Source organism: Indicator indicator, chromosome 8 (genome assembly GCF_027791375.1).
Source record: "Indicator indicator isolate 239-I01 chromosome 8, UM_Iind_1.1, whole genome shotgun sequence".
In the NCBI taxonomy this organism is placed as follows: Eukaryota; Metazoa; Chordata; class Aves; order Piciformes; family Indicatoridae; genus Indicator; species Indicator indicator.
The window spans coordinates 28,725,768-28,869,946 of NC_072017.1; the positions used below are offsets into that span (position 1 = coordinate 28,725,768).

The 144,179-nt window shown below is 42.8% G+C and overlaps 1 protein-coding gene across 1 annotated transcript; it reads left to right on the plus strand.

The window, feature by feature from the left end:
• The first annotated feature begins 14,952 nt into the window (after positions 1-14,952).
• On the plus strand, positions 14,953-75,389 carry MMRN1 (multimerin 1). The gene is made up of 8 exons (XM_054383213.1): positions 14,953-15,449; positions 40,418-40,537; positions 49,367-49,473; positions 55,264-55,362; positions 59,790-59,963; positions 64,685-66,664; positions 73,702-73,848; positions 74,968-75,389. The coding sequence occupies exons 1-8, from the start codon at positions 14,953-14,955 to the stop codon at positions 75,387-75,389; spliced, it is 3,546 nt and encodes a 1,181-aa protein (XP_054239188.1).
• The last annotated feature ends 68,790 nt before the right edge of the window (positions 75,390-144,179 follow it).

Here is a 144,179-nt window from a genome sequence, read left to right on the forward strand (position 1 = left end):
TCAGGTTTCTTTTGTCCTGTTCTTTCAGCCCCACCAAGGATGGGTGTAACCCGGCACATCTGGACAGGCTGGATAGATGGGCTGAGGTCAGTTGTATGAGATTCAACTAGACCAAATGCAGGGTCCTGCACATTAGTCACAACAGCCCCATGTAATGCTACAGGCTTGGGGAAGGCTGCCCAGCAGCAAAGGACCTGGTGATGCTGATTGACAGCCATCTGAACACACAGAAGAAGGACAATGAAGCTGGGGAAGGGTCTGGAGCAGCTGAGGGAACTGGTGGTGTTTAGCCTACAGAAAAGGAATCTTGAGGGGAGACCTTATCACTCTCTACAATTACCTGAAAGGAGGTTGCAGTGAGGTGGGTGTTGGTTTCTTCACCCTAGTAACAAGTGATATAATGAGAAGAAATGGCTTCAAATTGCACCAGGGAAGGCTGAGATTGAATATTAGAAGAAACCTCTTCACTGAAAGGGTTGTCAAACACTGGAATAGGCTTCCCAGGAAGACGGTTGAATCCCCGTCTCTGGAGGTGTTTAAAAGCCATGTAGATGTGGTGCTGAGGGACATGGTTTAGCACTAGATTTGGCAGCATTAGCTAATGGTTGAACTGAGGTTAAACCATGACATTAAGGCAAAGCGTGGCAAGACAAGGAGGCAGGCAAGACTACTCTCACCAGTTTTAGACAGGCTGCAGCAACACAGACAAGCTAACTTTTTCCCTAGCCAAACTTACAAACACAGAACACTGCTGGCTCAAGAGGGCCCTTTTGTTTCCACTCAGGCTTGCTTAGATCTGGAAGCTGTACATCACACTGAGTCTGTAAGCAGGGCTGAGTTTTGGTGTACAGGCTCCTAGACTGTTCTGACTCTCTCCAGCAGATTCAGGTCTTTCTACACATGCCTGCGCAGATGTGTTGAGAAAAACACATTTGGTCTTCACCATATTGTCCTCTAGAAGAACAATCCTGTCTCTGTGGACTTAGGTTGATAGGGTTTTGTTGCAGGAAGCATCTTTCTCTCACCTTACAACTACAAAGGGATGCTGCACCAGGATCCTGCTGTTCTATTACTCTGTTATGCTGTTCTGCTCATTCTACCAAGAATGCTAAACCCATTGGTATCTCTCAGGAAGCCTTGCTCTCTCAGGCTGCTCTGGCTTTCCCAATTCTCTGTCTCTGTCACATATAGACTGTCCATCCACAATCTGTAATCACCGTACGCAGATGAAAAAAGTCTCAAATCCTGAATTATAGTTTAGACAATATACTTAGTATTTGGGTCAATGCTCCATGCTCAAATGTGTAATTTTCTTTGTGCATGCTCAGACTGTCACCATCTTCAGTGTGAGATTTCTGTTCAGTATCTGAGCTCTGGCATCTCTCCAGATTTACAAGGGTACACATGACATAGCTGTCTCACTGCAACAAAGCTCCTAATGAGCAAACATTCTGGATCTCAGAGTATCACTGAGAGGCTGTCTGAATGTTTGCATGGCTAATGAGAACAGTGTCATGACTCTAAGGGCACCAATAGCTTTAAATGCCCAGAATAACTTCATTTGGGGCCCCCATCCCGTATGCTCTGTGCTCTGAGTCCTATTTAAGCTTGGTCCCAGTCCCCAAAGCTTTACTTGACTTCACCATTCAGGAACAGCATGTATGAGGGCTGCCCTACACAGCCCTCATGGGATGGCATGCAGAGTGGCTCCATTATGGACCTTGCCAATAGGCAGGATAGGGCTGGTGGCAGCACAGGTGCCTGGCAGCTGACAGACAATCAGAGCAGTGCAAGGAAACGAGAGTGGCATTAGAGGACTGGGGTTAAGGCTGGGTACCAGTGCTCAGTGGGGGCAGGTGAGGCTGCACAGGGGGGAGAAGGCCATCTCATGCCCTCAGGACCCTACAAGTAGAGAGGCTCAGCTGCATTTTCACCACAAATTATTTCTCCAGTTAACTACTTTTACTGTCTGAAGGTTGTACCTGCAATGTGTTCTCATCTTTGTGATGAGTATTGTCCCACCAGAGATGACTGCTCCTCATGAAGCCTAATGATTGAAATGGCAGAAAAGAAGGCATAAGAGCAGCTAACTTAAGTAATCATAAGTATTATTGCATTTTTATTTCATCATCTGCCTTTTATACATGTTCAAATCATATCCTGTTTCACAAACAGTCTTGATGCCACCAGAGTCAGCTGAAATTCAAAGGGAGAGGTATAGACTTTAAAGATAAGACATCATAATGTAATGTATAAGTAGACTTAATAATTTCATGGGGGACAAAAGTGAAAATCTCTGTGAAACTGTATTGAAACAGTGTTCCCTCTGCAGGAGACAAAAAACAAAAGCAGAACTTAGATATTGAGAAGGAGTAAGGTTTTCTTTACACTGAGTTCATAATTTGAGCCAAAGCAATCTGAAGGCAGATTATTGCACTAACTTTATCACTGCTGGAAGCCAAATGTCCCTTTTATTGTGCATACAGGACCACAGCCCAGGTTAAGCAAACTGGGGTTAGAGGAGAACCTAATGAAATTATAGGGGTAATGAAAATAATGGTAACAGAAGTTTGCCATCAATTACTCTAGTTTATTTTATAGAAAAAATATATCTAATTAATGTTTCCCTCACACCCATGTCTACAGTAGCCTCATTGCCCATTCAGTTCTACAAGAACAACCACACTTTAATTTTTAATGGTGTTCCATATGTTACAAAGAGTAAGAGTTACAAAAATCCATAGAAACACAGTACTGAAACAGTGTGGATTGGACTTCTGAGGCTCCCCCTGTTACTTGTCTTTGGATAAAGAAGTGGTTTGCTCCTTTTTTACTGTTGTAAAGTTCACCATACAAAGTGGGGAAAAGAATAGAAATGTAACCTGGTCAAATCAGGGTGCCCTAGCCACCTTCTAGCCCCTCCATTAGTTCACTGGTGGTCCAAAGAAGGATATCCAGCACTCAGGCTAGGGGAGCTGTGACACACTGCCACCCCACACCTGATCCAGACAGCAGAGAGGCTGAATGCTGGGACACAATAAAGGGAATATAGAATGACAGAATCATTTAGGTTGGAAAAGACCTTTAAGATGATCAAGTCCAACCATAACGCAACTACCGTGACCACTGAGCTATGTCCTGAAGCTCTTCAAACTTGCAGTGACCATGACATGTTAGAGTTTAATATCAATAGACAAAGAAGCAGGGTGATAAGTAAAATTTCAACCCTTTAAAAGGGCCAACTTTCCCCTCTTCAAGACTCTACTTGGAAATATCCAGTGGACTAGGGCTCTGGAAGGAAGGGGGGCCCAAGGTTGGTGTTCAAACATTAATTCCTCCAAGCTCAAGAGAAATGTATTCCCTTAAAAAAAAAATCAAGGCAAGGAGAAGAACTGCATGGGTAAGCAAGGGACTCTTAGTAAAACTCAAAACCAAAAAGGAGGTTTACAATATGTGGAAAAAAGGGTCTGGTCAATTGGGAGGATTATAGATATGTAGCCAGAGAATGAAGAGATGCAACAAGGAAAGCCAAGGCCCTCCTGCAACTGAGTCTTGCCAGAGGGGTGAAAGAGAACAAGAAGAGGTTTTCAAATATATCAATGATAAAAGGAAGAGCAGGGAAAAGGTGAGCCCCTGCTGAATGAGAGGGGAGATACAGGAACTGATGATGCAGAGATGGCAGAGTTGCTGAATGCCTACTTTGCCTCAGTCTTCACTCCTAAGACCAGCCCTCAGGAAGCTCAGTCTCTAGAAGCAAGGGAGCAGAACTGGAGAGATGTGGACATTCCACTGGTCAGTCAGGACAGGGTTAGAGATCTCTTACACCAACTAAAGACACACAAATCCATGGGCCCTGATGGGATGCATCCACGAGTGCTGAGAGAGCTGCTGATACTGTTGCTGATCCTCTCTCCATCACCTTTGAAAAGTCATGGAGAACAGGAGAGGTGCCTGGGGACTGGAAGAAAGCAAATGTCACTCCAGTCTTCAAAAAAGGCAAGAAGGAGGAGCCAGGCAACTACAGAGCAGTCAGCCTCACCTCCATCTCTGGAAAGATGATGGAACAGCTCATCCTGGAGGTCATCTCTAACCACATGGAAGACAAGAAGGTTATCAGGAGTAGCCAACATGGATTTACCAAGGGGAAATCTTGTCTAACTAACCTGATAGCCTTCTATGAAGTTATGACCAAGTGGGTAGATGAGAGCAGAGCAGTAGATGTCATATAGCTTGACTTCAGTAAAGCTTTTGATACAGTCTCCCATAACATCCTCATAGAACAGCTCAGGAGATGTGGCACAGATGGCTGTCAGTGAGGTGGATTGCAAACTGGCTCCACAACAGAGTTCAGAGGTTGTCATCAATGGCACAGAGTCAACTTGGAGGCCTGTGGCAAGTGGTGTCCCCCAGGGATCAGTGCTGAGTCCAGTTTTGTTCAACATCTTTATCAACAACCTGGCTGAGGGCATTGAGAGTACCCTCAGCAAGTTCTGATGATGAAAGCCAGTTTAATTAAGCTGCAATGCAAGTAACCATTTAGTCCAGTTACAATAATGTGTATCCAGTTCAAATGAAACTGAAATCACTTACTGTTGGCCATTGCTGCTTATTGTTACCTCTTTTGACCCTGTCTTGACCTCCATCTTTCTTCGTACTGGTACAGCAAACAGACACCTTTCAAGACCAAGCACTCACATGGCATCTATCGTGCAGTGACTACTATACATAAGCACACATATATATATTTAGATTTAGTACTCACTCCCAGAACTCATTACTTTCTAAATCAGGCTGCTTCAGGCTCCAGTCCAGCTCTAAACTCCCAGCTGCAGCAACTATTGCCTAGCTTTTTGGTTCTGAGGGAAATATTAGTCACTACAAAACCCCTACAATTTCTCAAACTGGAGATTAAACAAAGAGGTTGCTGTTGCCCTCCTTTTGTTTTTCTCCCAGGACATGTCAAGATTGCCAACTAATTTTCTAGGAATAGAATTAATTGTGTGGATCAGAGAAAATTCTCTCATACCTATTTTCCATATGGTGGGGGAAGCTTCTTTATAAATAGCAGAGGGCTCAGTCCTAGAGCTTGGAACAACATCCTCCTGTTGCAAGATCAGAGGACTTTGAGAAGCCTTCCACACAGCTAAGTTTCCCATATTATCGCATTTTTCAGGAAAATAACCCCATGGCCCCATAAAGTAGCAAAATGTGAGGTTTTAAGGATGAGTGGAAAGAATCTTTTTGAAACTCTCGTGTCAAAGGCCACAATGAAGAGTGAGTTTCAGCTGCTTTGGTGTACCTTTTCTGACAAATCTGTGGCTTTTCTCATGGCTGTACACCATTTTCTGACCAGAAAATTAAAACATGGCGTCACTAGACACATCTGGAGGTAATTTGCCCTGCCTTCCAAATGCCAGATCTTAAGGAACTTAAATCCCCAAGTATCTTTATAAGCAGAGGAAAAGGAAGAGCAACATGATAAAGCAAAGTCTGTGCAGGTTAAATCAAAATCTGTGTTGGAAATTGGCTCCAGCCAGTCATTGCAAATTATATTAATCTCTTGTGTAGGCATTCCACACCCTCAGCTCCTATACCAAGGCTATTCATATTAAAACCTCCTTAAAGATCCAGCTAGAAAAGCATCTCCTTGCCACAGGATTGCTCCACTCTAGCGCTACTTTTTACTTTTACAGAGCCTCCAGCTAATTGGTTAAGATCTGAGACTCAGCTCATCCCTGAGCCACATCTAAATGAGATTAAGACACTACCATATCCTGACCCAATACACTTTGAGCCACAGAGATGCCAGCTGGGAAACACGAGGCAAATAAAGTTTCTTTCTCTACTGAACTAGAACATCATTATCAAATGAAAGATGACTAAAAAAACAAGGGACTGACACATTTATTCCTGAGCAATTCACACACCCACTCTGTGATCAGCAACGAGCTTTAGTCATGTATCCAAATAAATCTGGACAAATTTCAAGTACAGCAGCAAAAATGAGGAGACAGAAATATGGACAAGCCTAGATTTAAATGCATGCATACTGCAACATCTACAGCTGTATTATCACCTTCCCTTTTAGGTTTCTATCCCATTAAACCTTCTCAAATGCCCCAGGCAGAGTTCTAGCACAAGACCATAGCTGATGCATAATGGATGTGCACTACCGGTTGCAACACTGAGGCCTCAGCTCTGGAAAACAGAAACTGCAATTCTGTGTATAAAATAATGAAAATTAAATCAACCCATAGGAGCCTCAGATGAGCACAATGCAGAAAAACAAAACATCACAGCAGAACTCCTGTGGTCTTAGTATGGTGGTAGGCCATGATACATGGCTCAGTAAAAATCCAGACAGGCCTCAGGATGTCCAGACAGGTCCTTTCTCTCCCCTCCTTCCTGCCACAACAACGGCAATGTGGGAAAAGGAACAAAGGGGACAGGCCCTTGCCTGTCTGGTAAACAAGATGCCAGCTGGGGTCAGAGCACAAAAGCTTCCCCAGATATGAGGTCCTGGCCTCTGCCTTTTATGGTCGTAGCCTAGCAGGAGGCTTTCCATTGGGTGGCTGCATGTTAGCTTTAGTGCCCCATTGGACCAATTGACCTCTGGCGTTCTGTATATATACAAGTGGCTGGGGAGCCTGGGGGCTCCTGCTCAAATCAGCTTTCTGCTCAAATTGGCTCCTGCTCAGATCGGCTCCTGCTCAGATCCGCTTTTGCTCAGATCCACCTTGCTCAGATCTGCCTCGCTCACATCTGCCGTGCTCAAGCCCTGCTCACATCTGCTGAAGCCTCGCCTCTCTTCAAGCCTTGTCGTCTCGAGTGTCCTGCCTTGCTTCGAGTGCCTGGTCCAGAGCCCTGGGATAAAGCCTGAGCCTCAAACTGGATTACAGACCAACAGTTTCTGGAGCCTGTCAGCAGAGAGAGTGAGCTAGGGACCATCTCCAAATTCCCACTTTAATTTTGGCCTGCTCATATTTTCCTAAGGGTTATTGGTTGGCCTTTGGTTTATAAGTGGGTGAAGCTATTTGTGTCATAGCTTTTTCCAGTCTCTGAATTCTCTAAATTGCCCTTAAGCATCCTGGAAGAATTCATAACCGAATAGAACCTGTAAATAATTATATCAGTTTTGTACATAGTTTTGGGGTGGGGTTTTTGGGAAAATGAAATAACTATATTTTATAATTCCCACCTCGTTTATTTAACCCAAACTAATACACTTAGGGAATCACATGCAGCCTTTTTATAGCTGATTTTTTCCTTGATTGTATCCATTATGACTTGCTTTTTGCATATCTGGCACAAGGTTCCTTCTGTTTAAAAAGAAGCAAATGTCTCTTAAAGGAGCTGTGACTCTCACTCCAGACTGAGCTGCTCAGGGAGTGGGGAATGAAATCTGTTTTCTCATGAAATACATATCTATAGGAAAAGTGATAGAAGTGTGGCTGTAGGAAGCCATGGAAACAGCAGTGATGAGAAACGCACTGACGGAAGGAATATCAACCACCACTTCAACCTGATTTTTCCTGCATGAAGACATAGCCAACTGTGAGCTGTTGCTTATGCAGCTTGATAGAGTCACTAGTTTTATTAACCTGGTAATTATGGCTCGTTTCTGGCTGCTACTTTTGAAATGTCCTGGCTATACTTTACTATATTAAGAAAATACAAGAAATTAAATAGAAACAAGAAAGCAAGGGTGCAAAGGGGTCTCTCTTTACTCTGGACTCTCACCTCAGTCTTGTGAGGCCAGCAGCAACTCTGGTGTGTATTTAGTTTATCCATTTCCTTGTTTCTTTACACCCTGAAACAGGCAGACAATACAAGAAAGGAGAGGGACTTCTTTGGAGAATCCCCTGAGGCAAAGCACTGTATTCTGATGTTCTACTTTTGGAAGTCTTTTATTTCATTCATATCATGAAAAGCTGGACATTAAAATCAACTCCAAGCTCTAAGAAAGTTAAATCAAAATTACAAATCTGAATTTTAGTAGTGGGTTCTATTTCCAGAGGTGTCACTACATCTGTAATTATCTCTTTGTTCTTTTCCACAATTTGCTTATCAGCTGAATTTCTTTTTGATGCCCTGTTCCTGTTCAGTCACCTCTCTTGCCCTTCATTGTTCCTTTCTTTGTGCTACCAAAGCTGTAGTGGAAGCATCCCAATCTCCTTCCCTACTCAAGTGAACAAAACCACAGCCAAACCAAGTAGCTAAAGGGAAGAGACACACGTGCTGAATGCTGTCTGTTAGCACCAGGCTCTGCAAAACAGACAATTCATGCTCCAGGGGAATTAGCAGCCTAATGCAAATGCCAAGGAGCTTGGCTGCTTCCAAAGTTCAGGTAAGTGCTGCTTCTCTGGTCAGTTGCAGCACTGCTGTTCAGGGGGTTGGTCCCTCCCTGTGGAGCCACCTTCAGATGTGAGAAAGCAGCCCAGCACATCTATGAATGGGTGCTTTCAAGAGAGGAAATTCTTCCTGCTCTGGTCTGTAGCTGAAGCCCTGGCTTCCTTCTAGTTTCCACTGAATATTATTTGTAGCTACACTAGGCATGGGAGCTTCTCAGTGCTTATCCCTTGCAGCAGCAGTTTGTTTTTCACAAGGTGTTGCTAACGAAGTTGTGTCAGTAGCAGATATGTGTGGGAATGTCACGCTATTGGACAGACAAAATTGCATCCAGGAAGTTTTTGCCCTTCAGAAATGACTACTGAGCCTCCAGCTTGCCACATTCTCCTGAAGGACTAGCCAAGCTTTTCTTACTGTGGGGTTTAAAAGCACCATCCCCCAGAGGCTGCCATAATGATCTACAATGCTCACCAAAGATCAGTGCCTCCACCACACTTGGGAGGCAGGACAGGGAAGGAAATGGCCAGGGTTAGAGCTCTGGCCCAATGAATTATTTCTTTTGCTTTAGGAAAATCCCAGTGTTCTTTGGTATGCTTGCATATTAAAATCAAGACTAGAAAGGAAATTCTAGGAAGAGGTCATGTTTTTTTTAAAAAAGCAATCCAGAACATTGCCAATTCCTGTTTACCTGATGCCAGCTTTGCCTCAAGGTTAGGCTGAAGTTAGGCCAAAGCAGAGAGCAGTCTCCTTTATCAGCTGCCATAATTCCCCTATAAAAGATGCTTTTGATGCATAAATGTCTCTAAAGGCTAAAAAATTGCCTACAGGCAATGGAAAAGAATATATTGGACTATAAAATCACAGCTATTACACGACACCTCAGCAAAGCTGTACTCAAATACCATAGGGTATTTTGTTTACTTTGCTTGATCAAGAGTGATGTTGATGATGTAACATGACTCCCTGCCTTAGCTGGCTCCATTTTGCTGCTAAGCCATCAAACCCACTAACAATTCATGCTGTAATCATGCAAACTTCATACACCGAGCTTTAATTCAAAAATCCCTCTGCTGCTATGCCCTTTCTACACAAAGTAATGATTTTCACTGTTACTACTATTCTAAGCAAAGTAAGATTCAACAGAGTTGTTTTCTGAGAGGGACACAGTGGTCTGTGTTATACAATAAAAATAAACCTAAAGAAATTTTATTGATTTATTGAATCTTATTTTAGATGTAAAATGTGAACTCCCTCTATTGACTTTTATGGAGAAATATTCTTGTCTACTAGTTCTGGAGTGCCTAACCCCTATGGATTTGGACTGCTCCAAAACAGGATAGCTTTACTACGGGTAAACCCAAAAGAGTGAGCATGACAAGAGAGCTGTGAGACAGACCATGGCTGAGTAGCAGAGGTGAGTTTATAGATGTTATTAAATAATCTGGAGAATCAGCAGTAGCTCTGTCTAAGAGGTTATGCATTCTGATAACTGCAGAAAAGAACAAATCTGATGCTCCTTTTACAGTCTTTGGGGTGAGGTGAAATTCCCTGAAGATGGTTCAAGTTGGGCAATGAGATGAGCAGAGATCTGTCTGAAATCACAGCGTATGACATTAGAAGATGTTAAATGTGTTTTTAAATCCCAGACTTTGGTCAGCTTACTCAGGCTTCATCTTGCCTTATCTGGAGAGGCACAGCGGTGCCCCTGAAAATATTTGCTGTTCTTTCTACCACGGTACCAAACAGGAATAATGCTTGTGAGCAAAGAGTTCTGCTTTTTGATGTAATGGAGCCTGCTAATTTCAATGCCCCTGTCGTGGTAGGGGGGGACTAGTCATGGAGGATGGTGATTATTAATTAATTATGAATTATGAAATATTAATTATGAAAATTATTATTTATTAATTACCATATATATTGATTTGGATGCACGGTTGTAACAACATAGTCCATAAATGTTTTAGTATTTACAATTATACCCAATTATAATATTTACAGTCAATTTCTAATTAAGCAAACAAAAGGGTGCAGTTCCACCGCTTGTCCACTAGATGGAGACTCGACAAGACGCTTGCAGCTGCTGACTATGTACAGAGATATTTATAATGTTATCACGAGGCAAGTTAAGCTAGAAATATCACGCGGGTATGCGCAGGCGCTTTGAATAGAAGGTTACTGGATGTTGTACACAAGATACATTCTGTCTTTGTGTAGCGAGGCAAGTTGCTTGATTACCATGGCTCGCTGCCTATCTGCCCAGGGCTGCTCATATCCGGGCGGCGACTTTCTTTCTCCCTCCCGCCTCTGCGGGCAGGGGCAAGGCTTGCTTTCTCCTCCTGTGGTCTGCGGGGTTGGAGCGGCTCCCTGAACAGAGGATCGGCTCTCCTCGCAGCGGGGCCGGGTCGAGTGATGGTTCCCGGTAGGCGGGTTTCGGTGGGGGGTGCAGTGAAGTGATGCTTCCCCCTCGGCTCGGCTCAAGGTGAGCTGTCTCTGTCGAATCTCGGCGACTGCTTTCCATTTAAATGCTGCAGCCTTTGCCTTTGACTTCAATGAAGAGGCTATCTGTGCTCTCTCTTTCCCTCGGGGAAATCCCAGGTGCTTTGCCCTGACAACTTAGGGCCTGGAGCGGCTACAGTAGGCGGCTCCTTTTCTCTCCTGCAAACGGCGGGAGCTACGCAAGATGCGTTTCTGCTTATGGCTGCTTATTGCTACTTAATTAGCTTACAGCAGAATCTGGACCACCTGGCTCGGGCTTAGTCCTTCCCCTTTTGGATTTTCTTGCCCTCTCTCGGGGCTTCCCTCAGTCCTTTCAACTGGGTCTACGATGCCTCTCGGCGAAGGGATCATCCTTTGCGGGTTCCTTGAACAGCTCAGTGGGCTGGCTTCCATATTCGCAGAGGCTTCCAGTATGCTTGTGTGTGAGAAGGCTTACAGCTTATGCAGCACGAGCTACATAGCGAGAGTGAAGGCAAAAGGAGAGAGCAAAGTGGTAAACAAATGGAGTAATACTTATAAATTCTCGAGGCTGGATCTGACCAATGGGCACACTCGTCAACAACCTGCTTCCACCTATAGAAAAGGTGAAACTAGAATTATGCCCTTAAATGGAAAGAGCATAAGCATGCCATGCGATGGGTGCATGCAGTTGTTTACTCCTTAGGAGACGGGTTAGCGCCTGAGCCTTTTGTCATCCTCTCCTGAAAGGAGGGTGGAAGGGGGGACTTACCAGAACATGTTAGGGCAAGTTAGCTGGTATCTGGGGGCATGTGGTGCCTTCACTACAACCCCAAAGGAGGGCAGCTGCATTTTCAGATACTATTTATGCCTCCCAGGAAACCCGCTGCTTTTACCATCCTGTGCTCTCATGGGAGGTGAGAGCTTCTCCATCTCTCCTGCTGAGTGTGCCAATCCGTATAAATGTGAAGACTCATTGGGTAGAAGTATGTGTGTATAACAGCAAGCGTGACCGTAGACTCCAGGATGGGAGTATAGCTTAGGAACCTGAGATCCAGTTGCTGCTTCAAGGTCAACCTTCATATCTTATAGCAAAAGCCCACAAGGCTGGCCCAACATGCAGCGATTTCAGGAACACTGGTACCTATGGATTTAGGCACAGGGGAGTAGGTAGCATGTGAAGTGGGAGTTTTCAAGGTAATTTTGAACTTTTTTCTGCTTAGGCTTCAGCAAATGCATCCAAGTGCTTATCTCTTCCTAGGTTCAATTTGTACTGAAACAAGCAGCACTTGGATGTGACCTAATGCTGAAATACAATCTATAACGAGCTTGAGATTCAGATCCAGCATGCAGCGATCTGAAAATGGATATTCTGGGTTTCTTACAGCCCCAAGACTGTTTTGCTAAATAAAACCAATTTCAAACAAATTTATCTTTTAATCAGCATATACTAATAAAATCATATTAACAATAAAGGTTTTGTTTTGGTTTTTTTTGCAGTATTCAGACAGGGAAATAAACACTGTTGTAATGAAATCTACCAACCATCAAAAGCTAGACTCTTCCACACCTCATGGGTGGAAATCTGCAGTTGCTTCCCTGAATTTTAAGGTAGAATTAACACCTGCAGTGGAGTAACTTGAAGCAGAAGCCAAGTTTTGTTTGGTTTTAGGCATTCTAACTGTAGAAATAACCACTGTGCACAGCTGCTGTGATGTTTCTTTTTACAGCCAGTTTGCATTTAATTTGCGAATACAGACAATTCCAGTTTACCCCTCATTTGTCTTGGGATTTCTAAAAATAGGGGATAACAAATGCTGATTCAAGTAATGGTATTAATGCAAAATCTCAACTATAAAGCTCAAAATGAGAAGCACTCACATGAAATAGTTTATGTTAGCCTTTGAATGAAATTTCTCCTCCGTCCTGGCATTTACAGATTCTCACTAGGAATAAGAAAAGGGATGGGAGATACAGTCTCCAAAAAGGAGCACAACTACATTTCTTTTCTAACACATTGTATCATAAAATCTGTTTTACTTGCACATTAGAAGCCTACACTTTACTGAGACAATAAATAGAAAGACTGAATTGTAGCAAAAAGGAAAGCCCAACCATTTAGAACACCTAAAAGGCCAGACTATTGCCTGGAAACTGAAATCAAGGCACTGTTATCCAAATATTTCAAAAGAGGAAGAGCCATCACAGTGATTTATTGGACTGCAATGAGCTAGCGGTTCATCCTCCATGTCTGGTGGTGTTGTTTATTTGGTCGATAGTTTGGGGAAAGTATCTCCGGAAAAGACCTGTTTGGGGAAAGTATCTCCGGAAAAGACCTGCAAGTAATTTACTAGCTTCTCCACAGTGTCACTGCTAAATCAGCACACTCCCATGGAATGCGGATTTTGCTCCTGTTTTTGAGAAGAGTAAATTTTCAAAGATGAAGCGTGCCTAGAAGCTGCTGTTCTGCTTCGGGGTGTGTAAGCATGCTTTCATGGAACCATTGTCCGTAGTTCTCAGTGTAGCACTTGTGTCAGTGGCTAGAAAGTTTTTGCACAGGTTGACAATACCCTCTCAGAACTATTTGGTTCCTGTTACTGCTTTGTCCTTACTTTAAAATTTCATGTTACATTTCTCTACGTGATTTCTCCAGCAATTACCTTTACCCTTTCTTTTCCTTCGACAAGAAACTAACTTTTAGTCTCAGAAAGCTGGAGAATGGCAGTAGAGAAGGAAAGATCGCTTCTCTTCTACCCTGACTGCAATATGCAATCTTGCAGCTACCAAGTGTAATTTCACAGAGTAGTATAGATTGGAAAGGACATCCAAAGGTCATCTGGTTCAAAACCAAATTCAAAGCAGGGCTTAGATTACATTACTCAGAGTCTTGTAGAATTTTGAGTATCTCCACGAATGGAGATCGGGCAACCTCTCTGGATAACCTGCTCCAGTATTCATCTACCCTTCTGCTGTAAAACTTACCTTTAAACACTTTGTGCTGAAGATCCATCTCCCCAGATCTTCTGTGTGGGTCAAGTTACCAATATTTAACTGCAATTAATACTGTTTTAGGATAATAGTAATTCATTAATCGCAAAAGTATAGAATAAAAGGGAAGCAACGGACTTAGTGATTCACAATATTCCTTTCAGTCTTGTCTAAGGGTGGGATTCAGCTCGCATACTTGGAGATATGGATTTAGAGGTTCATAAATATGGATCTGCATGTGAACTAGGTGGCCAAACTTCAATTACAGTCAACAGGGATCTAGGATGGATTCAACTGCCCCTACGTGAGCTTTTAACACCATTTGAAATGACCTCAAGTACCTTGCCTCAGAAGGGCAAGCTCTCACATAAATCATATGCCACATCTGCCAAGCCCATGTAGGTTTTTCTCATACTTTAGAGAGTTTAAAATTATACCAGACACCTATGGGCAATGCTAGAGGAACAGTTCATGCACTTTGTTAAACGAACTACATGAACAGGATGTGGCATAACCAGCCAGTGGCCTGCAGCTAAGTGATTCATTCAAAGGCTTATAGTACAACAATGGGCACAGTGGGAACCTCTTCCTTATGGCCTCCCCACTTTTGGTAGCAGTGTACTTAAACAAAAAGAGAAGACACTGCAAACATTCAGCTTTGTATAGCACAGCTCATTTTTTACATAGCCAACTCTTTTTTTTCAAGCCAGGGGTCACTAGTACAAACCATGCAAAAGGCATGTGACAAGCCACTTCTGTTTTCTGTATGCTTCCACGTGAGAGGAAAATTACCTCACAATTTCAGGTTTTGTCCCTCAGGATTACTTCACAGTGCATATTTTTCCACATTTCTACTGTGCCATTAATCTTCATCTTTTTTCTGCCTCCTACAGAAACCTCTTTTTCTGTCCCACAAAGGCTGCCAGGCTCCCACTCTCCAAGGGGTCACACATTGCAGAGGAATCCACAGAAACAGGAAACCAGGCTTCCTCAGTCAGTTTTGAAACACCAAAACCTGTTTCCTTTCTACAAAAATAAAGCCTGTCAGGGCATCCTCTGAGTAGGCAGATTGTATGAGCAACAGTCAGGAGGAGGGAGAAGCTACAGGGCTTCTTTCTTGGTAAATACATGTGAGATAGCTTGTAGCATTCACAGATCAGAATGAAGGAGATAATCTTCTTGCTACTCCTATTGCACTTCAAGAATGGAAGTACTGGATTTAATATTACAGGGAAGCCTGGGAACACAGGCCAGGGTGGTGAAACCCGAACAGGTCACTCAGATGTGACTCCATCTCCAACCACAGTTTTGGGGTCACCCCATTCTGAGATCCAAGCTGCTGAAGTGAGTGCCTCATCTCCTTCTGTATCTTCAGGGAAGTCTCTGGGAATGAAAGCAGTGAAGAAAATTTCCAATACTACAACCTCTACTGCAAGCCAGTCAAATAGACACAGTGACGGTGACGTTGACAAAGATAAGATGGGGAGCTCATCTAGCATCAAAAGGGGACAGAGCAATGCTAGAGAGGTCCCCCTCCAGCAAGAGCTCACTACAAGCCAGGCTACAGCTACGGCAAACAGACATCTCAAGCAGTCATCCCACAGCGCCCAGCAGGATGCCAACTCCAAAGCATCCGGCTTTGAAACTGCCAGGGGAAAGTAAGGAAAGTTACTTATTTCTTCTTGTGTCCTAGGTGCTGCTTAGAAATGGTTGTAAGTTGGCAAAAGTCCAAGTAATTTCAGTAAGATAGTTTTCTGGGCTTAAGGAAGACCATATAAAACAAGCAAGAAACCAAAGGAGCAGTCAAACCCACACATTTATAACAGAGTGAAATACTGCAGTGTTTTATTCCTTGGCTTAGTTAACTCAAAACCAACAGCAATGTCATTGCCAAATATATGGGCAGGACAGGACTACAATAGGTGCCTCCCTGTTTTATGCGCAGTAAACTTCAGCTGCTTTTTTAAAAGTGTCTTTTCTTGTGGGTAAAAGGAATTGTAAATCCACTTTGTCATTTGGAGTCTATTTAACAAAAAGTGGCTAAATGACTGTGTTTGTAAACTTCTCCACTAAAATGAAAATACAAGCAACTAAGTGCCTGGCAATTTGAAACACCTTGCTCTGTGCTAAAACTTGTGAGAAGTGGCATTGCAGGTGAATGGGCATGCAGAACTGTGGAACTTACTACATCACAGCTATGCATAAGAGTATATCAAATGGTACTGTCTAGTTCTGCCTTTGGAGATGTTGTAAGGTTCACTTATTAATATATGATATATATTCAGAAACTGGTGGAAAATGGAAGACATAAATGATTGGTTTATTCCCTTAGTATTTATGGTGAGTGGGTTTCAGTATATAGATTTCTGCTTTTGATTGTACTTGCCCATATGTTAGAATCCAAGAGTAGGTAAACCTCTTCCACTTAAATTCACACAAAAGAAAAGAAATCCCCCCTCAGAAATTCTCCTGCCATTATCTTGCTCTGTGTGTCTGAGAGCTAGTAGTCCTTGAACTCAGAGGAAAGATTCCTGTTGACCTGAGCATATCTTGGATCACATAAGTGAAATAATGTAGAAAGACCCAAAAGAAAGTAGCCCTTTGCCTCCACTGCAGTAAGGAGCTGTGTTTCCCAGACAGGTTTCCTAGTGTGCTTCTTCAGTTGTGGACACCATCTGTAACAAACCCTTACTGTCCTCTTTGGCAGACTGTCCAAGTTAACCTGAGTTAAATGGGTTCTCTTTACGAGAGCTGATAACTGCACCTCCAATAAAACAGCCCTTAACACATGCTAACCTTAGAGTCTTTGTAGCTTTCTCAGATTTTTGCAAGAAGAGTATTCTGGTGAAACCAATCATTAGAAAATTCTGTGAATTTTCAGGCAGTTTTTCTCCCTTTGACACAAGAGGAAGCAAAAAAAGAGTTTCTGGTGAAGAGGGTGTCATGTTTTATTTATCATAATCGGATGTGGTTGCAACTGCAGAAAGGCAAGATGAGCAGATCTTGTATTGGTTAGCACTTTATTTCATGAGGAGCAGCCTGCTATGTAACATGCATCAAGGACTTTTTGCTGTGCTTTGGGGTTTTTTAATTTATGTGGTTATTTTAATGTTAGCATTCATTGGGCAAGCTAATGGTAAAGCTAGGATTGCATACCAGTTACTGCAATGTGTAGCAGCAGGAAATCACAGCAGAAAACAGAATGCCAAGTCCCCACTCCCTTTCCCATACTGCTGGGCACCATAGCCTTCCTCTGGCAAATGTCTGCAGTTCTAGGTGTGGCTCCATCCTTTCCACACTAAGAACCTAATGTTACAAGCCTTGTCTTCCTACCACATAGAAGTGTTTTTACAGTCAGCTAGTCTTGAGATTTTCTTCCAGTTTTGCCACTGACTTGGGCTGTGACTTCACTGTTCTATCACCCTTTTTCTGTGAATCAGGCCTGGATGAACAACAAAATTGCCTTTGACTCAAATTTTGTCAGTAAAGTCATGAAAAAAACGTGAAGTCAAACACGCTCAATGTTAGTGACCACTGCTGTGAAACACCTGGAAAGCTGCTGCTGAAAAACTATGCATAAGAACAAAGCATTTTTACCTAGCATGCACAGGTGTTATCCATTCCTAGTGTCTGCTTTCTTAAAGAACAAACCAAACCGAACCAGAACACCGTCTTTATTGTAAATAAAGTGAAAGAGATGATATAAAACTTCCAGCAAGGACATACAGCTTTCTTCCAGCTTTACTCATTTAATGCCTGAGCACAGCATGAATGAGTCAACAGCACATTTCACAGCTGTAAAATGCACTACTTGTGAGGGATTATGGAAGCATAATTTGGTTTTGGGTGTTACTTGGAATTAAAACAAATCTTTTGTTAAAAACTGTATTCCAACCTGAACTGTTGAGTGACCTTGCAGGAACTGCAGGACTCTCTAATCCTTTATGGCAACACATTGTGCTAACATATGGGCAGAGATGCTGGTGTTAAGAGGCTCCATATAGAAGGAACAACAGAGAGAAAGGGAGAGAGGTCAGAGAGAGACAAGATGAAGAAAAACAGAAAAGAATAAGCATTTAGGTTGTAACATAATTTTTAAAATAGCAATATATATACTTTGTTGGAGAGTCTCCAGGGCTGTCAGGTCAGCCACAAGGTACAATATGTGCCCATTGTACCCCTTTCTGAAGGAGGCTGTGTTTAATGACACAGCTATCCCTTGCTATCTCTACCCTAGATTATCTGAGGACAATATTACATAGATACAACACATGAATACTAGATTTGAAAAAAGTTCCACTGCTTCATTCTGGTTTTGCAAAATTTCCTGTTAAAATGTCAGAAGAACATAAATTGAAAAGATTTCATGGATTTTCAAAGTCTGCCGCTGAAGAATATTTCTGATCACCACCAAGTGTGGAAAGCAGGATACACCTAGATGTGGCAGCTAGCATCACCCCAGAGCCCAAACCTCCGGGCAGAGCAGTGCTGATGCTGCAGGGCCAAGACCAAGTGGACAAAGAAAAATAGTGAGTCAGGATCAGGCCTGGTGATGGTGACCAGCATAAGACACAGAGCAGTGACCACTGGGCAAGTTCACAGTCATGGGGCAAGGTCAAAGTTAGGCCCAGGATGTCAGCTTGCAGGTCTGGATCGGCACAAGGACAATGCAGCTTTTGGGTGAACTTTAGTGGTGCTCCTGAGCACGCGGGCAGAGTGTATGGTTGGAGACCCCAGGTCAGGATGGTCAGGGTGAATGAGATCCACAAGTGCCATCAGAGTACTGACATGTTTCCATTTAATTTTGAAAGAAACACCCTGTTAGAACTGTAAGAAGAAATGAATAGGGTTCTTTTTTCATACATAAACAGAATCATCTTTACCAAAGACCACACCTTTATTTAAAGAACTCCTCTCAGGTTGGTTTTTCAGGTTCCAGCAGAACTTCTTGGGGCAGAGACATACTGCAACACACAGTCACCTGATGAGAAGTACAGTCCATAGGGCAAAAGGCTCCAGATTCAAGGTTTTGCTGCTAAGGCAAAGCTTATTGGTGTGGTATTAGATGTGATATTTTAAGGGCTAAATATTGGGCATATCCTTATCTCTAAAACCATGAAACTAGTCTTTATTCTTCAGTAGAATGAAAATGCAATTAAATCCTGTTCTTTCGCAGTCAAGTGGAACAATTTTACAGTAAACCTAAGAATAGGTACAGGAGGACATAATGTACAGATTCTGTAGCTACCTGTTCTCAAACCATTTCAGGAGAATGGCTCCTCTGGTAAGGTATCCCTGCTTCTGGGAGGGCCTGCACCCAAGCTTCCACAAAGGCAAGAAAACTTCCTAGGAAGCGTATCCAGATCCAAAATGGACTGAGCTGATGGAAAATTCCTTTCTTCACTCCCAGTAATGAATTTGACTTAAGCTCTGAAATGTAGGGTTCATGTCTCTGTAAATTATTATTATTGTTGTTGTTGTTATTACCTATCTTCACATTTTCATGCTATCCACATTAATGAATAAATAAATGCTGGAAAACAAGAGCTGTGCTTCGGCAGCAGAGAGAGAGTTTTTTTCAAGGTTGGGTGGCATTAAATGTGAGCACCAATTTGGTGTCAAAGAACAAAACTGCTGATATGTTCTTTCCAATTGAGCTCATGTAAGATGTATCTTTTTTAGCCTGAGGAGAAAGACAATTGCAGTATTTCATTGTATAAAGAAACTTAAATAACAGTGGTGCTACAGAGCAAGTCTGAGGCATAGTCCTGAGACTAGCACATTCATCCTTCCACTCAGAATGCAATTTCATTAATTACTATTCAAGGCAGTTCCTGAATACATGAGATACTCATTAAGGCTGCAAATTATTCACACTATCTCCAGACTGTTGGATGGTTCTACATTACTCTTTTCTTTTAGTATATTACACACTTTCCAATTATCACAAAACCACTGAGGATCTTCATAGACTTCCTCTGCCATTACCTTGCATAGCAGTAGAGATGACAGCATTTTATTACTAAGCACAGAAGCATTTAATAGAAGCACCAAGGACAGATTTGCTTTGTTGTCACATGTGGTTGGAGTGCTGAAATATTTCATTCTCATCACCAGATCTCTGCATTTCTCCCTGGCAATTGTTATGTCTGTATCAGCTTGGCAGAACTTTTGGTGTAATGACAAATTAAAATGAATGGTTAAGCTCAGCAGGTAGTTCAAATACACAAGAGACAGAAAAAACTAATTTAACTGTGTGGTTAACACAGGGTTCACAGTCTCTTTTGATCATGTCACTTTTTAATGGAGCAGAAACAACAATTCTTGAGTTGATTTCTTAAGATTTTGCATCATTGTGCATTTACAATAAAGTCATGCATGGTTTAGGTTTCCATCTCACTAGGTATATTCACGATGACCTGGCAGGAGGAAGCTCTTACTCTCATGCTTTTGTTGTCCTGGTGGCTAATTGTCAGAGGATGCTTGACAAGCAGTGTCTGCTTTGCCCTCACAATGTTATATTCCAGCCATGCAGAAGACCTTTGCAATGAGCCTCTCTTGTCCAGCAGCATCTTGAGTGTACTTCTGATGCTTGGTTGTAAGCCCACAGTCTAATTTTCCTGCACATGCTGCACACAGTGTTACTTCAATTGCAGTCCTAAAGACTGAAGCAAATTATTCATCCATGTGCAGGCACTCGCTGCTTCCTTGCTATTTCATCCACAGAATAAACTGAGCAACAGACAGAATTATGCAGTTGCATAATGGTGCATATGGCATGGCACCAAAGGAATGGGAAAATCCCAAGAGAATTTTAAACCAAGTATTTAGAGATTGGTGTTGTCTTCTGCTGAGCGCAGAAGTAAAATAGGTAACAGATGGATGAGACTGCTGATGTGAAGTACCAAACACCTTACCACATCATGAAGATTAGGTACAGGCATAGGGCAAGAGGTACACAAGGTCCATGTGAATCATAGAATTTTCGGGTTTTGTCATGCACTGAGGAATATTTTTCCACTGCTGATGTACCATGCAGAGAATGAATCAGAGGGTCTGTTTGCTCCAATGTGGTGGTCACTTTTTAAGTGGTTCCAGTCCTATGGTGGGAAGGATTTACTGCAGGAGATGGTTTAACCAGCTTGCACTGCCTCCCAGAGAGATCCTGTAGGCTGTGATAAACACATGTCCACACAATTCTGTACTGTAGATGATAATAATTGCTGGGGAAAAAAAACAGACAAAATGTCAGGAAGTAATAAAATCCAAAGTTCTGGTTTTCTGAGATAGACTTTCAGCAATGATGGATGGGCAGAATCATTACTGTTTTCAGTAGTGTAAGAAACAATGCTGGGAAGAAAACAAAATCACATCTCCATCAGGCTGTTATTTGAGACACTCACAGAGTACATATAAAGGGAAAAAAAAAGATCAGCAACTTCTTTTCTTTAACCTCCTTAGAGTCTGGTTATTTAGTTTTAATGTGATCAGATTCACATAAAGCACTGCTATATACAGATTACTTCTGAAATGTTTTAATGATGGTAGCAAAAGTTTCCATTCATCTCCTTACCCTAACTACTGAAGTAATGCTCATGCTTATTTTGGTGGGTTGAAAATTTCCCCCCAACATTAAATTTGCCAGACCAGCTCAGTTGGAAGCAAATGGAAGCTCTATTTACAAGCAAAACGACAGTCTACAATGGAATGCAATGAATATGTACAAATATACAGTATTTATAATATTTACAAGTATTTTCAGTTAATAAACAGCACAAGGACCCCCCTGTCCAAAGACCATGGGAGGTCCAATAGCTTCTCCTGTCCCTGCCTCCTCCCCTACCCCCCTGTACACAAGGGACAAGAGACAGAAGCAGAGAAGTTAATACCAGTCAAAACAATGCAGCCAAGGTCAAGCAGAAGCCAGCAGAAGCACAAAGATAGTATCTCCCAGCCAGAGGATTTGAGAAGAGAGAGAGATTGTTTTTTGGGAACCAAATCTTCTGGTAGATATCCTTCCAATGGGATTGTTTAGAATTATTTTTATTTTCCTTTTTACACCCAATAGTGATTAGTTTACATTTTTACTACTTTCTGCTCAAGATCTGTGAAAAATTTTTAAAGGCATAGCCTAAAACTACCACACTTATCTTTGTTCTTGCTCTTGCTCATCTGCCACTATGAGAGCGAGGACTAGGAACAGACTGTTTTCCATCATTACTAGTGTCTTTTCACCCCTCTGCACAGATTAGGATTAGCATAACAAACTGAAACCCATGTTAGGATTTACCTCCTAGCCACTGCAAACATTCAACCCTTTGCAGCATTTCATTTAAGGCACACTGGAAACATCTGCTGAAGTCTGCACAGAAAATGTGCATCCTTACAAATCTGAATGTAATTAACATTTTAGAAAACTGACAGCAATAGGCAAGGGGAAAAAAAACAGCATCAAGGTGGCCCCATATGTTTTTCAAAAGATTATCTCTGTTGACAGTAAAAGGATACAAGGGTTGCAAGAGGCAGTTTTTCTGCCAAATCTCAAAGCATCTATCCTATATTACACTGCTGGTAAATAACACCATAGGTCATGAGGGAAAAAATCACCTTGAATTCCATGGACTTTGGCTTAGATTCTTTTTGTTCAAGAGCCCCATAAGAAATCAATCAGTGATAGTTGTGCTGGTTTGAGGCCAGCCAGAACATCTCTTGCCCCGAAAGGGACAAAAGAATGACACACAAAAGTGGATTGGAGAGCGATGGAGAGTTTAAATGGAAAAGCAATTGGTGAAGCTACAGAAAACTACAAAGCATAGTGGCAAAGAACATCCTAAAGCATACAGTGTCCCTTACACAATTCCCAGAGGCTTCCAATCCTTCCCTCCTCCCACCTGAGGGTCTACCCAAACCCTCAGGGCTCTTTCTTCCCCCCTCCCACTGCTAGGCAAGTCTCAGGCTGGCCAGGTCTGAGACTACCCCCCCCGCCCCCCTCATTCTCCTCCTGGCATTAGGCCTAGTCAGGCCTAAGGGGCCTGAGATACTCCTCCAGCGTTATCTGATAAGAGAGAGCATCTCCCATGGGGGAAGAGAGAGAAGAAAGAGAAAGAAAATGACTCTGCAGATGGATTGATAGGGCGCAGGATTTATGGGTAGAAATACGCCATTTCCTGTGTCCACCCCTATTGGGTGGGCACCTGAGACACCAGAGACGTGTCTCATGTAGCAGTGGCAGGGGGCACCCAGCCCAAACTGCCACAATAGTATAAAGACGAAGCTCTTGCATGAGTAAGTGGCAAATCAGGTACAAAGCAACTGACAAGGAATTTAATGAAGCTAAATATGAGAATCTGCCCAAAGCAACACTATAAACAGATTAAAGAGCTTCACCACTGAAGGTCCTCTGAGAAGCACCAACAGTAAACTAGACCAGAACTAGCTTAATGGATTTTGTACTCTGGTTCAGTTATATGATAGGAAATAAATTTATGTTCCGGAGATAAAAATGCAGCATTAAGACTCTTTTAAAGAGAAGTTTGCCTGGGTTTTCAAATATGTTTTCCTCAATGATCTTTAAAGCAGATTAATGAATATCATCTCAAAAGTCTAAATACTGTCTGTGGGAACGTTTGATTATTTTGATAGGCTCTGAACACAGCAAGGGAGATAATATCTAAAAGAGCTGATCTGATTCACCACAGGACAGCTTTTTAAATAAAAACATAGATCAGCAAAGTGCTAGACAACTGAAAAGTCTGGACTGATTTTTGCAGCATGAAGCAGAGCACACAATTGGTCACAACAAAACCCAAAACTTGGCTGTTCACAGTCCAAGGCTTCAGCACTGTATGTACGGAAAAAGGAAACGAACGATGAAAGCAGAATATGTGTTTTGCAATAGGCAGGACAAAATGTCAGGACCTTGACTCCTGAAAAAAACACTTTAAACAAATTGTGTGACTTTTCCGACCTGATACTTCAGTGTCAACAAGCCAGCTGCTTCTCAGGTATAAAAACATACCCTCTAACATATTTAACCATCACAAACTATATTATACTGCATATGAAACGCACTTTTCACAGGTTGTACAGGTTTTTCCATTCCAATTAACAAGTAAATGAGACTTCCCAATTTGATTTGTTTATGGTCAGTCCCTAGTGAATTTTTATTTCAGCTGAGATTCACACATCTCAGAGCAAAGAAAGTTAGGCGATGAAAAAAATATTACTTTAGTTCTGGTTTATAATTTTGCTTTAAACTAGAGCATATGTTTGTGGAAGATGAGTGATGTTCATCTAAAGATAAAGATTGTACTGCATCATTAGGACAACAAAAAGTGAGCTGTCTCCATAGGCCCCTAGTGGGATTCAGAGGAAGTTGCTGAACCCAAAACCGAGTCTGCCATGCAACAACAACCAAAAAAAAAACCACTGTGAGGGTGCCCCCTGTACTAGCAATCTGAGTGCTCACATTTTGTTGTTATTATCTGTCTTCATCCAAGCTTGGTTGTTTAAAGCAAATGCAGCAATATACTTTTATACATACTAAATTCAGGACCTATACACTGATCTTAATGTAATAATCTTTCAAACAGGAGGAAAAAGAAAAGGAAAAAGAAAAAATTTATTTCTTTCACACCATGTCATTACATGCTTTTATATATGAATGCAGCTAGCCTACTATATATATATGTATATATATATGTATATATATATATATATATTTATACAGACACACATATATATAGATAGATAGATCATGGGTTCACAGAACCATAGGAGTATTCAGATTGGAAGGGACCGCTAGCAGTCGCTAGTCTGACCTCTTGCTCACAGCAGGGCCAAGTGTGAGATCAGACCAAGCTGCTCAAGACCTGATCCACTGAGGTTGGAAGGGACCTCAAGAGATCATCCAGACCAACCCCCCCTTTCAGAGCAAGATCACCCAGGGTAGTCCACACAAGAATGCATCCAGATGGGTTTGGAAAGCCTCCAGAGAAGGAGACTCCACAACCTCTCTGGGCAGCCTGCTCTAGTGCTCCGTCACCCTCACTGTAAAGGAGTTTCTCCTCATATTGAGGTGAAACCTTCTATGTTCAAGCTTGAACCTATTGTTGCTTATCTTATTAGTGCTCACCACCAAGAGCTTGGCCCCCTCCACTTGACATCCACCCCTCAGATATTTATGCACATTGATGAGATCCCCTCTCAGTCTTCCCCAGACTAAACATCCCCAGGGCTCTCAGTCTCTCTCCATAGGGGAGATGCTCAAGTCCTCTAATCATCCTCATAGCTCTCCACTGGATTCTCTCCAGCAGGTCTCTGTCTCTTTTGAACTGGGGGGCCCCAAACTGGACACAGGATTGCAGCTGTGGTCTCAGCAGGGCAGAGTAGAGGGGGAGAAGAACCTCCCCAGCCCTGCTGGTCACACTTTTCTTGCAGCACCCCAGGATCCCATTAGCTCTCTTGACCACACTCTTCTTGCAGCATCCCAGGATCCCATTGGCTCTCTTGGCCACAAGGGCACATTGCTGTCCCATGCAGAACTTGCTGTCCACCAGCACTCCAAGGTCTTTCTCCATGGAGCTGCTTTCCAGCAGGGCAGCCTCTAACCTGTCCTGGTGCCTGCTGTTATTCCTCCCCAGATGCAGGACCTTGCACTTGTTCTTATTGAACTTCATGAGGTTTGCCTGCACCCAGCTCTCAGCCTGTCTAGATTTGGTTGGATGGCAGCACAGCCTGACAGGTGGCTCTCTTGATAACCTTCTTGTCTTCCATGTGGTTAGAGATGACCTCCAGGATGAGCTGTTCCATCATCTTTCCAGGGATGGAGGTGAGGCTGACTGCTCTGTAGTTGCCTGGCTCCTCCTTCTTGCCTTTTTTGAAGACTGGAGTGACATTTGCTTTCTTCCAGTCCCCAGGCACCTCTCCTGTTCTCCATGACTTTTCAAAGATGATGGAGAGAGGTTCAGCAACAGTATCAGCAGCTCTCTCAGCACTTGTGGATGCATTCCATCAATGCCCATGGATTTGTGTGTCTTTAGTTGGTGTAAGAGATCTCTAACCCTGTCCTGACTGACCAGTGGAATGTCCACATCTCTCCAGTTCTGCTCCCTTGCTTCTAGAGACTGAGCTTCCTGAGGGCTGGTCTTAGGAGTAAAGACTGAGGGAAAGAAGGCATTCAGCAACTCTGCCATCTCTGCACCATCAGTTAACATACCTCCCATACCATTCAGTAGGGGCCCCACTTTTGCCCTGCTCTGCCTTTTGTCATTGACGTATTTGAAAAAACTCTTGTTCTCTTTCACCCCTCTGGCAAGACTCAGTTCCAGGAGGGCCTTGGCTTTCCTTGATGCATCTCTACATTCTCTAAAATCCTCGCAATTGACCAGACCCTTTTTTCTACATATTGTAAACTTTTTTCTTTTTGAGTTCTATTAAGAGTTCCTTACTTCTGCCTCACTTATTTGATTTTTTTTCCAAGGGAATACATTTTTCTTGAGCACAACCAACCTGTCTGTGGTCTGCTCCAGTGCCTCATGGTGAACAAGTTTCTTATTCTCCATCTGAACCTCTTTTGTTTCAATTTGGGCCTGTTATCTCTTGCCTTCCTGCCACATACTGCCAGGAAGAGCCCAGATCCAACTTCTCAGTAAGCCTTCCAGTAGGGTCTGGGATGCTGCTGGTAGGTGCTCTCAAAGCCATCCCTTCCCCTGTCTAAAAGAACCCTAGTTCCTCACCCTCTTCTTTCAAGGCATCTACCGACTTCTGATGCTCATAGCATCTTTGTACATCCTCTTTGATGTGGTGTAAAGGACAATACAAAATGAAAACAGATGTAGATTCAAGATTAGTATTTAATAAACTATTTCATAAACATAAATATGAATGAATTGCATACAGCATGAAAGAGGCACAATGGAGCCATGCACCAACTTTAATGATGGCTCCAGCTCGGGGTCCTTTTGTATTTCCTCAGCAACACAATAATCTCATTTTCGTGATTCAGTGATGTTCAGCTGCACTGATTCAGTATCATTTCTATTAAAAGCCAGGTAATCTAATTTACTGACAGATAAAAAATTACTTATTTTCAGATATAATATGAAAAGGGCAGAACAAAATCTGTACCTGCCATGGTCCAGCTGCCACTGATGTTGTTGTTGAGTGGCTTTAGGGCTACTGGCTAGGACCTGTGCTTGCAAGTGGAAGCAATGGTGTGCAGGTGCAGCACGTGTACTCAGTAGCTGGCAGCTTTTGTGAGGATTAGTTTGGCTTTCTCCTCAGCAATGTAACCAAAGAACAGCTTGCCCTGCAGACGTGCTGTGGAAGGGGTCCTTGTGCTCTCATGACCTTCCACTCACCCGCCCTCTGAAAATTATATTTTTTCAGTGTTAGAGTAAATAGTTCTTCGCTTTCCAGCAACAGTGGGTATCACAGCACCAGGAAGACTGTTTCAAACCCTGATGAAGTTCAGCATCTCCACTGTTTGTGAATATATTCAGAACAATCCTGTCACAGAGAAGACTGCAAGCAGTCACTGCATTCCTCCTTTGGAGTCAAATTCATTCTCTTCTCTTATTGCCTTCCTTTCCGCAGGCCCTCTGCTCTCCCTAATCATGCCCTGCGAGCTCCGCGGGAGGCGGCGGGGCCAATGAGCAGCGCAGCACGAAGCACCCCGCCGGACTGTACCCCGCATCACACGGGCGCAGCGACGGCCTGGCCTGGCCCCCTCAGCAGGCGCTGGGCCTGGAAGTCGCCACGGCGGCTTTCCGCCTCTGCGGACAACGGCCGCCACCTGCTGGCGCTGCCTGGCAGTGCTCCGCCTCTGGCGCCTCAAGGCGCCCGGTACTACGTCACGGCAAAGCCGGTAGTCGGCTGCTCTTTGAAGCTTGGAGAGGGCGCGGCCAGGCGCCGGCTGCCAGCAGCCGGCAACGGCAGCCAGATAGTAGCGGCAGGAAGAGGGCGATGGTGCCCGCACTGTGGTGGCAGCCGGCGGGGGCGACGCGGTGAGGAAGCAGTTGAGACAAAGCACCTAAACTGCCACCAAAGAAGTGACAGAGCAGAGCATAAGCCTGCTGATTGCCAATTAGGAGAGGGCTTTAAGTGCTGGCAGCAGGCCAGTGAAGCAATGATGGGTTTAAGGGCACTTGAGCGTCCCCTGAACCGGGGGGCAGGGCGGTACATACATGAGCAAGTGCCTGTACTCCTGACCAAGCAGGGCATTTTCCATCATATAATGCCCAGCTTCAGGTATCTTTACAGTGAATTAAGATACCGTATGTGGTTCTTAAGAAAGTCTAAACAAAAATTAGTAAATAAGAGCTGCTGAGACATTGCCCACTGTTGGTCTGCTAGCTGTGCATCACGGGGCAGGTTTCTGCAGGCCATGTGTTCATTTGGCAGACAGGAAAGTAGCTGTTTGCAGGGAACCAGGCCCCTCCGAAGTGGCAAGACATTGCTCAGTAACTAACAGCATTATGGACAGATATACAGGGATATACCTCCCCATTGGGAGGCTGATGTAAATCACTGAGGATGAGTAAGCTGAACACAGGAAGCAGTCTTGCACTGTCAGAAATAAGCTCTTTCTTTTTTTTTTTCTTCAGCTGAGGGAAATAGATGTATTATTGGTACATCCTCAATGCAAACTGGACTTTTTGCCATGGACACGGAGCAGACAGACCTTGCTGACAATTGCCCCAAAGCCACTTCTGTTTCACAGTTATCTCCAGGCTGCATCCTTTCTATTTTCTGGCTGACTGTGGAACTGAAGAAATGCTTCAGAGCATTTCTCTGGGGAAAAAGAAACAGGACTGGTATAAGCAGAAGACAAGAAAATTTTTCCCAGAAGGCATTAACACAAGATCTGGATAAGCTGTATGGGATGTGTAAGATCCCAAAAGCTAAAGGCAGGCTTAAAGGCACCATCTGGGTCTTCCTAACGCCCTGCCAGTGGCAGGTGCTTTTGTTCCAGCCTTGTGGCAGGCTCCACAGAACATTAGCTTTGAATTTGCAGTGGCCATAAAGCCGAGAGGACTCAGACCCATCAAGGCTGCAGAGCAAGCACGGCTTATGGCTTGCAAAAGGAAAACATGCTGCTCTTCCTACCATCTTCTCAGATAGAGTCAAACTGTGCTTGATGCAAAGCTAGGGTAGCAGTACTTTGATTCAAACTGGAAATATAGCTGAAAATACCACAAGCGAAGAGCCTGTTTCAAAGGCCTTGAGAACTCAGAGGTACTCTCCCACACTGTGCTGCCAGTGAGTTTTCCCGGTCAGTGTATACAAGAGTAGGATGAAATTTGTCACATGGGCTTTTTGCCAGCTGGGGGCTTGCACCACTCTCCAGGGTGAATTTCTGTTGTATGTTGAAAGGATTTTGTTTTGTTTGCAAATACAGCTTTCCTGATTGAAATCTGGCTAAATGCAAAAGAAACACAAGGATCATGCAGCTCTCAACAAAATCTGCACATTAGAAGCTTGTGTTAGAAGCTGATCTGGAATATATTATTCCATGGAGGCTAAAGAGGATTTTCAGGTTTAAAGTCCTGTTATGCAAATCAGTACTCTTCTGGTTTGCCTTTGCATTAACACAGCCTGTCATAGTTCTTCCACCATGCTTTGTCATCTAGTTCTGAATCTACATTTTTTCAGACAATTTGATTTCAAAATTATATTTACATTCTTAACATCTCTTAATGAGCTTATTTCATTGGTAGAGTAAACCTAATTATGAGTCACGCCAGGAGCTCTTTTGCTGTGAATATTTCCTCCAATTTAACCTGATCAAAGATTGCTGGGCCATGTGAGAACCTCAGCTTCAGACATTGTACTCATGTAGCTTAAGAATGAGTTAAACATTTTAAATAGAAACAATCTGTTCAAGTTAAGTTATTTTTTTGGTAAGCATCAGAGACTGAGTTGACACTACCTTTGAAAACCAAGAGCAGTCCTTCACTGATACACTTGAGATTGTTATACCTTGTTTGTCTTTGCAGAGTATCTCCATATAGAATCATAGAATCAACCAGGTTGGAAGAGACCTCCAAGATCATCGAGTCCAACCTATCACCCAGCCCTAAGCAATCAACTAGACCATGGCACTAAGTGCCTCATTCAGTCTCCTCTTGAATGTCTCCAGTGATGGCAACTCCACCACCTCCCTGGGCAGCCCATTCCAATGGGCAATCACCCTCTCTGTGAAGAACTTCCTCCTCACAACCAGCCCACACCTCCCCTGGCACAACTTGAGACTGTGTCCTCTTGTTCTGCTGCTGCTTGCCTGGGAGAAGAGACCAACCCCCACATGCCTACAACCTCCCCTCAGGTAGTTGTAGACAGCAATGAGGTCTCCACTGAGCCTCCTCTTCACCAGGCTAAACACCCCCAGCTCCCTCAGCCTCTTCTCATAGGATTTGTGTTCCAGACCCCTCACCAGCTTTGTTGCCCTTCTCTGGACACATTCCAGTACCTCAACATCTCTCTTAAATTGAGGAGCCCAGAACTGGACACAGTACTCAAGGTGTGGCCTGACCAGGGCTGAGTACAGGGGAAGAATAACCTCACTTGACCTGCTGGCTACACTATTCCTGATGCAGGCCAGGATGCCATTGGCCTTCCTGGCCACCTGGGCACACTGCTGGCTCATGTTCAGCCTACTATCAACCAGCACCCCCAGATCCCTCTCCGCATGGCTGCTCTCCAGCCACTCTCTCCCCAGCCTGTAGCTCTGCTTGGGGTTGTTGTGGCCCAGGTGTAGAACCCTGCACTTAGCCTTGTTAAATCTCATCCCACTGGCCTCTGCCCACCCAGACAGCCTCTCCAGGTCCCTCTGCAGGGCCCTTCTACCCTCCAACAGATCAGCACCTGCTCCTAACTTGGTGTCATCTGCAAACTTAGTAATGATGGACTCAATTCCTTCATCTACATCATCAATAAAGATATTGAATAGGATAGGGCCCACCACTGATCCCTGGGGGACACCACTAGTGACTGGCTGCCAACTGGATGTGGCACCGCTCACCACCACTTTCTGGGCTCGGCCCTCCAGCCAGTTCTTGACCCATTTCAGAGTGAATCTGTCCAAACCATGAGCTGCCAGCTTTGCCAGGAGCTTCTTGTGGCAGACACTGTCAAAGGCTTTGCTGAAGTCCAGGTAGACTACATCCACAGCCTTCCCCGCCTTCACCAGACAGTAACCTGATCATAAAAGCAGATCAGGTTGGTCAGGCAGGACCTGGCCCTCCTGAATCCATGCTGGCTGGGCCTGATCCCTTGACCATCTTGCAGGTTCTGTGTGATTGCAATCAGGATGACCTGTTCCATAACCTTGCCTGGCACCAAGGTCAGGCTGACAGGTCTGTAATTTCCTGGTTCCTCTTCCAGGCCCTTTTTGTGGATGGGCATCACATTGGCCAGCCTCCAGTCATCAGGGACCTCACCTGTGAGCCAGGACTGCTGATAAATGATGGAGAGTGGCTTGGCCAGCTCATCTGCCAGTTCTCTCAGCACCCTAGGATGGATCCCATCAGGTCCCATGGACTTGTGAGGATCCAGGTGGGTCAGCAGGTCCATTACTGCTTCCTCCTGGATTACAGGGGGACTATACTGGTCCCTGGCTCCATCTGCCAGTCCAGGAGGCCAGTTGTCCTGCAGTCAGCCTGTCCCACTATTGAAGACTGAGGCAAAGAAGGTGTTAAGTACCTCTGCCTTTTCCTCGTCTTTTGTTACTATATTCCCCTCCACATCCAATAAGGAGTGGAGGTTGTACTTGCCTCTTCTTTTACCATTAATATATTTATAGAAATATTTTTTATTCCCGTTTACGGCCATGGCCAGTCTAAGGTCTAAATGGGCTTTTACCTCTCTAATTTTTTTCCTACAAGACTTAGCAATGTCCTTAAACTCATCCTGGGATACCTCCCTTTTTTTCCAAAGGTGATACACCCTCTTTTTTTCCCTTAATTCCTTTAGAAGCTCCTTGCTCATCCAGTCCGGTTGTCTCCCTCGTCGGCTCCTCTTCTGGCACATGGGCACAGCCTGTTCCTGTGCCTTCAGGAGTTCTTTCTTGAAATAAGTCCAGCGTTCCTGGACCCCTTTGTTTTTAAGGGCTGTTACCCAAGAAACTTGGGAATAAGCCAAAGTCTGCCCTTCAGAAGTCCAGGGTGGAGGTTTTGGTGCTGCCGCTCCTGGTTTCACCATATACTGAAAACTCAATTGTCTCATGGTCACTGGACCCCAGGCAACCTCTCATCACCACATCTCCCACCAGCCCTTCTCTATTTGTAAACAGCAAATCGAGCAGGGCTGCACCCCTGGTAGGCTCATGTAACAGCTGGGATAAGAAGCTATCCTCCACACACTCCAGGAACCTTCTAGACTGTCTCTTCTCTGCAGTATTCAATTCCCAGCAGATGTCTGGCAGGTTAAAGTCACCCACAAGAACAAGGGGAAGTGATCTTGAGGCAGCCTCCAGCTGCTTGAAGAAAATTAAATCAACCTCTTCTTCCCGATTAGGTGGTCTATAACAGACTCCAACCAGGATGTCAGGCTTGTTGGCCTTCCCCCTAATTCTTACCCATAGGGACTCAACCTGGTCATTCTTAGTCTCAACCTCCATGATGTCCAGAGTCTCCCTAATATACAGGGCCACTCCTCCACCCCTTCTCCCTCTCCTGTCTCTCCTGAAGAGTCTGTAGCCCTTGATTACAGCACTCCAGTTGTGAGCGTCATCCCACCACGATTCTGTGATGGCGACAACATCACATTTTTCCTCCTGTACCAAGACTTCCAGCTCTTCTTGTTTGTTACCCATGCTGCGTGCATTAGTGTACACGCACTTCAGCTGGGCTGTTGCTTTTGCCCCTGTCTGTGGCTTACCATCCTCAGCCTCCTTTGGTTCATCTCTAGTGCTGATGTGCTCACTCCCCTCCCCCTTCAAGCCTAGTTTAAAGCCCTTTGTACAAGCCCTGCCAGCTTGTGTGCCAAGATCTTTCTCCCCCTCTCTGACAGGTGTATCTCATCTGTTGCTAGCAGACCTGGGACCATATAGAGTTCCCCAAGATCAAAGAATCCAAAATTTTGTTGGTGAAAACAGCTTCTTAGCCACTTATTAAGCAGGAATGTTTTCCTGTTCCTTTCAGCATTCATGCCTGTAACTAAGGGTATAGATGAAAAAATTACCTGTGCCCCCGATCCCTCTACTACTTTTCCCAGTGCCTTGAAGTCTCTTTTTATTGATTTAAGACTTCTGGTATTGACCTCATCACTTCCCACCTGCATAACTAGCAGGGGATAGTAATCAGAGGTCTGTACTACTTTGGGCAGCTTTCTGGTAACATCCCTGACCTGGGCTCCAGGGAGGCAGCAGACTACCCTGTGGGAAGGGTCCAGCCAATATATGGGGCCTTCTGTTCCTTTCAGAAGGGAATCACCAATCACAATTACCCTCCTCCTTTTCTGTACAAGTTCTGATGCGAGGGGGGGGACTGATTTGCTTTAGTCGATCCCCTAGATGGTGTTGCTTTTGTTTCCAGGATCACCTCACCCTCAACCTCTAGTGCCCCATATCTGTTGTGCAAGGGCACCTGAGGAGGTGAGGGGGGCTGGAAGGGGTTTACCTTACCTCTTCTGACAGGCACCTGTATCCATTCCCCGCTGCTTCTTGTGTCACTTCCCTCTGCTAACGGGGTCTGCAGAGCCTGGTGCCACATACCTAACTTCCTTTCACATTCCCTTATGGTCCTTAGTCTTTCTACTTCTTCCTTCAGCTCAGCCATTAGGTTAAGCAGATCATTGATCTGCCCACACCTAATGCAGGCATTGGCTCTGCCACCCTTGACCTCTCGTGCCAGACTCCAACACTCATTGCAGCTGGTTGCCTGAACACCTGCATGCTTATGTGTGGGCTCTGTTTGGGTACCCACAGTTTTACAGACAGCCTGAGACCGAGTCAAAACCATGGCTCAATTCCTTCGGCAAACTGGGCCTTTTTTTTTTTTTTTTTTTAATATATATATAAAATTAATTTTTTTCTATTTTTTTCTCCCTCCCTCACGCGCTACTCGCTGCGTTCCCGTGAGCAGACAAGCTTTTCCGCGGCTGCCCTTGTGCTGACATGGCGGTCTCGCGCTAGTTGGCGTTTAAATTCCGCGTGGTTGCCGGGCAACACCCCCCAGCAACATCACCTCCCGAGCAGGCACACTGGAGGACAGCCCCCACCGGTCCTGCTTGTCCTTTTGGGGCCTTTCCATCTTCAGAAAGCCCAAAGCAAGCCCAGGAAACCCCTAAAGCAATTCGAATTAAAGCAAGCTCAGCTGGCAGTTACCAAGGCTTTTCTGCAGCTGCCCTCATGCTGAAATATGAGCAAGTTCCAATAGCTGTTACCTTGAAGCTAGCCACCCTTCATAATAATGATCATTAGTGGATGTACATTATGAATTTTAAGAAGTTGGTTTGCTTTTTTCTGTTGTTTTGGGTTTTTTTAAACTGGACTCTATTTTGGGGCTTTCATGTATTTTACAACTGCTTTTTATGTCTGTTTTTATTATTCTTATCTTTTCATTGACCACATCAGCTCAGATGTAAAGTGGAATTTAATTACAAAAAATTTTACCCCAACCATATGCACAGCAGAAAAGGTCATCACTAACACCACTGCTGTATGTCTTCTGCTCAATCCCTTTCTGTCTGCATATGAGGGTAGAGTGCAGAGTAGGGAGCCATGGGCTCTAGTCTTAACCTCACCTTTGTAGCCTAGATTTTAATATCTGACTCCTGTATTGACTTCTTGATTTGCAGAAGTGGTGAGCTTAGCAACCAATTGCCCAAGGTGTTATCTCTTTGTTCCCCTCTTTGCAGACAGTTAATGTGCAACAGTAGGACAGGTGTGGTACTGCATAACTGCTTGTGGTGATGTTACTACATAAGATGTCTTATGATCACGTTTTATATGCTATTTTATTGTGTTAACTGATGGGAGTTATTCAGGGATTTAAATGATTACATTCTGTGTACTGAGTTTTGTCCAGTATCACTTTTCATATCTTTTAAGAAATGTTCAGTATACCACTGAGATGCTAAGAGGTTTGTGGTTTTCATAGTCTTTCATTACAGCTGTGAAATCACAGAATATATTTGTTTGGAAGAGACTCCAAGCTCATCCAGTCCATCCTTTGACCCAGCGTTGAAGGGTCAGCACTAAACCATGTCCCTAAGCACACCAAGCCCACAGGCTGCTTAAATACCTCCAGGGATGGTGACTCCAGCACTGCCCTGGGCAGACCATTCCAATATCTGAGAACCCTCTCTGTGAAGAAATATTTCCTAGCATCCATCCTTGGCACAGCTTATATCCACTTGCTCTAGTCCTGTCACTTGCCACCAAGGAGCAGAGGCTGCCCCCTCCTCGCTCCAACCTCCCTTCAGGGAGCTGTCAAGAGCAGTGAGGTCTCCCTCAGCCTCCTCTTCTCCAACCTGAACAGTCCCAGCTCCCTCAACCCCTCCTCATAGCCCAGGGGCTCCAGGCCCTTCTCCAGCCTCGCTGCCCTTCTCTGGACAGGCTCCAGCCCCTCAATGTCCTTCCTAGTGAGTGGCCCCAAGCTGAACACAACACTTGAGGCCTCAGCATTGCTGAGCACAGGGGAATGATCACCTCCTGTCCCTGCTGCCCACCCTGTTTCTGATCCAAGCCAGGATGCCATTGGCTTTCTTGGCCACCTGAGCACTGCTGACTCATGTTCAGTCGACTGTAACCAGCACCCCCAGGTGCCTCTCCAAGTTGCAGCTCTCCAATCACATATCTCCAAGTCTGTAGCTTACCATGAGGTTGTTGTGACCCACGTGCAGGACCTGGCACTTGGCTTCGTTGAACTTCATACCATTAGCCTTGGCCCATGGGTCTAACCTGTCTAGATCTCTCTGTAAATGGTGAGAACAGAGCTCAACAGCAGTGCCCTGAGCAAGCTAACAAGCCTTGATCATGCTAAGTAGCTTCATCTGAAACTTCCACCCAAACTCACAAACCAGGGGCTCCATTTAAGCCCAGGCCTGAGCTTATTCTCAGTGGAAAGGTGTTGTGAAGAAGGTTATTCATTTATGAATTATGACATTTGAATTATGAAAAATAATTTTTATTAATTATTGGAATTATGAATAACAGATTAATCACTGTTTCATATATATTGATTCTAATACACAGTTGTGAAAACGTATTCCATAACTGGTTTAGTATATACAATTTGACCCAATTTTAGAATATTTACAGAATCAATTTCTAATTAAGGGAACAAAGGGTGCAGTTTTGCCACTTGTCCACCAGATGACAACTCGACAAGATGCCTGGCAGCTATAACTATATACAGAGAGATTTACAATGTTATCAAGCGGCAATTCAATCTGGAATATCACGTGGCTAGGCACAGGCACTTTGAACTGAATGTTACTGAGTGTTGCACACGTGAACAGATACACTGTGTCTTTCTTTGTAGCAAAGCAAGTCACTGGATCACTCTGACCGCTCGCTGGCTTACTGTCTGCCTGGGGCTGGTCGATCCAGGCAGGGGAAGGTTCCTGGGGCTGAGGCTGCAGCTGAGTCGCTGGCAGGCCACGGGGGCTCTTTCCTCCGGACGGTGACTTTCTTTCTCCTCCCGCCTCCGCGAGAGGGGTGAGGCTTTCTTGCTTCTCCCGTGGCCACAGGAGGGGAGACTTTCTGCCAATCGGCAGCTTCCCTTGGCAGGGTGGTCCCACGGCACAACTGCGGCAACAGGGGGCTGGCAGGATCAGTGCTGGGAGTGGTCCTGCGCAGCGGGGCCGGGTCCTTCGGGGTTGGCCCTCACAGTCAGGGTGACGATTCCCGGTGGGCAGGGTCGGCCATCTCCAATCCTGGAGACGGGCTTCGGGGAAGGGGCGCGGCACTTTCCCTGAGCTTGAAATGGAGCTGACAATGCCGAATCTCTCAGCGACTGCTTCCCATTAAGGTGACAATGCAGTCCTTGGCTTGATCTCAAAGGAGAGGGTGTCTCTCTCTCTCTCTCTCGGTAAATCCCAGGTTATATTACCCTGATGGCACGGGGCTGTGGAGCAGTAACGGTAGCTCCACTTATCTCCCACGATCAGCGGGGGTCACACAAGATGCGTTGCTACTTGGTCAGCTGCTTATAGTTGTAGCAGATGTTAGACTGCCAGGATTGGGCTAGTCCCTCCTCCTCTGGCCTAGAGCTTACCCTCGGGGTTCCAGTCCTTTTGAAGATGCAACTGGGCTTACAACGCTGGCTTTCATAGCTTCAGTGAAGGGATCTCTTTTGCTGGTTCCTTGAGCAGCTCAGGGAGCTGGCTTCTTTCCGTGTTACAGAGGCCTCTAGTATGCTTGCATGTGGGAGTGAGAAGACCTAGGCATTTCAAGCTTACATAGCTCGAGCAAAGAGAGAGGAAGCAAAAGGAGAGAGCAAGTTATTAACAAAGGGAAGTAATACTCATAGATTTCTCGAGGCTGGATCTGGCCAATGGGCACACTTTTCAACAACCTGCTTTGGCCTATAGAAAGTGCGAAGATAGAATTATGCCCTTAGATGGAAAGAGCATAAGCATGCCATGTGATGAGTGTGTGTAGTTGTTTACCCCTTAGGAGACAGGTTGGCACTGTGCCTTTGTTCCCCTGTGTGTGACAGAGCGGAAAGCAAAGGACTCATATGCCCCAACCAGTGGAGTGGTATAAGTCACTTCATGATCCCTCTACAAATCTCAGAAGAGAAGCATCCCTTTGATTCTGCCAGTTTCGTGTTTCAAACTCAGAGAGTTGCTCCTGCCTTCCACAGAAGTAGTGAGAAATGTGCCTAATTTTTAAGGTTATGGTTGAGAGCTGCATTTAATTTTTAGCAAATATTTATTCATGGAGTCTCTAATTTATACACACAGGCTATATCTAGAGGTGACAGAACGTGAAGGCAGCATCAAACAAAACCACAGCCTTTTTATAGCCAGTTAAAAAGAAATATTATCCTAACGAAAACTCTCAAGGAAGCAGAGACTGAATGAGCAAAATCGGATCAAAGAGACTCAATAAAAACTCATGTTATATGGAGCACACTATCCATCAGCTGAACAACACGTGTTGTGTGAGCAAGCACCACAATATGTAACAACAGCAGAAATGCTGAGAGGCTTGCCCTGTGGGCCTTACTTAGTATCTCACGTCCTGACTTACTCTGCTGTTTGCTCAGAAAGAATTTCTCAAGTAAAACTCTCCTGAGTTTCAGTGCATAGGCGGGATCTCAGTAAACAAAAACAGGCACTTCAGGACAGATGCTGATACCATTCTGTGTTTTGTGCCATTGGTCTTGCTAGAAGCAGCATAAATCTGTGCTAATGCCAGTTAAGTAAACGGAACTAATCTGATCATAATTGTATTTAGATTTCTGCTTTTTGGAGCCCCTAGCAAGATACCAATTTCAGGGCCAGCTGGGTAATGAAACACTAACAGAACTACTAGAACTGGAACCAAAAGTTAGCTGCAAAACATGACCCAGGAAGACAAACTTTTAAGTTCTCATATGAAAATACTGGTATGGAAGTACTTGCAAGTTTACCAGCCTTGTGACCGAAACAGTGCTTTGTTACTAACTTGCCAAGTCAAAAAATGGAATATGTTACCACGTGGATAAGTGAATCATATACGACCCTGTGAAAGGCTGTACCAAGTTAGGAGGGGAAAAAATTATTACTAGTCCAAAGAGACATTTGTTCCATTGGCAGAAAGGCAATGATACTTTCTTAAGGATGACCTCCAATCTGCAGCTGGAGGACTTCCTGAGGCAGAGATTATAGGTACAACTTTATGTTTAAAAACCTCAAAATCAGCAATCCCCTGCTGGCATGTTTTTTCATTAAATCCTTTAACTGCCTTTTAAAATCCATTCTAGCTTCTGGAACATCCAAATCTGGCACAGGCTTGTTTGTGGAAACAGTCCCCTGACATCTCATTTTACTTTAAGTTTAAACTTGGGAGGGGGGTTCTTAATGCTTATTCATTATTCAGATGCCCCAACATTTGAATAATGAATATCCATCCCTCCTGCTATTCATTTTCTCTTTGTATCTTTTCACCTCTCTTTACAATGTAGGAATGAAGCTGAATTCTGTGCTAAAACTGTGGGCTAACCATGAACTCAATAGGGAGCTGATGTACCTAGACAGTGGTGAATTCTGCATGGGGTTTTTGGTTGGTTTGGTTTGTTTTTTTTCTGTAGTTCTTCCCTAATAATTTAATGTTTTTAATTCACTAATTAATGCTAAACTGTCTTATTCAAAGAGCTAATCACAATGCTCCAATATCTTTTTCGTGATGGTAGTTGATTTAGGTGGTCATACTGTCTGTATAAGGCTGTCTTTATTTGTGCCTTACTGCATTACAAGAACCCTTTTCTAATATTTAATTAGTTGGAGATTCAGAATCATAAGATTTCTGCAGTTCTCCGAGATCAGCTTTAGGTTTGCCACACAAACCAATTTTCTATAGCTCTGTGTAACTGTCATCTTCCTATTCACCTCCTTTGCCCCTCACTAATGAATATGATGTGTACTACAGATTCATGCAGAATTCCACTGATAAAGTGTTTCTTGAGATAGCTAACTACTCTTTCATCTCTCTGATTTAAGTCCTTATTATGTATAACAGGATCTAACCTCTTACTGTGTGACAGCGTGCTTTTTTTCACCCCTCTAACAGCTTCTGGTGAATGAACTTGCCAAAAGCCTTTGAAAATCACTCCTTTACCTACCTGCTTTCAATTCAAAGAATGCAAATAGATTTCTGAGGTGTGAGTTTCCTGCACAAATAAGTTCTGAGCCATTATTCAATTCTTAATTTCTACTTCTGTTCTCTACTGTAACTTCTACCAAGTTGCCTGGGTTCAAATTCCAATTTAATAGTTTCAGTTTCTTGCAGCCTCTTTAGAATCCTTTTCAAAAAACCAAATTTGGCCATGCACTCACCAGCTCCTGTGTCCTGTGCTGCAGTGAGCAAGTGTTTGATCATTTCATATATGACTTCCTTCTCTGGGTAGGTAGCCAGAGGCACAGGTAATCATAGAGCTGTGGCACATTATCACTGCCTGTGGCTTTGACCTCAATGTGCATTGCAAAACCCAGTCTACATCTACTCAAATGATTGCTTAGGAAAAGAAGGAAGAGTCGAAATGTCTATCCATAAAGAAAAAGCTAGGTGTGGCTAAATATCTTACTAAACAATCCTTTGAATTTTGGATAAACAGTTTTCTGTAGTCTGAAATGTATGTGTAATTCAAGACTTATGATTCCTGCAGTCTAGAAAAGCTTTTTTGGACTTGGTGCTCCACAAACATTTAAAAAGAAAAATTCAAATTTGCAATATAAATATATGTGGAGATGGAGAAGTGATTGTTTTCTTTACTGTTAATGAGTAGCTGAAGCACAAAGACTGAGAACAGCCCGAGGCTACATCGGCATTCTGAGGGAAACCAAATTTCATTTTCATAGCTTAGTCCTATCCCTAAATAATGGGTTCAACTTTCCCCTTTGAGCATTGTGTATCATCTTATTATGGCAAACATCACTTGTGCTTTTCACTGTATTGACTCTCTATATCTTACAGAAACTGGTGCACTTATGTCCATACCAAACTCCTACCTGCAGTGGTAGTGGACAACCTGGAAACCTTCTCATCAAGCAGAGTGAAGCCTTGCACTTGGCATATTGGATCTTGTGCTCAGAGGTGTGTAAAAGTAGGAAGAGTACTTGCAAGTGTGTCGGTGTGAGCTGAAATTCCCCCCCCACCAACAATAACCAGGCTAGCTCAGTCTGGAAGCAAATGAAAAGCTGTATTTACAAGCAGAGTCTAAAATCTACAGTGAAATGCAATGAATATGTACAAATATACAAAATTCACGACATTCACAAATATATACAATCAACAGAAAAAGCACAACCGATCTCCCTTTGCTTCCCCCCAAGGGGACCCTCCCAAAGGGGCCTCCCTCTCCCAGGAGCTTCCCCCCCAGACCCCCCTGGACAGAGAAGCAGAGTTAGTTAAGCAGAAAGTTGTTAACTTAGCTGCCAAGGTCAGTGTGTTATCTTCAGCCAGAAGAGAAGAAGAAACAGCAGCCAGACAGCCCAGCAACTGCCCCCACTGCCGAACGCAGAATGTGCCGAATGCCTACTTTGTTTTGGGTAATAGTTCTTAAACATTTCTATCTATCCAATGGAAGTGTTTAGAACAATCGTTATTTTGCTTTCTTACACCCAATAGTGACTTATTTACATTCTTTCACTTTCTCTGTTCTGAACTTTGCAAGGAAAAATTAAAAAGACAGTTTCAAACCACCACAGTCCACCCCTTCTAAACAATTCCATTGGCTGCTACTATCATTTATCTAATCTAAAATAATATCTACAACAATAGGTGAATAAAGACCATAGTCCATTCCGGCTATCTCAGATGTAGATGATTCAAAAGAGTCAAATCACAGGAAAAAACAGCAAACAGTTTGTCTCCTCGCAGATGGAGCGAAGAAAGGAACAGGGACTCTCAGGTGACTCAGGGCTCTCAGGGTTCGTGCACCGTAGATCTCATGAACTCTCCTCTTGGGCGCGATGCTGTATCTGCGCAACACTCTGAATTTAACCTCTCTCAGCCAAAGTTAGATTTCTTTGTGGAATACACTGAATTTCACCATTTTCTTGCATCACCCAATAGGTGTGACCAGGACCTTCAGCAGAAACCACCCCTCGGACAGGTTTGGCCTCTCCTGAAGGAGAAAATACCCAAACAGTTTTGCCTAACAGATTCTTTTCTCTGATAACAGGAACTCTATCACCTTCCTCCTTTCGCAACAAATCTGATTGGGCAGGTCCAGCTCGATTCACTGAACCTCTACTATTCACCAACCAGCTTGCTTGTACTAAATGCTTCTTCCAGTTTATCAAAGATCTACCCCGCATGGCTTTGAGAGTGGTTTTCAGCAAACCGTTGTAACGTTCGATCTTCCCTGCAGCTGGTGCATAGTCGGGAATGTGGAATATCCACTCGATGCCGTGCTCTTTGGCCCAGTTTTTTACAAGATTGTTCTTGAAATGAGTTCCATTGTCCGACTCAATCCTCTCTGGAGTTCCGTGTCTCCACAGGATTTGTCTCTCCAGGCCAAGAATGGTGTTACGTGCAGTTGCATGAGGAACTGGATAAGTTTCCAGCCATCCAGTGCTTGCCTCTACCATAGTCAGCACATACTGCTTACCAGATCGAGAACGAGGTAGAGTGATGTAGTCAATCTGCCAGGCTTCACCATACTTGTACTTGGACCATCGGTCACCGTACCACAAGGGCTTGATCCGCTTTGCCTGCTTAATAGCAGCACAAATGTCACAGTCATGGATGACTTGTGTGATAGCATCCATGGAAATGTCAATGGATCTGTCACGAGCCCATCGGTAGGTTGCATCTCTGCCTTGATGTCCTGACGAGTCATGGGCCCACCGAGCTAAGAACAGCTCACCTCGGTGTTTCCAGTCAAGATCAGGATCAGGACCAGAGTTTGTGTCCACCTGGGAAACTCTTGCAGCTAGATCTGCCTGATGGTTGTGTTGTTGTTCCTCAGTAGCTTTGCTCTTAGGAATGTGAGCATCGATGTGTCTCACTTTCACTGGGATTCTCTCAATGCGAGCAGCAATGTCTTGCCACAGATCTGCAGCCCAGATAGGCTTTCCTTTCCTCTGCCAGCCATTCTTCTTCCAGTTTTTCAGCCAACCCCACAAGGCATTGGCTACCATCCACGAGTCGGTGTAGAGATAAAGCTTTGGCCATCTCTCACGTTCAGCTACGTTAAGAGCTAGCTGGACAGCTTTTACCTCTGCGAATTGACTGGATTCTCCTTCTCCATCTCTCGCTTCTGCAACTCTGCGCGTTGGACTCCACACTGCAGATTTCCATCTCCGCTTGTTCCCAACAAGACGACAGGAACCGTCTGTGAACAAAGCATATCTCTTTTCATCATCAGACAGATCACTGTAAGGAGGAGCTTCCTCAGCACGAGCTACTCTCTCCTCTGGAGGTTTTGCACAGCTTGTGCCTTCTGGCCAGTTTGTGATCACCTCCACCAAACCAGGCCTTTCGAGATTTCCCATTCGAGCTCGCTGTGTTATTACAGCCATCCACTTAGACCAGGTAGCATCTGTTGCATGATGTGGTGAAGAACCTTTGCCTTTGAACATCCAATTCAGAACTGGCAATCTAGGAGCTAGAAGAAGTTGTGACTCAGTTCCAATCACTTCAGAAGCAGCTTTCACTCCTTCATAAGCAGCTAAAATCTCTTTCTCTGTTGGAGTGTAGTTTGCCTCTGAGCCTCTGTAGCCACGACCCCAGAAACCAAGAGGACGTCCTCGTGTCTCCCCTGGAGCTCTTTGCCATAAGCACCAGGTTGGACCATTGTCACTCGCGGCCGTGTACAGAATGTTCTTAATGTCTGGACCAGTTCGGACAGGTCCCAGACCCATCGCTTGGACTACCTCTCGCTTGATCTGGTCAAAGGCTGCTTGTTGCTCAGGACCCCATTGGAAACTGTTTCTCTTTCGAGTCACATCATAGAGAGGTTTCACAATCTGACTGTATCCAGGAATGTGCAGTCTCCAAAATCCCACTATGCCTAGGAAACGCGGAGTTTCTTTCTTGTTGATGGGATTTGCCATGGTGGAGACTCTGTTTATCACATCCATTGGGATGTGACGGCGACCATCTTGCCACCGCACTCCCAGAAACTGGATTTCTCTGGCAGGTCCTTTCACCTTGTCTCGCTTGATAGCGAAACCAGCTTGCAAGAGAATGTCAAGGATTTTGTTACCTTTCTCGAAGACTTCTTCAGCAGTCTCACCCCAGACGATGATGTCATCGATGAACTGAATGTGTTCTGGAGCTCCACCTTTCTCCAAAGCATCATGGATCACTGCATGGCAGATGGTTGAACTGTGAATCCACCCCTGGGGCAAACGATTGAATGTGTACTGAATGCCTCTCCAGGTGAAAGCAAACTGAGGCCTGCATTCCTCTGCTATGGGAATAGAGAAGAAAGCATTAGCAATGTCTATGGTAGCATACCATTTGGCCTGCTTGGATTCCAGCTCATATTGGAGTTTCATCATGTCTGGTACAGCTGCACTCATGGGTGGAGTTACTTCATTCAAGGCACGGAAATCAACTGTCAGACGCCACTCTCCATTCTGCTTTCTCACAGGCCAGATTGGACTGTTGAAAGGTGAATGAGTTTTGCTGATGACTTTCTGACTCTCCAACTGACGAATCAAGTTTTGAATGGGCACCAAAGAGTCACGGTTGGTTCTGTATTGTCTGTGATGCACAGTTTGAGAAGCAACCGGCAGCTTTACATCCTCTATCTCATGTTGTCCCACAACTGCAGATTCATCTGAAAGCTCAGGTCTAATGGACAACTTCAATTTTCCTCCATCAGTTTCTACAGTTGCTATTCCAAAAGCCCATTTGTAACCCTTAGGGTCTTTAAAACGCCCTTCTCTCAGAAAGTCAATTCCCAAAATACAAGGTGCATTAGGACCTGTTACAATAGTATGTTTCTTCCACTGCTTCCCAGTTAAACTTATATCAACCTCTATCTTAAACAACTCTTGAGATCCACCAGTGACTCCCTGAATAGTTATAGATTCTCCCCCTTGATAATTTGATGGTATTATGGTGCACTGAGCTCCTGTGTCAACCAAGGCCCTGTACTTCTGAAATTTTGAAGTGCCAGGCCACTGGATGTACACATCCCAATAGATTCTGTTATCTCCATTATCCCTTACCTCCCCCTGGCGGAAGGCAGGGCACCCCTAATGGTGGGGATTACCTCCACATGTACAGCCGGCACAATGTCCAGCACCAGAATTAGGATCACTGTTGGAGCTATCAGAGTTGTTCTGGGAAACTGAGGAAGTGACAGCTACCCTCCTGGTATTGCTACCTCGGGATCTGCCCCTCTGCAGCTCCCGTAACCTCTTGAAAAGATCAGAAGTTGGTTGACCATCCCATCTGTTCATGTTCTCACCAAACTGATCACGTAGAGTTATCCAGATACTGCCACGTGATTGCCTCTGCTGTCTGTTTTGGTTTGACCTACTCTGGAATGGCCTCCTTGGAGCACGTCTGTTTCTGACAGCTGAAACTTGTATCCATCTGGAGGAAGAGGAATTAGAATCATCCCCCTTCATCAAGTTGGATATGGAGGTTTTAAGTTCCTCCTTCAGCTCTTTCATGCAATTCTTCATTTCTCCAGACAGAGTTTCAATGGCTGAAACCAAAGAAGTACGTGCAAGACTATCCTCCAACTGCCTCATTTGGTCAGTGAAATGGCCAACAGTAGGAGGTGCTCCACCATAATTTCTTGCCACAATCCTGCTTGCCAGAATAGTAGCATAATTAGGAGGAGCAAGCTTAATGAGCTTTTTGGCAAGGCCTGTTCCAACAGGAATTTCATCAGGATTCAGAGTCTTATGATCTCCATACATTACTTCTCTCACAGCAAACTCTCTCAGACGCTTGATTCCCTCAGCTATTGTGGTCCAAGGCTTAGGGTTCCATGGTAAATCATCTCTGCTGGGGTACCTCAGCGAGACTGCCAGTAGGAGGCGTGCCCACAGAGAAACTTTACCAATGCACTTGCCTAGGTGCCTGTCTATGCCTGTATCCTTTGAGAGCATCCCCAACTGAGAGGCCGACTTGTCACCTACCACCAATGCTGGGGCTCCCATATCAAAACACCTGGCTAGCCAAGACAGGACTGGCTCATTATCTCCTCTGATGTAATCCTTCCTCACATGTCTAATTTCCTGTCTGGGTGCATTAGCTGACTGTATGTCATCCTCATCATCATCATCATCATCATCCTGAGGTCGCTGTCCCCATAATCCTATTTTAATCCTCCGTTGAATTTCTTTGAGTTCAGAGGCACTACCAGCAGTTGCTAATCTACTAGGGTCTACATCCTGACCTACATCTCCATCATCCATGTGGGGTCTCAAGAGGTCTACCAGAGTTTTAAGGCTAACCCTCTCTTCCTCATCAGAAAGATCTTTCTTAACAGAGGGACCCTGAGTAGAAGGACCCTCATCTCCATCTGCACCATCTCCTGCAGCATCTGCATCTCCTCCTGCAGCTCCTTTACGCTTTCTGGTTACAGTGGCCACCAAATTTACTGGCTTGGTTTTCACATTCACAGCAGAGTTGGAAGAGCAAGTAGCCTTATGTCTTTCTTGATACAGTGCTATCAGTAGCCATATGATTATTCCAAGAAGCAACAAAATTAAGGCAAGCACAAGATATCTAGGGTACCACTGGTTCCAAGAACCCTCTGTAGTTGTAAGAGGAGTAACAAACTCATATGTGTCTGCTAGCAGATCCATAGTTGAGTTACCATAGCTTCTTAGCCCAATAAGACCATAACAGAATTCACCAACATTCAGTAACTTGTTCTTAACCCAAAGAAACGACTTATATGCCACGTATCTCACAATCTTGTCTATCATGCAGGAAACAGCCCATCTGTAAACAATCACACTGATAACAGAGGAAATAAAATTACTCAAAATCCAAAACAGCTTCATTTTGCTTCCTAATCTGAGCAGAAATAAATCACAAGCAATCGAGCCCCGAGTTGGAGCGCCAAAAATAAAAAGTGTGTCGGTGTGAGCTGAAATTCCCCCCCCACCAACAATAACCAGGCTAGCTCAGTCTGGAAGCAAATGAAAAGCTGTATTTACAAGCAGAGTCTAAAATCTACAGTGAAATGCAATGAATATGTACAAATATACAAAATTCACGACATTCACAAATATATACAATCAACAGAAAAAGCACAACCGATCTCCCTTTGCTTCCCCCCAAGGGGACCCTCCCAAAGGGGCCTCCCTCTCCCAGGAGCTTCCCCCCCAGACCCCCCTGGACAGAGAAGCAGAGTTAGTTAAGCAGAAAGTTGTTAACTTAGCTGCCAAGGTCAGTGTGTTATCTTCAGCCAGAAGAGAAGAAAACAGCAGCCAGACAGCCCAGCAACTGCCCCCACTGCCGAACGCAGAATGTGCCGAATGCCTACTTTGTTTTGGGTAATAGTTCTTAAACATTTCTATCTATCCAATGGAAGTGTTTAGAACAATCGTTATTTTGCTTTCTTACACCCAATAGTGACTTATTTACATTCTTTCACTTTCTCTGTTCTGAACTTTGCAAGGAAAAATTAAAAAGACAGTTTCAAACCACCATCAGCTGCATAATTAATACAACCATGACTTTAAAAATGCAAATGAAAAGAGGACAGAGCAGATTAGCATGTTTCCAGGCCTTGTCTTCACATGTCCTTGTAACAAGTGTAAAAGTTCATGATTTGGCATGCCGTCACTCTGGCATCCTCTGCTCACTTCAAAGCCTTCACAACAGCCCACTGCCTGCTCCCTTCCTCTGGAGTACCGCAAGGAATGGTGCACATGTACAAAACTTTAAAGCACGGACGGGGAAGAAAATCCTTTCTGTGCACTTTGCCAGGCTTGTGCTTTGCTGGAGCAAAGGCTTCTACTGAGAAGCATGAATATTTTTGTTATTATCTCTCTGCTGGGCACTTATTTCTGGCACAGCATTGGTCAGGCATTGGCCTGAATACAACTTGTAAATAGCAACCCTATTAAACGTATTCAGATTGTCATTTGTGGTTTGGGTGCCTCGTTGTATTCTCCAAACATTTCAGGAGTAAATGAAATTGAGCTTAAATGCATGGGCCTGGAAAATGGCAAATTGAAACAGCTTCAACAGAACGGAGCGTAACACTTTTCCTTTGAAAAAATTCAAGCGCCCCCTGTGAGCCAGTTTGGCTGTTCTGAGAACTGTCCTCTAGGTGGTACAGCAGAGCACGCTTAAGCCTGGGAGGTGAAACCAGGAATAGAGAATATCCTTAGGATTTGGTGACTGAAATATAGTAGATGGTATTGCAGAAGTGTGGAGTGGACCATCTCGCTGAAATGTTGCCACTTTTTCTTATTCAGTCTTGAAGATTCACAATAACTCTGATTTCTGTAGGAAAATTATCTCCTTGTGCTGCTCCCGTAAATAAATGTCTCCTATATGTATTTCTGACGCTTGTCTACATGGAGAGTTCTATATGAAATAGCTATTTCTGATTAACTCCCTTTCTGGACTCTTCATTTTTATGAGTGCTTTCGGGAATGGATCATGCTAATACAGAATAAAGTAATTTTATCATAAAATAACACCAAAGAGCTGAGAACTCTCTTGATTTCAGTTCATGTTAATCTTTACTGAGTTCTTATTACTGAAAAAGCCATTTTTCAGAGGCAAAGCTGGTTTGGGACACATGCCAGCTGCTATGAATTTTAATATCTATAATATTACATCGCTTGTGTAGGAGTGACAAGATTAACTATAGTGTAAAACCAGGTGACATTTGTTGATCTGACAGCCTTCAAATTTGTCCCCATTTCTAGAATGATTTGGGCAGGGATTGCGGGCCCAAAACAATGCTGTAAACAGTTTCTCCTTGTACTTCTGAGATTTGAGGTGTTCATGTTGGTGTTTACAACTAGCAGAACTTCTTTTTATTCAAACTTTGTATTTAACATAGGATGAGAAAAATTGGCCTCAAGTAAAAGAAAAATTCTTCACTGAAAGGGTTATCAATCACTGGAATAGGCTCCCCAGAGAGGTGATTGAATCATCAGCCCTGGAATTATTTAAAGGAGGCATAGATGGGATGTTAAGGAGCATGGTTTAGCACCACACTAGGTGGAGAGGCTCTTAAAGGTCTTTTCCAACCAAAATGATTTTCTGATTCTATATAAAATAAGCAAGTACACTTGCTGTAGATAGTTTCTTTTGTATGTCCTAGTCCAGCATGTTCATTCTAAAGTGACTTTGTGAAGACAGGAAATCTGAAATGAAGTAGTGGGGTAGACAGGATGTGTTGGAATACTGAAAAAGTGCTACTGCCTCTGCAGTTACATATTGTAAGAGCAATAACTGAGGCATCATGTTACATAGCTATATCCTCCTTACATCATCTTTCAGAGTAGAAATTTTCATGCTTAATTGGATTAGTGTTTTTATAATTTGTTTAAAATAATCAGAATGGAAGACTTTGAGTGTGCACTAAATGTGAACTGATGTCACAAATTTATTGTGAATGCCTTTTTTTTTTAACTGTATTTTTGTCTCACTCTGTCCAGTTGTTTAGTAGATATTAGTTGTAATATCTTCTATAAAGGTTAGCATTATTTGACTCCTGAAAAAGATATTCAGGGAAGAAGTCTGACAACACTGAATAGACATCAGGTTCCTTTAAAATCCATGCAGATTATTTGAAGTCTGCAATATTAAAGCTGTGATTGCTATTGAAAACCCATACCCTCATTAGGCTTTACTTTCAGTTTTAAGCAGCTAATGAAAGGATACAGTTGATGTGTAAGAGTGTAATGTAATTAGATGTGTTTCCTACAACTCCTGTTTGACCACCTAAAATAACTGAAAAATGTTCTTGTTTTGCAGGTCCCAGGCAACAACTCACCAAGCTTACAGAATCAAACATAAAATAGTAACATCGCTGGAGTGGAAGTGCTGCCCTGGGTACAATGGACAAGACTGCCAGCCCAGAGGTGAGTAGAGTTGTAAGGTTTTGAAACTATTCACTTCAGCAAAAAAAAACAATGCAATCTGAGTTGTGAGCAAATGGTCTGGCTGAAAAATCAGTACAGTCTTTCCTGTTAATCTAAAACCAGATAAAAAGGCACAGTGACCTTTGGGATGCTGGCTCTTCCCTGCACACGAGTTTCTAGAGCAGCTAAGCAGGATATCCTTTTCTCTCTTCCACTCTAAACAAAACTCATAAAATCTTCAGCCTTATTTCATTTTGCTAAAATGTGGGATTTGCATTCGCTGTGTCTCTACTTTTGACTTTTTAGTTACTGAGTATGGCAGTGCTGGGGATATGAAATTCAGGTTCTCTGTCAAATACTTGCATTAAAATTCATCTACTGTGCTGTGACTCTTTCGGCTTTCAGTTTCAAACTCTAAGAACATATTTTAGACATGATAAAATACTGTATTAACTTTATTTCCCTCTGAACTGAGTTGGACTTTTGTTGTTCATTTCATCAGTGACTGAATTTTACAATTGCACATGATCCCTGTATAACTGTGCCCTTTTTTGACAGTGGAGTGTTTTACCTCTGCCCTGCTGATCAAACATGTGGCAGCATACTATAGTTTAACATCTGCATAATAGTTATTTCTTTGCTGTTGGCCTTAAACAAGCGGCCTTGAAAAATAGGATATGGCATCAGCATACATATTTTGAATGTATGAATATTACAAGAAAGGCCACTAGATGTGGTAGAGAATTCAATCAGTAGTGGTAGAGGCTGTGATTAAAAATTAATGTAAAGGAAGGAAGAGAAATCACTGTTATTCACATCCATGAGGGAAATTTCAAGGCTGAAGAGCCAGAATCTCAGCAGGCACAGAATTCTCTTCTGTGCAGCTGAGCATGCAGTTGGGTATTAACACCAGACACAGTCAGCAAGGCTGTCCAGTGAGCATGGATCAGATATTTTAATGGTTTGCCTTGAAAAAATGTAATCATTACCAACAATATAATAAAAAAATGCTTATTGAAAAGGGAGGCCACAGCTGATAAAATTGAAAGAGCATCATACAGCAGGGAAGCACTGACCAGGCAAAGAAAGATGTATAACTGAATTTGTAGCGGCATCTGTGTAAAAATAAGAATAAAGGAAATTATTGTCGAGTGTTATAGGAGTTTGAAATTACATCTCCTGGGTTCTCTTTCAAACCTCTTCTGGCTTGCTAATGATTTGGGGAAGCCATTTATAATCTGCATACCCAAGTTTGCCCATCTAGAAAATTGAGATGACACTTATCTCACAGGGGCACTGGGATATTTAATTAATTAATGCTTGTAGAACTGCTTAAAGAGATTGGGATGAAAGGTGTTACATCAGAAAGGCTCTTCTTCCCTGCTTCTGGAATCCTCCCTCCCATGTGGAGCAGACCACCAGCACAAGCTCTGTCTGTATTATTCAATTCCCTTGAAGGGATGTCAGCTAATGAACTTGGAACAGTCGGGAGCCCAGCAGCCTTTTCTTCAGTCACTCCATTTCTGCAGTGGTGAGGGGAGAGAGACCTTGTAAGCTCTGACTGGAGCTCTCTACTTGGCCTCTCAGCACATGAAGAGAGCTCAAAAACAGAGCTGTTACTGAAGGGTTTCTGTGCCAAGGGAACTAGGGTGTTCTAACGATATGGTTTGTATCCTGGGAAGGCACTGTATGATGTGGGTTACTTGTAAGAAATGCTAATTCAAAACACCTTCTGGCTCAGCCACTCTCTCAAATCAAGGGAAATCACATGTAACTATTCCAGTCTAGGCAGGAGGAAACACTTGTCACTATCTGATAGTTATTACTAGGCATCTGTAACTGTTTTTGGTCGCCACGTTGTAACTGCTGGGTTACAGCTGCTTCTCAGGGTAGGGCAGTAGTGAGCCAGACAGAAGAGCCTCGGGGAAGACAGGGCTTCAGATCACTATCTCTAACTTTGCCTCCTATGTGACAACATGTGATCAAAGTGGATAAGACATGGGTCCTTGTCCAGCGTGGACAATGCAATTTCAGAAGAAAATTATTCAGAGGGGGAAGATGTAGACATGGTCTTATACACCTAATGAAAACAATTCATAAATTCATAGGATGGTTTGAGTTGTAAGGGACCTTTAAAGATTATCTAGTTCTGAACCCCCTGCCGTGAGCTGGGACACCTACCACTACACCAGGTTGCTCAATTCAACAAATTATTATTTTGATTTGGCAATATCAAATGCTTAACTAGCAGCATAACTCATGAAATGAAAGAGCTCATCTTCTGAGTTGCAAAGTTTGTGATGTCACACAGCCTTATTTTAGCTTTTCATCCTTAAGCTGGAGAAAACAATGTGCATGTAGTAGTGCCCGAGGGGAAGAAATCCCAGTTTGCTCACGCATGCATGGTCTCTGAACACTGTATCAGGTCACCAATGACATCAAGAAGATCTGCATTTGAAGATCATGCTGTGTTTAAATTCACCTCTGTTGTGGAGTGAAACCGAGGTGATTAACGTATGTGAACTCATTTCCACCTGCCCAGCCGTGGCTCATGGCAAACAGCTGGCTCTCAAGAGTTGCTGGCTGTTCCACGGCCAATATTAGCAGCAAATCCTCTGCGCAGCAGCAATCTCATTTCTCCAGCAGATGGCTGTATCATGTTCCAGACAGGAGTGAGTGCTATCCTCTGTGTGGGGTGAAATGCAGGCATGAAAGCTAGCTGTCTGCATTTCACCATGAGACACAGGGAGTGGAAGGAAACTGGCAAATTCCCCACAGGGATTCCCCTTCAGCTACTCCTGCTTCAGCAAAAATATATTTAGAGATTTCCATATTTTTAATATTCCCTGAAATCATTTTGCACACTGTTTAAAAATACATGGGACAATAAATTATACATCTAGGCCAATATATTCAATGAAAGCAGCATAATGTTAAATTCCTGGGTGCCTTACCTGATATTCTGAAGTGCTGAGGACACTAAAGCTCCTGGAGGACTGTTCATCATTTCATTGTCGTAGCCTTTTTTTTTTTTTTTTTTTTTGTTATTATTGCTTTGTGCTTGTGAATGGTCGTCTTCTTTGTTTATTTATTTGTTTATCTCTTTAGCTTAAACTGAGGATAGCATATTCAATTTTTAAATGTCTCAAATGCAAGTAATTTGATGGCTATTTATACTCTAAAGAGTATATATCTCAGTTTCACTCTAGTGCTCCCATAATATCTGCTGCTATTCAGCATCTAGGACGGGGAATATCATCAGCTGTCTGGCCAAGGAGCACATAAGAATTAATCACCATATGATGTGTCAGAGTGGTTCCTTGGGAAGAGGACTGAGCCACACTGGAGGGGTGGTGTAGGAGAAGCTGTATTGCCAGTGACTGTTCCAAATTTGTCTCACAAATGAAACTCCTGAATTTCTAATGCTGTCTGAGAAATACCTTTCCGATACAGCGATGAAATTTAATAACCACAATATGAGGATTTGCCTCCGGGTGAATTTTTTGTGTGTGCATCCCTGTCTACATTCCTTGCAGCTTTTAGAAGTGTTGTAATATGCTGTTGGCTCTCTCCATCACTAGTTAGTGATTCTGTGTCACAGGTTTTACAAGAATTAGATTATTTGAGCAGTTTAAAGCATTAGTAAAACAAGCACACACGTGATAAATATTTATCCCTGAAACTCTAAAAGCAAATAAAACTGTAAGGGTTTGGTATTCTGCAATGTGAAGCTGTGACTGGGGCAACTGATTTAATATGGAGGATGAAAGATAAGCTGACTAATATTAAAAAAGTCTGGTGCCTGTAGCACTATCAGTGGCAGTGGATACATTTAGAGCAACAGAATGATAGGTAAATGAAAGAATAAAAAATAATTGATCAGCCTTTATCACAGGCAAGTAGCTGACTCCCTTGTCATAGATTCTATCATCACATCACTACCTGATATATCCTTTGTGATGATTTGGGATGAATGCAAGTATTTAACTTCTGTCAATAACTGTGCCACAGAAAGACAACAGAAGCTATTGAAATTATTACTATTTGTGTTTAGCAGCCAGTTTAAATGAAGTCTAGAACCTATCAATTCATATGATAATTTCCTTTGAGTTCTTACCCTAATTGTTACTCCTCCACCCTACCCTGGCCTTAATTTACAACATAAACCTCTTGATATCATCCTTAAATATAATCTATTGATCCTCATTTAAGCTGCTAAGGGGCTGATGAAACAGGGCATCTCTTGATTCAGCATTTTATTCTGTTTCCTTGGAAACACATATTATGGCCAGACTACTGTTTAATGTTTGAACTGGAAAATAATGACACCATACCCAAGTTACTCTGCTTGTACTGTACTAGAGACTGGAAATTGTATCAGTGCCATGTAGGTAGCATTCCTTAGATAAGCTCCAGCTGGAACAACATCCACTTCAAAATGCTTCATGAACTGAGCAAGCAGTTAAGTATTGGTATGATTTTACACTAGCAAATTTACAACCTACTTTATATGTATTTCTTTGGGTTTTCTTCAACAATAATGAAATTAAAACAAAAGTAAAGATTGATGGCTAGAGAATTCAGGAGGATGGAAATGTCACTTCAGCTATCTTACCAGTTGTTCCCTACTTCTTGCGAGTGAAGTTGCTTTGCTTTTCTGCACTTCAGTTTCTTGAAGTGTAATATTGAAATAATAATAATGTTACTCTAGCTTTATTTTTACAAATTGCTTGGAAATCTATGGCCTCAGACATGGAATAAGCACAGAAAATCTTGTCTTCCATGACCAGAGACAATATTTAGAAACTTGACTTACCAAGTATGTATGTACCAATTGCAAATCTCAGGTGATATTTGTTCAAATTGGATTATGTTTTGTAATCTGTTAAACAAACACATAAATAAATAATAAAGTCAGTTTCAACAAACCTAGTTTTGTATATATAAACCACCCTATTTACTTTTATAAATGGTGATCTCTGTATTATCTCTGTACTTATGTTTTATATCGTTCTAAAATATTCCTTTAGAATTTTTAGCCCAGGAAATTTTTGATTTCTGGTCATTATAGGGCAAGTTTGACATTTCAGTATTAATACTAACCCCTGCCCGTCTCAGGAAGCCATTTACTGTCTTCATCAATGTGGTCCCACACTGCCTGTAATCTTTTAAATCAGAACAAAGAGGGTCAAACCGATCCTGTGGGTTAGCCTGTCTGTTTTCCCAACACAGAAGTGAAGGAAAAGTAACACACAAAAAACTCAGGATTGAGACAAAAAAAGTGAGAGCAGAATATATTTACTGAGCAAAATCAGACAATCATAGTACAGAATACATCACTACCTCAGCCTATTTGCAGAAGGAACATGGTGCAAAGCAGCAGCAAGCAGAAACAAGTGAGCCAAAAGCACAAGCCAGGGAGCTACTTGTCCCGCTGCCATCCCAGTGGAAAAGAAACACATCCAAAAACCCCCGGAACCCAGAAGCTGCAACCAGAACAGGAAGCCTCCCATGTTACAATATGAAATTCAAGCCCCATCATACTTTGCTCCAGCCAGCGCTTTCATTTTGAAGCTGGCATGAGGCAGGGTGGTTTGAATAACAGCAGCAGATTCCACTCAACCCATGGCACTGTCTTACAGATGAACTTAGCAGATAGGGGGAATCACCGCAGGTGATTGTGCTTTGGTAAAGTTGACACAGAATAGACAGAGAAAGCAATTGTTGTAGAATTCTGATTGTCACATTCTGTGTGTCACTCCCATCCTTTCCTTTTCCTCCCTCTTTCAGCTCAAGAACAATCATCTCTTGTACACAGCAACCAGGCTGAAAGCAGCAGAACTGTCTGTGAGAAGATACCAGGAGCTCCTCAGGAACCTAGTGGGCCAGGTCAGTTGTTATAATTACTATCACCTCTAGCCCACCCACTACCATGTGGCAGCAAAGATCACTGCAAAAACAATTTGAGAAAAATCCCTATCTGATGAAGGGATCTGAATGAACTGTTAGAGGTTCTAGCAGTCATGGTTCAGCAGCACACTTCTCTGGTAAAGACAGACAGAAGAAACTGAGTTTAATGCTGCCAATAGATTAACACATATAGAATGTCTTGTGACTAAACCAAAGCCAGGAAAGTAATTCTGCACAGAAATATTTAAACCATTATATTACTGAGTAAAATTCATTAATTAAAAAAAATGGCAAATAACAAAGCCTAAAAAAATCCAACCCCAAATGTAGGAGTAGTGTAGACTAGCATTGGTCATAAGAAAAAATTGTATTATCCGAATATGTGATTACTGTTCTGTATTTTCTTATAAACATTGGTGCTTTAGTCAAAACCAGTACAATGATGCTTCACACTTTAGCAAGTATAGCTTAGGTGTGTTTTAAGCTACTTCTAGGATGATCAAATAGAAAGCAACAGAGGAAGTTTGCAGATTTATACCAAATATGTTTGAGACTGTTCCTTATTACACTATTTACTTGTTCATTGCTGTGTTTACTTCAAAGGTCATGTCTAGACCATAATGTTTTGAACCATAAAGTCAGCACCTTCTTGCAAGGGTACCTACAGACCTCAACATTGTAAGAGCTAGTTAGTAACGGTAATGCTTTTATACAAATAGTGATATACATTGAGAAGTAACCTTAAGTAACTGCTGCATGAGAAGCTCCCCTGCTTCTTAGTTTCTAGAATTGTTGGCTCTGCTCACTTCCTGTTATATTTATTTTCCATCATTATCTGTACGATTTAGCATACCAGCAATGTTCCAGAAAATTAATTTCATAGTGGTCTGCATAAGTATTCATAGGAATTGAATTTTTTTCATGAAAGGTGTGTTTGCACACTTACTAAACCAGCAACAGAAATAACAATGGTTTATCAGATCATTCCATTTAACCATGAATTCAAATATTAAGTGCTTGCTATAAAGAAATCTGAAAAGGTATCCATGATTTAGGTGTATTCAAATAGTTAACAGACTATACGATATTCCATCCTGTACCACCTACCTTCGCGGGTGGAGAAACGTTGGTAACACAGAATTATTTAGAAAGTCTGAGTACTCAGAGAACTTCCAACAATCAACATATTGTATTTAAATAACAAAAGAAATATGTGAAACATACTTGATAAGGAAGTTCTTTGAACAACTGATCTTCTGCTTTTAACATACTCCCCAGCAGTGTGTGAGACTGCATTTGTCAGGTATTTTTGATGGCAAATTACATGCAAGTTATCTGGCAGTGTTTTCTACATACTGTCAAATGAGCTTGGAGTTTACCTGGTGAGGAACCAGAAGGCGAACAAGAAGGACAGGCAGTGTAAAGCTCCTTCAACTTTCTTACTACCTCTGCTTTCTTTTGAATCTCTTGATGTTTTAATTATGGATGTCTACACTGGTCTTTTGTATAATTATCAGCCATTACACACTACGGAGTTATTTTCACTCCCACAGTTGGCCTATATTCAAAAACATTTTATGGAACCAAATAATAAGGCAAATTATATTCTCAGTTCTGTGCATTTGGGTTGTCAATGTACTGTGCTGGAATATTCATGCATGCTGGGAAAACAGAATGTCAGCATCCAGACTGCCACAGGATTTTATGGAGACAGTACTCATAGAATCATACAATGATTTGGTTTGGAAGGGACCACCAAAGGTCATCTAATCCAACCCACCTGCAGTCATCAGGGACAGCCTATAGTAGATCAGGTTTCTCAGAGCTTTGTCCAGCCTGGCCTTGAAGTATCTCCAGGGGCATGGCCTTAACTACCTCCTTGGGCAACCTGTTACAGTATTCCACCACCTACATGGAGCAGAATTTGTTCCTAACATCCAATCTAAATCTGCTCTTCTCTCATTACAAACCATTGCCCCTTCTCCTATCATTGCAGGTCTTTGGAAACAGTCCCTCTGCAGCTTTCTGGTACCAGAAGGCCGGTGTTAGGTCTCCCCGGAGCTTTCTCTTCTCCAGGCTGAACAGCCCCAGCTCCCTCAGTTTGTGCTCCAGCCCCCCAACCATTTTCGTGGCCTTCATGTTTGCAAAATCTTAAAGAAGGTTGCTAAATACTTCAATAAGCAGCAAAATCTTGCATAGAAGCTGAAGTGCATCTCTTACCATTCATCTGGTTGCACCTACATCAAATACAAATTTTGTCTATGATTTCCATGTCCCTTACAATTTAAATGCAAACAAAAATAAGTGTGAATGTTCTTGTTTAAAGTTACGTCTTGGGAACATGTGTCTGATCTGATGAATCAGTCTGCTCCTGTATGTGCTTATGTTCACGTATACGTTTGACTTTAAAGCATAATAGGCAAATAGAAAAATTAGGAAGCATAGGTGGGAGAGGGAAAGACTCAATCAGGCAGGGAGATACACAAATGGGTATTAAGAGAAAGCTGCTGCCCCTTGATGATATTGTGCAAGCGCCCAAGTTTCCCGGTGTGGAAGGAGGAGTATCGTGCCAAGTAAAGCAGACAGGACCTATCTGAAAAAATGACCCTGATTAACAGAGCATTGAAAAGTGCCCCTTTTCTTAGTAGGAATTCTGCTCTGAACAGTAACTCTGGACCTGAAATCTCAGAGCTCCAAGTTCATTACTTTTCAGTTATTTTTCAATGAAATGGGATCAGTTTAGAAGGTAAGGGATACCTGTTCTGACTGCCAATCCTGTGAACATGACGTAGGGATGGACTGCCCTGACCTGTCATTCCATCAGCAGCTTCCAAGACCCTACAAGCTGGATTCTGTTTCCAGCTTTCACTATGCAGCCATGCCACCTAAAAACCTCATGCTCACCGACAGAGTTTGTCTTCCCCATTTAGTAGGAGCTGACAGAAATTGAACTGAAGAAAGCTTTGCAATCAGCAGGTTAGTTATCAGAATGGTGTCTATGTGTGACCCAGTAATTAATTCAAATTAGTTTGTCACAGTAACAGTACAACCAGGAGCAGAGGTATCCCTTTCTGTCTGTCACAGAACAGTATTAGGATGAAGAGAGCTCTATCAATGGCTTGTCTCTACAGTGCCGTTGCTGAGAATTGCCAGATTCTAAACTAGGTGGTTGAGTTACAAGCACACTTTGTTGGCGTGCTTCATCTGCACTGACTGGGTGCATCTAGTGAATTTTCTGGGTTTTGCCAAATGCTATTTAGATAGATAAAATACATTTATATATTACCTACTAGAATTTGGGAGAATGAAAATCTATTCAGAATTGCGTGACCTTTTATGTTTAACTTGCTCTTTGTTGTTGGTGGTGTAGTCTTTAGGCCCCTCTGCTTCTGTGTGATTTCTGATTGCAGCTGTTTACTGCCATGAGAATAGACACTGATGCCATGATGAAAAGTGACAAAATATCAATAGCAGTACTGTAAATTCACAGTAATAAATATTTGTATGTACTGCTAGAGAGTCTCTTGCATAGCAGTTTATCAAGTCATAGTATGGCCTGGATCATGCAAGGTTAATATATCCTGTGTCTAAGGTAGGCCATTTATGCTGGATTGCTGGAGAAAGTTTAGAGCTTTACTTACAGGAATTAGGACATTTCATTTGTTCAGTGTCTTCTGAAAACCCCAAAGTAAGTCCTGTCAGCTGTGAAATTCAGATGACTTAAGTTGTGTGAATTTGCAAGACCCAAGGCCTTCTTCACCACCACCTATCTTAAAAGCATCCAGCTAGGCCTTTTTATACCTGGAGAGACTACAAGTGTCAGGAACAATTTAAAATAAACTTCATTTCATAATTTGAGCATTTTTCTTATTGGCTTATTACTATTCCAAAGTGATTGATCCATTAGCTGGTTTTCTGCCTTGCTGCTGTGTTAACAAGTCTTTATTTTGACTCCAACCCTGAAAAGATTGTGTATTCCTTCAGACACTGGCCTTGCAAATTCAGGAAGTTATGTTATAAATGGTAAATAACCAATCATTGCTTTCATGGTTGTGTCAAAGGAGATAGACTATATATGAGCTATCAGAGTATTCCATAGGGTGCCAAGTGGAGGAAGAATGGCATTATGCTGATTAAAATATGCTAACTGTTCCTAATACTCTTGTAGAATTATAAATATTTCATAATGGATACAGATGCTTCAATAATTAGTTACTGCTCTGCTGCTACTGCATGTCACTAATACAAGATACATGACAGAAATAGATAATTCACTCAAGATTAAAAACTTTTCAGCCCACTTACAGCTGATGTCTCTCAAGTCAATTAAGCTTTCTTTTCTTTCCCCCTACAATGTTTTAACAGTACCTTTTTTTTTTTTTTTCTCATTTTGTTCTGTGTCCAAGCACTCACACAAAAAATGAACAAGAAGGTTAGCAACCAGGAGATGAAACTGACTTTTCTACAAAAGAAGGTTGACAGCATTGCTGCAGCAATGAATGATGTAAGCAAGAGGCTTTCTTCTCTGGAAGGCAAAATGAATGAAGATAAGGGCAAAGACTTCCAATCATTTCTGAAAGGTAAGAAAAATAAATTAATGTAATCATTCACCCTGCTCAAGGTGCCAGGAGAAAAAATGTTAAAAACACTGTCCTATTCTATTACTCAGCATTTATAGGGAGGACTATTTAGTTAGTTAGTTAGTTTAATTTCATAATAAAAGGATTTATTTGTCATTTGTTATGGTGTATTTTATAATGACAAAAAATATATTCTTGGATGCTACATTGTCTTTATGGTCAACTTAAGCCACTATCAAGGTGTTTTCATTTACTTAGAGCTTCTGCAAATGTTCTTATCTCTTTTTTTTTGTTTATCTGACAGCTGCTAAAGGACATAGTATTTGCTTTGGTACCAAATCTAAGCAATACCCTTTAATACATAATTGACATATGCAGGGAAAAAATTATAAGGAATTCTGTGCTTGTTGAATTTGTAACATGGCAAACATCCTGCTGAATAATTTGCTTCTGATTATATTAGGCTACCTTCACTAAACATCTCTACTCGTGTTTAGTAGATGAGAACTGCACATCCTGGGATCAGGTTGTTGGGCAGACTCCTACCAGCAGAACTATGCACCCATTCTTTGTGAGTCCTGAGCAAGATCTCTTTGTTATCCAACAAATGGTGCTTAACAAACAGATTAGAACAGAAGCTTGCATTTCCTTAATGTGAAACATTTTTCAGGATTTTTCCCCAAACTGTACTATATGTGTTGGAATCCAGAGGAGATCTCTATTGTTTAAAAATAGAACAAGGGTACTGAAGCGCCTTACACGAGGAAAAAAAAAACAAACCACCAAAACAATAAGTGCTTTTGTATCTCACTTGAATTTATCCAAACATGGCCCCATGTCCTGTATTTCTAGTCGTTTGTCTCCTTAGTTGCTTGTGCGACATGCTAGATGGCTGTCTTGTACCCTGGATCAAGCTTATCCTATCTCTCAGTGACCTGCTTTCACCTATCCACATACTGCTAGATGCCAATCTTGATCCTTGGGCATATTTTTAATTTGTTTTAGAATATTTCCTATTTCCCGTCTTTTTTCTCTTCATTCTGTTTTTTATATTCCACTCATTCTGCCATGTTCACACTATTCCAAGAGGTCTTTTGATGCATTCTGCTCTCCTGTTTCTCCATTCCCCTAGCTGTATTAAAAAATCCAAATCCTAATTAAAATGTGTACTGCAAACACCACCCCCATCCCCATTATTTCATACTTCTCTGCAAACATGTTTCAAGCCTCAATCATTTTTATCTGCAGTGCTCTATACTATACCTGCTTAGATGAAATCTCCAGCTGCTGGGCCTTTCTTGATTTATGTTCTCAATCTGTCTCCTAATCAAGCAGCTCTAATGAAAATGCTGCTACCAGCTCCTTTCATTGACTCCTCAATTATGGACACTCAAATATAGGCTATTCTTGGCGAGTACATAGGAAAACAGCAGAAATGAGGGGGAAAGGGAGGCAGAACAAGGTTAATGTTTCTGTTGGCTTGTATAAGGGATGTCACAGGGCAAATGCAGTTGCCAGGTCCCCCATTCATTGAGCATCACTCAGTCATACTCCAGCTGGGCAAAGAGCATCCTAAAGTGGCAGGAGCTGGAAGGAGTTTCCATTCTGTCCTCTAACCTGGTACAGATGTGCAGTCTTGGCACACCAGACTTGCTAAATATTACTCTCAGAAGCTCACCTGAAGCAAAACAACTTTCCCCGCTATCATCCTGAAGCAATGTGCTCTTGCAGAACTGTTAAGTCTGTAATTCCCTCATGCTGTTCAGATATTGTCCTTCTTGCCCTACTTTTCTATTCTCTTCCCATGATGCCCATATCCATTAATCACCTTTTTTTTCTTATCACAGCAATTCTATGACTACCCATCTTTGTATCAGGGTTTTCAGAAGGTCTGCTTCTGTGAATCAACAATTCAGTAATATACCAAGTCTTTATTTCTTGTTTTTATCTGTAAATAGACACAAAGCCATCATTTGCTGTTACAGGGCAACACTCACTGGAGTATCTGATATGCTCCTTTAATTTGATTAGTGAAGCCTGTTGTGCATTTTTTAAATTGTTTTCAGTACTCAGGAGACTTTAAGCAGATTGTAGGAAAGATAATTTGGTACTCTCTTTTTAATAAACTCTGCTTACTTCTTAATATTCTTTCTTCCTCCTTTCACTCCACATCAAGCTTTTTTATAGACTCCTTGTCTCTTCATTATTAGTATGTACACCCCTTTAAAAATGAACTAAGAAATGGAGTTTTAATCACTTCCAAGTCACTTATGGCTGGATATAACCTTAATTCAGTCTCCTGTACTCAGTCTCCTGTGTACATACATCTATTTTGTACATTATTCTTCAAATAACTGAAACCTCAAAGGGAAGGTATGCTGACTCAAAGTGATTACACACTTTGGATTTCAGCCATGGAGTAAAAATTTAAATTTATAATCTCATTAAAAAGTGCAAGAGGTTTTACTTGCATTCATGTATTGGTTTCTCCTCTCCACTGCCAGGACATCCTTATTCTCAAGTATCTTACATTATTGTTTTTCCTTCACTGAAGCTCACTTGCAAAGCTCTGTTTGTAAGAGTGCACGTCCACATGCATACTTGTTTGTGTACATCTGTCTAATAATTTACTTGCTACTTGCTGTTCAGGTAGCAAAAAGTAAAATAATAAAGGGAATCTTAGTATTATCACTGTGGTGGGTTTTATTCTTTGTGTAAAAAATGCTGTGAGATCTGTGAGCATAGTTGACAGTAATTAAGGTTATTGGTTAGGAAACTCCATGCTGTATTTTTGAAGTGGCTCTTTTTTAGGCTAACAAACTTCTTGTACCTGCGTGTTCTATTCTGCCTTGAAAAAAGCGCTGGCTGAACAGGTGACTGATTTCTTCCCTAAGCATCAGTTGTTTACTGTCCATTTTACCAGACATAATGAAGACTGAGCCTCATTTATAGTCCATAAAAAGCAAATATTAGCAACTGCTTTATCTCTGTTTCCAGCTGGAAACGTGATCACAATTGAAGCTGATCTCCTGAATAGAAAAAACTACTGTGATTCTTTCCAGCTTGCTGAACAAAACCATTTTTATTTGGAATCATTTTGCACCCATGGAGCCCAAAGCTGAGTTGGGTTTCATGAATCTGATTTCCTGCCATTTTGTTGCTCTTGTTGAGAATGTACTTCCAAATAAAGTTTCAAAACATGCCTTGCTATTTTAAAGGTTGTGGTGGGTTGAAAATTCCCCCTCAACATTAGCTTTGCCAGACCAGCTCAGTGGAAACAAATGAAAGCTGTATGTACAAGCAAAACTACAATCTACACAGGAATGCAATGAATATGCACAAATATTTACAATATTTACAGGGATTTACGATTAACAAACAGCACAAGGAACCCCCTGGTCAAAGACCAGGGGAGCTGCAACAGCTTCTCCCTCCTTGCCTCCTCCTTACCTCCCTGTATTAAAAAAAGAGACAAGAGAGACAGAAACAGAGATATTAGACTTAGCCAAAATAAAAGCGATGCAGCCAAGGTCAGTAAAGCCATTTAAGTCTCTCCCAGAGTGAAGAAGCGAGAAGAGAGAAAATTTGGTTTGGGAACCAAATCTTATGGGAGATATCCCTCCAATGGAATTGTTTAGAATAATTATTATTTTCTTTTTTACACCCAATAGTGATTTATTTACATTTTTACTACTACCATCAAGATCTGTGAAAATTTTTAAAGGCACAGCCTAAAACTACCACAAAAGTGAAGCAATAAAATCCAGTAATTGAAAGGAAAATACAGGAAGGCAATAGAATTTCTACCTTTCTCAATATGCTTGTAATCAGCAAACTGATGGTCACGAAGACATTGCAGAGGTTGAAATATTTAACCATGATATCACAAGCGGGCTTCAAGTGTTCACAGGGTTTAAAAAACTGCAGAGGATGCTTCGGTGTTTTAGCTGGACGCTGGAGAACAAATCAAAAACATCCTTCTAATCTCATACCAGAGCATTAACTACTGCTCTCATTAAATTCAAACGTCAGCAGTCTTGATGAACACTATTTTATAACTCTCTTAACCCATTTAGGGCTATATGGGAGAGACATTATGATGCTATTTACATTCACTTCTTCCTAGCACATTTCTAGGAGTTGTTTAAAGAGTTGTAGCATGCAAGACTAACTAAAGCTTTGCATCTTTAAAATGTCTTGTCTTTTGCTATTCCTTTTATCTTGCTTCTTTCTCACTGTAATGGGTTCTATGATCACCTAGCACATACAGTACAACAGGAAGGTAATTATCTCTGCTTTCACTTCTTGACCATAATGTAAATCAAGCAGATGTTTTTTTCTTACATTCCTATTGGAGAGAGGACACATCTTTTTCTTATGAGCAAGCCACAAAAGCACACGAATCTCCGCATTGTAGTGCTCAGGAACAGCTTAGCTTGGTAATCAAAGTTGATACCACATGCAGAGTCCAAACGTGCCCTTTTGAAATAACTGCAAAACTCCCATTCGTTTCAGTAGAAACAGGGATGAGTCTTCAAGTGCTATTAGCCAGCCTCTACATTCCTCAGCTTTAAATTTTGCTCTCTGGGTGGGCAAACTGGGGCAGGGATGTGTGTGTTTTATTTCTGTGCAGCACTGTTTTTCCCTCACATTGTAGAAAAAAACCAGATGTTGTTAACCCAATTGGTTTGATTGTTTCCATATTTCTCCTTTCCCCAAAGGTCTCAAATCCAGCAGTATTAATGAATTAGTCAAAGACATTGTCAGAGAACACTTTAAAATATTTCAAGGTGAAATGCAAGAGAGCACAGCTCAAGTTTTCAAAACTGTGTCTAGTTTGTCAGAGGATCTTGAAAACACAGAAGAATTACTAAAGTATCTGAATGAAACACAACAAAAATTTGCTCAGGAGAAAGACAGTGGGCCAACAAAGCTTGACATTCTGGAGCTAAAGAGTCATATCGTGCAGATGAAAGAGGAAATGACCCTTACTTGTGACAAGCCTATGAAAGCTTTACAGGAAAAGCAGAAATCCTTGGAAGATAACCTAGAGCATCAACAGTCAAGAAGTGTCATTTATTATGAATCTTTAAATAGGACTCTTACTGAAATGAAAGATGCTCATGAACAACTGCTATCTGCTGAACAGTTGTCAAGTCAAAACATCCCTTCAGCAGATAAAGTCACAGAGCACAATGTCACAGAGTACATGATCACACTGCATGAGAAAGTTAAGAAACAAGGTATGATGGTGCTGCAGATCTATGATGATTTAAGAGTCCAACACAGCAAGATGAGCAATCTCAGTGTTGCAATGGAAATTCAGAAAGACTCTCTTCTGAGGGTTTGTGATGACATGTTGTCAGAGAGCAGAAGGGATTTCCAAACACAGCTGGCAGCAGCCCAGGAGAATGTGCTTGTCCTAAACAAAAGTCTTGCTGACCTCGTCCTCCCTTTGGACAGTAAGATGGACAAAATGACTGAGCAAATTAATGATTTGTGCTATGATATGGAGATCCTGCAACCCTTGATTGAACAAGGGGTACCTTTCAGTCTGACATCACAGTATGAACAACAAATCCAAGATGAAGAAATCAACGAGAAACTTCAAAATCTCACTACTGTCATTGACAAAATGAGTTCCACAATTAAGGAGCTTTCCAAATCTCAGGAAGGACTTAAAAATGAATCTCAGGCTTATCAGGAACTGTTTGAGCAGCGTGTTAATGAATGCTCCATGGAAATAGAGGATGGATTAAACAAGACCATGACAATAATAAATAGTGCTATTGATTCTTTTCAAGATAACTATGTATTGAAAGACACTCTACGTGCTCTAAGAAATGAGACTGAAGTCTGCTGTAGCAGAGCTGAGAAACTGGATGGCCTCCTGTCTTTCACTCTCCAGTTCCAGCAGTTGAATGAATCCCTCCAGACACTGCTTGTTGGCCAGAAGCGTGAATTCTCTTCACAAGTAATGCCATTGCTTTCTGACTTTCCATACAAGAAGTCTGACAAAAGCATTCCCCACAATTTCAGAAGAGTTTTCTCTATTTTAAATGATACATTATCAAAAGTAGGCAGTCAACAACGAGATATCATCCGGCTGGAAGAAAAAATGCTTGACTCTGTGGAGGAATCAAAAGACCATGAGGTTCGCCTTCTGAATGTGGAGTCTAAAATTTCCAAGTTTTTGGCAAACAGTTGTGTCTCACTGAAAAAAGCCAAAGCTGCCTCGACAGAGAAAGAACAAGTGGTCTCGCTTCAGCTCCAGTCCCTGAGCTCCAGGGTCAAGGCCCTGGAAGCCAAGTCGATCCGCTTTTCAAATAGCATTCTGCTTCTGAACAAGACTGCCCATGAGGCCTGGGGGCTGTGTCAGGATACCAACAGCAGCATCCAAAAAGTGAATGCCAGTATCCCTGTGCTGATTAAACTTGCACAGCCAGATATCCCCCTGCTTCAGACAGGCCTCAAAGACCTCATTGAATCTGTGCTCGAAATAAAAGCAGGAACTATCTTAACAAATTTAACCCAGCATGTCAACGTAACAGTAGCAAATGCAACAAACAACATCACCAAACCTCAGAAGCAAGTGAAGCTAGTTATAAAGAAACCAGCCCCAGTAAAAAAAGGAGCAGCAAATGTCACCATGAGCCTGACAAGCCGGAGTCAGAGAAACACAGATAACACCATAGATCCAGGTAATGCATCTTATTCTGCTCAAAATCAGAGGCTTTGTAATAAAGGCTTTTTAAACATGAGGTGGCAGAACTTGACTGAGAGTGGATAAAAAGTCCAAAGGCTGCCATAAAGAGTGTTTCAGAGGAACTTCAAGTTACTCTTGTCTCTTGCTTGCAAGAGAATTTATTTTTCTTATGAGGGGACTGTACTAAGCCATCTAGAAGCTCCATTTGATTTTCCTTAATGAATTCACATCTGATCAGGTTAACATATCTGTGCAGGCACACACTCGGCTAAGAACCTGACCTTTCAAATGTGACTGACAATTTAGACACAATCAGAATGACAAGAATTTTGTGCCTGCATTTCAATTAGCAATTTCAGTAAAATAACCAGGCTGAGAGAGAAATGTGGAGTTGCATCAGTACTTTGCAGTGTCAGCAGGGATTAAAAGTATCAAAAACTTGAAGCAAGTGAATACACCAAGTAAGTGTAATGAGGCCTTTGCCAGCTCCTTCAGCACTTCATTGAGATTATTAGTGCAGTTACAATTATGTCAGTGTGTTCTTGCAGAATCAGGAGCCCGACCAATTAAGTATGTTTGACACAAGTCCAATCTGGAGAACAGCTCAGCTGAGTAGGAGCTTCCATTCCATTCTGAACTTAAATGTAAAGGTCATCATGTGACAAACTCATACGGAAGAATTCATAGAAGTACAAACTCTGAGTTATGAGTTTTGGAATTAGACTTGAGTGAAAATCAATAGCACAGGTGAATATTTTGGGAAATATAATTTCTGGAAAATTCTAGCAGTGGTTAAATGACTAGAAATCTGCAGGAGACTAATTCTTATTAAAGTGAGGCAGATTCCTAAATGACAGATAGATGTTCAGTTACTTTTGAAGACCCATACCTAAATCTTTTCTGCAAAGCATTCTAAGTCTTACGAACATTTCTGAAACTATATTTGGTTCCTATTTGTGGTGGTTTGGCCCTGGCTGGGGGCCAGATGCCCACCAAAGCTGCTCTATCACTCCCCTTCTTAGATGGACAGGGGAGAAGGGAAATACAACCAAAGGCCCCTTATAAGATAGAAGCAATTTAATAATGCAAAGCACAAGCAAAGGTCACTTGCAGCAGCAAGAGCAAACCAGGCTGTTGTTCTCCACTGCCCATCAGCAGGTGGTGTTTGGTCACCCCAGGAGGCAGGGCTCTAACACCTGTAGTGGCTGCTCCAGGGGACAGACACCACCAACCAGTGTCCCCACACTGCCTTCTTTCACTTAGCTTTTCTCTCTGAGCTGACATCAATACAGTGTGGAATGCCCCTTTGGCCAGTTTGGCCCTCCCAAGTTCTTGCCCAACCCTCATGTAACTCTTGGAGCAGCAAAATGTTGGAAAAACACAGCCCTGGTGCTCGGCTCAGCAGCAGCCAAAACCCTGCTGTGGTATCAACACCCAGCTACAGCACTGCAAAACACAGCACTAGAAAGATGCTTTGGGGAGAATTAACTCCAGCTCAGCCAAACCAAATATTTTAAGCAGATGCCTACAGTAAGAACTGCCACTCTCGCTCATGTGCTGACCATGGGCAATCTCCTTCTCCCTCTCTCTTTCCACACCTCTGTCCTCCTTTTCATCCTCTCCCTCCTTCATCTTTTCCTGTCCTAGGCACAGCACTTTGCAATAACCAATGGAAAGGTTGCTTTCTAAAGCCCAAGTCCCATGCATAGCTCAGCTTCTCCTGAAGCCATCCCCAGTGAAAGATTTCATTTCTTGGATATCTTTTCAGGTAAAGTTGATAGAGTACACAGGTATTTCAACAGAAAGTCACACTTTAAAATGCACAAAGATTTGTCAGATTCTTACTGCAAAGTAATTTAAATAGTTTATATTAAAAATGCCTTTTTTTAATGTTAAAAAGGCCAACGTCATTTCAGCAATGTGCCTTTGTGGCCAAGAGGGCAAACGGCATCCTGGAGTGCATTAAGAAAAGTCCAGCAGGTCTAGGGAGGTTCTTCTACCCCTCTACTCTGTCCTGCTGAGACCACACCTGCAGTACCATGTCAATTCAAGAGAGACAGGGATCTGCTGGAGAAAGTCCAACAGAGACATGTGAGGATGATTGCAGAACTTGAACATCTCTCCTAAGAATAAAGACTGAGAGACCTGGGGCTCTTCAGTCTTGAGAAGGTTGAGAAAGGAACTTATCAACATCTACAAATATCTGAGGAGTGGGCAGCAAGATGAAGGTGCCAGGCTCTTTTCAGTGGTATCCAGTGATAGGACAAGGAACAACAGGTACAAGTTAGAACACATGAGGTTCCATCTCATAATGAGGAGACACTTCTTTACAGTAAGGATGATGGAGCCCTGGAGCAGGCTGCCCAGAGAGGTTGTGGAGTCTCCTTCTCTGGAGACTTTCAAAACCCACCTGAATGTGTTCTTGTGTAGCCTGCCTTAGGTGACCCTGCTTTGGCCTAACATTCTGTAATTCTGTCATTTCTGTTTTCTGCCTGTTCCTGCCATTATACAGAATGGAAATTAAAAACCTGTCTTCTGAAATAAAATTAAGGGAAGCCTTTGATCCTTCCCAAGTCTTCTACTTTGTTGGAAAATGTCTATAGTGTTACCTGCATGGAGCCCAGGAAGCTGCCAGCTGCTCTGCTTTTTACTCCACATTAATAAATTAATATATTTCATTTTTATCATTTACATCCTACTGAATTTTAACAAATAGCCTCCTTGATAACATTAATTTTATGCTCACTCATAGGGAAAGTGCAGATCTCTGCAGGTGTTGACAAGCCCTGGTTTTAAGTGAGGTTTCTCCACAGCAATGTTTATGCAGACGTTCCCATTAGTAAGGAGTGTTTGCACTCAATGATATTTCATGCCTAGCAAAGTCATATATTACACTTCTATAAGTTAAAGGAGTAAGACTAACTAACAAGTATCCATCTTCTGCCTGGATAGGTTTTACTTCTCTATGAAACCTTTTTCTCTCAAGTTCCAGGAGACCATCCAGAGATACGTGCTGACTTTATTAAAGTTTCCAGAGGAAACCCTAAGGCATAACTGACTAATTATACAATGTATTTGATCTTATATCATCTCTTTAACTCAAAAAGATGAGAATAAAATTCTAGAAGGAGGTGAATGACAATTCTCATTGATTCCAATCTCTTCATTATTTGAACCTGCTCTAACAAATTGAGGTTTTCATTGGCTTTAATGTGTTCAGAATTTGGCCTTGTTACTTTCCACAGTAATTATTTGAAATCAAAGAGAAACAATGAGAGATTTTGTTCCATATGCAGGAACATAAAGATTTGCAGACTTCTCATACTGTGGAATGATCAAAAGGAAAGGTTTATGTCAGCTAGAGGCTGCAATATATATATGAGGATGAAATATCTAGCACTTTACCTGATACTAACTGTAATGGCAATCCAAGGTGAATAAAAAGTGATGGTCTTATGACAGCTTCAGGTATCTAACATATGGGAAATGACAGCCTTCAAAGAAAAAAACATACAGTGAACTCTTCAGTTAGTTTTAGTTATGGATGAAGTCTGCTCCTACCTTCCAATGCTACCTTCTTCCACGCTCCTACCTTCTGCTGCAGAAATGGATCATGCAGCCTGAGGGCAGCTTATCTCACTTCCCATTTTCCTGTTGCCCTGTCTGTTCTCTCAAGAATCTCCAGGCTGCCCTGCTCTCCAAGGTGAATGCACTCTCTTGTTGCGTGTCTTGTATTAGTTGTGGCTTGGCTTACTTCAGGTTATGCCACCCTCCTACCAACAGGAATAGCTGAGAGTGCAGCTGTGTTGTATTTATGCATTTAAAGCAGTGCAGCCATGTGAGAGGGAGGTCATTTCATTCTCATTTTCTGTGTCTTATTTATGATGTTCTCTTGATGATTTCTGACTCCCAGAAGAAATGCAAGCTTCTCTTGTCACTGTTGTTTAGTGATCCTGAGATCATCAGACTGGAAGTTTAACAGGGAAGCAGAGTTGCCAAAGTCTAAGTAGCTCAGGTCAGACTTGACAATCTGCCCCCATCCAAAACTGGAAAGCAGAGGTGAGGCATTTCTCCTCTTTGCCCAGGAGTAAAGAGTAGCAAAGCTCAGCATTGACTGGCTCTCCTCACTCCTACCATGCTGAGTATGAACAGCAACTGCATTCCATTTATTCTGCACTATTAATAACTGCAATTTAAGCCTTAAATGTATAAAGTCTCTTTCTTTTACTCATATAGAATTGTGAAAGATTAATTTAAAACAGGCTATGTAATATAATTTTTCTAATCTGAATCTCTTGGCACCTTTACCTTAAACAGAGAAAATGGATGTAGTGTCTTAGGGTGCCCTTCAGCAAGGGAAAAGGAAAAGAAAATATTGGGCAGAGGAGCATCCTCAGCCAGAAAGGACAGCAAAAGCACACTGCTGTAACAGCACATGCAAGTTCCAGAGAAATGACCTGCCCAGTGGGGATCTAGGGCATTTGCCTATTACTCTGAAAATCCTAACTTGACTCAAACCACTTTACAGCTTCTCCTAGTTCTAGCAAATGGATGAGGCTCCTCAGCTGCTGTTAAGCAAAGCTGTACTTGGGGGCTTAAATTATTGCAGGTAAAGCTAGGTCTGAATTTGATTTAACTCCAAGGTTAAGTTCAAGCAGTCTTCCTTCAGCAGACTGTAAAACACTACCCTGTTTCTCATTTTCATTTCCTTTTTGTAGTCTTTTTCCTGTTTCTTGGATTTACTGCTTGTAAGCAGAGGCCAATTAACAGAGAGACTGCCGTGTTTTTACACAAAACTTTTCTATTTTGGGAATGAGATATAGCCAGCATAATCAGCTGTTTGCCTTCCTTTTCTGCTTTCCTTTCACGCTTGGTAAATATGCGGATGCTTGCTAAATGTGAGTGAAATGTTTTGGATGCTTGGTAAATACGAATGAAAAACAACTTCAATTAAGTGTGCAGCAAAACTACTATCTGAGATGAAAAACATCATTTTCTCATGTCCAGCTGCCTGTGTTGTCATGACACCAGTCATGATAGTCCTAAATTTCTTCATTTCAGGCATTATGGGATGGATGTTATTTTCTGTGCAAAGAATTACTGCTGTGCTGAAGTCGCTATACTCCACCAGTGCAAATGCAATCTCTACAATGTACTTTAGCACTCTGCAATTTCTCATGGAAACAGCTTACCTTAATGCAGCAGTCTGTGAAGTGGTGGGGTAGGAATCTGAAGATAGCTGTGGGCATTACTGTAATATCTATGTGAAGATCCAGTTCAACATTTCACTGGAAATAAGTAGACCCATTTATGGAAGGCTCTTTCAGCCCCACCTATCAATCTAGGCTTACCATGACAGGACTGTGAAGTCCTCTTCCCAGAGCTCTGCTGGCACATGGTTCCTGGCAAGGCAAATGGTCATTTTCCGAAACAACTGACTTCTGTTTGACCACAGTAACAGAAATGAAAAATGTATGGCTAGGGAACACTTTGTGTTCAGAATTTTCCACAGCAAGTTTTAATGTGGTGTTCTTCCCCGCAAACAGCTGTGACAATACATTACACAACTAAATTCAGTACTTACTGCTCAGACCTGACTGGCACTGACTGAGATTTCTCCCTGTCGGCTGGGCATGATCTGGCCATCTCACATGTCAGGAAGAGACCCAAGGACCACTTACCTGTCAGCCTTACCTCTGTGCCTGGGAAGATCATGGAACAGATCCTCCTAGACTCCATGCTGAGGCACATAGAGGACAGGGAGGTGATTCAGGACTTCCAGCATGGATTTACTAGGGGCAAGTCCTGCCTCACCTAGTGGCTTTCTGTGACAAAGTGACTGTGTCAGTGGATAAGGGACAACCTGTGGATGTGATCTATCTGGACTGATGCAAGGCCTTTGACACAGTCCCCACAACATCCTGCTGGCCAAGTTGGAGAGATGTGGATTTGTTGGGTGGACTGTTCAGTGGGTAAGGAATTGGCTGGATGGTCACATCCAGAGGGTGCTGCTCAATGGCTTGAAGTGCAGATGGAGAGCAGTGATAGTGGTGTCCCTCAGGGGTCTGTGCTGGGACCTGTGCTGTTTAATATTTTTATCAATGACATAGATCCAGGCACCATCAGCAAGTGTGCAGATGACACCAATCTGAGTGGTGTTGTCGATACACCAGAGGGACAGGATGGCATACAGAGGGACCGGGACAAGCTGGAGAGGTGAACCTCGTGAGGCTCAACAAGATCAAGTGCAGGGTTCTGCACCTGAGCCAGAAGAATCCTCACTGTCAGCACTGTCAGCTGGGGGAGAGGGTGATAGAAAGCAGTCCTGAGGATAAGGTCTTTGGAGTGCTGATGGATGTGTGGCTCAATGCAACAATTCTACTGTCACCGTTACCAACTGGAAGAGGGAAGTGAGCAGCTGGTGTTGGGTGGACCAGGTCACTGTGTCATGCTATGTCATGGAGGGGTGGATTCTCAGTCGCCCATCTCCCTATGTTCTCCAGGTTGAATCTGTCATGAGGGCCACCTATAAGGCTACCTTGGCTTAGATTATTGTGGAAAGACTTGTGTAGGGAGCAGCAGAAGGAGAGCTTCCTAATGCTTGGTTGTAGCCATACTTTGCTGGCTTTAAACTGACATTGCAGGGAGGTCATTAATTAAGGAGGAGAAGAGTGAAGAAATGGGCAAGGTTGGTGTTTGTTGACCAGAGTCTCTTGGACTGTACTGTCCTAGATGTTCAGATATCCCAATGTCTTGATGGTCCTCGTCAGTGAGATACTCTGAGACAAGAACTCCGCATTTATAGGTAATTCTAAATATCTTGGAGGCTGTCTCAGAGTGTGCCATGTTCAGGCAAAGAGGGAGGCTACACTAGAGAGGAGTGTGAATAGGTTGGAAGGGAGCTAAAGTAGGTCTCCACACAGAACCTCCAGCAAAATTCCAACGGCTTTATGAACTGACAAAGAGACACTTGGGATTGTCACTGTAATGACATTGCAACTGAGGTTGTTGGTGTTCCTTTCTCTGTCACAGGGCAGTATTCATCTTGTATTAGTTCCCCATGCCAGAATGGAGGAACCTGTATCAATGACAGAGAGAGTTTCGTTTGTGCTTGTCGCCATCCCTTTGGAGGAGTTAACTGCAGTACCAAGCTGGTGAACGACACTTCTTCAAGTGTTGGTAAGTAAACAACTTAGTAGTGCAATATGCCAGCAGTATGGGTCTCTGCCCCAGGGCCTAATTAAAGAGCATTTGTTGGTCAAAGGTCTCACATTTCTTTTTAATGAGGTCAAACTCAACTAATAGTGAACCGCGTTTTGGTGCTGAAGACATCAATCCCCATCTGTGGCTCATGATCTGTTTCTTTAATATGAGCAGACACTGGGATTAAATTGAGCTGGGAGCAGCACTGATAGCTGGAAAGCTCCCTACTGAGCTGTGCAAAGTAGGAGGGTGTGCAGTAGATGCATTTGAAGACGATGCGGAATTCAAAGAGGGAGATAAAATCGCATCAGTGGGGAATACTAGCTTCAGCATAGCCATAAATACTCCATACACATGAGTAGCTACCATGACAGGTGGGACTGTGGCCTCAAGGAGCCTTTTTAGTCACGCCTCTTGTTTTCACCAGCAAAGCAGGAAGCCTTTGAAAAAACATTTCAGAAAGAAAAGTGCAAACTGTGCTTATTCAGCCTGTAAATCAAATAAATAATTTGCTTCCAGGCCACATGGAATGTGAATTTTATGCAGCTTTCAGCAGCCATTTGGCTGATTCTCACTCATGACAGCATATGAATAGCAAATAAAATAATTTGTACAGTGACAGGGAATCATAGTGTGCAGGCTCAGCTTGAAGAGGAAAACATACTTTTACTCCATCATTTGATATCAGGAGTGCTAAACCTCTTCAGTGCTCCTCTAAGATTTGTGGAGAAAATTCTTGGCTTCAGCACAGACATATGAACAATGAAAGAAAGCCTGGGGTGGGGAAAACTTTGAGGGATAGAGGAGAGGGTGGAGAGGGAAAGGGAGAAGGAGGGGGGGGGCGGAAAGAACCTAATGACAACACAGTGTAGACAAACACAAAGTTCTCTTGCTGTTTGTGGAATTATTCTGTTGTGGATATACCCAGTGCTGTGAAGTTAGTGGCTTTTTATGCAGTGATGCAGAAATAGTGTTTCAGCTGCTGAAGCTGCTGGGTTATGTGTCTTCAGAAAGGTTGCTTCTGATCTTCTGACTGGTCTGAGCTGTCATTCTACAATGTAATATTGCTTGACATTTTCCTTTATTCCCATACAGACTTTTCAAAAGGATCTTACAGATATGCACCTATGGTGGCTTTTTTTGCCTCTCATACATACGGAATGACAACTCCAGGACCCATCAGATTTAACAATCTGGATGTCAACTACGGAGCTTCGTTTGCCCCAGCAACTGGAAAGTTCCATGTTCCATATCTGGGCATCTATGTTTTTGAATACACCATTGAATCATTCAGTCCACGTGCCTCTGGCTATCTGGTCGTTGATGGAATAGACAAACTCACTTTTCAGGCTGAAAATATTAATAGTAACAAGTACACTGACAAAGTCATTACTGGAAATGCTTTATTAGAGTTAAACTATGGTCAAGAAGTCTGGCTCAGACTGGCAACTGGCTCAATACCAGCCAAGTATCCACCAATAACTACATTTAGTGGTTACTTGTTGTATCGTACCTAAACCAGTCCAAATGTAAAAAGGAAGCAGCTTGCATGTGAATTTATCTTTGCTTTATATACTTTGGGTGTTTAACAGCAGTAAGTTTCTCAAAGCAACCATGCAATGGCATTTGAAGTACTAATTCTCCCAGAAGTCACTCGGCTGTAGCCACCTGGATATCTACAAAGAGAATCCCACGGTTAGAGGTGGGGGAAAACCAAGCATCTTCCTTACATAAGCATGACTGGGAAGTACAAATATAATTATGAGCTACATTTACATGTCATAAACACATTTGCAAAAGGTTACTGAGAATCAATTAAGACAAATCAAAGCTGGTTTTGATTATTCCTCTAAAATCTGAAAGGTAATGAATCTGAAAGATTTTGATGATTCAGGTGCTGGGTTACTGCTTAGCTCATTTTATCAAGTGATAACCATGTGTGTATATCCTGTTTGGAATAAAATATATTTCTGTTTCTTTTTGCCTGGCATTATTCACCACCTACCTTGGTATGATAATAAATTGATTTTTTTAGTGAAAAAAAAAAGAGGGAATTCTTAAAAGTTGCATGTTAATACATTCAGATTAGAAATAAGGTCTTCATTTTTAGCACTAATCATAACTAGTCATGGGAAAAACCTTATAAGGGATTTAGTTGTGTCTCTCTTTTGCTTGAAGTATTTAAACCACAGCTGGATTTTCCTTACCTGATATGTTTTTGAGCAAACATTGGCTTTACATAGATTTTAGCATGTAAACTTTGGCCTACAAAGTACATAAGGTTAAAAGAGGTGACCGTAGTACTTTCTAAGCTTCAGCTCTATCAATCTGTGATTTTTTTGTTTGTTTGTTTCTGCATTATATTCAATAACTACTGAGGCAAAATCAAATTTGTTTCAGTCTGTATAAACCAGAATGTGATTTCCAAGAACCAAGCCAAGAAAAAAATATTGTTAGTTCATGCCATGACTGCCTGCAAAAATAAACCCTCAAGTTCACATCCTTATCAGCTGCAAGCCCTGGGTTGTTGCAGTTTGTTGCTATCTCACTGACTGGTGATCATGTTTGCCTCTGGTTACTGCTTTGGTCAACACTGACTGAGTTTTGTGTCCCAGCTGAAAAGCAAACAAACTTTCTCACATATCCTTCCCAATAATCAGTGCTTCCAACCAGGTTTGTGGTCATCACTACTGTCTTAGTTTTAAGAACTGACAGAAATTATATTTTACTTCCCAAGGGAAGTAAAATAAAAAGGCTCTCACATGGGACTGGAAAGAGTTGGAAGTTTAAATGGAAGTACTATTCACACCTTTATATAGAAATTATAAAAATCACAAATTCACATTCAGTCTTAGCCCAGTCCTTCCATCAGGCCTTACAACAACCTCTTTAAGCCAAAAAAACTTTTCAAAACTTCCCCCAGTTAGGGCAAAACCCCAGGCCTCAATTTCCACCCCCCAAATCCCTGCAAGCTTCTGGGCCCGAATGGCACAGAGGAAATTAGATTGTTCCCTGGCAAACCAGGCCGCTCAGGGCCAAAACCCTCCCCCGAAATATCAAACGAGATAAGGTCTGGCTGTGAGGAGAGAGAGAGGAAAAAAGGCTGAAAAGCAATGTCTGTTTCTATAGAGGAGTAGATGTAGCCATGAAGGGATGAAATAACAAAAGATTACAATTCCCTGCATCCCCTCCAGAGGTCCTGGAGGACCTGTCTGTGGTAAGAGAGCTAGGCTAGTCCTTAATCCACAATGTGATAAATAAACATAGGGGAAGTACTTTTGCTTCAGCTAATTAAGGGTATAGGTGAGCAAGGGAGAAGAATGTGAGGATCCCACCCCAAGGCAGGAGCCGAGGACATTTTGTGCCGGGTCAGGTACTGGTCAGTGTGTCTGGGACACTTGAGTTCAGAAGTTCAAGCATTCCCTGAGCCCTGAAGAGACCACCACCAGACATGCAGTGGTGGAACTCCTGTTGTGGGGCAGAAGTTCTTTGTTCTTGGAACCAATCAGGATGTTGTGCGAGAAGAGTTCTGTTCTAAAAGCCCCCAGTGTGGGGAGGAAAGGTGTGCATGTGGGAAGGCATGGATCCAGCGCTGTAAATAAACCTTCTGTAACAGACTTTGTCCCTCAACACATTGTTAGGAGGGAGCTTGTTTCTCACACAGCAACTACCTCCCCTCCTGCATGAAGGCAGCTTTGTCTCTGCTGCTCTTGTTTATGGCTCTCTTGCCCAGCTACCCTTACAGGAGCAGCTGCTCTTGTCATCTAGATGTGCTCTAGTCATCTAGGATAGTTTATTGAAGCCAAGGATGTTTCAAAGCTCCCTGAATGATTTTATTTTCCACTGTCAGGAACACTTTTTGTAAACACATGAGAATCTTCAGCTCTCCTCTTAGTACTACTTGATGTAACTTACCAGGTCTGAAGATGAATGTCCCTGCCATGACTGAATTCTGCCATGCTGTATGTGCCAGGTAAGATAATATGTCTTTCCTCGGGAGTATAAAGCTACACTTTGTTGCTCAGAGCTGAAATGTGCATTCTCCACCAAGAGCATTGGCACTGAAGCATGTCTGTGGAGTGTCTGTGCACCCTGGCTACCTGAACTGCAGAAGCATGCAGCCTGAAAGACGTTGTCCCAGCTTGAGGGGGAGCTTGTGATTAAGGACAGAGGTTTGGAATTAATGAAAGCTTTCAATCCAAGTGCTTCTTGAGTTTGGATTCAGTTTTGCAACTGTCTGAAAGTGCTTGTTAGCTCACTGTCGAAACCACACAATCAGCATTCAGCCTCTGGCTTTGGTGGGGTTTAGCTGCAGTGTTGCTTCTACCAGAGGCATTCAGGTCAAGATTTGAATTCAGAAATAATGACTTTCTTCCTGCTTGCTGCCAGTGTAGGTGTCACTGTCTCTGAGGGAAAAAAAATCATTACACAAAAACATCCCCAACACAGGGACAGAATCCTCTTGTTAATTACTTTTTAAAAGATCTTGCAGCACATAAATGGTTATTAAAATATTCCCTGTTTCCTCTAAGGGTCTGGAAGCAGAAAAATGAGCCTTTATTCTAAAGGTCAGGTGCAAACGTTGTTAACAGTGTGGGAATGTTTTGCTGTTGTTTTGTTTGGGTTTATTTGTTTTTTGAGAGAGAAATCTTTTCTCCTTGGTATCTGATAGATTATTAATGCACCATGAACACTGAAATGAATGTGCTGTTTCTCCTGTTGCATACCTTATTTTTCTGTAAACACTCAAAATCCTTGATACAGCACTAACTCAGCCTACCACATCACTGTGTTTTGTCAGATATAATGACCACAAGCTGCAATCCTTTCTTGTATTATTTTGTCATTTAAACATGTTTGTCCTCTGTGTTCCTGCTGTGGATGTGGCTAAATGGCATGAAAATTACTCTGCTGATGAAATTCAAATGACCCACCAGAGACTGCATGTTTTAATGTGGCCTACTTTGCCCTTGCTGCCCTTGCCACCAAATTCTTCAAGCTGGGTCCTCATCTTCACAGACACTATTTCCCCCTGGCAGCTAGATATTTTCTATGTCATTGTGCTGGGTTTCTTTCCACTTTTTTCCTTTTTTTTTTCCCTCACAAAACTCCAAATTCATTTGGGTAGACTAAGAATTCTTTTAGAGAACACATCTCTAGGACTACCACACAGAAAAACCATGTCCCTAATAGACAATAGTACTGAAGCTTGTACTATTTAAAATATGGGAGAAATATTAAAAAAATATAATAAATACACTCTGCCCCCCTTTTCTGTACTGTACAATAATCCATTTGATTTTCCCTTAAATGCAATGAGATTAAATCTACATGTCTTTGTCTATTGTTACAAACTAAGCTGCAGATTATTCTCCATGAAGATAAGTCTGCATAGGCTATTGAGACTTATTTATGGGTTTGTGACCATGTACCTGGGCTGCCTGAACTAATGAAGCAAACAATATTGAAAGATAACTGAGGATCAATAAAATCAGTCAGCCTACACATTATGCAGAATAGACAATCAGTCTGAACTCCCAAGAGAACTTCTTAGGCATCAACCAGGAAAGGTGGTTCCTGAGGCACCTTGTCACCTTTCTGCTTTCATTTGCACACTCTTATTTGCATTCCCTAATGATAGCAGGCAACAGATCTGAATGTTCATCTCTACCCACAGCCCTTGCAAAGGACCACAAAGCCATCCTGAGCCTTTGTACTTCAGAGTGAGCAGTGTTCTCTTTATTTGGGTGACTCCATAACCATGGCAACATTTTGTCTGGTTTGGCTTTGACAAGCCCATCCAATTTACTCCAGAGCTTGCATTATCATTTCCCCACCTACACCAACCAAGCTATTACTGAATGCAATCCCCAGCCCCTCACACACTTAGCGTTCTTGCTGATCTCGGCAGCTCCTTTCCCTCACATACCCTTACCAGCTCAACAGCCACCAGAACCCTGCTCAGCTCCAGTTCATGCCTAACTTCCCAGCTAACACACTGCCTGATGCTGACTCATGGGCATCACCTTCTGTCCATACATTGGGATGTTTTTGTGTAATGATTTTTTTTCCCTCAGAGACAGTGACACCTACACTGACAGCAAGCAGGAAGAAAGCCATTATTTCCGAATTCAAATCTTGACCTGAATGCCTCTGGTAGAAGCAACACTGCAGCTAAACCCCACCAAAGCCAGTGGCTGAATGCTGATTGCATGCTTTTGACAGTGTGCTTTTAACAGTGAGCTAACAAGCACTTTCAGACAGTTGCAAAACTGCATCTTCCTAGCAGATAAATTCAGGCAGGTGAGCAGAAGAGTGTGAAACAATGAAAACAAAATAAGAAAAAGACCTCCTCTTTTGACATTTCCAAGGAACAAAAAGCTATACCATGTTTTTACACATCTTTCACTGGTCGTTACTGCATGAGTGCAGGAACTATTGCCTAGTAGCTCCATGGATTTCTTTAACACCTTCAGTCCATCAAATGTATCACAGTGTTAAAAAGGGTTATATTTTTAAATTCAGTTTGAATTTGCTTAGTTTACACTCCTTTCTACATTCAGCTGACTGCTAGGATGATAGCAAAAGCAGAAGAGGGGAATATTCTTCAAGGTTTTGTACTTGCTCACTAAATCTTCCTGGTATAATCAGGGTTCTGTAAGAAGTACAAGTCACCACTTTGCATTTAAAATGTGCAGTAGAAGTCCCATTATAGTAGTGTTTTTTCTTTGCAGACCTGCCATTCCCTCTTCTCGTATGATAGCAGTAGTGGCAGGAAAGCTGTCAAGACTGAGATATAGTGAAACACTGTCTTTAGATGGGACTCCCATCAAGAGTGCTCGGTAGGAAAATCTTACCAACAATGGCTTCCTAGCTGAAGTTGCCATAGATAAGTTACAACCAGCATCCTGTCTTGTGATGAACTTCTTTGCCTTGCTTCCCCACCCTCAGAAATCTGCTGTGGCTGCTAGCTGAAAACAATCTTCTGCATTCACATATTACATGTAAACAAACTGAAGTGTTACTGAAAATATTTATTGTGGTGGTTGCTGTTGAAGATTCTTATCTTAGAAAATACAAGTTGCAAACAAAACAGACCATGGCTGTTTGCAAACAGCATACAAGTACTTCCAGAAAGCTCACTATTGAAATCTGAAGAGTTGGGAGATACCATACAAATGATCTGAAGTGCCCAGATCTTTATAAATAACAAAAATCTTTTTGAAAGCAATTTTAACCTATTATTTGAAACCAGTATATCACACATCCACACTCACAGAATCACAGAATCAACCAGGATGGAAAAGACCTCAGAGATCATCAAGTCCAACCTATTACCTAATACCTAACACCTCCTGACAACTAAACCGAGGCTTCAAGTGCCACATCCAAGCTTTTTTTAAACACCCCAGGGATGGTGACTCTACCATCTCTCTGGACAGCCCATTCCAATGGCCAATTACTCCCGTGAAGAACTTTCTCCTCGCCTCCAGCTTAAACTTCCCCTGGTGCAGCTTGAGACTGTGTCCTCTTGTTCTGTTGCTGGTTGCCTGGGAGAAGAGACCAACCCCCACCTGGCTACAACCTCCTTTCAGGTAGTTGTAGAGAGCAATAAGGTCTCCCCTGTGCCTCCTCTTCTCCAGGCTAAACACCCTTAGCTCCTTCAGCCTCTCCTCACAGAGCTGTGCTCCAGACCTCTGACCAGCCTCGTTGCCCTTCTCTGGACATGTTCTCAATGTCCTTCTTAAACTGAGGAGCCCAGAACTGGACACAGTACTCAAGGTGTGGCCTAACCAGTGCTGAATACAGGGCAGAATGACCTCCCTGCTCCTGCTGGCCACACTATTCCTGATGCAGGCCAGGATGTCATTGGCCTGCTTGGCCACCTGGGCACACTGCTGGCTCATGTTCAGCTGCTGTCAACCAGCACCCCCAGGTCCCTTCTGCCTGGCTGCTCTCCAGACACTCCGACCCCAGCCTGTAGCTCTGCATGGGGTTGTTGTGGCCGAAGTGCAGCATCCGGCACTTGGACTTGTTGAATGCCATCATGTTGGACTCTGCCCATCTATCCAGCCTGTCAAGGTCCCTCTGCAGAGCCCTTCTACCCTCCAACAGATCAACTCCTGCTCCCAACTTGGTGTCATCTGCAAGCTTACTAATGGTGGACTCAATCCCCTCATCCAGATCATCGATATTGAACAGGATTGGACCCAACACTGATCCCTGGGGGACACCACTAGTGACAGGCTGCCAGCTGGATGTGGCACCATTCACCACCACTCTCTGGGCTCGGCCCTTCAGCCAGTTCCTAACCCAGCTCAGAGTGCTCCTGTCCAAGCCACTGGCTGACAGCTTGGCCAGGAGTTTGCTACGGGGGATGGTGTCAAAGGCCTTGCTGAAGTCCAGGCAGACTACATCCACAGCCTGCCCCACATCCACCAGGTAGCCACCTGGTCATAAAAGGAGATAGGTTGGTCAGGCAGGACCTGCCCCTCCTGAGTCTGTGTTGGTTGGGCGTGGTCCCTGGCATCCTGCAGGTGCTGTGTGATTGCCCTCAAGATGATCTGCCCCATAATCTTGTCTGGCACTGAGGTCAGGCTGACAGGCCTGGAGTTTCCAGGATCCTCCATCCAGCCCTTCTTGTGGATGGGCATCACCTTGGCCAGTTTCCAGTCATCTGGGACCTCTCTGGTGAGCCAGTACTGGTGGTAAATGACGGCCAGTGCCTTGGCAAGCTCATCTGCCAGCTGTCTCAGTACCCCAGGATGGATCCCATCTGGTCCCATGGACTTGGGAGTATTCAAGTGGGTCAGCAAGTCTCTAACTGCTTCCTCATGGATTTCAGGGGGATTATGCTGCTCCCTGACCCCATCAACCGGTTCAAGAGGCCGGTTATCCTGAAGCTCTCCTGTCTTACTGTTGAAAATTGAGGCAAGGAAGGTATTTAGTACTTCTCCCTTTTCCTCATCTTTAGTTACAATATTCTCTTCCACGTCCAATAAAGAGTAGAGGTTCTTCTTGCCCCTCTTTAGCATTCATATATTTATAAAAATGCTTTTTATTGTCCTTCACAGCAGTGGCCAGTTTAAGTTCTAACTGGGCTTTTCCCTCTCTAATTTTTCTTCTACATGATCTAACAACATCCTTAAACACCTCTCAAGTTACCTCCTCCCTTTCTAGAGGAGATATGCCCTCTTTTTTTCTCTTAGTTCTGTAGGCTCAGCTTTTGGCACATTGGGACAGCCTGTTCCTGTGCCTTCAAGAGTTCCTGTTTGAAGTAGGTCCAACCATCCTGGACCCCTTTGTTATTAAGGGCTGTTTCGCTTTTTCCCACACTGATTTAGCATGTCTCAAATGAAATCACACATTCAACACTAAACACCTGATGGAGCATCCTTCCTTGTTATCTAATGGCAGAGTCAAGAATGGTGGCAATTAAAACAACAATTACTAAATGACAGTCATGTTTAGATAATTATCCTCAGCCCTATCTGGCTGTTCTGACTCCTTTGCAAATTGCCTTGGAAGGGAAAAGTTCAGCCATCCATTCCTGGGCTACAACTCATTGCTTACTGAAGTGATATACACACTTGAGAAATGCATTCGTGATTATTTTCTGACAACGAAAGGGCCATTACCAGCCCATGCAAGCCAGAGGCAATTTTTAGGCTCAGCATTTAGACACAATGTAGAAATGGACTTCAAGTATAATTTTCATCAATAATTTCTAGTGTCTAAGCTGATCACTGCTACTTTGACCCCCGCACCTGGGCATCGCTACAGCTTGTTAATAGGCACTCATTGTCATAATACATTTCATTCTGGAAAACCAGGAACTGTGCTTGCAGGAAAAGGAAAGACATCTCACTGAAAGTTAAAAGGTGGCAAATGAAACTGTAGAATGCCATCAGATATGTGTTAAATACAGCCTATCTTGGCCAAAAAGTGCTAACGATCTACCTTTTCCATGTTGAATTTCTTGTGTGAACTAAACAGAAATATGAGGAGAGCTATGAGGAACTCCTACCTTCTAGAGCAAAAGGTACTGATACAGGTCCACCTTTCCATTTGTGAGCTTATCTTCCTTGCACAGGTTTGGACTTGGCCTTAATTAGTACACATGGCCATTATCCCCAAAGGAAGTTCAGATGCCTAAGGCACAGATGCACAAGTCAGGGAAATAACCAGGCCCTGGTTGTGCCTAGCATAAGATAAAATAAATGGTTACCCTTTTGCTTTTGATTTACCTTACAAGCAACCACATATTATTAGACAATCTGCAAACATCTGCAAAATTAAACTACTGAAAGCTTAGAGAAAATGTGCAAACAATAATATGCCTTCCAAAATAAGGATGAAAAATGTGCAGATGAAACTATCTGAGGTTATTTTCCCAGTGACTACTAATGAGATAATGTATGCACATCAAAGGCTCTGTACTGACAGAGGAAAATAATCTCCAAATATTTTCATAACAATAAAAGGCACTTGGAGATCCTTTCAAGTTAGCATATACTGCTGGTTGCCCAGCAATGCTGCCCAGCAGAAGGTTGTAGCCAACAGGTGGACCTTGATCTAGTTTTTGAAACAGAATTAGGAGCAGGTTCTAAGATATGAAGGTAGAAGAGGACAGTTAAAACCAGAGAATAATGAAATGGATTGCAGGAAGGCTTAGCTGAGAGCTGGTAGGGGAATTGGTTGCCTCATGTATAGGACAGGCTTCTAGAGCTTTCTAACACTGTTGAGAATCAGGTGGAAAGTTCTCTTCTGGGCTGATGAGAAAAGCTTCCTCTTTAGTGAAGACAGTGAATGGCAAGCCACAAGGATCTGTAAAGTTAGATTTTACAATAAAAGCATTTAAACACAAGTCTTGTGTTCACCTGGAAGGGAAGGGAGGTACAGAAAAAAGAATCCTGTGACTTCTGAAACTTCCCAGGAAAGCTACTGGGAGGAGCAAAACTGAATCTGAGTGGACCTGAACAGTGAGCTTGCTTGGTTACTGGGAAGAAGATGATTAAACTGGGGACATCTAGGGCATCCTAGACAATCTCAGCCCTTGTTGTGCCTTCTTCAGGAATTAAATCAAAACTAGGGTGTAACTTACAAATGTAACTCCAGCTTGTGCATTGCTGTGTATATACAGAGCTTCCCTTGGCTTACAAGCACTGGAAAAAACAAGCTCCTCGAATAAGCGATTTCCTGTTAAATTACCTGATGTCAGGTGCCTGAAGTTCTGAATGCACTTTTGTATTAATCTACTGTGGAAAAGCTGGAATCATTATCTAAATGAGAACCACTCAGATGAATTATAGCCAACCATACCTATTAAAAATACATTTAAAAAAATAATACGATTACATTTTGCAGTTGAAAGTCCCAAGACAGACTTTTTAAATTGTAGCAACAAATGTCCAATGATTTTTCAGAACATGTTGAAGGAAACTTTTGACATGGGGAATTGGTTTTGCAGCCCTTTAGTTCTGATAACTGTATTGAACTCACAGGAGGGAGGAAGGGCCTTCTTCCTGGACACAGAGAGCAGTGTCAGTGACAGGATTAATGTAAAGTTCTTAAAAATCACAGAATCATAGAATATTAGGTGTTGGAAGAGACCTTCAGAGATCATCAAGTCCAACACCTCTGCTAAAATAGGATCAGCTAGGGCAGGCTACACAGGAACACATCCAGGTGGGTTTTGAAAGTCTCCAGAGAAGGAGACTCCGCAAACTCTGTGGGCAGCCTGCTCCAGGTCTCCATCATCCTTACTGTAAATAAGTGTTGGACTACATGATCTTGAAGGTCTTTCCCAACCTGGTTAAGTCTGTGATTCTGTGAAGTGTCTCCTCACGCTGAGATGGAACCTCCTGTGTTCTAGCTTGTATCTCTTGCATTTTTCACAGATCTTGAGAAGAAAGTAGTAAGAATGTAAATAAATCACTATTGGGTGTAAGAAAGGAAAAATAATGATTAATCTAAACTATTCCTTTGGAGGGATAGCTCCCTTAAGATTTAGTTCTCAAAACAAAGTTCAGTCATTTCTGCTTCAGCAGTCTAGCTGGGTATTTCTGCATTTTCTCTTTTTGCTTCCTTCGTGGGGGGAGATTAACATCTGCGTGCTGACCTTGGCAAGTTCTAACATCATCTCTGCTTCTTTTCTTTTTTTCCTTCTCTTTAGACAGTGGGGGCGGAGGGGAAGGCAGAAAGCCAGCTTTCCTGACTTTGCCCAGGAAGGTTTTGTGCTGTTTTTGTTAATTGTAAATATCTGTAAATATTGTAAATACTGTATATTTGTATGTATTCATTGCATTCCATTGTAGACTGCAGTTTTGCTTGTAAATTATAGCTCCATTTGCTTCCAAATTGAGCTAGTCTGGTGAAGTTAATGCTTGGAGGGGAATTTCAAGAATCAAGAATCAAGAAGGTTGGAAGAGACCTCAAAGATCGAGTCCAACCTGTCACCCTAAACCTCATGACTATCTAAACCATGGCACCAAGTGCCACGTCCAATCCCCTCTTGAACACCTCCAGGGATGGTGACTCCACCACCTCCCTGGGCAGCCCATTCCAATGGCCAACCACTCTCTCTGAGAAGAACTTTCTCCTCACCTCCAGCCTAAACCTCCCCTGGCGCAGCTTGAGACTGTGTCCTCTTGTTCTGGTGCTGGTTGCCTGGGAGAAGAGACCAAACCCCTCCTGGCTACAACCTCCCTTCAGGTAGTTGTAGACAGCAATGAGGTCTCCCCTGAGCCTCCGCTTCTCCAGGCTAAACACCCCCAGCTCCCTCAGCCTCTCCTCATAGGGCTTGTGCTCAAGGCCTCTCACCAGCCTCGTTGCCCTTCTCTGGACATGCTCCAGCAATTCAACATCTTTCCTAAACTGAGGGGCCCAGAACTGGACACAGTACTCAAGGTGTGGCCTAATCAGTACCATGTACAGGGGTACAATGACCTCCCTGCTCCTGCTGGCCACACTATGCCTGATGCAGGCCAGGATGCCATTGGCTTTCTTGGACACCTGGGCACACTGCTGGCTCATGTTCAGGCGGCTGTCAACCAGTACCCCCAGGTCCCTTTCCACCTGGCTGCTCTCCAACCACTCTGACCCCAGCCTGTAGCTCTGCATGGGGTTGTTGTGGCCAAAGTGCAGCATCCGGCACTTGGACTTGTTGAATGCCATCCTGTTGGACTCTGCCCATCTGTCCAGCCTGTCAAGGTCCCTCTGCAGAGCCCTTCTACCTTCTAACAGATCAACTCCTGCTCCCAGCTTGGTATCATCTGCAAATTTACTGATGATTGACTCAATCCCCTCATCCAGATCATCCATAAAGATATTGAACAGGATGGGGCCCAGCACTGATCCCTGGGGGACACCACTAGTGCCTGGCTGCCAGCTGGATGTGGCACCATTCACCACCACTCTCTGGGCTCGGCCCTCCAGCCAGTTCCTAACCCAGTGCTGAGTGCTGCTGTCCAAGCCACAGGCTGACAGCTTGGCCAGGAGTTTGCTGTGGGGGACGGTGTCAAAGGCCTTGCTGAAGGGGGATATAACTAGTGATATGTTTAAGGATGTTGCTAGATCATGTAGAAGAAAAATTAGAGAGGCAAAAGCACAGTTAGAAATTAAACTGGCCGCTTCCGTGAAGGACAACAAAAAGCATTTTTATAAATATATTAATGCTAAAAAGAGGGGCAAGAGGAGCCTCCACTCTTTATTGGACGTGGAGGGTAACATTGTAACTAAGGATGAGGAAAAGGCTGAGATTCTAAATACCTTCTTTGTCTCCATTTTCAACAGTAAGGCAGGAGGATTTCAGGAGAACTGGCCTCCTGAGCTGGTAGATGGGGTCAAGGAGCAGTGTTGTACTCCTGAAATCCATGTGGAATTAGTTCGAGACTTGTTGAGTCACTTGGATATTCACAAGTCCGTGGGACCTGATGGGATTCATCCTAGGGTGCTGAAAGAGCTGGCAGATGAGCTAGCCAAGCCTCTCTCCATCATTTTCCACCAGTCCTGGCTCACTGGAGAGGTCCCAGATGACTGGAAATTGGCCAATGTGACACCCATCCACAAGAAGGGACGGACAGAAGAACCTGGGAACTACTGGCCTGTCAGCCTGACCTCAGTGCCAGGGAAAATCATGGAGCAGATTGTCTTGGGCACAATCTCTGCGCACCTGAAGGATGGCCAAGGAATCAGGCCCAGCCAACATGGATTTAGGAAGGGCAGGTCCTGTCTCACCAACCTGATCTCCTTCTATGATCAGGTAACCAGCCTGGTGGATGTAGGAAAGGCTGTGGATGTAGTCTACCTGGACTTCAGCAAGGCCTTTGACACTGTCCCCCACAGCAAACTCCTGGCCAAGCTGTCAGCCTGTGGCTTGGACAGCAGCACTCTGCACTGGGTTAGGAACTGGCTGAAGGGCCGAGCCCAGAGAGTGGTGGTGAATGGTGCCACATCCAGCTGGCAGCCAGGCACTAGTGGTGTTCCCCAGGGATCAGTGCTGGGCCCCATCCTGTTCAATATCTTTATGGATGATCTGGATGAGGGGATTGAGTCCATCATCAGTAAATTTGCAGATGACACCAAGCTGGGAGCAGGAGTTGATCTGTTAGAAGGTAGAAGGGCTCTGCAGAGGGACCTTGACAGGCTGGACAGATGGGCAGAGTCCAACAGGATGGCATTCAACAAGTCCAAGTGCCGGGTGCTGCACTTTGGCCACAACAACCCCATGCAGAGCTACAGGCTGGGGTCAGAGTGGTTGGAGAGCAGCCAGGTGGAAAGGGACCTGGGGGTACTGGTTGACAGCCGCCTGAACATGAGCCAGCAGTGTGCCCAGGTGGCCAAGAGAGCCAATGGCATCCTGGCCTGCATCAGGAATAGTGTGGCCAGCAGGAGCAGGGAGGTCATTGTACCCCTGGACACAGCACTGGTTAGGCCGCACCTTGAGTACTGTGTCCAGTTCTGGGCCCCTCAGTTTAAGGAAAGATGTTGAATTGCTGGAGCATGTCCAGAGAAGGGCAACAAGGCTGGTGAGAGGCCTTGAGCACAAGCCCTATGAGGAGAGGCTGAGGGAGCTGGGGGTGTTTAGCCTGGAGAAGAGGAGGCTCAGGGGTGACCTCATAGCTGTCTACAACTTCCTGAAGGGAGGTTGTAGCCAGGAGGGGTTTGGTCTCTTCTCCCAGGCAACCAGCACCAGAACAAGAGGACACAGTCTCAAGCTGCGCCAGGGGAGGTTTAGGCTGGAGGTGAGGAGAAAGTTCTTCTCAGAGAGAGTGGTTGGCCATTGGAATGGGCTGCCCAGGGAGGTGGTGGAGTCACCATCCCTGGAGGTGTTCAAGAGGGGATTGGACGTGGCACTTGGTGCCATGGTTTAGATAGTCATGAGGTTTAGGGTGACAGGTTGGACTCGATCTTTGAGGTCTCTTCCAGCCTTCTTGATTCTATGATTCTATGATTCTAAGTCCAGGTAGACTACATCCACAGCCTTTCCTACATCCACCAGGCTGGTTACCTGATCATAGAAGGAGATCAGGTTGGTGAGGCAGGACCCGCCCTTCCTAAATCCATGTTGGCTGGGCCTGATTCCTTGGCCATCCTTCAGGTGCGCAGAGATTGTGCCCAAGACAATCTGCTCCATGATTTTCCCTGGCACTGAGGTCAGGCTGACAGGTCAGTAGTTCCCAGGTTCTTCTGTCCGTCCCTTCTTGTGGATGGGTGTCACATTGGCCAATTTCCAGTCATCTGGGACCTCTCCAGTGAGCCAGGACTGGTGGAAAATGATGGAGAGAGGCTTGGCCAGCTCATCTGCCAGCTCTTTCAGCACCCTAGGATGAATCCCATCAGGTCCCACGGACTTGTGAATATCCAAGTGACTCAACAAGTCTCGAACTAATTCCACATGGATTTCAGGAGTACAACACTGCTCCTTGACCCCATCTACCAGTTCAGGACGCCAGTTCTCCTGAAGTCCTCCTGCCTTACTGTTGAAAATGGAGGCAAAGAAGGTATTTAGAATCTCAGCCTTTTCCTCATCCTTAGTTGCAATGTTACCCTCCACGTCCAATAAAGAGTGGAGGCTCCTCTTGCCCCTCTTTTTAGCATTAATATATTTATAAAAATGCTTTTTGTTGTCCTTCCGGATCCTTGTTGATCCGGAAGCGATCAGTTTAATTTCTAACTGTGCTTTTGCGTCTCTAATTTTTCTCCTACATGATCTAACAACATCCTTAAACATATCACTAGTTGCCTCCCCCCCTTTCCAAAGGTGATAAACCCTCTTTTTTTCCTTTAAATCCTTCAGGAGCTGCTTGCTCATCCAGGCCAGTCATCTTCCCCACCGGCTCGTCTTACGGCATGTGGGAACTGCCAGTTCCTGTGCCTTTAAGAGCTCCTATTTGAAGTAGGTCCAACCATCCTGGACCCCTTTGTTATTAAGGGCTGTTACCCTTCTGACACAGCATTCCTGGATGTCATGTTGCCATCAATATGAGCACACCAATCATCTAATAGGAAATGCAGGGGATTGGCAATAATAAAATGTCAGAAGAATCAGTAAGTGTGCATGCGCAAATAATCATGTGATGCTTTCGTGACTGGATCTTAAGTATTCAAAACCCAGTGCTGTATCCTGCCCAACTAACACTTTGCATTTAAATGTAACTCACAGTTGGTGATAGATGCTGAAATAAATACACAAAGGGGTGTGAAGGTGTGAGTTTATATACAGTCATTTATCTTCAGATAGCATGAGCAAAGCTTAAGTCAGATACAGTTAAATGAACTGAAGCTTTAACAGGGCCTTTTGAACTGCTTGAATTAACAAAATCAATCCTCATAAATTAAACTATCATTGATCTATGATACAATTAAGTTCTATAATCAAAATACGCTCTGGCTGCATGCAACGTAACCATCCTTGTTCCAATGCTGAATTTTAACCACTTCTGGCTAACTGCTCCTGCCATGCTGCACGCGGCTCCCATCTGGCATGGGAGATGGTAACAATATGATACAGGATTTCTTTTCCATTTTTCAATTTAGGCTGACATCTGCTGGTCCTGCAAATGGCAAGCAACCCTGCTGAATGCAAACTAGTTTGAGGTGGTGTGTCCTTCATTTTTACCTTTTGTCATTTTTCCAGAGCTGGGCCAGCAACCAAGCCACTTAAAAACAAAGAAAATCCATGCAGAATAATAACTCTCTGGAATGAGAAAGGCAGGAACAATACCATTTAAAGGAAATTGAGTTTGATGTGATAAATTACAAGTATGCACACCCAGTGTGCTGTCAAGTACTTGAAGGAGCCAATAGCAGCTACTCTGTATTGGCCAATTAGATCTACACAAAAAAGGTGTAATTTCAGGGCACCACTCAGTGGGCTGTAATGAGGAGGCTATGGAAGGGACCTCTCTCTTCTACATTCTCAATAAGGCTAAAGAGAGGGGGGAAGTGGCACCACACTGGGCAATCAGCACTAGGTGCTTCAGCAGGCATATGGCACTGGTTGCAAAGTGCTTGGTGCTGGAGGGGGTGAGAGATTCCTTCATAATCTACCAGTACTCAGGGTGGAGTAGTGCTACAGGAATCTAGTCAGAAGCAGCAACAAAAATAGGAGGCTTTACTCCACTGCCGTGGTTAAATAAAACAACAGACACTACGTGTTCTCAGCTTGCCTCTGACTGATTTTAGAAAAACAAGTTCATTGGTATCTTATATTGACCTTGTCCAGTCAGCTAGCCTGAAGGTCATTCGACTGTATCTCTGGTGGTCCAGGCTCCATCTGTGTGGACTTTGAATTATATTGCTTCCTGGCTGTTATTTGAGGATACAAATCCCTTTGCAACCAGCTGTACACCTACAGCTTTCCTACTGGGATTTGGAAATCCTGAGCAAAATCAGTCAGCTCTGAATGAGCTGTGAGTCCCAGGAGATACTGATACTTGAGTTGCAATGCACAGACTGGACAGGCAGCCTTTGCTGATTCCCCAGGGGTATTTTGTCCTGCACTTTTGAGCCCAAACTATTTGCAGCATTTTTGCTCTTGCCACCTTTCACTTCCATTTGTTTCAGCTCTTTGTTTGAGGCTGCTGGTGTCCACGCTTACTGATGTAAGCAGATGTATTTCCCACTCCAGTTGCAGAACTTTGGCTTTCCCAAGACACTTCCTAAGTGGACAGAAGATAGAAGGGAAACTTTTGTTATTCAGTGGCATCTACTCCTGTAATGCCAAGGTGTTTTAGGAGTTTTACTGACACTAACTCCTGTCCATGCGACCTGCAGGCTGCCTGGCCTTCAGATGCAGGACAGTCAGAGCATTACCCTGTTCTTGCCATGCTGCTAGCTCTGCTTTTCAGCAGGGTGATTACACTGTCAGCTGTCTGAGCTAATACCCTGAGATGTTTCAACATGTAAATCATTGTACAGGGCAGATGCTCTTTAGTCCTGCACTGCAGATCCTGAGCTGGTTTGGCCTTTACTGATGCAGTAAATACTTGATACTAGTTGCAATAACTCATGATGCAGCTGTTTCTCCTTTGGAAACGAGGCTGAAATCTCCAATTCCTTGCTTACAGCTGTAGCTTGGAAGAGCCAAGAGAGTGTGAGCCAGTGATGCAGGCCTTCCAAAGATGCCCATTCCACCTCAATGAGCTGCCATGTGGGGTGAGATACTGAGGTGCAGTCTCATAGCACACAGGGCAAGACAGAAGGGGCAGATAAGATTTAGGTCTTTTTATTGTCCTCTGATTCTCTAACACTGTACCCTCCAGCACTAAGAATTACATTAGCACCAAGGATCCTCCTGCTAATCCCACCCAGAAAAGCAGACAGCCTCCCTGGTTTTGGGAGGAACGAGTAGAGAAATGTGTGCTCCCTATACAAGCTGCCAGTATTTCAACCAGGAAGATGGAATCAAGTTCGGTTTTGGCACAGGGTTAGTGATGGTGACTAATTGCAAATAACTGTTATTGTCTGTTAAGTGCTGACTGACATGAAAGGAGGCAGTGCCACCTCTGAGCATGATAACAATCAAATACATCAGCAGTTGTTGCCAGTAATCTTGATCCCAGCTACTAACGTGCAGCTGAGGTACAGACTTGGGCTTCATGAAGAAACTGCAGGTAGCATCTGGTTAGCATTCATGTAATGTGTCCAGAAGAGTCCTTCACATTTTAATTGCTAAGATAATTCTGCAGCACTTACAAGGCAAAATGCAATTTCAAAAAGTGTCAACCCTTTGGATCCTGGTTCTGAGCATGTGTTCAGGGAGACAGACAAGCTAACTAACAAACTGAGTTCAAATCACACCAGCTACACGCACCAGAAAATTATAGGATTGAAACTGGCACAAGTTTATCCTGATTTTCGTAGGATATACAACATGGGGTTTTTCTTTGCATTTAAGTTATAATTTAAATAATTAAAAACAAAACCAACAACTACTAAATTTAAATCCTTGTTATAAAAATGATGTGAAAAATAGTAGTGAACTGTAAAGGAGGTGCCATGGCAACATTGGTGTGAGCAGCAAGAAAATCCTGCAACTACCTTAAACTTTTAAAGGACTTCTTACACAGCAGTTTGGACTGTTGTGTAAGTAACCATTGTGATATTTGGTGCTTCTTCAGGCTAAAGCCTTCTGAACGCATCTAACATCTCTGAATTACACTTCAGATTGATCTGTGTCATTATTTCCAAATGAAAATGAGTGCATTGCTATCCTGCTGCTGATGTTCATTTCTCACTCTCAGATTCTGCAGATGCCCTGTTGCTATCACATGTTTAATACCGATATTAATGTACTGACAGATACACCCAAGCATGATGCAATTTACTAGAGCTGATGGGAACATGTTCATAGACCTACACTTGCAAAACATAGCTGGTTTATAACTTTCATGATTGCTGTTCTTGAGAATTTCACATTTTTGAGAATGATGATAGACAATTTTCCCTTCCAGTCATCCCTCTGTGTATCATAATAGATACTTTCAGCACAGATCAGTGAACTGTAGATCTGAACAGACACCTTGACTTTTTGTACAGTGGAAGTATTAGAGAATTCAAATTTGTAACAAAGCTAACAAATTATAGCACACATATCTTGCTAATGCAGTTCCAGATATTCTATGTCAGAGCCAAAAAGCCTCCTCAGGACAAGAATTTGTATCTGCCTACTCTTGTACTTTGGATAGTAGACTTTAAATAGGGTGATATGCTGTATGGACCTCTGAAATTCTCATTTAGATGAATTCCTGTAAATGCAGAGTGATTTTCAGTGGATTCAGTCAGTGGTTAAGTGTAGAAGCTCTGTGTATGTACATACCAAAACCCCTGTCTATGTACAAGGCACAGAAGGATAACGGCATGCCAAACATGCTGTTAAGAGTTTAGCCAAAAGGCAAACCAGAGATTCCCCAGATGTATTGCATCCTAGATTGCTAATGGAAAACTTTATTGTAGATTTGACAGTTTGAAGCCACAGAGCATGATTATTAAGCTAGGAGTGTGATGTGTGGTCTTTTGCTGTTGACTCACTGCTTTTTAGAATTCCCAGCTTCTGCCATGTGATTACGTGATATTCACAGCTTTTCTTGTGAAAGTTCAGATAGGTAATTTCACATTTCTTAAAACTGTATAATATAGCCTAAGCATTTAGGACACGCTGTAGTGACATCTAATTTTGTGTCATCATAGGCATTCAGCTTACAGAAATGCTGCCCTCCTTAAACAACTTCTTTAATGGTGAATTCACTGCTGTAGATATTAATATCACAGTCCTGTAGATATTAATCTTCCTGGATTTGGAGTGTAATCAGGCCTAGAGGATTTCAGATGAGCAGGATCTCATTTGAACTGCAGTGTAGTTTTCAACAAAAATTAGCATAGACAGGAGCCAGAACTGCAGCAGTTATGTAGGACTTTGTTTTCAGGTATTCAATTAACAAGAATCATCTTCACATTCTTCTAGTATTTCCTTATGAAGCATCCAACTTGTTGCTGTTGGAGCTCACTAGGTAAAAAACTCACTGGTCCAAACTGAAGATAATAATCTCTGAAGTCTTTTCAAATAGCTGGGATTAGTATAGTGTTGGTAATCCCTCAGACTGAAAAAAGAGAGACAGATGGAAACTGCTGGACCAAATGACCTTTCAGTGAAGTTATAGAAAACTCTCCCAACAGTTTGGAAAGAGGGTGGAAAAGCTCATATTTCACAGCGATGTCATGAACAGAAGTTTCCAAACAGTAATGTGATTTCTTGTCTGTGAGCCCACTTTTTATAGATAGCATAACCCTCTTGTTCAGAGGGCCACTTTAAAGCCTCTGCTACAATTTCCCAGAGCCTTCTGCTTTGTACCCGTTATGCCAGTTATCAAACTTGTGAACCATTTTAGAAGAGCACAGATGGTAACACCTCGGCCTCTGGTGACCAAGTTTAAGCTGCTGGTTGAGTTTAAAGGACAGCTGTTGTCGTTTAAGGGTTAACAGGTAGGCAGGTGGACCCTAGGACCCTAGTGGCATCATTTGGTCATGTTATTGCCTCCCCTTTCCTGCCTATCCTCTATTTAAGGGGACAGGAGGTTCCTTCTCTCTCTTCCTTTTTGCCTTGCTGCCTGGTGGGGAGTTGTTTGCTGGCTGGTGGGTTGGGCCTGCTTCCATGTGTTGTGGGGAAATCCACTGCCATCCAAGATCAGGTTTTTTTATCTCTCTGTATGTATCCCTTCCTTCAATCTCTCTGTAATCCTTTTTCCCTTAATACCTTTTATTATTTGTTAAAATTACTTTCTTAACTTCCAATTCCATGCAAGCCCTTTTGTTTATACCTTCCTCCTCTGCCTATCTTTTCCCTGCGAGAGGAGAGGGAGGGGGACAGGTGGGTAATCCAAGTTCTGTCCTGTGGAGTTTTTGCCCTGAAACTTTAAATGGTGCCAACAGGCAACAGGGCGCAAACTGTCAGAGCTTCAAATGTGACCTGATAGAGAAAGACGAGGAGGACCTCTTTGCACAACAGAGCTCTGGGCAGCACAGGCTGAATGAAGCTGGGTGGTCTGTCAGCTGTTCCAGTGGTGTCCAGCTGTGAGACAAGAGTAGGATATAAATTGGTGAGGCTGTTCCAAGTCATGCTAGGATAGCTGATCAGAGCCTAATTAGCTCTGATGATTTGGGGGCTGCAGGGTGGGCTCAAATCTTCTCTAAGCATCAGCAGTAAAGAGCTCAGGTGAAAAAACTTCAGTAGTGCTGTGGAGTATCTGCCTCTGTCCCTGTTCAGCTCCCTCAAGAATGCTGAAGCAGCAAGGCTTAAGCTTACTCAAATTGTGTGAATCGGTAAACGTGGCTGTTTGGCCTGTCACAATTATATGTTTCTAAAATCAAGGCAACAATTTAGAATTCTCCTAGAACAGTTTCTCCTATTCACCTCCTGAACTTGCTGCTCTATGACTCAGGTGGGCTCAAGACTCCTTGGAGTGTACCTCTCTGAGGAACATTATGATCTGCACAGCTTCGACCTGACCTCAGACTTCAAGAGGAATGTCAGGACCAGACCCTAAATATCTGAATGAAAGGCTTACTGTTGAAAAGCAGACTGTTTCAGTGGTTAGAAGGTCTGTGGGGCACACAAAGCAGACTATTGTGCACTTAGGCCCCTGCATTAGCTTTCCATCTGTTGCCAGCAATGAAGGCTGAAGGAAAGTAGCTGGTAATGGCATGAAAAATAATCTGAGATGAGAAATAAAGAAGCAAAACTTCTAGTGAAAAGTTCAGATTTGCAGAAGCTGCCCTTTCTACCTCATTCCTACAGGTTCACAGGAATCAGACAGCAAACTTTTCCCTCTTGTGGTAGCTGAGCTCACCAGTCCCCCACTGTTGTAGTGACTGCAATCCTTGCTGTCTTTCTTAAGTAGCACCTGCAGCAACTATAAAGCCTTCAGAGAGGTAGAGCTTCAATTCTGTAGACACCAGCAATGCTCTCAGGACACATCTTTCTTGGTCCCGGCCTTCCACAGCCCTTCCCATTTCATTGTGAGAGCAGGAGGAACAGCTTGTGTTCCAAGGCAACGTGGCTTCCAGGCATCTTTCTTCATGATTCACACAGAAATGTTTAATTTCTAGAACTATAGTGACCTAAAAGAATAAATCAGTGATACTGCAGAGTTATTTGCTCAATAAGGAGAATGTTTTCCCAAAGATCTCTTTTTTTAACTGAAGCCATTTATCATTTTGAATGTAGAGTGTATTCATTAGAAAGCAGCACCTCAGGAGGGTCTGGAAAGCTCAGTAAGGGGGTACAAAGCCTTTTGCCTCTAGGTTACCAGTTTCAAATCTGGCCATGTCATTATTGATCAGAAGAAGTCATTACAGGCTGACCGATGTTTGACTGCTTATAGTGACCTTGTCAGATGATAAAATTCTTTGTTAATAGACACATCCCTACTCATGCACACACATAAAACCCCATCGTTAGCACCTTGATGGTTGTCCTTGCAGCATCAGTAAGGACAGGGCAGAATCAGAACAGGGGGATTTTTGATCCATGTGAAGGCTGATTGAAACATTTTCAAAGCATTTAGTGGTGTGCTTTGAAATTTCCAGGTTGATTCTGCTGCATAATTAAAAATTAATCCTTCCTACAATAATTGCCACACTTCGCTCAATATTAGAATTATTTTAAGAATCTGAGAACTGAGTAATTGGGTTTTTTACAATCATCAGTAAGTGTATGAACAGTAAAACATGTTCTTAGCATAAAAGTGCATCTGAAATAAATTTTAAAATGAGCAGAGGTACTGCATACAATTTATTCAGTAACTTTCAGAATGAGGATCAAAACGTTCTTAGTCCTGTGCTGTGTGTACTTTGCAGATGTTGCTGACAGGCGCTTTGTGTAGGGAGGAATCTTACATCACAACAGCCACTTCAGCACAGTCTGCTAGAGCTCATATTTGCAGTTTGAATGATAACGTTGCTTTGTGGACCACAATGGCTGCCATGGTGAAAGAAGAAACCTCACTTTGCAAACCTGTTAGCTCTTTGGTGTCATCCTTGTCTTTTAAAGTTGTCCAGGGAGTTGCTCACTTGGGAGAGCATACACAAGAAATTTTCAAATGCAGGCTCTTAGAGGAATCCTTTTTCCCTGTCTTTTTGAAGATAACTCAGCTTGGAACAGGGTTTCATCCATTGTCCCCCAACTGGGAGTCAAGGGGAGTTTAACCAAGTGGAGAGCTGGGGCTCTGATGGCAATGAGAACCTGGTACAGGTTTGAAGGATTGGGGTGCAGTGAAAAATATACACTGTTTATAGTTTAAGAAATAACGTATTAACTATACTAAGGTAGCAAAAGCAATTTTGTTACTTAACGTTCAGTGTAGCAAAAGCATAGTACTTACAAAGATGCCACCAACCCCCCTAGATATGGTAGCGCAGTGGTGGAGCACAATCCAGAGGCAGCAGGGCGCCATCCTTAGCGGATGTCTCTGCAGCAGTAACACTGACTGAAATTGGTTACTGCACCGCATCACAGCTCCAGGTTAGCTGCACACCTGCGGCATCCTGGCACACTAGGGCATGTGCCTGCCAGGGAGCGGGCAAAGCACGCCCTGAATGATGTCATTCAAAAACATCATGGCACTTGCGATGTAACAGAAAGGTAGTTGTCTTGTACTCTTGAGGGTCTTTACTACATCCCCCCTCCTCTTCATCACACAGTAACTTTCTTCATCACCCTCCAAGGTCCAGTGGCACACATCCCAGCTTCACAACATGGGTGTAGATACTTTTCTCTACTTGCTACCTCTAATCTTTTCCCTTAGCCTTTGGTTACTACATTGCCTTGTCCAGCAGTCACATTCACATATAGTTACAATACAATAGAGGTTGCAGGCTATGGATCATAGAAAGTTTTCCCATTGCACATTCTGCAGATTTTCCCACCACTAATAGAGAACCTCTGCACAAATCATCTGCATAGGAGATACAACCCATTGCTTCTCTGCAATCCAAAGGGTTCTCAATGGGGCAAACAAGGAGGGTTTTTTTGTAAGCTTTGCAGACAGTGTCACAAATTGAGACAGAAAAATCACTTTGGGGTGTTCATACATTTTACGTAACCAGCAATAAATACCAAATCTGGTTTGATAACTTTGTCGGCAGGAAAAGTGCAGGTGACATTGGTCTGTATTGCAAACAGCAGCCAAAAGCTCTCTTGGGTTGGTGAGGCAGGTAGGCAAGAATTTGTGCTGTTGTGGTTTTGATTTCAAGCCAAATTCTGCTTTTAGGGAACTGAATCAGATCTTTTTGCTGAGTTAATCTTGCCTCTACACAGGGGATTTGCACAGGGTCTTCTTTTACCCATTGTAGTCTCTGCATGGGTCTTACTTGATGCCTTTTAGGGGCACTGAGGAAAACAAACTTATCAGCACACCTTGTCATGTCCTCTAAGCAATTATAGCATCTGACTTTGGCTCTTTTTGTGTGAAGAACATTTGTTCTAAAATGTCACTAGGATACTGGAAGGTGTGCCAAGGCTTCTGTGCACCTTGAACCATTCTCAAGGTGATGGAATGTAAGGGTGCTTGCATCAATGACTTAAAAATGGCAGTTTAGTATTTTCAAAGCACAGCAAAGCACATGTCATTCAAGACTGGGACAAAGAGGTAAGATAACATTCTGTATTTTAGAGTTAAGGATTGTGAAACAAATCCTTGGAAGAAAGGAAAAAAAGGGGAAAAAAAGGATGAACAAGCATATAATGTTAGGACACTTCAGACACCAAACTTCACTGATTTGGTTCAACAAGGAGCTTTAACCTGCCTGAGATATTACTTCTTTAAGTATATAAGTATATATTCTTTAAGGTATAAGTAATATTGGGTCCACAAGTAGCATTTTAGTACGCATATTTTAAACTCTGACTTGCCTTCAGGTAACAGCGGTTATAAGTAATGCACATCAAGTACTCAGGACCCCACAAATGTGACCTTTTGCTTGTGTTCCAGTAATGCAGAAGGCACCAGGCCAGATCAGTTTTATGGATTTCATAGCTGTTTATAAGGAAAAAAATACAATGAAACATTTGTCTTTATTTTAATGGGAAAGGTAGAACAAACAGGCAGCTCTGAATTAATCACTGTAGTAATAGATACTGCATTGTGCCTTGGGCTTTTACAAGTTTGTGATACATTAGGAGATAGTGGTCTGACCTAGATATAACTGTACCAACTTTTTAGTACTATTCTTTGGCTCGAGACATTAACCCAATGAAAACTCTTTCAAATAGTGTGTGCCAAACATATGCCTGACAGATATGTGTCCCTGATAGCAAAAGAACAAAGATGGCAGTTGAAAGCCATTTCAAAGTGAATCTGTGAATGGGAATACTGGTTTCATGAAGGTAATTTTGCTTGTCTTTCTGTGATGGTGTAGCTCTAATCTATTAGTCAGTTCTGTCAGCTTTCCTGGAGGCACTGTGTCCTGATAGACTTAGAGAACCTAGCCTCTTTCAAGGCAGAGGGCCAAATTAATTTAAATCACCACTGAAGGCACATAAGAATAACCTGGCTAGCTTTTCTAAGTGGACTCAGAGCTTTCACACAGACTAGAAAAGCTGCTTAACTGGGATGTTGCAATGAAGTAGTTGGGCAATAACTCTAAATTGTTCTAAAATACTCATGAATGTTCATAAAGCAGGTAAAAGATTCAGAGTAGTATAGCAGAGCTGTAGTGGAAGGCTAGAGTAGCAGGACACATGATTTAAGAATTTCCCTAATTCCAGTAATATTATTTCTTCCTTGAATAAAAGATGAAACAGCACTTTGAAACAAAACCTTAAAGCAAAAGGTTAAGAATTTTATGAGGTCAAAATTAAGGACTATAAAAGTCTTGCAAAAATATAATACTATTGTTACAAAAGACATTTAGAAAGAGAGGATATCAGGGTAAAAAATTCAAAAGGAGCTAATGAGTACAGCTTTTTTAGAATTGATTCAGCTAGACCAAATAGTTAGGCAAAGGCAGCCATGCAGTAAATGAAAACAAACAGTGTATATAAAGAATTGCAATTTCAAGGGTGTTGTGGTTTGAGCCCTGACTGGGGTTTAGGAGCTCGAATGATAATAGATTGGGATTACTCTCCCCGCCCCCTCTCCCTTTCTCTCGGCAGGGTGGAGAGAGAGAAGGAAAAAAAAAAAAAAAAGGTAGGGAAAAAAAAAATCGTGAAAGAAATAGTCTGAAGTTGGTTTGGAATTAGGAGAAGTAAATTTTTCTTTTTTTACAAAAGGGAAAGGAAGAATAATTTTGTATATATATAGCAGCAACAGGGGGGTTCACAGAGGTGAGGGATGAGGGTAAATGGAAAAAAATATATATAAAAACCAAGCCTGGATGGCCTTGTGTTCCCTTGGATGTCGGTGGACTCAGTTGGAAGAAAGGAGGCCCCAGCCACGTAATCGAGTGCAGGAGGCAATGGCAGCAGCAGTGATCTTCTCGAGCGGACGAGACAGGAAAAGAGAGTAAGCAGCAAGATGTCTGCCCCTTTTATAGGCTTGCTGGACAGGAAGGGGGAGTGGAATAGACCACCTTTGAGTCAGGGGACCACCTTTTCCCAGCAGGGGAGGGGCCAAATCCTCCCCCGGATTAAGTTTCTTTTGTCCACCTGGAGCTGGGTTCTTTTCAGACCCATCCAGGATGGGTGTGCCCCAGCAGAAAGGGGCACAAAAAGAAACTGGCAGCACAGCCTTGGAGGCATAGCTATGAAAGCAAAGATAATTTTTGAAGCTACAGGAAGGTGTACACACTCCAGGCACACTAATCTTTGCTGACTAAATAGTCTTTCATTTAAAAAAAAAAATCATTTAAATTAAAAAATTGCAAGAGTTTATGTAGTGGGTGGCCTCATTTGCATTTCTCCTTTTTTCCCCAGCAGATTTCCTTTCCAGATCAGCAAATACAGTACATATCCAAAGTGTATACACATAATTTTGTTTTCCTGGTCATTTCTGTGCACTGCTACAAGGCCACCAAAGGATGAGACAGAGGAAGATAAAAAGTCTTTGCAGCCTGAGCTCCAGTTCCTGAGGCAGCTGTCAGTATGCTCAAGCTGGAGTTTGCAGGGCAAGCAAAGAGAGAAGCAAAGGAAAGCATCACTGTGCCACCTGCTCCTTTGGCCAGTGCTGGTTTAGACTCTTTCTACACCAGCCACCCCCAACAGCCTGCAGTGTCCCTGGGAAGCTGCCTCTGGCAAGTGCTGTCTCTAATCCTTCACCCTTCCCAGGTGAAAGCCAACAAGAAAGCTTGGGCTGGATGTCTTCAGGACGTGTGTGATGAAGTGCTCTTTCCTCACACAAACACTTTCTTGAACCATGGCTGCAACAACTAATCGCTCTTTAATCTTACTAACCTATTTGCCTTGGCCATGTGCTTGGGTTACAATTCCTGCTGATAAGATTAAGTGCTGCCTTGGACTGATGCCCACACAAATAATAGTACCATTTTTATGGTTGCACTCCTTAGACTAAAAGGATGTCAATGTAGAAAAGGATGTCAATCTTCCTGCTGTGAGATGTCAGCCAGCTGCTAATTACTTGTGATTAGAAAGAAGTTTGCTTTTTGCTGTCCTTTAGGACTCTGTGCGTGTTGATATGATTACATTTTACTCTTGCGCTGAACTCAGCTGTATTTCTGTGTAATGTTTGAGCTGGATTTTCACCTTTTGAATGCTGGATATCTGCATGTGAACTCAAGGCTGCATTAACCACGTGGCTTGTCTTTAGTTTTCTTATAAGGCTGTATTTTTAATCTGATTGACACCTGCTGTAAAATTCTTCTGAATGCCAAAGCTGGTCACACCTCAGATCAAATCCTCTCCTTGCAGAGGTGACACGCTTTCGCCATTGTCACACCATTTGTGTCTGACAAACAATCCATTATAGCTATGTGAGTCTGAGAAGTACAATGGCATCGCTCTAGTAGTCTTTATTTTAAAAATTCAGTGGCAAACACTGGAGAAACAAAGTTTTACTGAATAATCTAAGAAACAACCTCTGTTAGAGACTGAACATTGAAATTGTGTCTTTACTCTTTGGAGGTGTTCTGTCACCAGCTTAGGCACAAAAAAACTGAAGCACAAGCTTAAATTTAGGCACATCTACAGCTATCCTGGAGTGACTAAATGCTTTGGTTGCTTTAGCGGTATGTTGGCAGACTGAGAAGACCCTTGAATACAACCAGGAAAGTCTGGGAAGTCTTCCAAAACAAATAATTTCTCAAGGTAAAACATTTTAAAGCTAAACGTGGAAGGAAAATGACTTGTGGTAGAAATTAGGAACCCCAAAGAGACCAAAGACTGCTTTCCAAGTAAGAAGTGTCTTCTGTAGAATAGCATGGGTGTGCCTGAAACCACTTTTGACCTCAAGCATATGATAACATGTGTGATACAGAGAGTTTGCCTGTCTGAATGCTTCTTTTAATTGTTTCCCATTTCCTTGTAACTCTGCTGGAGGATGGGAGCAAGGGGGTAGTGGAGAAGCAGTGATTTCTCCCATTTCACTAACAGGACAGAAAGAAAGCCTTAAGTGAATGGCTCTAGTCTGAAGAGGAGTCTGGCTGGCTGGAGAGCAGTGCTTTGCCAAAGGAGCTGTGGGGCAGGACCTGCATGTATGTCAAATCAGCCTTGTCTGTGATGCCACCTGCATGTGTCAGGAGCTATCTTCACTGCTATGGAGTTGTGCACTGTTAAGATAAAAATGCAGATTTCCTGGTGTCTTCTTGAGGGCCAAGGAAGAAAGAGAAGAAGGAAATCAAAAAGAATATATTACTGGTGACAGCAACTACACTAAGTGACAAGTACAAGCATGAAGGAAAGATCTGTTTAATGAGAGCACGTGAGGGGAAGTGGCCCACCATACACGGGGAGGGGTTGGGGAGAGGCACTCGAGGGAAAGAAACAGAGCTGTCTGGTACTAGTCTGTTTTTTTACACTGTAACCCTGGTATTCCAAGCATGCAGCACCCACTTCAGTTGGCATGATCAGAATCCCTCTGGTGCTCTAATTCCTCTTGGTACATTCCTCCTCTAGAACAGAGGTGCCCTCTTCCTTTCCCAAATCTGTGCAACCCTCCTGTTCTGCAACAGTGATGCTGAAAAGACCAAAGCTTGGTGCCATTTTGACATTGTGAAATTAATTACTTACAACTGCAATGAATTGTCTTCCAGGTTTCAGTTTTATTACTGTATTATCTAATATTTCCAGAATGAAATGGTTTCTTTATTTGGAACAGAGCTTCCAAGTAAAATACTTTTCTTCCCAGAATATTCCTATCCCAGGGGTTTCGAAATTGCCATGTTTCATTGTAGCTCATTAAAGCCAAGAGAGATTTTGAATTACTTGAAGCCTTTCCAAATAATTATTTCATCCTTTTGCCAGGTCTAGTTCAGACTTGTAGAAGGATCTATTGATCTTGTATTACACATTCATCCTGCCACCCTCATGCAAGATTTGTAAATGAATGTGAGTCCTTCTCTTGGCCTGTAACTACGTTTTCCTGCTGGTTTAGTTTATTTTTATCAGAGTATTTTCACAGCTCTGCTTTTACTTTCTCTAGAGGCTCAAAACACTTACTGAATCAGCAGCATAGTACCAATGCTTTATTGGTAGGCATTTTTGGAAATGCTTGGTACCACTGCTCTGCAGTTATTATCTTCCTAAAGTAACATTTATAAAGCTCTCCCTTTATATGTTTCTATATATTATATATATATAAGCGCACACACACCGTGCCCCCTACCAATCATTGTTTGCATTTAACTAGTATTGGCATTCTTTCATCTATGATTAAGGTGATCTTCTATGATCAATACAGTCACTAGGTGAACATTTTACACTTGCTGTTTAATTTATGTCTCTCTACAGAGGTCTCACCTTTCTATCATCTACTGTGCTGCAGTAAGGAAAGGCATTTCTGAGATTCTTTTGGACAGCACTGCTGATTTAAAAAAAAAAAACAACAAAAAAACCAAAAGAAGACAGGTCTGTTGAAATTAATTAGTATTTCATAGAAAGAAGCAATACAATTGTTTTATCAGGAGATTGTCTGAAAAAAAGAAGCATTCTGGGCAGGCAAGGACAGCTCCCTAGATGATCAGGTTTTTGGTAAACAGTCATTCATTTGAAATACCAGGGGCTATGAGCTCCTTTCTTTTAGTCTGGTAATAAATGAGTTTGTGCTTTGCAATATTCTTAACACATACAAACAGAGTGAAATTGTTAGATGATTTTTCAATAGATGATTTTTTTCTTTAAAATACGTAATTTTATTCCACTTGTGCAAATCCAGAATGCTCATACTTCACATGAAGCTAATATTAAACTAACCCAAGACTTCTGGTAGGATGAAATCTGTTTTCACAAGCATCCTACTGGTCAGAAACCTGCAAATCTCTCTGGCATGACTGCCTCTTGGATGGGGTCATGAGGTTTGGTTTGGTTTTGAGCCTAGAAAGCACAATCTAAAATATTCTAGTGGAAGAATTAGTATTTGTTCTTAGTGGAGCTAATTACTACTTGAAGTTCCTTTGCAGTAACTGAAAGCAGAAGGAAGGAAAGGTCATTTTATCACACTGATGAGTTGCTTGAAATGAAAGTATTGGGGAAAAGGATAAAATCAGGCTTGCAAGACTAAGGCATTGTTTTACTGTGTTATACACACTGACAAAGACATGCTAGTGGTCCAGTAACAGACCAGCTCTACAGTGCAGTGACAGAGCTAGAGAGATCGAGGCATGAATCCAAGGCCTTCCAGACAAACTTTCAGAGCAAAAGGACATCATATAGCACAAGCCGTAGAGCTGATCTGCTGGAGAAAAGCGAGTTTGTCTCCAGCTCCCCTTCTGCCCATGAGGATAGTGACCGGCAGAGGGAAGGGACTTACCAAGTGCCAGCCAGCAGTGCCAGAAGCTGCAACTCTGCTTCCACAGGGAACTCCCTCAGTCTTCCTTCTGAGATCAGCTATAATGCATTGCAGGAAAATCCACATTTTAGGAAAAGCCAAAATCTATAAACAAACCATCCTCCAGTTCTAGCAGCCTTACTCTGTTTGGGACACAAAGTGCCTATGTGCACTTTCTCCTCTCTAAAGAAACAAATGGCTTGGAGGGACCATGAGGGTGATGATCTGAGTTTCACCTTGCCAGACTGCCTTATTTGTAATACAGTTTGCAAAACGAAAACTATTTATACAAATTATTTTCCTGACAGTGCATAGATATCTTTTAATATGATTGTGACTGGAACATACAGAGGTTAATAACGTTATAATCCCCTTTTAATGGGAAAACACATGAATTTGAATAGAAATGTCTTCATAGCGAAGGAATTGTCATCTTCCTAATTAGGAATCAAAAATCTGTGTGTCAATTCCACAGATACAGTAAGTATCAAGCCACAGCCTTGTAGTTCCCACTGTTTTCTCTTTTGCACATTTCTAATTTGAATACAGAAACTCTCTTGTGTGAAGGTCACTGCAACAAGCATCAATGTATTTTTTAACATAGGTAGAAACCTGTGTTCACAGAAACCAATGTTTTGATGTTTACTTACAATGTGCTTCAAGAACTCTGGCTATTCCAAAAAGCATTATTAAAAGAAGCAGTTCCCAGTTACTCTTTTTTTTTTTCTTTTTTCCACTCTGTTTTACCTTGATCAGAAGCTGATGGCTCCTGCTATGAGTATGTGGGGTGGTGGGAGAAGGAAAAATCCTCTGCAAAACAAATTCTTCTCCTGTATCATCATATTTATCATCCTAATTCTCTCCTTCCCTTTTGGGAAAGACTTATTGCAGAACATGGCAGCTTCTGTGTGTCAGCTACCAACAATTCAAGCTACAAAGGTAATTCCACCTTCCCAACCAAACTGAGATGTGGTCTGTCCTGAAAACTGCAGAGCACCCAAGCCCCAGGTTGAGCAAAGCACACACTTAACCATGAGCAACTTCAGGGTACATGGCAAATAAGCAAGCAACTATTGTACTTAAATTGTATTGCCAATTGCAGTGCCGGTTTTGACAGAGGAGGTGTCTCCACCTTGCGGGACTCAGCACCCATCATGACCAGCTCAATTGCTCAGGTTTGAATCTAAAGCCACTGAAGGCAAGAAAGCAGTGGTAATGGGCACTGTTCTCTCCATCAGCCCTTGAACTGGGCCTTCTCATGGCAGCATTTTTTCTTAGCTTGCTTGAACACATTGTAGCTTGAATTAGAACAATGATGAAGATGGAGATTTCAATACACCTAAAAATTCCACTATATGATTGCTTTACTTAAGTTAGCTGTTTCTTTCCTATCATCCAGGTCTTCATTAACACACAATTTCTCATACTTCTTCACCATTTTTCTGTTCTGAGTGATTAATAGTTCATGAACCCTGACATTATAAAATTCTTGTTGATTTGATTATCCCCCTCATTCATCAGTGGACCTACTTTTCCTTGCTGTTGCTTTTATGCTTGTTCCATTAAACAGGCTTTTATTATCACCCTTAGCTTTGTTAGCAGGCAACAGTCATGCATCTTTTCCTTTCTCAATCTTCTCCTCTCCACTGCTTAGTTCTTTTTTTCTCCTTCTGCTTCAAGTGTGTCTCTTCCTTTCATCTCTCTGTAAAGAGATGGTACATACATGTTTTTAGCCAGCCACCATATGGTGGTTTCTGTCTTCTCTTTGGGTAGCTCTGAAAATAAGGAGAACATATGAGGTGCACCCTGAACACATTGCAGCTCTCCCTCACTCTTCAGCCTGTCACCTCTTAGAGAGGTCCAGAGCACATCAGCCTCAGGAGTAATTTCTCCGTACTGTTGACAAAATGTGAGCTCTTGTTACGGTAGGGCCATGACATGGCCCAGTACAAAGCCAGACAGGCCTTAAGATGTCTAGACAGGGTCCCTTTCTCTCCCCTCCTTCCTGCAGAAAACAGGACAATGTGGGAAAAGGAACAAAGGGGACAGGACTCCTGCCTGTCTGGTAAGAGGTTTATCTGGGTGAGAGCAGGTAAGCTGACCACTGCTCCCCCAGAGACAAGGTCCTTGCTTCTGCCTTTTATGGTTATAGCCTGGCAGAGGCCTTTCCATTGCACAGCTACACATTGGCTTCAGTGCCCCATTGGACCAATTGACCTCTGGCATTCTGTATATATACAAATGGCTAGGTAGCCTTGCCTAGCCTTGCTCAAACCTGCTGAAGCCTTGCCTTGCTTCAAGCCTTGCTTCCTGCCTCCAGAGCCTGGGATAAAGCCACGAGCCATACACATGCAAGTTGGAGAAGCCACAAGCCTAGAAGCTGAATCGAAGTCGCCTAGCCTGACCCTTGCCACCAGACTCCTGCCGTGCCTCAGTTTACCCAGAAATCAAGCCAGTGCCTGTCACAAAGAGCTCGTTAACTGCCCGCTGTCCGCTGCAGCCAGACCAGCCTGGGACCAGGTGGTGAACTCTTCTTGCCGGCAATCTGCCGTGCCAATGCCCTATGAGAGCGCCCCAAATCTAACACAGCAGCAGCAGCATCCCCCATGTGGGTAAAACCAGCTGTGAGTAACTACTTCACTGCCTGTTGGGTTCAACGGTTCTTATCAAGCCTCCTCCCCGCTGTAATCAAGTGCTACCTGCTCTCGGGGACTTTCCAAGTTATTACCTCCTAATTTGCATAGAATAGTTTGTATTTGCCCTAAGACTGCATAATTCCATTGTAAACATATCTTCCGACCATACAACGATCCTTTTAATGAGTTCTGGCATATTTTATTAATAAAGGGTTACTACTTTTACTAATATCCATTTGCCATATCGTTTATTAATTATTGTTGTGAGGGTAATTAACAAATATTCCTCCCCTCAACCACAACAGCTCTATCCATTTTTACTGCTGAAAATGCGTTCACATTATAAATCAAGAACCATGAAGATGAGACTACAGAAGAGGCACATTTATGATGGAGGAAGGAAAAAAGATATTCCCAAGTATTTCAGAATCCTGCCATGTTTGGTGGCATATTCCATGTTGCTGCATAAGTTTTTTCTATGAAATGCCTGCTTCTTGTTCAAGGAAAACTGAAACCTTGACATTAGTTTCAGCGTGATACAAAGGCCTGGTACTGACAGAGCCACAGCTGGAGAGGCTGCACTCTTCCTTCAGCCCTGCCACCATGCTGGCAGTCAGGTCTGTCTTCCTACAGAAGCTTCCCCCAGAGGTTGCTCTCTTCACTGCTGCTAATTCTTTGTTGTTAACCAGAATGATCAGACTGAAACCGAAAATGGAGGCCAGCCTATATCTCTCAAAAGAAATCTTCTTTACCCCTTCTTGGTCTCCTATATCTGAAAGATTTCCATCTAAGGTGCCAGTCTGTGCTCATGAAAGGGAGGAAATTCTGTAGCTAAATATCTTCTGTATTCTTTCATGTAGTCTCTATTTACATGACCAAAACACTAGGATCAGAATGAAAACACAGAAGTAATCCCAAAGGAAATGGCATAAGCAATTCTGTTGCTTATTTCCCTAGAGCTCTCATCATATTAAAACCTCCCAGTCTCTAAAACTGGTAGTTAAAGAAGAATAAATCACAGAAGAGCAAAGTAAGACAACCCCCCCACAAGTGGAATGTAAGTATAACCCACAAGCATAGAGCTGTATAAGCTGCATCTGTGTCAGCCTCTTCCATTCAAATAGGTATCACTGGCAAAGCTTTCTGTGTTGTATTTATCCAGAGAGTTGCTCTCTGTCAAACTACTGGTGAAAACCCAAGTAGGCAAATGCAAGCACAGATGCACCTGATCTGTGGGGGGTGTAGATAGAGAGACCAAGGAGTCATTTGGTGTTTTCTCTGTAAATCCATACACATAGGAAAAGACAAAGGAAACATCATAACCTTCATCCTACCATACTCTGTTTCTTCTAAGTGTTTTCATACTGAGAGCAGGAAATACAGAGCAGAGGCACTTAAAATCTCATCAGTTTGAGAGTTCCCTTGTTTTTGCTGCAGCGACTGCCCATTCTCCTCCTCAACTGCAAGGATGCTTCAGACACAAAATACCCCCTCGCAGAACCCAGAGACATGGTGAAGGTGATGTTTCTATAGCACTTGTATTCCTTGTTCTCAGAGTACCATGGCTGGTAGGGTAACCTAGAATATGCAGAGAGCTCATTAATGCACTGATGTTAGTTGTCACGGGGAATACATTTCCAGTTCCCATTCCTAGCAGATGAAGTTTTATAATGAAATGTGCATATTTAACACACTCTATCCATCAGGATCAGACAATAATATTGTTTGGTGTAGTCTCATTAGTAGACGTCAACCATACAAAGAAAACCTTACTGTATCTACTCCAGAGAAACACAGAGTTTTGGAGAAGCTGTCCCCCAGAGCTTCCCTACTCTGTTGGCTCTTACCAGAAATGTCTCTTGCTCTCTTAATTTTTTGGGACCATGACATGGCTGCATGCCACTTACAACAGGATCATTATTTGCTTAATCTTCTCACTGTGAATTTTTTCCACTTTCATTCCCTGACTTGCATACCAGCTGAGACACTGCACCAGACCTCTATTTGCAAAGGCAAGACTTCATCTCAGCCCTATCATTAACAACTCCCACATCTCACCTTGACTTTCAGTCTTTAGCATGGGTCTGTAAGTGAACATATCTTGCCAGTGTGCATAGGTGGCTAACAAGCTATCATGACCTAGATTTTCTTTTTAGGAACTATGCACTGCTTCTAAGCAGATGTGACAAGATAATATTTAATCACTGTAACATTCTTGACATCCATTGGGCTAAATGCCTAAAACCCACCACTTGTATCAGAAGTGCGTGATTGCAGAAGGAGAAAAAAAATGCTATTTGCCTTTTTCTTCAATTGGTGTGGAAACACAGACACACTGCTGGTTTTATTCATTACCCTGTAGCAGACAGAGCATATACTCACTGCTGAGCAAAATAATTGCAAGCAAGAAAGGGAGAGACAAAGAGAGAAGAAAGCCTTGTCTAATTAAGGTAATTTGTTCAGAACTGAGAAATTTGTAATCCTGCCATCCACACCTATCGTTCACTTGCACTGTGTTTGTCTCCCCAAATCTGAAAACAAGCCTGTAGCTTTATTCATCTGAGAAAAACTCCAGCTTTATTAATTTGGCATTTATGTTGTGCATTCAGCTGTGCCCTCTGTCAGACTGCATTGCTGTATTACTTGGCTACACAGAAGCAATATCTGACACAGGAATGAAGTGAGGGCAGAGAGGGAAATTGACTTTTTCAACCCATGACCATGCAGCCACATCCGGATTTGTGGGATATCCACAATAAATCTCATCTTATTATCCCGTATAAGAAATACAACTCAGCTAATGACCATATGGAGCAGATTAATGTGAAGCAGAGTCTAATTCAGTAAAGACAAGGGGTGGGGAAAAGAAATTTTTGCATAATTATCTAGGGCAAAAATACACCAACAGCTAGTATAACAGGAGCACCTCCCATCAAATGTTTTAATGGCAGCTCTGGAAATGTCTGGCACTGCCAGTATAACTGTAACATGGACTTGCTTTTAAAGGCAACTTGGCTAACCATTTTGAAAACGAGTAGTTATTAGGAATATATTGACTTTTCTTCAGCCAACATGCAACACCTCCAGAGGGGATTGTGTGTACAGCAGATGACTGTGTACAGTAATGACATAACTATTGCAAGGCAGAGTGAGGGACACTTCAGAAAATCAAGCCGCCTCAGACCTGCTCAGCATGAGCCAAATGACAAGGTAAATTCAGATGCTGCTTCCCAAGTGATATTCCAGAAATGCTGTCTCATCTGGGACAGCCATCTTTCATCATCTTAGCAGATCTAAAAACAACTTTCAAATATAATCTGCCGCATGCATGGGCAGCAGTCCCTCAGGGAGCGTCTGCCGTTGCTTTTTGACTCCCTTTCCAATCCAGGCAATTCCTTTGATTACTACTGTACCTCTCAGAAGCCATTTGTTTTCTTATATATTCAGATTAGTCCTGGTGGATGATTTCTGCATGAAAGCCTGTGGAGTGTGTTTTTCCTGTTAAAGTAATAGTTTTTAACTGATTTTTTTTCTATAGAACTGAAAGATTCCCAGCTGCTGTGAAGTATGTTATACAGAGATGTAGCAAAAGCCTTCTGTCTGAGAATCAAAGCAGGAGAAAAGTGATTTCTAGAAATCTAGACAGAAAGTGAATGTAATTTGAAGGCAGATTTCACAGTAAACTTGAAGTTGCTTTTTTTTTTCTGGTTTCTTTTCATTATCAAGTTAACGTAACTATATGTAACCAATGAAATCTGAAACATTCCAGATTTTTATTATTTTTTAGCCTGCGACTCTTGAATTTTTCCAAATGCAGAAAACAACACAGGATTTCTTTGTATTGCTGTGGTGGGTTGAAAATTCCCCCAACATAAAATTGCCAGACCAGCTCAGTCAGAAAGCAAATTAAGCTGTATTTACAAGCAAAACTACAATCTAAAATATGGAATGCAATGAGTATGTACAAAATACACAATATTTACATATATTTACAATTTATAAACAGCACAAGAACCCCCCCTGGACGAACCAGGGGGCTACTAATAACTTCCCCTTGCCTGCTCCCTTCCCCACCCTGTAAACGGTGAAGGAGAGAAAAGAAGAGCAGAGAAAGATTTTTTAGTACTTGGCCACAACAAAGCAATGCAACCAAGGTCAGCAAAGCCAGCAGAAGCCAGAGCTGGTATCTGCCAGAGTGAGGAAGCTGAAAAGAGAGAAAGTTATTTTACAGACCTAACTTTATCTTTGCTATCTGTCTGATGGGATTTTTAGACCTTTAGATCATTATTTTCCTTGTTGCATCCAATGGTGATTTATTTACATTCTATCACTTTCTGTTCAAGATCTGTGGAACATTTTCTAGGCACAGCCTGAAACTACCACAATTGCTGACAGCCTTCCTTCAGCCTAACTGCCATCCTAGTGACCAAGTCATTTTCTGTGTTGTCACATATATGACATTGGATGTCTCGGATTATGTATAGCAAAATGTAATTAAAGATAGATATTCCATGGGAGAGGTAGAGTCACCAAGGAAAAGAAGATTTACCAACCTTGAAATGAGGATTAAGGAAGAAGAAGGTTTGCAGAGACTTGAATACATTAATTTTCCTAACAGCTTACATAGCATTTCAGAGACTTCTGTTGTGCAGAGTGTAGTTAGTGCCTTCCTTGACCTGAAATCCAGAAGAAAGGGTATATCTATGTGGAATCAGATGAGAGAATATTTTTATTTCAAATATGTCAGGCTTGAAAAGAATAGCTGATAAACTATAGGCAAGGATTAAAGTGGATAGGTCACCGGGGAAAAAAAACACATGTTCCATCTTGTCTCTAAGACTGCAATTAAGTGAAAATTAAATGGTCAACGAGATTATTTCCCCAGATCTCATTGTTTTGCAGCACTTGCTAGACTGTTCTTCCTTTGGACTCATGATGAACGAGATCTGCAAATAGGAGAAGAATGTGTTTTCTGGGAACTGTTGAGTCTAAGCTCTTACCTCAGCTTCAGTGGATTCACAGAGAGTAAAAATATCTGTAACATAAAAAATATTATTTAGGAGTTTCTGGAATAGGGATGTACCTCGTCTGCTATCCTGCACTATAAATCTCTATCCATCAACCTGCTTATTTTATGCATCTTTTACACTCCTGCGGTTGTGTGAAAGCACCATGAGCAGTTACAGACTTTGCTGGTAAGATCATGAAATAAATGCAAAGGCACAGAGGGAAGAACATTCTACTAGAGTGTGATGATTCATTTATTTAAATACCTGCTGCATTACTTACAGCCCTACCTGAGGGGCTGCTAATCATCAGGGATGTCAGACTTGAAGGCAGCCTGGGTGCACTGGTGCAGGTCACTGTCCTAAGGGCGACGAAGCCCATAAGAAGCAGAGTTAGGACTCTAAATTTTAGGAAAGCAAACTTCCAGCTCTTCAAGGAGTCAGTAAATAGGACCCCATGGGAAATGGCCCTCAGGGACAAGGGAAGAGAACAGAGCCAGCAGATCTTAAAGGATGTTCTCAATAGAGCATGAGAGATCTCAATCCCCACATGTAATAAATTGGGCAAAGAGAGGAAGAGATTACCATGGCTGAGCTGGGCTATACAGGAAACGGAAGGAGGGACAGGAATCCTGGGAAGAGTAAAGGGACATTGCCTGTCTGTGTAGGGACGAGGTCAAGAAGGCCAAGGCACAGCTGGAACTGAACTTGGCAAGTGATGTAAAGAAAAACAAGCAAGGCTTCTACAGGTACAGCAACCAGAAAAGGAAGGTTAGAGAAAGCTTCCCCCTTGATGAGCAGCAGTAGGGATCTTGTGTCAACAGACAAGAAGGCTGATATTCTCAACAACCTTTTTGCCTCAGTCTTCACTGGCAACCCCTCTCCTCCTAGCTCTTGTGTTGATGGACCACAAGTTGGAGACCAGGGAGACAAAGTCCCTCCTACTGTAAGTGAAGACAAGGTGCATGATCAGCTGAGGAACCTGAAGATATACAAGTCCATGGGACCTGACAAAATGCATCCCTGAGGGAATTAGCTGATAGAGTTGCCAAGCCACTCTCCATGACATTTGAAAAGTCCTGGCAGTGAGATGAAGGCCCTGCAGACTGGAAGAAAGGAAACATCAGACACACTTTTAAAAAAGGGTAGAAAGGATGACCCTGGGAACCACTGACCTGTCAGCCTCACCTCTGTGCCTGGGAAGATCATGGAACAGATCCTCCTAGACTCCATGCTGAGGCACATAGAGGACAGGAAGGTGATTCAGGACTTCCAGCATGGATTTACTAGGGACAGGTCCTGCCTCACCTAGTGGCTTTCTGTGACAAAGTGACTGTGTCAGTGGATAAGGGACAACCTGTGGATGTGATCTATCTGGACTGATGCAAGGCCTTTGACACTGTCCCCACAACATCCTGCTGGCCAAGTTGGAGAGATGTGGATTTGTTGGGTGGACTGTTCAGTGGGTAAGGAATTGGCTGGATGGTCACATCCAGAGGGTGCTGTTCAATGGCTTGAAGTGCAGATGGAGAGCAGTGATAGTGGTGTCCCCCAGCTGTGCTGGGACCTGTGCTGTTTAATATTTTTATCAATGACATAGAGAGATCCAGGCACCATCAGCAAGTGTGCAGATGACACCAACCTGAGTGGTGTTGTCAATACACCAGAGGGAGAGGATGGCATCCAGAGGGACCGGGACAAGCTGGAGAGGTGAACCTCGTGAGGCTCAACAAGAGCAAGTGCAGGGTTCTGCACTGGGCCAGAACAAACCTCACTGTCAATACACACTGGGGGAGTAGGTGATAGAAAGCAGTCCTGAGGAAAAGAGTTTGGGGATGCTGATGGATGAGAAGCTGGACAGGAGCAGGCAGTGTGAGCTTGCAGCACAGAAGGCAAATCCCAGCCTGGGCTGCATCCAAAGCAGCATTGCCAGCAGAGCCAGAGAGGTGATTCTGCCACTTTGCTCTGCTCTGGTGAGACCTCACCTGGAGTGCTGTGTGCAGGTCTGGAGCCTGTACAGACACAGAAAGGACATGGACCTGATGGAGCAGGTCCAGAGGAGGGCCAAGAAAATGGTCAGGGGCTTGGATCACTTATGCTACAAGGACAGGCTGAGGGAGCTGGGGGTGTTCAGCCTGGAGAAGAGGAGGCCTGGAGAATGGAGACCAAGAGCAGCCTTCCAGTACCTGAAGGGGGCCTACAAAAAGGCTGGAGAGAGACTGTTTGCAAAGGCCTGCAGGGACAGGATGAGGGACAATGACTTCAAACTAGAGCAGAGCAGATTTAGATTGGACATTAGGAACAGGTTGTTTACTATGAGGGTGGTTGAACACTGGAAGAGGTTGCCCAGGGAGGTGGTTGGGGCCCATCCCTGGAGATATTCAAGATGAGGATGGACAGGCCTTTGGGCAACCTGACCTAGTTGAGGATGTCCTTTCTGACTGCAGAGGAGGTTGCACTGGATGACCTTTGGAGGTCCCTTCCAACCCAGACCATTCTGTGATTCTATGATCCTATGTTACACTTGTGAACAAATAAACAGAAGCAGAGGAGCCATGCTGATACCAAGTGTGGATGCACAAACATTTAGCCTGGCTCAGAGGCTACTGCACAGGCGATACTACATTACTGAGCAGGAAACACACAGAACAAGGCACAGACCACCATTATAATTTTGATATCTGCAATGAGGAACTCTGCATTTCCTTCTGAAGCTAGAAGGATGTTGTTCCTATCAGATAAATACATGTTCTGACATTGCTGCAACATAAATAGGAGCTCAAAAGATTTTTGGTAGAACTTCAAGAACATGAAGTAGAATTAACTTCTGTTCATTTAATCTTAATCCCAAGGAATTCTTTCTTTGCAGGCCAGTTTCTCTACACGAGCAGAGGTCTGCTTTCAGCTCTGGTGGGAGGCTCCCATGGACCTTGGAGGGCTGATGCTTTCTGAATCCTTTCGTGCTCTGGCTGGCTGCATTTGCACTGCCAGCCCAGCCCTCTCCCCAGTTGCTCCTGTTGACTGGGGACAGCCATCCCAGTGTGCTGGGCATGTAATTTCCTGCCAGCCAGCCAGGACAGCCAGTGCTGGTTGTCCCTGTGTTAGGTTTGCCACATTTTGTGTTACATTGCTGCAGTGTTTTAGGCACAGGATAGGTGAGTTGTCTATGTGCTAAAAATGCTTGCCTCAATTTTACAGGAACCTGTACAATATAATATTTTCTTTCCTGGATATGTTGACATTTTTTTGTAGAGCGTAAGAAATTAAAAATGTGCAGTAAGCCTGAAGTTCAGTGCAACTTTGCATTTTGTCCTGTCAACTGTGTACGCATAAGAGATTTCCTTGTGAATAAAGATTAAGGCTTTTCTAAATGCAGGGATTATTATGAGGGCTGATTTTTCTTTCAACCCACTGGTTGTTGGGAAAGTAAGTAATTTCCTCTGAACTTTACACCCCACTATAAACCCACATGGGCTCATTTAATTTGATTCTGCGAAGTTCCAGATGTACAGAGCAGACAATTTCACTTTGGGTGTTTTAGTTTGGCTATAGTTTGCTCGAGAGCTGGTGGGACAGTGTAGTGAGAATCTACAGAAAGCTTTAGGCAGGATTTCTGGTGAGCGCTGAGAATTGTCTCCCCCTTGGTTTTGGCCCTAGCCTGAGAGGTAGCACAGCAGCTGAAGTTTGATCCTGCTTCGATGCATCGTCTCTGGGGAATTCAGTGGTGCTTCCCAGACCTTATACACTAACACTGGGCTCTTTTGCAGCAGAGGCTGAGGCTGCTTTGCTGTATCACATCTCCAACCTCCCAAAGCTCTGTGAGAAGTAGAGAACAGAAAACTTCCTGCCTAAAGCTGAGAAATTCAGACTTCAATTCTCCCACTTTTGCTTGTCCAGTGAGAGGGATGTTTACAGCAACCTTGCATGCAACAACTCTTTCCAGTACCTTTCTTCCTTCCCTGGCCAGGATGATCCTGGTACACAGCCCTATGTTCAAACAGGTCAGGATGGGTGGCTTTAACCTACCATACACTTTTTAAAAATGTGTCCATGGATTATATAGTGGGTAATGCAATGTAATTTTGCCCAGCTGAATAGCTTGGGTGTCTTGATAGCACAGATCATTATGCTTAGCTTATCAGAATGACTGCACCACCAATGACCTCGACTAAGAAGGTCTGATCCTTTCCATTCATCTCCCAGTCCAGTGTTATCTTTTTCGTGCAGCTTATGTTGGCACTTAAGTAATCCATACAATGCAAGTAGAAGGGAATGGCCATGAGTTTTAACTTGAAAAGTGGAGGGGAAAAGGTAGGATTTCCCTCGTACACGCTCCACTATCTAGTAATTAGCTCCTGTTGTGTTATTAACATCAGATACAGATCTCAACAAACGAAGGATAGCCCACACCAAAACCAGGCCACCCAGCCTTCAGTCACATGCAGACTGTTTTATCTGTCTTTTCCTTTGCTTTACTAAGTGCTTCATAATCTCAAGGGTTACAGAAAATATGGAAGCATTTTTAGTTTTTTGTTTTTTTTTTTTTTTTTTTTTTTTTAGGAAGGAGGCAAAGCCATCTGCAATTAACTGTGCATTCATCTTCTGGCATGAGAATGCTCTGAACACACTGTTTACAAGAGTTGACTGATCATGTACTTTTTCAAAGAGAAAACAGTTTGTAAAGGACTTTAACTACACTGAGTGCTATCTAATGCTGTGTGCTCTGAAAAATCATCTGCTACATCGATCAAACGAGATCCCCATGGTGAAAGTGTCTCTGTACTCCAGTTCCTTCACTGTGTAAGAGAGATACTATCATCTCGTGAGAAACAAGCTCCCTCCTAACAATGTGTTGAGGGACGAAGTCTGTTACAGAAGGTTTATTTACAGCGCTGGGTCCATGCCTTCCCATATGCACACCTTTCCTCCCCACACTGGGGGCTTTTAAAACAGAGCTCTTCCCGCACAACATCCTGATTGGTTCCAAGAACAAAGAACTTCTGCTCCACAACAGGAGTTCCACCACTGCATGTCTGGTAGTGGTCTCTTCAGGGCTCAGGGAATGCTTGAACTTCTGAACTCAAGTGTCCCAGACACACTGACCAGTACCTGACCCAGTATGTGTCCACATGTGTCCACCCTTTTTCTTTTGTGCAAACCGCTGTTTCCCCTAGTCAAAAGGATCTGGAAAGGTCCCTCCTGGATTGGTTTTAACATATCCTCTTTCCATATTCCCACCATAATCCACTCTCCAGTCTAAATTTTATGCATGATCCAACAGCATTTCATAGAGACAGCCCAGATTCTCAACAAAGCCAGGAGCAAATATTTTGTCCAGGGGTATCAATTTAGTTATTGCTCATTTTTTTAAAGACTGATTCACCCTCTCAACCCTCCCAGAACTTTGAGGGTATCATGAATTACACAGGTCACATTCTGCACTTACCCTGGAGGTAAAATGAGTTCCCCTGTCCAGATCAATTCCTTCATACAATCCATATCGTGGGACTATTTGTTCCGTCTCCGTACTGGTGGTAATTAGGTAAAATCCACCTAAGTGGACTGAAAAGCCAGAGGTCTTCCTCCAGGAACCGTTTTTCCCATAACCCTTTTTATTATTCTTCTGGCAGCAATCCACCAATTGCTTTAGCAAAGCCTATATTCCAATACACCCATCAAAGACTCATCACATAAGGCTTGTGTTTCCCAGTGTGGTGGACTTGTGAAAGCTGACAATACCAGTCTTGGTTCCCCCAGTCTTTTCCATATCTTTCCCTTCTTCAGGGGGAAATGTGGGAAGTTGTTCTACTCCTTTAGTTTTTGGTATTAAGACACATATTCTAGTGGGTTTCTCTAAGGCCTCCACCTTAACCTCCATGTCAGCTAAGTGACTTCCCTTAGCTTACTATTGCCACTTCGTTTGGTTCTATTAGAGCATGAACCAACCCTTTTGCCCTAGAGTTAATCATTCCTCCTTCCCTCCAGGCTTTCCAAATGTATGTCAAACCTCCTTTCTCTAGTACTTCTCCTTTTATCCCATCAATTACCACATATCCACTAAACCTTTTACCATCCACAAACCATGAGGACCCATCAACTCCTTCCCAACATTCTCAAAACCTTCTCATTATCTGTCTCATGACTCAATTCTGGGCTTTGGTCCCTGTCTCCCTTCTTTAAATACAGTGTATTGTCCAGCCCATACATATGATAGCAAAACAATTATACAAAACAGAAGCTATTATACAATATATACAACCACGCTTTGCATATATACAACCTGTACATGATGAGGTGGGTAGGAATCACAATAGCAACCAACAACCAATCTAAAAAGCCATTGTTGCCTTTGCCCAATTTGGAACAGAACTTTCTAGACCCAGAGAACACATGCACACTTGAATGAAGGAGGTGTGGAAATTGATTTTCCTACTGTGTATGCTAATCTCAACCCCAGCAGACCATGGCAGCAGACCACGAGGTCTGTTGACAACTGCTCCACGCTGCACCACCAAAATGCTTGATATGAGCAGGCTGGTTTTCTTTTTCTATGTATCCACAGCTCCAGTGGGCATCGCCATGTTTGCACTTGAGGTAATTGTTTGTTGTCCCTGCAAATGCCTCCTACATAATCTCCCTTCCCTTTTCGATCTGTCTTCCTCTTCCCCCACAGAACTTTAGAATCTGTCCCTGGCTTTGTAAAGTTAATGTTGTAGTTAGCTAAAGTCATTCATCTCTTTGTTTCCTCTTCCCACCTCTGTCATTCATACTATCACAGACCCCATCCCTGGTACAGCAACAGTGAGGTGTGAAATGAATGCAAGAGACTGTCTGTCCCTGCCTTGACATGGCTGGAACACAAAACCACTAACTGGCATCACCACCATGGCAACATAATCATGGACTGCAAGACCGGATGCCTCCCATTGCTCTGAGAAGCTCAGCCTGACCAAGGAAGAGAAACCACCAACTCCAGAAGGACCCCAGTGACCCAGAAGATGAACTGGGACACCAGAATGCTCCAGGCCAATGGTGCCAGCCCCTTCCCTCCCTCCTCTTTTTCCCTGCCTCTCCTTTGCCATACTCAATCACCCTCCTTGGGGTAATGTGGTCACACATGTTTATTCTGCCCCTGAATCTACCAAAAAGGTAAACTCCTCCTCCTGGGGTCCCAAGTGTAAACTTATCAAGGGCTCCTCATTCTCCTCTGACCCCAGGAGGTAGAGCCCCTGACACCTCTATTCAGTGTAACAGTCTTCCTCCTGCAACGCCTTGAACACTCCCATGTCTCCTTCATGCTTAGGACATTCCCTCCCCAAATGACCAGCCTGGCCACAGTAATAACTTTTTCCATTTGCTTCCTTGCCCAACCCCACATGCTCCGTCTTTCGCTGGTGGTCAGCTCCCTTTCCTGAAGCCTTCACTCCTCTGGCCCCATCAATTTGCCCCTGTGGGGCCCCCATCTGATTCTGTTTAGTTACTTCCCGCACCGTAGCCACCATCAACTTAACTTTTGCCTTCTGCCTCTCCTCGTCCCTTCTTATATACACCTTCTGTGCTTCTCTCAACAATTCATCCATTCCCTGTCTGCTCCAATCCTCTATCTTTTCTAATTTCTTCCATATGTCTGGCCATGCATGTGTAACAAAATTAGCTTTTAGCAACTGCTGGCCCTCTGAATATTTTACCTCAGCCTCTGCAGCCACTCTGTTGGTGTTTCCCCTTTACCTTGTTTGTCATCGAATGCTTTACTCATATTCAGTCCCTTCAGGACAACCTCTCTAATTCCCTTTGATAATTCCCAGTTTTGATAATCAATCATAAAATACCATCATCTTACTACCAAAGCTACCTCCCAGAGAACACAAGCCAGCTTGTCTCAGAACACCAGGACTTCTTAAACAAGCAGGCAGACAGCTCTGCCCTTCTAACCCAGTGCTCTCTGAACTCCCGCAAGGTCCCACAGGACCTCAGGCCTTCCCCACTTCTCCCATGCAAGGAAGGATTCCCTGCCACACGGCAGCAGGCAGAGCATCTCAAGCGGGTTGCAGCGCGACCACGAGAAACCCAATCTTCACTACATCTGAGAGGAGGCCGAGGGCCTGGTGCAGGGCGTCGAGCCAGGGAGGCAAGCGGTCGCCGAGGTTTACTCGGAGGTTGGGCAGCCAGAGCCTCTGCTGCAGCCCCTACCTCGCATTCCCCCTCCTTCTCAAGGCAACCCCCGCCCGCTGTGCTCAAACTCTAAGGGTCCATCGCAGCATATAGCGGCGGACAGGAACATGCCCAGCAGCCCGCAGTCAAACCCCGGCGGACGGTAACAAGCACAGGAGCCCCCCCTCCCCAAGTCAAACCCCTGTGGAAAATCCCGGCCTGGCCCCGCCCCGCAGGCCTGACACTGACCTGAAGAGCGGCGGTGAGAGGAACCTGAGTCTCTAGGTCGGAACCTAGCAACGGCACTGGACGCAGTCTCCACCTACGTGGCCGCTTTCCCGCGCCTCCGTCTCTGGCCACGCCTCGTCCCTCCCTGGCTCGTCCAGCCATCCAATTGCCTGCGATGCCACTTCCTAGCAGCAGCCCCATCACCAAAGAAGAGACTGGCCTCCAGGAAAAGTCCCCCACCTGCGGGAATGCAGAGAAAAGCACAAACCAGCCCCAAAGCCTGAGTAAGCAAACAACCCTCTCCAGCGGAAAGCGGGCACCCCGCGGCGAATCTGCCCAACCGCCGTCCGCGGTTACAGGAGGGAGCACTGCTCCCGCGCACGTGCCGCCCGGCCTCTGTTCCGCGGAAGCCACCGCGCCGGGTCCTCGAGTTGCCATGGGGACTGAGCAGGTCCGGAGGCTGAGATCGCAGCCTCTTTACCTTCGTTTTATAATTCCCTTACCTCCGTACGGGTGAGCCCTTTTTCCCGGGTGCGAGAAAGTCCCTCCTCCTCCATTTTGACAACATCCTCCTTAACAGACTGCTTTTGGAGGAATGTCCGGGAGTAAGTTCTTACTCCCGCTTTGGGTTCCGATTCCCGGGACTCGGGTAACTCCCACCCTGTCCCATTTTCCGGGGGGAATCACAGTCACACGTTACATTCGCTTTGTCAGCTGCACCTCACAGCTTGGTGTCATCAGCAAACTTGCTGAGGGTGCACTCAATGCCACTGTCCATGTCACCGATGAAGATGTTGAACAAGCCTGGTCCCAGCACTGATCCCTGAGAGACTCCACTTGTCCCTGGCCTCCAGGTGGACATGGAGCCATTGACAGCCACTCTTTGGGTGTGGCCATCAATCCAGTTCTTTATCCACTGAATGTTCCATCCATCAAACCCAGACTGCACCATCTTGGAGACCAGGATGTGGTGTGGGACAGTGTGGAAGGCTTTGCTCAGGTCCAGGTAAATGACATCAGTTGCTTGGCCTTCATCTATTAATGTTGTGACCTTGTCACAGAAGGCCACCAGGTTTGTCAGGCAGGATATGCCCTTGGTGAACCCGTGCTGACAGAACCCAATCACCTCTTCATTATTCTTCTGTCTCAGCAGTGCCTCCCGGAGGATCTGCTCCATGATCTTACTGGGCACAGAGGTGACACTGCCTGGTCTATAGTTCCCTGGTTCTTCCTTCTTTCCCTTGTTGAAAATGGGAGTTACGTTTCCCCATTTCCAGTCTGTGGGGACTTCCCCAGACTGCCAGGACTTTAGGAATGTAATAGAGAGGGTTTTAGCAACCTCCTCCCCCGTTCCCTCAACACCCATGGGTGTATCTCATCGGGTCCCATGGACTTGAACACTTTCAGGTTCTTCAGATGGCCATGAACCTGATCTTCACTTATGATGTTCAGTTCTTCCTTCCAGTCCCTGCCATTATCTTCTGTGATCCTGGGAGCCTTTGCCAGTGAAGACTGAGGTAAAGAAGTCACTGAGAACCTCAGCCTTCTCCATGTCACTTGTGACCATTTCACCTCTTTCCTTTCTGAGGGGGCCCACACCTTCCCTAGGCTTCTTTTTGCTGTGAATATGCCTACAGAAATTTTTACTGTTCCCCTTGCTCTCCCTGGCTAGATTGAACTCTAACTGAGCTTTAACTTTTCTAAGCAGGTCTCTTGCTGTTCAGGCAGCTTCCTTACCTGCCCCCATTCTAGCTGTCCTTTCTTCCACTCCTTGTAGAGTTTCTTTTTGTGTGACAGCATGTCCAGTAGCAACTTGCTCATCCAGGCAGTCCTCCTAGCATTCTTTCCTGATTTACTCTTTGTGGGGTACTTTGCTCCTGGGCATAGGGAAGGTGATCCTTGAATACTGACCAGCTGTCCTGGGCCCCTCTTCCCTCTAGGGCTTTGTCCCACAACACTTTGGCCAGCAGATCCCTGAAGTGATTAAAGTCTGCATGCCTAAAGTCCAAGGTTGTAAGCTTGGGGTATGTCCTGTTAGTTGCCCTGTGGATTTTAAATTTTATCGCTTCATGGTCACTGCAGCCAAGATTATCCCTGAGCCTCACATTGGTTACCAGCCCTTCCCGATTGGTGAGAACAAGGTCCAGCATAGCACCTTTTCTTGTTGGTTCCTCTACCATTTGGGAGAGGAAGTTGTCATCTATGCATTCCAGGAACATCCTGGAATGCTGGTACCTAGCTGTGTTGTCCCTCCAGCAGATGTCAGGATGGTTGAAATCCCCCAGGAGGACCAGGTCTTGTGCCATGAAGGCACTTCTATTTGCCTGTGGAGAGCCTCATCTGCTGGTCAGGTGGCCTGCAGCAGACCCCTACAGTAACATCTCCTTCCCCTGTCTTCCCTTTAATCTTCATCCGTATGCTCTTAACCAGCTCATCAGCCTTCCGCAGGTGGAGCTCCATTGATTTCAGCTGGTCACTGATATAGAGAGCATCATCTCCTCCCCTCCTACCCTGCCTGTCCTTCCTAAAGAGCTTGTACCCATCTATCCTTACATTCCAGTCATGGGAATTATCCCACCAAGTGTCAGTAACAGCCACTATGTCATAACATCCTAGAAGCACAGTGCCCTTAATTCATCCTGTTTGTTGCCCAAGCTGTGCATTAGCATAGAGGCACTTCAGCTGCCTCTTCAGGATGGTGAGGCCTTGAGCTCCCGGACGAGTGCCGAATTGTGAGAAACAAGCTCCCTCCTAACAACGTCTTGAGGGACAAAGTCTGTTACACAAGGCTGTGTAGTAGGTGTGTCTTCCATCTGCTATGTAATGGGATAGTTAGAGTAGGCTTCTGCTCATACATACCTGTGCCTTCCATAAGCAAGGCCCAAAGAGGAGATGAGAGGGAGGTGGGAAGTGGCCCTTACGATTGCTCTCAGCATCTAGAAAGTAAAACTAGAAGCAGTCAACTGCTTTGCTTTGCTGCTCTATGTGAATATTACTGATACACATGGAAAGGGTGAAAAAGCAGCGCAGAAGTAAATCTAAAGATTGATGAAAAAAGAATGGCTTCCTCAGTTGGGCAGAAAAGAAGCAATGAAGAAATGGTGCCTTGCCTCGCTTGCATGGACTGGGCTGTAACCATAGCAAAATAATTAAAGAAAATAGCATTCATTGCATTTTCTGTGTAAAACTGCTGGCAGTCTGGACTGTTTGCACAGTTGCCATGCAAGGTTGTGCTTATATGCTGCCTAATTGTCAAATTGGTATGCTGAGGAGATGTGAAATTTCACACTAGAGTCTCAACTTCTTCAGTAATATGCCAGCTATCATAATAGCTAATTAAGAAAATGTGAAATTAAAATGCATGCTTATCTAGGGGAACCAGAATGAGAATACAGAAGAAATTTGAAAGGAAGATACAGTGAAAAGTGTTGCCTCTTAGCATTCCATCTCTATAAACTGCTTTTGAAACGCAGTATGATAAATCAAGGTATTGGAAAGTCAGCTTAGAGAGGAGCTGTGCTTTAAGAGCTGCCTAAGCTCCTTTCTCTGCAGAAGCAGTTAGAAGTCTTTCCCGTGAAGTTAATGCAGCTAATACAGATGTTGTAGGTTTGAAAGGCCAGATGTAGAAAGAATGCTTTTTGTCTGGGCCACCACCCTAGTCAAAGCACCCCTTAAGCAAGTATTCACAAGACCAAGCAGCTGTGAATCCCTGTGTTTTGAATCACAGTTACTCTGGCTGCTCTCATATCCCACAATCATAAAAGATTGCTATTCTGGAGTTCAGTTGTGTACCTACACAAAATGTGTTTGCCATGTAGAGTGCATATACATATAGATAATCCTACTTATTTGTATGCATCACCAGAGATATTTAAGCAAGACTCTGTCCCCTAGGATCTCCTTACCTGACATGTGACTCCTTCCTGCAGAGAAGTTACCCTAGCCTTAGGGTCTTGATGGATTTCCTTTCCCTTCTGCACTGGGTTCGTCCATCCCCTCCATGGTGTATGCAATGAGGGATGGAATCTGAAATGAAGGATGTGTGTTGCTTGTTGAAGACATATTTGCAGAAAATAGATGATGAGTTTATGTTCATCAGCTCTTTCTAAAACTTTCTTCTTACTGTTATTTCAGATGTGCAATACTTCCAGCTACTGAAAGTGCTAGAAAGTAACTGCTTTTGCTAATGTGGATTTAAACAAGAACTCATCTGTCAATTGGCAGGAAAGCACCTTAACTTTTCTGCAATATTGCACAACTCTGAGGTGCCAAAAATGAGTATGCCACTAACTGTGTGGGACCCAAATTGCCATGTTTTGCCTGTTCTGAAAAGACAGGCCATGTCAGGAACAATAAGATAGTGTCCTGCTGATGCTCCTGCCAAAATATCATTCCTCTTTTGAAAACGTGATCATTTGTGGGTATTCCAGTAGGCACATACTAAAACATGCCTCTGATGATAAGTGCATATGCAGACAGGAGTCTGTGAAATAAACCTGTGATTTTTATTATTTATTTATTCTTAGTCACTGGCCTGTGAAAGGCTGTTCAAGCTGGAGAATAGCCAACCATTAATTATCACAGATACCTCTCTTCTAGCAAGTGACAGAGCTGCTGATCCCTTCCCTGTTCCTCCACCAGCTTCTTGCTGTAGGGATCTAAATACTGGTTTTCAACCTCTCTACAGCCTTCAGGTTCTACAGTGATATATGGCTTAATTGTATAGGGCAGTCAGAGCATATGAATTACTGTTCAGCAGTACAAAATTTCAAACCTGTGAAGTTACATCTCTCCAGATTTAATTTGCATTTTCAGAGCTCTGTAAGCTGATTTGAACTATGGCTAAGAAAATGTCTTATGTGAGCATCCATGTTATATATGTATGACAAGAGTCCTTTGTTGATCTACATGTGAAAATCCCACCTGGAGTAAGTGTAAGTGATTGTTGGGATGCTCTCTGCAAGCTACAGAAATGTCAATGGAAAAGCTGCAAGCCTTTTTTTGGACTTTGCTCAGATATTTCCTCTGTTGATCGGAAACCCAAATAACTTAGGTATTAAGACTAGTTGATAACAAGATTTTGTCTTCAATTGGTAAAACTAGTAAGCCCAGTGGAGCTCTCTAGGTTTTCACATTGTGAAAATCTTGACTTTTGGTATTGGATCTGTGTTTTTCTGGAGATTTTATCATTTTCACTCTCCTCCTGCAGAAAACCTAGACTGCTTCCCCTCCTCAGCCCCCCTGCCTATTGCTTATTAAAAGGAACATGAAAAATGAATAGCATAAGCATCAAATTATTCTGAGTAATCAAGAAAGCTAATTATGTATTTTAATATTTTTAAGAGCAATTAGCCATTTGAATAAAAATGCCTGCAGAAAAAATGGATTTTGGTTCATTTGCTATCCCTAGATGTGGGTATCTTTTAAAGGAGAAGCTAGTGCTTACACGAAGGCTTCTTTTAATGTAGCTGTTTCTAGATCAGATTTTAACACCAAATCTAATAAAGTATATGAATTCATGAGATATTCACCATAACTCCTCTAAACTTATACATATCAGAGATACCATTTGGTTCTTTGATACGTGAAGGGAACTGCCAGATTACACTTCTGAAGCAGGATGAAATGCTGTTTCCCATTCCAGCTAAAGCAGTTGTCTAGAAGGTAGAGTTGTCTGCTATGGTTGGTACAAACTTCTGAGAAACAATTATCTGAACTTGAGAAAAGTATTGTGTGACATCGATGGCTTTGGTTAACACAGGAGACCTTCCTAAGCTCAGGATCTAGAGGCATCATCACAAACTGAAAAAAGCTATGCAGTTCCAAAAGGGTGATTTAAGTGCCTAGTGGAAACATTTCCCTATCCCTGAGCCTCATCTGGCAAAATACATTTTTATTATCAAGTGACCCTGTTCATCAGCAAGCATCTGACAGCCCACATGGGATGATGGGCATTTCAAAGGTATTTGGTGCTTGTCTGTAGAATAAGATGCAAAATCTCCTTTGTGTTATGCAGGCACCATTGTATGTCACATTGTCACTACACTATTTCATGTGCCATTGACCTCTCTGAGAGAGGGCAGAGGACATGTAGGGCTGAAATTCCTTACGTCCTTCAGTCTGAGCGAGTGTTGCGACAGTCGGGTGAAGAGCGTGGACTTGGGGAGTCAATCTAGAGTGACAGGACACGAAAACGATTTAAAGCTTTCTTTGTGTGGACAGTTGCTCAGAATGCTTTGGGGGGTGATTTGGGTTTTTTTATGTTTCTTTTCAACACTGAATACTGTCTACTACTGAAATAAATTTATTAATTTATTTTTTTTGTTTATCACATACTTAGGTGAAAACATCTATGGTTAGGGCTGGCATGATCCTCTATTGACTGGTAAATTGGAGTCGTTTCTAAGTGTATTGGGAAAGAGTGAAATAAATCCAAGCCACCTAAATGCATATTCAGTGAGAGATACACAAATGTTTCTACTCATATATCATAGGTGGGATCAGCCTAAGGAAGGAGCTGAGTGTACTTTGATAGAAGGGTCATGGCAAATGCAGAGAGACTTCATTTTTGATACTGTTCCCTGTAGCAGAGAACTGCCTCAAGTGTAATGCAGATCCCCACTTATGAAGTAGCTTGCAACTGGACCCAAACATCTACTGCAGACCTAGTCTTTCCCCACCCCATGCATTTCAGCTGCTGACAGTGCCTCCCAAAACCAATATCCCCCTGCTATAGTCTTCTAATGCAAACCTGGTTTCTGTTAAAAACACAAATTTGCATGCTTTACTGTTGCCAGCTATTCATTGCAGAAGATTTCCCAGGCTCTGGGGGAAAAAATGGGATAAACAGCTTAAAAATTAGGTTTATAATGTAGGCTACACAGAATCTCTAATCACAGAAGAAAACCAATCAGGAGTTCTCTCAGATGATAAAGGGCTTAGTTTCCTTTGTGATATGTCACTGCACAGTAACTCCTAATGTGAACTGCAGTTACAACCCTGTCCTGCTCATGCAAATAAGGGCAGAGCTCAGCAAAAATATCACAGAACCACAGAAACATTCAGGTTGGAAAAGACCCTCAGGATCACCAAGTCTAACCCAGAACCCTACTCTAGAAAGTTCACCCCTAAACCATATCCTCAAGCACCACATCCAAACCACTTCTAAACACACCCAGGGTTGGTGACTCCACCACTTCCCTGGGCAGCACATTCCAATGCCTGACCACTCTGGCTGGGAAAAAATTCTTCCTAATGTCTAGTCTAAACCTGCCCTATTGCAGCTTGAGGCTGTTCCGTCTTGTTCCATCACTAATTACGTGGGAAAAGAGACCAGCACCAACCTCTCCTCAAGGTCCTTTCAGGTAGTTGTAGAAAACCCCTCAGCCTCCTCTTTTTCATGCTAACCATCCCTAGCTCCTTCAAGTCACTCTTCATCAGATTTATTCTCCAGGCCCTTCCCCAGCTTCCTTGCCCTCCTCTGCACTGGCTCCAGCACTTCCACATCTCTCTTGTATTGAGGTGCCCAAACCTGAACATAATACTGGAGGTGTGGCCTCACCAGTGCCGAGTACATCACTCCTATCCTACCAGCTAAGACTGGTAACTGACCATTGCCCCTTTCTCATAACCATCTTTGGGTTATTGATACTGAAGGGGTTTATTGATAGTTCTTCTGCCAACAGGTGCTTCTGAGCACACACGTAGGCAATGTACAGGTACTGTGATCACAGGAAGGAGTAAGAATGGCTGTAGACTTGCCTTTAATGTTCAGCCTCCTCTCATGCACAGAGCTTCCTTGCAGCTTCCTGGCATCCTGATGCTGACAGTCTGTCTGCAAATGTCTGTTTGCATTTGTTGTAAGCTGCCTCTTGTTGCTGGAGATCTGAGCAACGGCCTCTGGTGATGCTTGGGGTCATGCTTGAGGCAGTGCTGTTGAACAATCTCTAAATTTGGTCTCTGGGAGAGCCCTGAGGAAGCCAAATACTATGATAAAGATGCAATTTGATAGATATAAATGAAACTACTTTTTAGTTGCCAATAAGATAACATGTAATTGGGGGAAAAAAATAGATTCAGTTTCTTATTTTCCAGCTTCTGGTAAAACTTCCAGAGCTTTTTGTACCATTACTTCAACTTGTTCAGTCTGTTTGATGGGATATTTCCAACCCATTAACACATGGAACTACCTGAGTTAGTAACGTGATGGTTTGATCCTTGGCTAACTTTCTTTTATGCTGTTTTTTTACTGATGTAGCAGATCAAAAAGAGTAAGATCATAAGAATTCTTACTGCTATATTAATCCAGTCAATACAAAAATACCATTTACAGTACTATTTAAAATGCATATTGTCTCATTTAATTAAACACAAAAAGCTTTGCCAAGAGCAGGCAATGTCTTTGACCAATTTTAAACAGAGGTATATACATGAAGGTTGCTGCCAGTCGTGGTGGAAGATCCACATGCAGAGCCAGTAGCTCCCAGCCCTTGTTTGTGCTTGTAACTGCAAGTTACCCCATGGTCATCCACAGAGATCAGCTCAGCTAGGTAACCATGAAATGGAGTGTGAACTACAGACCTGCAATACAGGGCTGTCTCCTCACCTGCTTGAAATAACAATAGAAGTGGTTGACCACATTTTCTGCTGATCCCTGGGATTTCATTTATCTGCATTCTCATATTGACTTGGTGATCTTTGGCAATTGATGCTCTGTTTTGCTAAAAAGATGAAATATAAAAATGCTCTCTCAAGTGTCATCTGATTTACAATAGGGTAGTTCGTGAATGCAGGCAAGCTGCCGGCTTTATGAAAAGCAGAGTATTGAGTAGGATGAATTCCAAGGATAAGCATTCATTTGTTTGATGACACAGATGGAGAACTCACATTGTTATGTAAGGCATAACAATTTAAGTCTCTCTTAAATGAGTTAATCTGATAGGGTTCTGAAACAGTACTGATTGTTATGATTTCTTTTTTTTTTTTTGTCCCTAGGTTTACACACATACTGCCTGCATTGCCACTTGTGCTGTGCAATTACCTATCAGTATTAACCATTGCACTATTAAAATAATTTACTGTGAATTCATACATAATCTGAATAGCGTAAGTGATAAACCCACACACAGCTACAAGAAATATCTGATGGTGTTTATGAGTGCTTATATACCACAGCTATCAACAATGTATTTTAATGTACATGGTGCTGTTGATGTTTATTCTGTTCCCTTGTAATTAAGTACCACAATTGGTTTTAATTATTACTAACCTCGCACTAGCTTTCTCCATACGACAGACGTTTACAACAAATACTTAGAGAGCGGTAGTTCTCCAAAAAGAATTTAAGACTTGAGCTTTCAGGAAAATAAGTGACTGAAAAAGAATGATGGAAATAGGATTTTTGTTATTCATCTGCAGTGATGTATGCAGCACTTGACTGTTTAACGTGTGCATCATAAAAAGAGACACCTGGCACCTGGTCCAGCCCTGCTCCTGTTATAGTAAATGGTGCTCTTTTGTGAGCCAGTATCTCCAAGATTGGTTTTGTAGGGGGCAAAGCAATACACAGAAGTAGCAGTGGCTGCTTAAGGTTATTTAAGGTTAGCTGAGCAGTCAGATTTACTGCAAAAGGTGGGACTTTAGGCACTAAAGAAATTGTGTCTGGTACTTGGCCTTTGTTAATGAGGTAATTAAGTGCAGAGGCCAACACTGAAGACACTGCAAATTGAAAAAGAAGATGGAAACCCAAAGGCAAGGTTAAGAAGTATTTGTAGGTCAGAATGCAAAGCTTCTGCTTTGCCCTGGAATGGGAGAGGATACCAGCACTATGTTTTTCTGCAGTTATTCCTGTTTCTTCCAGACAAGGCAGCAACTGACCAGCTACCTAACTTTGTGCCTCAGAGTCTAATGTGTAATGTTTTTCTCATGAAATAATGAAAATCCAAGATTTCTACAAGATTGTACCTTTTGTTTGGGAATGCATTATGTGCAATGCTGAAAAATGAGAACCAAGTCAGAGAATCTGATTGAGGTTTCTTGTCTCTCATCCCCTAAGGCCTATTTAGCCATGAGACATCACTTATATGCCACAACCTATTTTAACAAAAAGTGCTCCATACCTTTATGACTATGGAACTACCACTGGGCTTTCCCTATAACTGGATTTTGAAGATTGTTTTCTGACCTAGTCTAAAAATCCTGCTGATGCAGACGTGCCTGTCTTCATCTCAGCACTTTTTTCCTTTTCTCCCCTGACCAGTGAATAGAATTTAAGTACCTGTAAACAACCTTTTGTTATGTTGTGTGCAAGTTTTAGGGCTATGCCTTTAAATTTTTTTCACAGATCTTGAGCAGAAAGTAGTAAGAATGTAAATAAATCACTATTGGGTGTAAAAAAGGAAAATAATGATTATTCTAAAAGATTCCACTGGAGGGGTAGCTCCCTTAAGATTTAGTTCTCAAAACAATGTTCAGTTCTGTTGGGCAGTGTGGTGCAGAGTGTCTGCTCTTTTCTTGCTTCTTTCACTGGGAGGATTTCTAACACACCCCTGCTGACCTTGGCTGCTTGGTCTGGTATTAACCTTATCTGCTTCTCTCTCTCTCTCTTTCCATTTTGGCCAGGGGGGTCAGGAGGAGGCAGGGATGGGGAAGCAGTGGGGCTTTCCTGGTCTCTTTTGGCCAGGAGGGTTTTTTGTGCTGTTTTGTTAGTTGTAAATATCTGCAAATATTGTAAATACTGTATATTTGTATATATTCATTGCATTTTTTTGTAGACTGTAGTTTTGATTGTAGATACAGCTTCATTTGCTTCCCAACTGAGGTAGTCTGGTCAAATTAATGTTGGAAGGGGCATTTCCACCCACCACATGTTGCAGCATGAACCTGGGGCAGAGAGTGGAGTATGTGTGCTTGTGTGTATTTTGTCTAGCAGAGGGAATATCTTCCTCTAAGCTATGCATTTTCACATTAGGCACAGTGATAGGTGTCATGCTTTAAAGCTTAGTTTCCAGACAGTTCTTCTACTCAGTGAGGTGAAATGTTCCATAACTAAAGAGATTTTTCAGCTGTATCTTAACAAATGTCAAAGAAACCACCTCTTTGTGGTTGACAATTATTTGGAATCACATAGTGGATTTAAATGACAGAACAACAGGAAGGTGCAAAGTTGGCTTTGTCAGCTATGATAGATTGAATTGAATGCACAGTGGAAAAGAATAATTAAATACATAACCTTTCTTTTCCAAGGGTATTTTTGGTTCATATCATAGAAAATTGTTTCCCTTTTCTCTATGTTGTGGTTAGCAGACAGAAGGAAACCTCTCACATGTGCACTGTTGTTACTAGCTGTTACTTATGAACATGGGTTTGCATCAGTTTGCTTGTTAGGTGTTCTCTTTCTCCTAAAAAAAGACATGTTGTTCAGGAAGGATTTGGTTTGGTTTGGTTTGGTTTGGTTTTTTCCCTCTATAAATGGGATTCAAATGTATGCGTCATAGATCATTTAAGAAGAAATGAGAAGATGCTATGAAAAAGTCAGGTACAAGTTTTGCATCATTTAAGAGGTAAGCTTGAACCAATTCTTAAAGCCCATTAGGTTTTGGTAACAAAAAATCTACCGGAGTGAGAGCTTTCCCTCTGGCCAGTTCCCAGGATCACCTGAAGGGCCTCCTTGACTTTACTCCTTGTTTCTGTGGTCATGGGGTTACTTCCCTGTGACTCTGTGGCTGCAGGGCTCACAGGAGAGCCCATCATGTGGGGCAGGGGTGTTCCTCAGGCATCTGGTTCTGCTGCACAACAGGCCCTGCTGTCTTTGCTCCCCACGTGCAAAGGGGACGGGGAGCACACCTTTGTCAACACACTGCTGTCATGGTTCAAATAGAAACACTGAGCTTTGTGTTGAACCTGCACTTTTCTCCCCGCCAATGTAGAAAAGGTAAAATTAGTTGGATGCTGGTTACTTGCTGGTTGACTAGTTTGAGATGGTCACTTAACAGCTCGTGGATGACCCATGGATGTTGCCATTTGTCCAGGCACAAATACACTGACAATGCTGGAAAGGACTGACATGAAATTGTTGGGATTTCTGTTTTGAGGGTTTGTCCTAGGTGCTGGCTTCAACTTGCACTCCTGAAGGGTGAGGAAGATGCTGGACAGTAAGAAACTGTGCTCAGATTCTCTTACATCAAGGGGGTGGCAGTAAGCACTGAGGGCACATCCAGGGCAAAGCAGCTTTCCAGGCCTGAGGGTTCAGTGGGATCCTCCTCTCTGCTTCACACAGGCACCATCTTGTGCACCCAGCCCAGCCTCTCCTGCAGGGAGAAGAGGTGGTTGGGTCAAAGAGATGGTGTTCAGTTTCCCAGAAGGTGGGCAAACTTGAATATCTGGTTTTGCTGTGGCTTACACAGTCTGCTCACTAACTAGATCAAAGCGTATCTGTTTCTGGCACGGGACTGTCCCGCTGCGGTGTGTCAGCAGAGCAGGGGTGAGCTCTGGCTCTCACATTTGCTACAGCTGCACCAAACCTTCAGCATCGCTCACCAGCCCCATGGGAAAACAAGCTTTTAGCTACCAGATGAGCATTCCCTATTCACTGGTTTGTTAATGATCAGACACATCAAATTCTCCTGCATGTTTGTTGTTTTTCATAGTTGCATTGTGAAATAAATCATCTCAGATTTTCAGGCAGGTGAAATATTTGTGAAACAAAATGATCAGCTGACTCATCTAAGGTTGTGCCATAAAGCATGGTTTGATTCAGCTTGTCTCTGGCTGGAGTTTGGGCTCTGCAGCTGAAAAAATAAAAAGTTTATGTGAAAGTTTGAAAGTTTCTATCTCTTGCTCCTATCCCACTGTAATTAATTAGCTGCATAGCTACCATTCTAATGTTCAAATAGAATTTTTGTCAGCTTAAGAAGAGCCCGGTTAGCTCAGAGCCTTACTCTCACAGCTCGCTACCAAATCACAAGCTCTGTCATATGTTAAGGTGACTGGTATTGAGTCATAGTTTCTTCTACTGCACCTACAGTTTTTCTACCATAATCATCTTCACTCATTCTGTTCTTCAATTTCTTAATTCAAATAATAATTCATGTAGTAATGGTCTTTGGTTTGAGCCTGTTTCCAAATGGGTGGCTCTTAGCCACTCAATAGACGTTTCAGCCTATACTTTCCATTATGAAGATCTCTTCAGGTTTGTAACTCTTTTTTTTTTTTTTTTTTTTTTTTTTGGTAATAGCTGATATTTGTCATCAGCAAGCAGTGTGTTTCACAAAATCCCCCCCCTGAAAAACTGACAATACAGTGACTCTGCTATTTGCTGGAGCATACCAGAGGGAAAAGCAATGTTACAGCTCTGGTGCCAGAGCAACACACTCTGGCCTCTCCTTTGCCTAATGACTTTACCCAGTAAGGCTGATTCATCATCATGGAGGGCTAACAGCCATGTCTGTCATGGTAAAGCTGCTCCATGATGCTGCAGCACTTGCAGAGGAGCTCAGTAGGTCAGAGATGCCTTCTTGGGGTTTTGTTGTGGGTCTCAGTGCTCCATATGTATTCAGCATTTGGGCCTAAATTGGGCCTCCAGCTTCTGTTGTGGTAAAAAAGAAGTAAACAGTTCTGAGGAAGGGATCCTCTGAAATCAGCCAAATCCGTAGTGCTTGGAACAGCAAGGAGGTGAATGTTACAAGAAAGAACGTGTCACCCACTCCTTTAGGTGACATCAAAAGTATGACTCTTTGGTGGGAGGTTGTTCCAAAGTGTGACATCAGGCAGTTATCTTTGAAGTTGGCCCTGCTTTGACAGGGCTTGGACCAGGTGACCTCCTGAGATCCCTTCTGACCTGAATTATTCCTGCCCGGTGGGGACTGGTTGGAAGGGTGCAGCACAACATTTTTCAGTCTCCAGTGGCTTGTGATTAATGCCATATGAGAGGCCACGTTCACCTTCCTGTCCTACCTCATTCACAGAAACCCTCTGATCTGCCCTGTGAATTTTGTTTGGTTGTGGTGTTGGTTGAGTTTCTTTGCTTGTTGTGTTTGTTCTTGGTTTGTTTGGGGTTTTTTGGTGTTTTTTTTTAAATAAAATCTTATTCTGCAGTGTGTGTCAGGAAGCTTTCTTCTACAAATGTTGCAATAATGGGCAAAAATGAGGTTTCTAACCAGTACTGGTTATCATAGCTACTTTAATTTGAGTTTCAGAAGTTCATCCTGTGGTAGGTCAGGGCACATTCCTACAATATGATAAGAAAGAACTAGATAACATTGTGTAAAACTTCTACACAGTTACACACATATAATTGTATTGATTTAGTGGACTTTCTGTTGCAGAGGAAAGCCACTTTGAATTGCTTGTTTTGTTTTCCTCTGACTTGCAGAAGTAAAACATTTCAGTATGCATTTCAAATTGTGCACTCTAATCAGGGGAATGGCTTATGTACAACATATAGAAACAGTATTTTTAGGCATTTTATTGGAATAAAAGGAACTGTTCTGCTAAACCTGCTTCAGCCATCAGCCCAGCTTCATGTGTAGTTAAAGTAAGTGGATTGAAATAAGTGAGCCTAGGTCAAGTCTAAGGAACAAATAGATTACAGGGGACCCAAAATCAAAGTAAAAGGTAATTTTCCAATTGCATTTGGTAGATACAGGACGCTGCAAAAACAGACCCTGTGTTGAGGACATACTTGATTCATATTTCCTTACCAGTTTGCTAGCCCTCAAATGCTGATTCCTTTGAAGTGTTTTACCCAATGTCTCACTGAGGGTTTCTAAAGCTGCACAGGGGCCGGAGAAAGGTTCAGGCAACAGGCTGGGAAGAAGCTTTCTTGCAAGGAAAAGGACTGAACCCAGGCTTTAAGGGCTGAGATTCTAACACAGTATCCTCCCAGCAGGCCAGTCATGAATGTCAAAGCTTTATAGCCAAACCTGTTATTCTAAGAATACACTGATTGGTCTTCTGATAAAGGAACTTCGGTATTCCTGCAGCCGAGGATGTCAGCGGTGGTATTTTCCTCTCTGTGAAGAGAACCCACATGGTTCTTTTAGATAATTGGGCTGGTGGGTTTTTTACAGGCTAATTAAATGGAAAATATTTTGAAGTGAAGTCGGTCACTCTCTACTGGCAAGCTGCCATACTGAATGGTGTAGGGGCAGATGCATCCACAGCTCTCTTCAATGGCTACAGCATACAGTGAGGGTCAGAAAAAGAATCCATGCAAAATGGACCGTTCAGTGGAGATCTAAGTAATGGCAGCATTAGACCAATAAAGTCAACAGTATGATTTTTATGTGCAGCTGTAATTATTTTCTGTTAAAGAGGGTGCCAGAGAAGGATAAAGCACAGCGATTCCCATTGCCAGCAGCCCTGCCTAGCAGAATGCTTCCCTCCTCCTCTCTGCCTCTCACATACACACATCAAACAATTGCATTAGCACTTCTGCTGCCTTTCTTGTATCACCCTCTTTTTTCACACTATTTAAAGGCTAAAGCATAGTAGTGTTGATAGTTGAGCCTACTAGTGAGTCTGGTTTGAACACAGCATGTATTATCAATGATAATTCAGGAATTTCTGCATTCATTGTGAAGGCAAGTTTAAGTAATTTTTAAAGACACATTTCTCCATTCGCAAATCATAAATCATTTGTTCTGTTCAGTGCTTCTGAGAGCATGTCTTTGTGGAAAACCTAGCTGGCAAAAGCTGGAGCAGGATAAAATTCTGCCTTTGCTTACAGAAATGTGTTCTATGTATTTGTTGATTTAGAATTCACATAGTTTTAAATAAACTTTTATATCTTACTAGCTTTTAATATATTTTTTAATTAAAAAGTCATCATTGTAGGAGAACAAATGTTAATGTTTCATCTTTATTGCCACCTCTTCTGTTGTGGGAGCAATGGAATCAATGAATAGTAGTTCAGTAACTCTAGGTGCTTTCTGTAGATCAGGCCCCAAATATGTGTAATTGCCTTTCTCTTTTTAAAGCTATTAGAGTGTAATCACCTTCCCATCTGGATTTTTTTGTTCTAGCTATATGATAGATAGTTTAAAATACAGCTCCAAGCCTGCTCTGTTCCTAATAGCTAAAGTCTACATTCCATTGTTTGGCAAAAAGGCAGGGAGAAAATCTTGGGACTGCAATTAGAGCACCATCTTTACACAGGGCATGTGTTTAGCGCTGTGTTTATTCATCTGTTGATGAGACTCCAGTGCTGCTCCCATTAAAGTTAGTAGAACCTTTGTCATCAAGCTCAGCAGATACAAGTTTGTGTTCTTCATTTAAATATTAGTAAAATATCTTTGCCACTGAGCTTCCACAGCAAGCTTTCTCTTTCACTGAGTCAGCATATCTTCTACAAGGGCTAGAAGATTGTGATCTTATATAATGCAGATGAGTCATAATTCCTAAATAAAATCTATGGTCCCCAGTTGGTATTTTCAGAAGGCTTACCCTTTACAAAAAATACAGACTCCAAATAAAGCGTTTTCTTAAAGAGGACATCCATTCCAGATGGAATAATTGAGGAAGTCTGTGAGAGTTAATATCCGATTCCCAGTATTTCAATAGGATTTAGGTCCCTAGCTCCTATATACGGTCCAGAATCTCTCAGACCTATTCACTCCTCAAAATTTTCATTGACGATGAGAATCCTGCTGGACTAAAACACAGATAAGTGATGATGTCTGCTTGAAAAGAATCCTATATATAATCACTGCAAACAGAGGATCCACTCAAAGAAAAGAAACCACAAGTGTAAAAATGTCTTAAGCCTACCATACAGAACAAATATTTTGTCTCGCCCAAGCTTTTTGTTAAAATATTTTTTAAAAAATCCAGTAGTTTTTGGTGGGTTGTTTCTTGGGTTTTGGGTTTTTGTTGTTTGGTTGGGGGTTTTCAGTATGGTTTGGTTTTTTTTTTCCCAAAGATTGATTCAGTATCTTGGAATTAACTCAAGGACATGTGATTCCTCAGGTTTCACGGCAGGTACACAAATGTTTATTGAAGAGAAAACCATTTACGGACGTAAATCCATGTTGCTTGTTCAGGCATAACTTATTGCTGCCCTTGGGAGAGGAAAAACACTGCATTTCTGTGTACATTAATGAAGACGTATTTAATACACTGGCACATTTACTCACTACAACACTCAGGTTTTCGTTTTCCATTTTCATTTAACGCCCATTCCAGTGGCACTTATTGTCTATGGTCTAGGCACAGGAGAGTTAACGTAATTTGAAAACCACTGTACATTACATAGAGCTGCTAAAAAACATTTATGTTTATTTCATAACTACTTTGTCAATGTATCTCAGAAGGAGCTTATTTATTATCTGTATATGATTCAAAGACGGTCATGATAAATATAAAACTATACTCAGGGGAGGAGTAAATAGGGATATAAAAGTCAGGAAACACTGTGACACATGAATTATTTTTCACTATATATTAGTGAAATAATAAGTTTTGTGTTTTGAACAGGTATTTTTACTGATTAAATTATGAAGTGCATGTATTTCACAATGTTTGAGCACTGTGGAACTCAGCCTCTGGTACTTTTCTACATGCATCCCCTATGTTGCTGCATTTGCTAATGCTTTTGAAATCCACACTACCTAAAATTTGGCTGCTTAATGCCAGTTACCACATCTCTGTTCCAAACAAATTGTCCAAGCTGAGATTAACAGACCTGTCTGGTTTCATCCTTCTGGTCATTCAACGCAATCACCCACTGGGAAAGAAACTTCCACAGGAAAAGAGCAGTAAGGAGCTGGTGAATTTGCTAAACACCAGAGGTGTCTTGTTAGTGTAGATCCTCTTCTCCAGATGTATGCTCACTGGGAAAGGATATTTGCTTCAGGGACCTGAGCCAAAAGATGAGCCTGTTCAAATATTCAGTGTATGAGGCAACACTGAGCACTTCTATATTTGGAGAAGTGTGCTGATTTTTTTTCTCATACTGACTGTGAGAGAGCTATACATCATGGGTGCTTGTGATGTTTGTAACATTAATACTATGTAACAACAGAGTATGTCATGGAGCAATAAATATCCTTTAGGATGTAAGCCAAAGCCCAATAAATTCATTAAGCAGATTAGATTTCCAGACACTAGAACCTCATGCTTAAATCAGAATCACAATGTGAGTTTCGGTGACTATCCATCCCTAGTAGAGACTAGAATATTTTGGGGAACTGACTCTAAAATGAGTTTTAATAAAGAAAATGCCCTCTTCCATGAGTATGAAATATGAAGCTAGGCATAATAGACATGAATGAGAATATGGATGCATCTTAGCATGTCATTGTATCTCCATTTGATTGCACATTGTGAGAGCTTGCAGCTCAATGCCTTTCCTCCTGGAGCCTTGTGATCTCACGAGCCAGTGCAATGGCTGATGAAGTGGAGCTGTCCCTGGCTCAATAACAATCTGAAGTGAAATGAAAGGCACCAACCTCCTGCAGAATTTGGTATAAAATTTGGAAATCTCCATGCAGTGTCACTCTATAAATATCTGCCTAAGACTGCCCTACATGTGGTACCAAATACAAAATAAGTATGGTGCTGAGGAAGAGGCAGAAGGGTTGAACTGAGAAAGCTTGCTTATAATCCGTGCTCAGCAAGGAGCTTTCAACGTGAGACTGGCAGTTCATTTAGTCCTGTATGTCCACTGTCCGGCTCCAGCCTCAGACAGGAAGGACACAAGAATGTGCTTGGTGAGTATTCAAACACCGTAGTAACCCATAAACAATATGCCTCCTGTGCTAAAAAAAGAATCATATTAGGTCTAAACGCTTGAATTTTTTACTTGAGTACCTCTTTAGTGTTGTATTGACATTCAAGGTGTTTTATAGGTTTGTTTGTGTAATTACTAAAGATCTATAAAACAAATGTGCTTTTTCCTGTGCTTCAGGAGATTCAGACCAAATACTCTCTCTTTCTGAAAAAGCACACATGCAGATTTACACAGTCTTGCCAGTGTGATCACTGAATAATGGATGGACAGAGATGACACACTGAGGAGACTCAGAAGTTAGTGCACTTTTATTTCCAATGTTTTTCCAGGTAGATTCCCCCTGCTGAAGATCAAACTAAAAGGTTTTGTGGAAGAACCTCAGTAACTAGATGTCCTTACTAGCAGATTTTTGTTTGGGTTTTAGCTGGGTTTTTTTGTGTTGTTTTTTTTTTTTTTTTACCTTACCAAGCTAAAGAAGCAGAGAAACGAATGTTTTCTGCCCTGCAAAGTCATTATTGATTGATGAGCACATAGAATGGGCAGTTCAGGGGAGAAGTTAGATTTACAGCAGAAGTGAAAGGAGAATTTGGGAAGAGGGTGCTTGAAAGGTGGCATTGCTCTGCCAGGGTCAATGGTACTGAGTAAAACCATTGTATGGAGTGCCTGTAAAAGCTGTAACAATGGGCAGCAGGGCCCTTAGTCCATCTGTGCTGGAAGTCTTCTTATTAACTTTTAGGTGTTAACACTGCATGATACATGGGCACAACTTACATGTTTCCATGTATTCATCTATACAGCTGGACATCGTCTATATAAGCTGCTGCTTACTAAACACATGAGGAAAACTTTCAGAACTTCATGGTAATGGAACAACTTTTAGGTGCTATTTGCCTAAGGCAAACCTAATTAATGAGACTTAAAAGCACAATTTGCTTAGCTCCCCAGGTTCAGTGGTTTTGTGGAAAGCTCCTGCTGTGATGATGCATTACAGCTGCAGATATGTTAAAAGGATGCATACATTATTCTTATTTTAATCTTCTATTTTCTGGTACAGAGTACCATCTTCAGTCTGTTTTCAGTGCTAACACTCAATCTGTTTCAAATAAAAATACAGTTTTCCCTTTCAGCAGGTTTCCTTCTTATTCCCATTTTGTACAATAGAGGAATAACAAGGCTGAAAAGAATGCCTGTCAACTTCAATTTTTCCAAACATGTAAATATTATAAAAAGAACCTTTAAAAAAATCCCCACACAAACCAAAATATTTCCACAAGTACAAAGATTACAAAGCTGAACAGACAAATTACAAACAAATAACCCATGGTAGCCTGGAGAACTGAAATATTTTTCCGTGGAGATCCTCTAAGTGAAAGGGATCAGAATGAAGTGTAAAACTGACTTCACGCAGACTTCTGTGGCCCAGATAAGAAGGCATGGAAACACATAAGGCAGCAATTGGATGCTTCTATCGAATATTGTTTGAGAAAGTACAATACTCAAGTTCTTTGGAGTCCTTTGTATTTATGTATCCATCCTTCAGGCGTTACAATGGAGAATCGGGAGTTTGCTCACCTACTGCAGGATCAGACCTTCAGCCAGTGTGCACAGATTTTACTGGAAAAATGTCCCTCTGAGTTAGGAATGTATTTTTTTTAATCACATGGATGGTTTTGCCACTGAAACATTGAAATACATTTATGGTTAAATAAAACTGCATTGTCCAGCTATGAGGTATTTCTATGGAAATGTAAACAAAGTATACTGTTAAGCTGATTTATAAAAATATCAGAGTTGATCAAGTTTTTACCATTTTGATTATGTTGTTAACAGTAATGCATAAAGTTTGCATTATTAGGGTGCTTAAAATTGAACTAGCTAAAAAATATGTATCTATAAAGCTGGCTTGTTAAAGAGAAATCTTTTTTCAGTCCTTCTGCTGTAGTTATACTTTCACTGGCATCACAATTTCCAGCAATGAACATGACACTACCTGTGTTCACTATTTGAAAAGAAACAGCAAAGCCAAAGTAGATGAACTAAACTTTTTTTACAGACCCATCCAGGAGAAAGGCAAGCATATGGGGATTGACCACTTTTTAATGCCAAACCAGAGAATTTTCATCAAAGGTAAATTCATGGCAGTCTCACTATGCAGATAGTCAAATTAATTTATTAAATTGAACAAAAAAATACAAATGTTGAGAATGTAAGGAGCATTGATCTTGCTGGATGAATAGAAGTTTTGTATTTCTGTTGGCAATTGTTCTCCCTGGGTTCAGTAGTGAAGGTGATTATATTCCTAAAACATGGTGTCATTTGTGCCATTGAGACTGTGGGAGCCCAGTGACAGAGACCATAAATCAATTTACAGGTCGTTTAAAAGCAGGGAACAAAACCCACAAACATCAATTTTAAAACTGCTTCAGATTACTGTTCTCTTATTCTTAACTAAAGTGACTTCAACCTCCGAGATTTCAGTGTTGGCATTGTAATAGTTTTGAGTTAAATTAACGAGGTGGGAATTATAAAATATAGTTATTTTATTTTCCCAAAACCCCAACCCAAAACTATGTACAAAACAATAGAATTATTTACAGGTTCTATTCGGTAGTGAATTCTTCCAGGATGCATAATGGCAATTTTGACACAATTTAGAGAGTTCAGAGACTGGAAAAAGCTATGACACCAATAGCTTCACCTACTTATAAACCAAAGGCCAACCAATAACCTTTAGGAAAATATTATCAGGCCAGGGTTTACTCATGAGGATTAGAGTGGGAATTTGGAGATGGTCCCTAGCTCGCTCGCTCTGCTGACAGGCTCCAGAAACTGTTGGTCTGTATCCAGAGTTCGAGGTTCAGGCTTTATCCCAGGGCTCTGGACCAGGCACTCAAAGCAAGGCAGGACACTTGAGACAACAAGGCTTGAAGAGAGGCGAGGCTTCAGCAGATGTGAGCAGGGCCTGAGCACGGCAGATGTGAGCGAAGAATATCTGAGCCAGGTGGATTTGAGCAAGAGCCGATTTGAGCAGGAGCCCCCAGGCTCCCCAGCCACTTGTATATATACAGAACGCCAGAGGTCACTTGGTCCAATGGGCACTAAAGCTAACATGCAGCCACCCAATGGAAAGCCTCCTGCTAGGCTACGACCATAAAAGGCAGAGGCCAGGACCTGGGGAAGCTTTTGTGCTCTGACCCCAGCTGGCATCTTGTTTACCAGACAGGCAAGGGCCTGTCCCCTTTGTTCTTTTTCCCGCCTTGCCCTGTAGTTGTGGCAGGAAGAAGGGGAGAGAAAGGACCTGTCTGGACATCCTGAGGCTTGTCTGGATTTGCACTGGCCATGTGTCACGGCCTACCCCCACAAGCATGATAAAATTCATCACTTTCAACAAACAGATCAGTCTGGGTGCCTATTTATTCAGTTCAGTGCATACACATGGAACTCATACAGCAACTGGAAGGTCACTTGATTAATCCTTTCTCCAAAAGCGTAAGTGGATATGATTGTATCCAATACAAAACCAATACATATTGATTACTGTGACAATGCTCAACTGAACAGATGCCTCCACTCTCAGGAAACAATTAGGTACAGGAGGCCACCTTTGCCCTCTCTTGTGGTG

Excerpts from the sequence above, each read along its gene's own strand:
- MMRN1 (XM_054383213.1), top strand. The coding sequence starts at position 14,953 with ATGAAGGAGATAATCTTCTTGCTACTCCTATTGCACTTCAAGAATGGA. Across the intron at positions 55,363-59,789 it reads TCAGGAACCTAGTGGGCCAG|CACTCACACAAAAAATGAAC; the intron begins GTCAGTTGTTAT and ends TCTGTGTCCAAG. Across the intron at positions 59,964-64,684 it reads CTTCCAATCATTTCTGAAAG|GTCTCAAATCCAGCAGTATT; the intron begins GTAAGAAAAATA and ends CTTTCCCCAAAG.